The 144,179-nt window shown below is 41.5% G+C and overlaps 11 protein-coding genes across 12 annotated transcripts; 6 read left to right on the top strand and 5 right to left on the bottom strand.

Moving 5' to 3' along the window:
- Positions 1-3,541: 3,541 nt before the first annotated feature.
- LOC134870875 (high choriolytic enzyme 1-like) lies at positions 3,542-4,339 on the top strand. The gene has a single exon (XM_063893372.1). It carries the CDS (start codon positions 3,542-3,544, stop codon positions 4,337-4,339), a length of 798 nt encoding a protein of 265 aa, XP_063749442.1.
- Positions 4,340-12,340: 8,001 nt separating this feature from the next.
- LOC134870882 (high choriolytic enzyme 1-like) lies at positions 12,341-13,138 on the top strand. Its single transcript, XM_063893380.1, has one exon. The coding sequence runs from the start codon at positions 12,341-12,343 to the stop codon at positions 13,136-13,138; it is 798 nt and encodes a 265-aa protein (XP_063749450.1).
- Positions 13,139-21,292: 8,154 nt separating this feature from the next.
- Positions 21,293-22,847, top strand: LOC134870419 (uncharacterized). The gene is made up of 4 exons (XM_063892571.1): positions 21,293-21,752; positions 21,943-22,098; positions 22,323-22,415; positions 22,543-22,847. The coding sequence occupies exons 1-4, from the start codon at positions 21,651-21,653 to the stop codon at positions 22,828-22,830; spliced, it is 639 nt and encodes a 212-aa protein (XP_063748641.1). The 5' UTR covers positions 21,293-21,650; the 3' UTR covers positions 22,831-22,847.
- A 3,736-nt stretch (positions 22,848-26,583) lies between these two features.
- Positions 26,584-27,037, top strand: LOC134871119 (histone H2AX-like). The gene is made up of 2 exons (XM_063893717.1): positions 26,584-26,587; positions 26,700-27,037. Exons 1-2 carry the CDS (start codon positions 26,584-26,586, stop codon positions 27,035-27,037), a joined length of 342 nt encoding a protein of 113 aa, XP_063749787.1.
- Positions 27,038-35,218: 8,181 nt separating this feature from the next.
- Positions 35,219-36,016, bottom strand: LOC134870893 (high choriolytic enzyme 1-like). Its single transcript, XM_063893398.1, has one exon. It carries the CDS (start codon positions 36,014-36,016, stop codon positions 35,219-35,221), a length of 798 nt encoding a protein of 265 aa, XP_063749468.1.
- A 6,144-nt stretch (positions 36,017-42,160) lies between these two features.
- cabcoco1 (ciliary associated calcium binding coiled-coil 1) lies at positions 42,161-45,296 on the bottom strand. Its single transcript, XM_063893475.1, has 6 exons — positions 45,198-45,296; positions 45,036-45,124; positions 43,778-43,947; positions 43,324-43,468; positions 42,679-42,751; positions 42,161-42,508 (listed from the first exon to the last, which is right to left on the bottom strand). The coding sequence occupies exons 1-6, from the start codon at positions 45,261-45,263 to the stop codon at positions 42,428-42,430; spliced, it is 624 nt and encodes a 207-aa protein (XP_063749545.1). The 5' UTR covers positions 45,264-45,296; the 3' UTR covers positions 42,161-42,427.
- Positions 45,297-46,303: 1,007 nt separating this feature from the next.
- On the top strand, positions 46,304-50,565 carry tmem26a (transmembrane protein 26a). The gene is made up of 8 exons (XM_063893716.1): positions 46,304-46,491; positions 46,578-46,674; positions 46,767-46,817; positions 47,589-47,693; positions 48,380-48,570; positions 48,655-48,734; positions 50,146-50,154; positions 50,315-50,565. Exons 1-8 carry the CDS (start codon positions 46,304-46,306, stop codon positions 50,563-50,565), a joined length of 972 nt encoding a protein of 323 aa, XP_063749786.1.
- Positions 50,566-52,824: 2,259 nt separating this feature from the next.
- On the top strand, positions 52,825-68,162 carry adgra1a (adhesion G protein-coupled receptor A1a). The gene is made up of 6 exons (XM_063892690.1): positions 52,825-52,888; positions 59,658-59,785; positions 61,482-61,605; positions 65,046-65,197; positions 65,782-65,877; positions 65,967-68,162. The coding sequence occupies exons 1-6, from the start codon at positions 52,886-52,888 to the stop codon at positions 67,444-67,446; spliced, it is 1,983 nt and encodes a 660-aa protein (XP_063748760.1). The 5' UTR covers positions 52,825-52,885; the 3' UTR covers positions 67,447-68,162.
- Positions 68,163-80,644: 12,482 nt separating this feature from the next.
- Positions 80,645-94,533, bottom strand: si:ch211-214e3.5 (zinc finger protein 518A). The gene is made up of 3 exons (XM_063893254.1): positions 94,192-94,533; positions 90,769-90,836; positions 80,645-87,667 (listed from the first exon to the last, which is right to left on the bottom strand). The coding sequence occupies exon 3, from the start codon at positions 87,645-87,647 to the stop codon at positions 83,580-83,582; it is 4,068 nt and encodes a 1,355-aa protein (XP_063749324.1). The 5' UTR covers positions 87,648-87,667; positions 90,769-90,836; positions 94,192-94,533; the 3' UTR covers positions 80,645-83,579.
- A 15,265-nt stretch (positions 94,534-109,798) lies between these two features.
- On the bottom strand, positions 109,799-132,620 carry fmn2b (formin 2b). The gene is made up of 20 exons (XM_063894005.1): positions 130,824-132,620; positions 128,817-129,058; positions 127,509-127,687; positions 125,479-125,629; positions 124,450-124,461; positions 123,528-123,580; positions 121,553-122,496; positions 119,871-120,015; positions 119,502-119,589; positions 119,091-119,152; positions 118,322-118,413; positions 118,046-118,175; positions 117,011-117,157; positions 115,535-115,594; positions 115,117-115,237; positions 114,879-114,971; positions 114,297-114,348; positions 112,569-112,718; positions 112,348-112,429; positions 109,799-111,453 (listed from the first exon to the last, which is right to left on the bottom strand). Exons 1-20 carry the CDS (start codon positions 132,371-132,373, stop codon positions 111,427-111,429), a joined length of 4,380 nt encoding a protein of 1,459 aa, XP_063750075.1. The 5' UTR covers positions 132,374-132,620; the 3' UTR covers positions 109,799-111,426.
- A 1,360-nt stretch (positions 132,621-133,980) lies between these two features.
- Positions 133,981-143,884, bottom strand: LOC134871290 (muscarinic acetylcholine receptor M3-like). Of its 2 annotated transcripts, none has more exons than XM_063894004.1 (6): positions 143,800-143,884; positions 140,429-140,541; positions 140,040-140,212; positions 138,366-138,661; positions 137,300-138,012; positions 133,981-137,037 (listed from the first exon to the last, which is right to left on the bottom strand). In XM_063894004.1, exons 2-6 carry the CDS (start codon positions 140,523-140,525, stop codon positions 136,526-136,528), a joined length of 1,791 nt encoding a protein of 596 aa, XP_063750074.1. In that variant the 5' UTR covers positions 140,526-140,541; positions 143,800-143,884; the 3' UTR covers positions 133,981-136,525. The 2 variants fall into 2 exon arrangements, with proteins under 2 accessions (XP_063750074.1, XP_063750072.1); XM_063894002.1 differs by lacking the exon at positions 143,800-143,884 and adding an exon at positions 140,639-140,697.
- Positions 143,885-144,179: the final 295 nt, after the last annotated feature.

Here is a 144,179-nt window from a genome sequence, read left to right as displayed (position 1 = left end):
GGCTTGTGAGTATCCCCACACCCGCTCGGCGCCTCACACCTTGGGCAACTCCGGAGAAGAATAGAGTCCAACCCTTATCCAGAAGTAAGGTTCCAGAGCCGACGCTGTGTGTAGAGGTGAGCCCCACCAGATCCAACTGGTAACGCTCCACCTCCCGCACAAGCTCCGGCTCCTTCCGCCCCAGAGAGGTGACATTCCACGTCCCCAAAGCCAGCTTCTGTCGCCTGAGTCTGGTCCGTCGAGACCCTCTGCTTTCACTGCCACCCTTCTGGCAGCGCACCTGACCCCATCGTTGTTTCTCGTAGGTGGTGGGCCTGTGGGACGGAGAAACGGAGGTGTTGCCCACATTGCTTTTTCGGGCTGTGCCCGGCCGGGTATCCTCGCTTTCAAGTTTGTTTGTCAGGAGGTCTTTTGAACCAATCTTAGTCTGGCCCCTTACCTGAGACCTATTTGCCATGGGAGATCCTACCAGGATCACAAGGTTCCAGACAACACAGCCACCAGGTTCATCGGGGCACGCAAACCTCTCCACCACGATAAGGTGCTGGTTCTCGGATATTGTAAAGGATTATTATTATTTTTATTTTTATTTTTCCATTTTGAAAGCATGTTTGAACCCCGCAACATATGTGAAAAGTCACCAAACGCGCGTCAGGACTGGTGAAAATGGACATGTGAAATGTGTTCCAGAACTTTGCGTAAAGAAATGCGCAAGCCACGCACACTTCAGTTTTTAACGTAAACTTCCCCCACTTTAAGGTTCTTGTAAACAAATAAACAGGGTGCGAACTGGAGGGGAGCAGGGGGAGCTATAGCTCCCCTAGTGGTGACATGAGCTCCCCTGGGAACATGGTTTGCGAAATTTTAGGGGAGCTCTCTAAAATATTGATATGATGACCAAATAAATGCCATTTTGGGTAATGTTTTTTTCAAAGGTGTAAAATAAGTGAAATAAAATTCTATTCATAGTTGTCAGGCTGTATGACGTCAAAATGCCCAGTTGGCGGGCAAGAAAGGCATTCGATAGCTCTTCTAGTTCTACCACCGGAATTTACCTAGGATCACCGATTACCTTTCATTCAAAATCAATGAATATCTCTACCTTAATGTGTTCTGACTGAGTAATACAATGCAAGACAGTTGTTGTTCGGTTGGTTGTTCAAATCGGCGAGGAGACAAGCCAGGACTAGGCATATCAGCAGCAGAAAAAAAACCAGGTTGTGGTTACAGTCAATAAGACGTGACCCCTGACTTCGGAGATGCCATCAAAGTTTGGCAGCCCTCAAAGTATACACGTGAATAGTTGAATTTGCAAATAATTATTTTCTTACAAATCAGCCCTCTGTCTCAAAACAAGCTTCAGCAGCTAACTGGTAAAGTGTAGGCTGAACTAGGTTAGCCTACTGTTATCCTGGGAAAGCATAGCATCCTCTGAGCTAGATAACTCTCACCCTCAATTTGCGATATTCAGCCAGTCTATGAAACTACACGATTCATAACACGGTGACGGTGGTTTAAGTATTAAGTTTGCGTAGCCCATACATGCTCGGTAAATCTGTTTCTGTTTCATGTAAATGTAGACCTTTGGCACCCCGTGTGCAACGGATTTTCTATTTAATAGGCCTATGTCACAGATCAGAATCCCCCCCCCCCCCCTCAAAAAAAAAAAAAAAAAAAAATCCGGCTCCCCCGGACACCGTGGTATAGTTCGCACACTGCAAATAAAATTTGGTACATACATCTAGGGTGAGGAGACGAACCAAAAAGCCTCTTGGATGGGTATGAAAAAACTTACAGGAAGTCGGCCACTTTGAATTTGGCGTTTGGAAAAACGCAATTCATCGCGTTTTTCACCCTCCGTACTTTGAGGAACTCCTCCTAGGGCATTTATCCGGTCGACTCCAAACTTGGAAAGTAACGTCTCGAGACCTGGGCGGTAAAACGATATCCAACTGATTTTTTTTTCGCACGTTGTTGTCATAATGTGGGGCCCATTTTCACGTTCGCGCGATGCTAAGTGATCCCTTGCCATGGAAAACGATGATGTCATAGATTTCAGATGGCGGTTAACCCTGCTGCCTTGAACAGCTCTACGTCAAATCGGACATTTAAAAATGTCGCGTTTCCTTGGCATCACCATAAAACACGGTGTCGCAGTAACTCTGTGGAAAATGGTCCGATTGCCACCAAACTTCACGTGTACATAACCGGTCCATGCCTCAACAGCTCTACGTCAAATCTGAGGTTTCAAAATGTGGCGTTTCCATGGCAACATATCCCTCGCCATAAAACATGATGTCGCGGTAACTCTGGGGAAAATGGTCCGATCGCCACCAAGCTTCAAGTGAACGTCGCCGGTCCAAGCCTCAACAGCTCTACGTCAAATTGGATGTTTTTTAAATGTCGCGTTTCCATGGCAACGCATTCCTCGTCATAAAACACGATGTCGCAGAAACTGTGGAAAATGGTCCGCTCTCCACGAAGCTTCACATGTACATCACTGGTCCACGCCTCAACAGCTCTACTTAAAATCAGAGGTGTCATCATCTGCGTTTCCATGGCAACTTTTTGTTGCTAAAACTTTTCACCCAACTAAAGGCACAAATGATGCTCCTGTCATAAGGGTTTATGAGGATGCCTGATATGTCTGGGTCACTAACCATATGGATACCTCCCTAAAACATAAGACAAACTAAATATGAAAACATTACATTTATTTGAAGGATTATGGACTTTATTGAGCTTTGATAAAGACAGGACATTAAAATGGTCACAAAGTGGGCGAGTCTCTGAGCTTTCATGTTTCTTTATTATTGTGTCTCCACTGAAACTGGAGGACAGTGTGGTGGTGTATCAGCAGATCAGGTGAGTGAATCAGATTACTGGATCGATTTGTTTCTGCAGTTATTGTCGTGAAGATGTTCGGGTTCTTATTATAATGTCACAAAATAACAAAATGTATAATAAATACACAGGGAGACATTCCACTCGTCATAGCAAAATAAGCACAGGTGTGATTACTAAATGAAGGAAGACGTTCACACATGTATTTGGCCCGTTATTGCATTAATGTTAAACTGTGCATTTGTCTAAATTGTTTCATGAGAGCAAAAAAATAAAAGAATACAAAAGAGTTGTGTTGTTATGTAAATCTGGAATCACAGTTTACATGCTTTTAATACAGTGCACAGCACTGGTCGCCTCTCTTTGCAAAATAAGAAAACAAAATAAAGGTTGGTATCACAAAAGTCTTTAGGTCTGCAGAGGTCTAGCTAAATATACCCCACCCACTGACCCTTACATGTTGAACTATCTAATAACCAGAGATAACAAACCATGTTGAAACAGCAGGTTGGTTTGGTTAGTTCTCCCTGAACAGCTTTACTTAGGCCTAGCAGTGGAGACAACCCATAATCCTCCAGCAGACACACCTGTAGAGGAGAGTATAAAGAGCCTGGACTGAAGTGAGTCAAACATCAAGCTCCAAGCAGTCTCTCCACAGCAGCTCCACAGCAGCTCCACAGCAGCTCCAGACCCTAAGATGACTCCCTCCGTCGGCCTGCTCCTGCTGCTCCTGCTCGGCCTCTCTCAGGCACATCCTCTCATAGAGGAAGGAAGTGGAGAAGAGGTCCAGGTAGACGAACAAGACGACATCGACATCACTACCAGGATCCTGACCTCCAACAACGCGACCGATGAGATACTGCTGGAAGGAGACCTGCTGGTTCCCAAAACAAGAAACGCCATGACATGCTGGTCCCAGAGCTGCCTGTGGAAGAAAGCCTCCAACGGCCTGGTGATGATCCCCTTCACTGTGAGCCGGGAGTTCTCCAGCTGGGAGAGGCAGAAGATGGACTACGCTATGAACGCCTTCCACAGCAGCACCTGCCTCCGCTTCGTGCCCCGCCAGAACGAGTACGACTACATCAGCATCGAGAACAAAGCCGGGTGTTTCTCCGCTCTGGGGAAAACGGGAGGCCGACAGGTGCTGTCTCTCAACAAGCAGGGCTGCCTCTACCACGGCATCATCCAGCACGAGATCAACCACGCTCTGGGCTTCCAGCACGAGCAGACCAGAAGCGACCGCGACTACTACGTCAGGATCAACTGGGAGAACATCAACCCGCAAATGGCCTACAACTTCTACAAGCAGGCCACCAACAACCTGAACACCCCCTACGACTACTCCTCCATCATGCACTACGGAAAGAGCGCCTTCTCCATCCAGCACGGCAGGGACGCCATCACCCCTATCCCCAACCCCAACGTGCAGATCGGCCAAAGGAGGGGCATGTCCTACTGGGACATCTCCAGGATCAACTTGCTGTACGGCTGCTAAAAACATCATTTTCAAACCTTCTACACCTAAATGTATCATTCACCTTTCAAGTCCTGTGACAACATTATGTCCCTCATGTCCAAAATACTATAATATAATGCAACCTCAATACAAATAAAGTTGATGAGCAGCAATTACTTGTCTCCATTCCCTCATTTGATTCCACCTTTTCATCAATACTTTACATATACTGAGCTTATTTTCTTACAATCTAAATCCTACATTGTATGATCTCTTAATAAAAAGATAACATTAGGCTACCGGGGACCAGGGAACAGCACAGGGACTCAGCACCCCCCAGGCCTCTGTCGCCCAATGGACTAATACCTATATGAGACAGAGGGTAATGAAGTCACTGGATTGAGGGAAGATGAATAGACGTAAAGAATCAAACGCTCAGTTCAGGCCGCCAGAGACGGCAGCTCCTGTTGCCTGTGTGTGTGTGTGTGTGTGTGTGTGTGTGTGTGTGTGTGTGTGTGTGTGTGTGTGTGTGTTTCTACTTGTATCAAGATGACAGTTTTAAACCGGCTCATGCTTCATTGTGTTTGTACTACATGTAGCTAGAGACACAGACCTCTTCTTTAAAATGTAATTCAAAGATAATTTATGTTTTGGTCTTGTAGTTAATATTTCACATCATATGATTGGAATAATATATAAAAACCTTGTATGATTTTGTTGCTAAAACTTTTCACCCAGCTAAAGGCACAAATGATGCTCCTGTCATAAGGGTTTATGAGGATGCCTGATATGTCTGGGTCACTAACCATATGGATACCTCCCTAAAACATAAGACAAACTAAATATGAAAACATTACATTTATTTTAAGGATTATGGACTTTATTGAGCTTTGATAAAGACAGGACATTAAAATGGTCACAAAGTGGGAGGGTCTCTGAGCTTTCATGTTTCTTTATTATTGTGTCTCCACTGAAACTGGAGGACAGTCTGGTGATGTATCAGCAGATCAGGTGAGTGAATCAGTTTACTGGATCGATTTGTTTCTGAAGTTATTGTCGTGAAGATGTTCGGGTTCTTATTATAATGTCACAAAATAACAAAATGTAAAATAAATACACAGGGAGACATTCCACTCGTCATAGCAAAATAAGCACAGGTGTGATTAGGCATGGCAAGTTTGTTTTTATAGCACCTTTCAACACAATTCAAAGTGCTTTACAAAAATGAAGGACATTAAGAACATTTAGAAGTAGTGCAGCATAAACACATCATAGAAAGAAAAAAGGTAATTTAAAAGCAAATACAATAAGATAAACACAGCAGGTATAAAATACATGAATAAAAGTTGTAATGCAGAATCAAAGTTACAGTGCAATGTTTGATAAGAATAGTTCAATTAAAAGCAGAGGCAAACAGAAAGGTTTTCAGCCTGGATTTAAAAGTAGTAAGAGTTGCAGCGGACAAGTTTTTCTAGATCCTGCTGTGACATTAGTCCTTTTTAATTGGACCATAGTCTCCTGGTGAAATGGTAATGTAAATTTGTGTATCATCTGCATAGCTATGGTAACTTGTTTTGGTGCTTTTCATTATCTGAGCCAGTGGTTGTGTACAAAAGCCCATCTGTTTGTTTTCAAATCTGGTCATTCCTTGTATCGTTCAGTGTGATTTGGTCAGGCAGTTAATTGGCCACCTATCTCTTGGCCCTATATAGTTGTAGCTCACCTTGTTGCATGCTAATCGCGATTAGCACGCTTATACTGATGTAGCACAGTTTAGCCTCATCTTGAGCTAGCTAATTCTATTTGTACAATAATGTATGCTGCATGTGTGCGGGCTATGTGTAAGTCTAATGTTTAGCTTCAGTTAAACTACTTCAAGCCACACGTAGCCTTTCTTTTCTGTGTTACAGAATCACACCTTACAGACCTTACACACCTATCTATATCTGTATCAGCAAGTACAATCACTTCAGTACTCTGTATTGTGGGTGTGAAGACTCAATAAATGACGACTCAATAGCATTTCTCTGGATGCCGTTTTCCCCCTTTGTGTTCTGATCGGACATTCTGTAGAGGTTGCCACCGGAAACAAAGTATCAGCATCAGTCCTCCAAACAATTCTTTTCAGGTAGCATGAAGATGTTAAAGAGAAGAGGCCCCAAGATGGAGCCTTGAGGAACCCCACATGTCATATTTGTCAGCCCTGATGTGTAGCTGCCTATAGAAACAAAGTGTTTCTGTCCTTTAAGTAGGATTCAAACCAAATTAGAACTGTTGCCGAAAGTCCCAACCCGTTTTTTAGTCGGTCTAGTAATAGACGGTGTCAAATGCAGTGCTGAGATCTAATAATACTAACACTGAGATTCTGTCTGTGTTTAAGCGGATGTCATTGGTGACCTTAATAAGAGCAGTCTCATTGCTGTGGTGCGGTCCAAAGCCGGACTGGAACACATCAAAACAGTTATTTGCATCCAAGAAATTACTCAGTTGTTTAAAACTTTTTCAATGATTTTACCTAGAAATGGGAGGTTTGATATGGGCCTGTAATTATTCATTACTGAAGCGTCTAGATTATTGTTTTTTAAGAATGGTTTGATTACTGCAGTTTTCAGGGCCTGTGGAAATACCCGAGTGAAGAGACCTGTTTACTATATGAAGTATATCTGAGGACATGCTATGAAAAATATTTTTGAAAAAGCTTGTAGGTATAATATCAAGACAGCAGGAGGAGGACTTCCGATGTTGAATAATGTCCTCTAGGTCTTTATCCTTAATCTGATGGAATTGTTGTCAAGATCCTTGTTTTGTGTTTGTAGTTTCCTGTTTTATTTTTGAAATATTTTCCCTTGGTTGTGTCTGGTGTAGTTTTACTTCCTTTCTTTGGTTTTCCTTGTGTCTGATTGTCTCATTGTTGTCACCTGTTGCCCTGGTGTTTCTGCCTCCCCTCCCCAGCTGGGTCTTGTCTTGTGATTAGTCCGTTTGTATTTAATCGAGCTTTCCAATGTGTTCTTAATCAGTTCGTTGTCGTCCTTCACGTATCAAGTTAAGTGTTGTTCATGTCCTGGATTTCTCTAAACTTTGATTTCTAAACTTCGCTTTTTGTTGAATGTGTATTCCACCTCCTTGTGCTGCACTTGGACCCTGCCTGTTTCGCTCCAGGCATGCTAGCCCTCTGCCCGTTCCCAACATAGCTCCTTTTGTGGACCCCTTTTTGGGATCACGTCTGGCCTTTGGAGGCCCGCGGAGCATTCAACAGGCTCAAAAGAAGCGCAAGGCCAGTCCACCAGCCAGTGCTCCTGCAGCCGAGCCTCCGGCAGCCGAGCCTCCTGCAGCCAAGCCTCCAGCAGCCGAGCCTCCTGCAGCCGAGCCTCATGCAGCCAGTGCTCCTGCAGCCGAGCCTCATGCAGCCGAGCTTCATGCAGCCAAGCCTCCAGCAGCCGAGCCTCCTGTAGCCGAGCCTCATGCAGCCGAGCCTCCTGCAGCCAAGCCTCCTTCAGCCACGCTTACGGCTCAAGTTTTGTCCCTAGAGTTCCGGCCCTAGCCGCCATGTTTCCAGGCCAAGCCCTGACTGCCATGACTCCAAGCCCAGCCCTGGCCACCATGCTTCCAGCTGCGGTCCGGCCCACTCCAGCCACTCCTGTTCTGTTGTCGGCCCGGCTCACTCCATCCCCTCCTGTACTGTCAGCAGCACGGGCCACTCCGTCCCTTCCTGTCCTGTCGGCGGCCCGGCCGACTCCAGTCCCGCTTGGCCGGCCGACTCCAGTCCCAATTTGCCAAGCCGACATCATGTCCTACTCCGTTGGGGGTCCTGCCATCACCTGGTTCGATGGGGGTCCTGCCATCACCTGGTTCGATGGGGGTCCTGCCAACATCTGCTCCTGTTCCATTGGGGGTCTCACCGACATGTACTCTTGTCTCCTCGGTGGCCCTGCCGCCTCCTGCTCCAGGTGCTCCTTAGCTTCCTCCGGAGGGGTCCCGCTGGACCCCCTCAACCCACCCTGCTGAACTTTTGTGACTTTGTTTTGGGATGTCTGGAATCCACCCGTTGAGAGGGGGGTTCTGTCGATTGCGTTGATTTTGGCTCAACACAAGAAAGCAGTCAGCGATGGGACAGTTGTGAAGGAGTGCTTAAATGCGGCTACAGAGACTTTACTTGACCGTAAACAAAACGACGTGAAAAAATTAAGCAAATCCCATTGTCAGCTTTCACAACGACCAGAAAATCTGAACTATTAGCAGAGGATGTACTGGCACAGCTTGATGCAGCTGTTCAGAACGCAGTATGCATATCCTTAGCCATTGATGAGTCCACAGATATCACAGATAATGCCCAGCTTTTGGTGTATGTGAGATTTCTTCACAAAGACAAGAAAGAGATATGTGAGGACCTGTTGGGTTTAATCCCACTTGAGACACACACAAGAGGAGAAGATATATATGAGGGCATAAAGGAGATGCTCACAAAAAGAAAGATAAATCTGAAGCAAGTAGTCTCAGTCACCACAGATTGTGCACCTGCCATGTTTGGGAGAGAGAAGGGGGCTGTGGCACAGATGAAACAAGACAACCCTGATCTCATAGCCTACCACTGTATCATCCACCAGACTGTTCTCTGTGCCATTCTTTCTGAAGGGTTTGCTGAAGTAATGAATACCATGATGAAACTCATCAACTTCCTCAGGGTATCCTCATCCCATCAGCATCGAGTGCTGAGAGAATTTATGAAAGAAATGGAAGCAGATGCAAATGACCTACTACTCCACAACAACGTGTGATGGCTGAGCAAAGGGAATGCACTGGGACACTTCTGGTCCATCCGAAAGGAAATAGCTGCTTTCTTACAGCAGCTCAAGAGTCAAAAAGCAACACCGTTTACAAACTTTTTGCAAGATAAGCACAAGATGGATGTAGTGGCTTTTTTGGTGGACATCACAGGACACCTTAATGAGCTCAGTTTAAAGCTGCAGGGTCAGAAAAATTCTGTGTGCGACTTGATGAAAACTGTCCACTCCTTCCAGATGAAGCTGGACATGTTCAAACAAGATATCCATGGAGAGTGTGAGCACTTCAAACAAATGCGGGAACAAAGTCAGGGTGAGAGAAACATTTCCCCTTATGTCGGCTTCATAGACAAGCTGATTGGAAAATTCTATCAACGATTTGACAGCTTCAACCTTGGACACCAGCTCCTCCTGCTAATCGAGAATCCATTCCTTATCAGAGAAATCAGAGAATTTTCAAAGGAGGTGACACAGACCTTCAAGTGGGCACATCCTGGATCTTTACATTTAGAGCTCACTGATCTGCAAACAGATTTTGCTCTGAGAGAGCATTTTGTAACAACTGACTGCTATTTTCTGGTTAGAGATTGTGCCCGAAACTATGTTCCCTAGTCTAACCAAAGTAGCACTACACACTTTAACCATGTTTGGAACAACTTACAGCTGTGAGACAGCTTTCTCTACGATGAACATTATTAAAACAAAGTACCGTTCCAGGCTCACCAATGAGCATGAGAATGCCACTAACCCCATTTAAGCCAAGATTCAAACTGCTGGCAGGATAGTTACATGCCCACTTCTCTCACTAGGAAAGGAAGTTGGAAAGGGAGGAAGGAAAGGAGGAAAGAAGAGAGGAGAAAGGGAGCTGCTCAGAGCTCTGCACTTTTCTTTTATTCAGTAAATTCTGCCCTGTTCTGTTTTACTTTAAATGTAGACATTAGCCTAAGGTTCCTGTGTTATTTTATTTGAAATGTAGTTGATACATGTTTAAAAAAGGGGGTGGGGAGCTTTAAAGGTCTTTTGTTTATTTCTTTTCTTGAAGATGCACTTTTATTTTATTCAGAAGATTCTGAATGATTTTACATTACTTGAAATATAGGCCCTAAGTCCAGGCGGCTCATAGCTGTGTTTGCACTTTTTATTTTTTAATATTTATAGCATTTCAGCTGAAGGGCCACATATTCAAAAGATGGGAAGGTTCCAAAAGATATCTGCTTGCATTGAAGGGAATCATTAAACAGAATAGCAACTCGACCCCCTTTCTTATGCATTCTTGCCTGACGCCTAAAACTAAAGTTGGGAGGGGTTGATTCAATAAGAACTATCCAAGTTTCAGTTAAAAACATAGAATCCAGATAGTGCTTGGTGATAAAATCATTGATTAAAAATGTCTTTCCTGCTAACGACCTGACATTTAATAAAGCTAGTTTAAGCTTGTTGACTACACTATCAGTCTGATTTTGTGTGACAAGCTGTGACTGACGTGGAATCACAGCTAAATTTGATAAATTCACACTAACAGTTGAACACTTTCTGTTTCTAAGCTGATTCACCGTGCGCAATCTATAACCTATCAACACAGATATCGGCAAAGCTATTGGCAGGCAGGGTCCCGGCATGTTCTGGAAAGATTTGAGAGTGCCATACGCCCTTGAGCCTGGACCCAGCACATATCAGTTAGAGATTGTTGCCTTTTTTACACACACATCCTTATCAGGCTCTGGAGACAGCGGATGCGGTCTCGAAGGGGGAGGAGGTGGTGCACGTTTTGGTTTGGATGATTGTGGTAGGCATGGTGATGAATACAGGGGAGCTGGTGCACGTGTCTGCTTCGGTGATTGTAGTAGGCGCCGTTGAGGGACGGGGGTCAGCTTGCGAATTTCCTGAACCTCCTTCAGCCAGGAGAATAGGCGGTCAGGGAACTGCTGGTAGGGGGAGTCTGGGCCCAGAGAGCTGGATGGCGGTTTGGGTGTTGAAGGGAGAGTATCCTCAAAGGTGTTGATAAGGGCGACGGGTGGTAGTGGAGACTCCTCCTTTTGTCTCATAGGTCTCCCATAATCATGACTCTTCTCAGGCAGGTGCAGTGATACGTCTTCAAGGTTTTCTATGCTGTGTCTCCTGTTTTGATTCTTCTTGTTGCTTGTCCTTGGCATAGGGAGCGGATTGATGACGCAGGCAGTTGAATATGTTGGAAATAAATAATTTTACTCCTGACTGGTTCAAAAAAGATGTCTGCACTCCCAGAAAAAGTTAAAATTGTCAATAAAATGGACAAAATGTTCAGTACAGGCAGTTGAGAGCCACGTGTTCAGTGCAAACAATCTGCTGAATCTCTCCACTGCTCTTCTGACTGGTAGTAGAGGGCCACTGATGAATACCTCAGCATTTAGAGAGCTGACCGTTTTCAACAGACAGTTAAAGTCTTCTTTCAGCACTTATGACTGTTGTTTCACGACATCTTTTGTTCCAATGTGCAGTACCACATTTTTCACAGTCGGGTGTTCAGCCCCAATATGCAGGATCTTGTCAGCCAAGTTAGAGACCATATGCTTGGGAAATCAGAGTACTTTGGTGTTGTTTAGACTTTTGAAATGTTTTACAGCAAAGTTTCCCACAATCAGAGTTTCAAGCTTAGTCGTTAGCTTTCCCTGTAGCCTTTTACTTTCCGAATAACTTTTGGTCCTTACCCTGCTGTGTGAAGAGAACATGTTATCCAGTTCATCAGAAAAAGTAACCTCTTTCTACTGATTGAAGGAACAGTTTCACACATGTATTTGGCCAGTTATTGCATTAATGTTAAACTGTGCATTTGTCTAAATTGTTTCATGAGAGCAAAAAAACCAAAATACTACAAAAGAGTTGTGTTGTTATCTAAATCTGAAATCACAGTTTAAGTACATGCTTTTAATACAGTGCACAGCACTGGTCACCTCTCTTTGCAAAATAAGAAAACAAAATAAAGGTTGGTATCACAAAAGTCTTTAGGTCTGCAGAGGTCTAGCTAAACATACCCCACCCACTGACCCTTACATGTTGAACTATCTAATAACCAGAGATAACAAACCATGTTGAAACAGCAGGTTGGTTTGGTTAGTCCTCCCTGAACAGCTTTACTTAGGCCTAGCAGTAGAGACAACCCATAATCCTCCAGCAGACACACCTGTAGAGGAGAGTATAAAGAGCCTGGACTGAAGTGAGTCAAACATCAAGCTCCAAGCAGTCTCTCCACAGCAGCTCCACAGCAGCTCCAGACCTGAAGATGAATCCCTCCGTCGGCCTGCTCCTGCTGCTCCTGCTCGGCCTCTCTCAGGCACATCCTCTCATGGAGGAAGGAAGTGGAGAAGAGGTCCAGGTGGACGAACAAGACGACATCGACATCACTACCAGGATCCTGACCTCCAACAACGCGACCGATGAGATACTGCTGGAAGGAGACCTGCTGGTTCCCAAAACTAGAAACGCCATGACGTGCTGGTCCCAGAGCTGCCTGTGGAAGAAAGCCTCCAACGGCCTGGTGATGATCCCCTTCACTGTGAGCCGGGAGTTCTCCAGCTGGGAGAGGCAGAAGATGGACTACGCTATGAACGCCTTCCACAGCAGCACCTGCCTCCGCTTCGTGCCCCGTCAGAACGAGTACGACTACATCAGCATCGAGAACAAAGCCGGGTGTTTCTCCGCTCTGGGGAAAACGGGGGGCCGACAGGTGCTGTCTCTCAACAAGCAGGGCTGCCTCTACCACGGCATCATCCAGCACGAGATCAACCACGCTCTGGGCTTCCAGCACGAGCAGACCAGAAGCGACCGCGACTATTACGTCAGGATCAACTGGGAGAACATCAACCCGCAAATGGCCTACAACTTCTACAAGCAGGCCACCAACAACCTGAACACCCCCTACGACTACTCCTCCATCATGCACTACGGAAAGAGCGCCTTCTCCATCCAGCACGGCAGGGACGCCATCACCCCTATCCCCAACCCCAACGTGCAGATCGGCCAGAGGAGGGGCATGTCCTATTGGGACATCTCCAGGATCAACTTGCTGTACGGCTGCTAAAAACATCATTTTCAAACCTTCTACACCTAAATGTATCATTCACCTTTCAAGTCCTGTGACATCATTATGTCCCTCATGTCCAAAATACTATAATATAATGCAACCTCAATACAAATAAAGTTGATGAGCAGCAATTACTTGTCTCCATTCCCTCATTTGATTCCGCCTTTGACTCTTCCTTTTCCTCCATATCCTTCATTGACTGAGCTAAATTTCTTCCAATCAAATGCTAAATGTTGTGATTTTTGAAGTGCAAACACAATCAGCCCAGTGAAAAGCTGTTGTTAAGTATTCTTCTTCTTCTCCGCAACCAAAGTGATTCTTTCAAATGTCCCTCCCTTCATAACTGATGAGTTCCTCAGTAGAGAGCTGTCCAGACACGGACACTTGTTTCTCCGGTGAAAAAGATGCTGTCTGGGTGTAAGTCTCAGTTACTGAAGCACGTGGTGTCTCATCAGGTCTATATGATACTGACAATCGGAACGCGGAGCTCAACTTCCGCTTTCACGTTAAAGTAGATGATTATGACTACGGGATTTTTGCAACCTCATCAGTTATGAAATGTTTTGGTTGCGGGGAAGAGGGAAACAACGTGAGTGCCTGTCCGAGGTGCGGGGACTCGAGTCCACCTGGGCCGTCTGCCGCTGTTCTGGTTGTAATGGAGCAGCGGGCGGCTGCTGCTGACGAAGGGGTGTCTCCAGCGGCGGCTGCGACGCCCTGCTGCTGACAGCGACGCTGCTCCTGAGCAGCCGGTCGCTGCTGCGCGCGTCTGTTAGTCATCCCTGGTATCTGAAAGGGGCCTCTCAATCAAATAGCATGGGGTATGATATGTGATATGTCTTAATAGGGCCCCTGAACCACAGGTTAGGTTATTCACCCCTGATATCTGAAATGGGCCTCTCAATCAAATAACGTGGGGTATTAAATGTCACATGTCCCCCTCTATCTGCTTCATTAGTCCGCTGTCCACGGTAGCTGCTGTTGTCCGATGGTGCAGGGCAAGCATACAGGCCAGATGTATGGGCCCCTGATGTAGGGCCCCTCAATCATTTACCTAAGGGTTGTTATTCACCTCAGATATTAGTCAAATAACACTGATCTTACTCTCTTCTTCATATTATTATTATTATTATTACTATGATTATTATATTAACCAAGTGTTGCCTGACAAAAAGCAAATTTAGCTAGTGGTCGGCTGGGAGAACCTGTGAGATTCCTAATTTGACAACCAAAACATTTTATGTTGTAAATATTATATAGAAGCCTAGATATATAATAGATATAATAACAAAATATAAGCCTTGTTGTCTAGGAGACAGCTAGTCTGTTAGCTTACTGAACATAGTTAGTAGGCTATAGCTGGATGTGTCAATAGAGGGCGCTAGTTAGAAAACTTGACAGGCAGGTGAACGGTTACAATACTAACGATTAAGTCAATGCAAGATGGAGCGGCGGGTATTAAGTGGAGCAGCTAAAGGCAAGTTAATAAAACAGAAAGATTTGAGAGAGGCTGAGATTTTAAATCAAGTTCCTAGAATTTTAAAACATTTTAAGAATTCTACAAGGGGGACAACAGCTAGATGTGGTGAAGATGACAGACAGCCGGTTAGCATTAGCAGCAGCAGCAGTGATGTTATGCCAAGATAAGTGAGGGAGGAGGAGGATAATGAGGACAATGGGGAGGATAATGAGCAGACATATGGAGAGACAGCAACAGATGAACATGGTGAGGAGAGACATGGAGTGACAACAGCTAAATGTGATGAAGACGACAGACAGCCAGTGAGCATTAGCAGCAGCAGCAGCGATGTTATGTCAACAAAAGTGGGGGAGGAGGAGGATAATGAGGACACATATGGAAGGATAACAGGAGGACATGGTGAGGAGAGACAGCCAGGTAGCAGCAGTAGCAGCGACAGCAGCAGTGTTATGCCAGCTGAAACAGGGAAGAAGGAGGAGAACATGACAGTAGATTTGGACGGGGACCAAAGGCAGATTGCCTCTACTAGCATTGTAGAGGAGTGCCAGTTACCATCTCTTAACGGGAGAGAGCAGCAAGGGGTGTCATCATGGTTTGAGACTGTTACTGACCCTGATCCAGCTTGCTGGGGGGACACTCAAAGTAAATCAGCTCTCATTGACAGAGGGGTCAAAGTGTTCCAAAACAGGAGTGCAAGTTATCCTGCCTCTGCAAGAGACAGTGGAATAGGTGGCAAGATTTGTGTTCTAACAAACGACCAGCTCAAATGCATGTTGCCAAATGGCCAAGTCGTCGATAGAGAGTGGATCCCATATTCTCGGTCCACAGGAAATATTTACTGTTTTGCATGCAAATTGTTTTCGTCCAAAACACGTTCATTCGTCGCTGGTTATTCCGACTGGAAACATCCAGAGCGGATTGGCGAACATGAGAGAAGTGCGGAACATCTGGCCTGTATGATCGCCCTGCATCGTCGGACAACAGCAGCTACCGTTGACAGCAGACTGATGAAGCAGATAGAGGGGGAGAGGCAGTATTGGAGAGAGGTGCTCAAGGTTTCAAGGTTTTATTGGTCATATGCACAGCATATACCACGTATATGTTGGCAATGAAAATCTTATCTCCCATGCTCCTCCAACAACTCAACATACATGGTGCAAATAAGATAAATAAAATAGTGCAAAAAGAGAGAAAATATTCACAATAACAACAATAAAGATTTAAGGATGTGAAATATATACATATGTGGAATACATTGAAAGTATTTAAACACTTTACACTGTTGAATGAGGAGGTATGTGCAGATGCATATATACGTATAACAGATGTATATGGCAGATATGTATAACATAGATATGTGTATTATAAACAGATATGTATGGCAGATGTGTATAATATATATGTATGTGTGTACTATAAACAGATGTGAGTAGACATTCACACAGCTCAGGAGTTCAGTAGTCTATAGCCTGTGGTATAAAAGGTGGCCTCCTCACTAGGTGCCCGAACCACCTCAACTGGCTCCTTTCAACGCGAAGGAGCAGCGGTTCTACTCCGAGTCCCTCCTGGATGACTGAACTTCTCACCTTATCCCTAAGGGAGATGCCAGCCACCCTGCGGAGAAATCCGATTTTGGCCGCTTGTATCCGCGATCTCGTTCTTTTGGTCATGACCCATCCTTCATGACCATAGGTGAGGGTAGGAACGAAGATGGCCCGGTAGACAGAGAGCTTTGCCTTCTGGCTCTGGCTCTCTTTTCGTCACAACGGTGCGGTAAAGCGACTGCAGTACCGCTCCCGCTGCTCCGATTCTCCGGCCCATCTCATTGTCCCATTGTTCCCTCACTCGAGAACAAGACCCCGAGATACTTGAACTCCTTCACTTGGGGTAAGGCTTCATTCCCTACCTGGAGTGGACAATCCATCGGTTTCCTGCTGAGAACCATGGCCTCAGATTCGGAGGTGCTGATCCTCATCCCAGCCGCTTCACACTCGGCCGTGAACCGATCCAGTGAGTGCTGAAGGTCACAGACCGATGAAGCCATTAGGACCACATCATCTGCAAAAAGCAGTGGTGCAATCCCTAGCCCACCAAACTGCAAACCCCCTCCCCCACGACTACGCCTCGAAATCCTGTCCATGAATATCACAAACAGGATTGGTGACAAAGCGCAGCCCTGGCGGAGGCCCACCCTCACCGGAAATCGGTCCGACGTGCTACCGAGGACCCGGACACAGCTCTTGCTTTGAGAGTACAGAGATTGGATGGCCCTGAGCAGAGACCCCCTCACCCCATACTCCCGCAGCACCTCCCACAGTATCTCCCTGGGAACCCGGTCATACGCCTTCTCCAAATCCACAAACCACATGTAGACCGGATGAGCGTACTCCCAGGCCCCCTCCAGGATTCTTGCGAGAGTGAAAAGCTGGTCCGTCGTTCCACGACCAGGACGAAAACCGCATTGTTCCTCTTCAATCTGAGGTTCGACAATCGTCCGGACCCTCCTTTCCAGCACCTTAGAGTAAACTTTCCCGGGGAGGCTGAGTAATGTGATGCCTCTGTAATTGGCACACACCCTCTGATCCCCCTTTTTAAAGAGAGGAACCACCACCCCAGTCCGCCACTCCTTCGGTACTGTTTCCGACTTCCACGCAATGTTGATGAGACGTGTCAACCATGACAGTCCCTCAACACCCAGAGCCTTCAGCATTTCTGGGCGGATCTCATCCACCCCCGGGGCTTTGCCACTGTGGAGCTGTTTAACTACCTGAGTGACTTCTCCCCGTGAGATTGGAGTTGATCCCCCTTCATACTCCAGCTCCGCCTCTAACATAGAGTGCGGAGTTGTCGGATTCAGGAGTTCCTCAAAGTGTTCCTTCCACCGCCCTAACACACTATCAGTTGAGGTCAACAGCGTCCAATCCTTACTGTACACAGCTTGGATGGTACCCTGCTTTCCCCTCCTGAGGTGTCGGACGGTTTTCCAGAACAACTTTGGTGCCGACCGAAAGTCCTTCTCCATGGCTTCTCCGAACTTCTCCCACACCCACTGCTTTGCCTCGGCCACGGCTGAGGCTGCCGCCCTTCGGGCCTGTCGATACCTTGCAACTGCGTCAGGAGTACCCAGGGATAACATATCCCGGAAGGCCTCCTTCTTCAGTCGGACGGCTTCCCTGACCACCGTTGTCCACCAGGAGGTTCGAGGGTTACCGCCCCTTGAGGCACCTAAGACCTTGAGACCACAGCTCCCTGCCGCAGCTTCGGCAATAGAGGCTTTGAACACCGCCCACTCTGGTTCAATGTCCCCAGCCTCCACAGGGATGCCTGAAAAGCTCCGCCGGAGGTGTGAGTTGAAGGCCTCCTGGACATGGGACTCCTCCAGACGTTCCCAGTTCACCCGCACTACACGTTTGGGCTTACCAGGTCTGTCCAGAGGCTTCCCCTGCCACTCGACCCAACTCACCACCAGATGGTGATCAGTTGACAACTCCGCCCCTCTCTTCACCCGAGTGTCCAAAACATTCGGCATCAGGTCCGATGATACGATAACAAAATCGATCATGGACCTTCTGCTTAGGGTGCTCTGGTACCACGTACACTTATGAGCATCCTTATGTTCAAACATGGTGTTTGTTATTGCCAAGTAGCAAACCACCACTCCGGTTCAGATCATGGGGGCCGTTCCTCCCAATCACGCCCCTCCAAGTGTCTCCATCATTGCCCACGTGTGCCTTGAAGTCTCCCAGCAAGACTAAGGAGTCCCCTTCAGGAGCCCCATACAGGACTTCTTTCAGGGTCTCCAAGAAGGCAGAATACTCTGAACTGCTGTTTGGTGCATAAGCACACACAACAGTCAGAGTTTTCCCCCCCATGACCCGCAGGCGTAGGGAGGCGACCCTCTCGTCCACTGGGGTAAACTCCAACAAAGCGGCACTCAACCGGGGGCTTGTGAGTATCCCCACACCCGCTCGGCGCCTCACACCTTGGGCAACTCCGGAGAAGAATAGAGTCCAACCCTTATCAAGAAGTAAGGTTCCAGAGCCGACGCTGTGCGTAGAGGTGAGCCCCATCAGATCCAACTGGTAATGCTCCACCTCCCGCACAAGCTCCGGCTCCTTCCCCCCCAGAGAGGTGACATTCCACGTCCCCAAAGCCAACTTCTGTCGCCTGAGTCTGGTCCGTCGAGACCCTCTGCTTTCACTGCCACCCTTCTGGCAGCGCACCCGACCCCATCGTTGTTTCCTGTAGGTGGTGGGCCCGCGGGACGGAGAAGCGGAGGTGTTGCCCACGTTGCTTTTTCGGGCTGTGCCCGGCCGGGCTCCGTGGCAAGCCCGGCCACCAGACGCTCGCTGACGAGTCCTCCTTCTGGGCCTGGCTCCAGAAGGGGACCCCGGGCTTCCTCCGGGCCGGGTATCCTTGCTTCCAATTGTGTTATTCATGGAGTCTTTTTGAACCAATCTTAGTCTGGCCCCTTACCTGAGACCAATTTGCCATGGGAGACCCTACCAGGAACACAAGGTTCCAGACAACACAGCCCCCAGGTTCATCGGGGCACACAAACCTCTCCACCACGATAAGGTGCTGGTTCTCGGAAAGGTATATATATATATACTAGATATATATATATATATGTATGTGTGTACTATAAACAGATATGAGTAGACATTCACAGAGCTCAGGAGTTCAGCGGTCTTATAGCCTGTGGTATAAAACTGTCTCTGAGTCTGGTGGTCTTGGTCCGGATGCTGCGGTACCGTCTGCCAGACGGCAGCAGACAGAACAGATTGTTGATGGGGTGATTGGGGTCCTTTAATATCCTACCGGCCTTCTTCCTACACCGCTGGGTGCACTCAAAAAAATGATTTTTGGGTGTAGTAATATATATTAATTCAAAAGTAGTAATTTTTACATTGAAATATCAAGTTTCAGCTAGAACTAGTTAAAAACAGAAGTATATACCCAGTATATTCAGGTAATTCATTAATTGAGTGGGAAGAGTACATATTATTAGAGATTTGCTCATACCATTTACATGCTTTATTGTCATAGCACCAACACCTGAAAATATCAAGTAACTTTTATTCTGAAAAGTTCCATTTGAAATTGCGCGTGCGTCGTTTGACCGCCAAAATCACAGAAGTCAGAACTTCAGACGGTTGGGCTGAAGACGGTTGTGATGAGACACTGGAGTCGCCGTTTTCTTTTTATTGAGAGTAAAGCTGTAAGTATTGCCTTCTGTTTTAGATTTGTGATAATATATGGAATTCTATGCATTTTTATAGTTTGAGTCTTGCTGCTAAACGCAATAATACGTGTTGTCACTGTAACGTTCATATTAGCATATTAGCTAGTTGTGATGCCATAACGTTAGCTAGCCCTTTTGGTCTGGACAAGACTATGACAATGTATTAGGTCTGTAAAGAGGTGAGCTGCCATTTATTTGGATAAAAAGTACAATAAAGTTTACCACGCGTACCTTAACATTCCTCAACTCAAAACGACGAGTTGTTTTTATATATATTTAGGGGTTTAAGGTCTAGATACATCTAGTAGAAAAAAAAATACCTCTAAAACTTTTGGCGGCAATGTTAGCCATGCCTAACTTTGATAAGTTAGCACTAACTTAGGCTGAAGTAAGCCCACATTTTCCTACTAAAATGCTTAGACTTAAACTGGCTTCTAATGTTGCATTACCTATGTGAAATTTATTTTACTCGACCTACACCTAAAAACTCAATTTTATAAGGGAGTTCTGCATGAGTGTTGCAGAGTTAGATCAGAGATTCACCGAGTTTCTAGCATTCCAGAACAGAGAATACATTACTCGTTTTAAATAGGCTCTTTACATAGACCTATTTAATGTATTTAAACAAAAATAAATATATGTATGTTTATGCTGTGAAAAAACTCAGAACGCATCATTGCTTTAGTTTAGACTTAAAACATTGTATTTATGAAGTTAATCTGTATTTTGTGCTATTAATATATTTCTCTCAACAGAAAGAAGTGAGTTGAGGTGTCACTTGTTGGAGGATTTTTGCAAGAGTGGAGTGGAGTGTGAGTTCAGGGAGTGTGAGTCTCATTCAGGCAAGTACAAATCTATGCATGATATAATATTGCTGCGGTTAGTATTAGCCATTATTCACTCTTAATATTTTAAATTGTGATTTACAGGGTGACCTTGCAGGTAGGATGAGGGCAGTGGACAGATTGAGGACAGATTAAAGGGTTTCCATGCTGGCATCATCAGGGAGAAACAGTAGGAATGTTATGCTATGAGATGGTCATGCAAAAAATGTGATTTCAGTGCCTCAAAACGTTTAGATCTCATAAAGCACTATAGATTAAAACATTGCCACACTGGTCAAGGTCGGACAATACCCTGCTTGTTCTCAGATTGTCCTTGTTCATTTAAAAGTTGGGGGGCCCTTCATACCCATTTGTCTAGAGATCATAGGAAAGCAGAACAGTTAGGGCAAATTAATTCATTTTCATGTCTTGTATGCAATTCATATAGTGTTCACACCGAGAGGCAATATTTTGAACACATTGCAGTTCATCTAAAAAAGCACGAAACTGTTCATTGTGTTTTTAAGGATTGTGATTACACTACTAATATTTATTCTACTTTTGCCTCACACAAAAGTAGGAAGCACAATCCTCACAGCCTTGACGATTTTAAACATGCTATATTTCAGACATACTCAAGTCAGGGAACAGAGGATGGTAGTTGGCTGGTAGATGAAAGTGAAGTTACTTCTGATGAAACACTTGTCAGTGAGGGTGAAGATTTTGTTCAAGTCATTGTTGATGAGCTTGGGTCCCTATTACTTAAATTAGACTGCATCTTCAACGTCTCTATTAGGTGTATAGATGAGATTGTAGACGAGCTTCGGTTCATAACCAGAAGCAGAGGTGAACTACCTTCCTCCACATCCAAGTGGAGAAACAAGCAACAGTCTGGAGATTGAAAGACAGGAACTTCTTAATGAGGTAAAGAAGAGTAACAACAACAAGGTGATTCAAGAGAAAATGGCCAAAACATTCTCGATTCGAAGGCTTGAGATTGTGAGTGAAAGTCCAACTGCTGAGATCTTCAGAGAGAGATGGCCTGCATTGTTTTGTGAAGATGGGGTAGGTGAATCTATACTCTTACAAGTATGAACTGTAACTAACAATGTTTGGGCACTAACAATGTTTCTATAATAAATATCACCATGAATATCTGGAAGGTTTAAATTCTCTCATAATTTGAACTTTCATTTAGCACCAGATTATTGATCTCCTTTCCTGATTATTGTATTTGTCATTTATGTCATTGCAGATCAAGGAAGAATTCAGGAGGATATCTACAATGTCCCTGGAGCAGAGCTTCATGTACAAACTTGACAACTACACACCGAAACTTATTACCCTGATGAAGGCAAAGGGAGGTGTTTTGGGGACCACGCTGAGACCGTTTTTGTACAGACTAAGTCAGGTGTGCTTGCTCACTTTTTTGTAGGAAGATGGACCTTCAGTTTTCTGACTCTCTTCTCACACACACATTCGTAAGCATATACAGCACAAATTCTCACACTCAGTAGCTTCAACACTGGCTCACATGACTCCTCCGCATGTACAGTATGCTCTTGTGTTTTCCTGAGACAGTTCATTGTTTATGAATAAGGCTTCAATATTGACACTATATTAAACTGTTAACAGAACCAAAGCATTGAGGAGAAACGTGACACTGTTATCCGCAGCCTCATTGTGTACCTGGGTGAGAAAGGGGAGGACCTTTTTGAAGATTGCCAGGTAAAGTATGATTACAGCTCAGAATCAGCTTAATGATTTACTTTCTGGAAATGACGTCATTATGAATGAAGAAATTCTGATTTGTCGCTCAATAGAACTGTCTTTTTTTCTTGTAAATTGTATGCAGGAGGACTGCCGCAGTGATGCCATGCAACATGTCCTCAAAATCCTGGTGGTTCATGGTGCAGAGGATCCAGCTGTGTCCATCATTGTTGAAGGAAAGGAGATGATCGAAGGATGTGGATGCACCGCTAAAGCATGCGCATTGCTTATGGGACTCATTTATGCCCTCAACCTTGCATATCCACCAGCTCTTCGATACACTTTTGAAGTTTTCCAAAAACTTTTCTTGGATTTGGATGGCATTAAGCTGTCCCCAAAAATACAAGCTTTAAAGTCCAAATTGCTGGCTTAAATGCTTCCACCTGATCACCATCCCAACCAGTTGTTGGAAGTTGTCAAATGCTTTTGGCTTCCCGTTAATTTGTGTTATGTGTTGTGTTGTATGTGTGTTTGTCTTTGAGAGCAAGATAATATTGACACAACCACATCTTTGTAATATTTGCCGACAAATGGAGTGTTTTATCTTTGATATATTGTAATACTTGGAGACAAAAACATTGGGTTGGAGTGGCATTGATTGTTAATTTTACTAATGGTAAAACATATTTTCCTTTTAGAATTTTGGTGGTGTTAGCTCTGTCGCTGTAAAACTTCACCTCCTGTTGTGTTTTTTTTCTTCCTTGTGATATTCTCATTTCTATTTGATGCCCTTAAAACATGGGTTAAACATTTTGACAGGCAGTATGTATGGTCACCACCAGTGATATTTTAGTTATTTTAAAAAAAAATTGGTGAAGAAAAGCAGTCATGTGAATGAGCATTCAACGGACCTCCGACATTTTTTGTTGCCCCCCGCCCCAACGTTAAGATAATATAATGTGTGAATGATGGAGTATCTCCATCAGTGAGCATGGCTGTTCTGACTAAATAAACAGTTAATTGCATTACATTTTAATTGTGTGGTATGTGGTAGAAGTATATTAACTGCATAAGGTTAAGATTTATCAAAAGAAAATAAGTAACATTGCATAAGTAGAGTGAGTAAAACAACTTAATACAACTACGTAATTATCAAACAGAAAAAATTAGTAAAATCTACTTATTCACTTCATAACAGTAAATATTACAGACATGTAAGATTTACTTAATATTTTGATAACTGATGGTCCTTGTATGAAAATAATTAAATAACATTTACTTAATATCTTCACAAATGTTAAGGTTAGTAGTAAGTACATTGTACTTGATACTGGTAAGTAAGTTATCGTCGCTGTCCGATGAAACTCACGTACATCCAAAACGGTTACTTTTCAGGAAATGAAAAAAACACCCTAATTTCAAAGCAGTTAAACGTAGCATTGTCATACTTGGTACGTCATCTTTAATTATAATCGTAATATTGCCAGTGTGAAGGTATAGTTCACATTTTACCAAAATCTAGTTTAAATGGATATACGTGCATATTTTACAGTAACGGTGGTCGATACGCGTTCTTCCGATCATGAATGGGCAAGTCGCGTTTCATACTGACAGATGAATAGGCTACGCTAAGTTTATTAAATAGCCTAAGTCCAACCTAAGGCTATTTAATAAACTGAGCATAGCCTATTTATCTTGTCAGTATGAAAATCAGTGAACTGATTCATTGTCCCTTCATAATTATGTCTCCTGCTAACTATGGGATAATGAATCAGTACGCTAACAAGCTAGACAGAGGTTGTAACGAGACCTACCGTGCCAAAAAAAACGAATTACGGTAGGTCTAACGTCACTCCTCCACTCCTAGACCTACGTCTCAGGCGACAAGGGGAAAACTTTTTCTAGCGATAAAGTTAGGCCCACTGTAAAGGAAAGCTATTGTCTCACCAGGCTATCATCAAAATGATATTTATTTGGCACTGTATTGCAGAAAAGAAAATGAAAAATGAAGCTGCCATTTCACTAAACTCCAGTTAGCCCGTTCCTGTTTATTCCCTTTTCTTCTTCAGGTGATTCAAGCACGACTAATTAGGCTCACTACTGCTACTACAGGTGGAATTATAAAATAGCAACTGTGGAGAGCTTAGTTATTATCTTACGTTCGTCAGCCAGGTTCACAATAAAAATATTAGATGACAATTACTTAATTAGATGACAATTACTTAATCTAGATAATTTAGGCCTACCGGTAAATAACAGTTGTGAATATATTGCAACTAGATTAAACTTGAGTACAGTTGACAAAAAAACGAAATACCTTACATTCAAAGTGTTATTCAGCTACCCGATGATGCGCTTCCAGAGACGCTAATGAGATGACACAAGACAGCTGAGATGGCTCCACAGAGCGGGAGATACGCGGCGTGATTGACAGCTTTGACACCAAATGGATATACTTGAAAATCAGATGACATGATTTCACAACTTTTCATTGGTCACTTAGGTACGCGACGCATACTGTATACGGAAATGAACCTGGACATTGTATCCATCGTAAAATCTCAAAATCGGCAAAAATGGACATACGAGGTTTTCATCGGACAGCGACGTTATACTTGATATAACAGGATTAAAATTTACTTAGAAAGTTTGAGTGCAAATACTTACAAGGATTTTATTAAGTAAATTCTACAAGTTATTTCTTTGAGTGTGTAGAGGTCCTCCATGGATGGCAGCTCCGTCCTGGTGATGTGCTGAGCAGTTTTCACCACCCTCTGTAGAGTCTTACGTTTGAGGGCGGTGCAACTGCCAGACCAGGCGGTGATGCAGCCAGTCAGGATACTCTCGATGGTGCACCTATAGAAGTTGCAGAGTATCCTGGAGTCCATGTTGAACTTCCGCAGCCTGCGGAGGAAGAAGAGCCGCTGTCGAGCCGTCTTGGATATGACCCTGGTGTGATGTGTCCATGTCAGGTCCTCACTGATGTTTACCCCGAGGAACCTGAAGCTGCTGACTCTCTCCACAGGAGTCCCGTCGATGGTGATGGGTATGTGTGCCTCTCTCTGCCTCTTCCTGTAGTCTACAATCAGCTCCTTTGTTTTGCTGGCGTTGAGATGGAGGTTGTTGTCCTGGCACCAAGATGTCAGGGCTCTGACCTCCTCTCTGTACGCCATCTCGTCACCGTCTGTGATCAGGCCGATGACAGTCGTGTCGTCAGCAAACTGGATGATGGTGTTGGAGCTGTGTGTGGCCACGAAGTCGTGCGTGAACAGGGAGTAGAGGAGAGGGCTGAGCACACAACCCTGACGGGCTCCGGTGTTGAGGGTCAAGGTGGAGGATATGATGTTCCCCATCCGCACTGCCTGGGATCTGCCCATCAGGAAGCTCATGATCCAGTCACAGAGGGCGCTGTTGAGCCCAAGGTCCCTGAGCTTAATGATGAGCTTGGAGGGCACAATGGTGTTGAATGCTGAACTGTAGTCAATGAACAGCATTCTCACATAAGTGTTCCTCCAGTCCAGGTGGGAGAGGGCAGTGTGGAGGGTGAGGGAGATGGCATCATCCGTGGACCTGTTTGCTCTGTAGGCAAACTGCAGGGGGTCCAGTGAGTCAGGGAGGGAGGAGGTGATAAAAGGTTTGACTAACCGCTCAAAGCACTTCATGATGATGGAGGTGAGTGCAACTGGGCGGTAGTCATTGAGGCAGATGGGTTTTGTCTTTTTGGGGACAGGGACAATGATGGACTCTTTAAAGCATGTGGGGACTACAGACTGGAGCAGTGACCTATTGAAAATTACTGTGAACACATCTGCCAGCTGAACTGCACACACCTTGAGAGCACGGCCAGGGATGCCATCAGGTCCAGGAGCCCTGTGTGCGTTGATCCTTTTCAGAGATCTACACACATCTGCACTGGTTAAAACCAGTGAGCAGGGATCCTGGGCCTTCTGTGCCTCCACACCCCGGGGCCTCTCAAAGCGTGCATAAAATGTGTCCAGTTCATCTGGGAGAGATGCAGACACTTCCTCAGCACCACTCGTTGTCCTTTTGTAGTCTGTTATTGTTTTTAGTCCAGACCACATATTTCTGGCGTTGGAGCCCTTGTAGTTCGACTCCACCTTGACCCTGTTTTGTCTTTTTGCACTGCTAATAGCTCTCCGGAGTGCATACCTGGATTTCCTGTGGAATGTGTAAGATGTTGAGTTGGTGAGTAGCATGAGACACGGCAGCCATCCTCGGCGCAATCTTGCTCTGTTCTCTTTCTTCTTCGTCTCGAAGAGTACCGTGATTGAAAATGTGCAGCAGAGACCAGGGCGAAAGCAAAGACTCGCTCCTCCCGTGCCGGGCTCCAGTTCCCCGTCAGCCGTGTGCACAGGCATCTGAGGAAGGGTAACTACGCCCAGGGTGTTGGTGCCGGAGCCCCGGTGTACCTGGCCGCTGTGCTGGAGTACTTGACTGCTGAGATCCTGGAGCTGGCTGGATACGCCGCCAGGTACAACAAGAAGACCAGGATCATACCCCGCCACCTGCAGCTCGCCGTCTGCCACGACGAGGAGCTCACCAAGCTGCTGGGAGAAGTGACCATCGCTCAGGGAGGCGTGCTGCCCAACATCCAGGCTGTGCTGCTGCCCAAGAAGTGAACAACCGGAACCCGCTTCAACAAACACCCATCCGATCATGATGTGCTCTAGGCTGGGAGAACAGTCCGAAGAAATTATTTCCACATCTGAGCACCACTTGTTGTTAATCATGAAGCACACACCTCCTCCCTTGCTCTTCCCTGAGTTTATTGTCCGGTCCTGGCGATGAATGGAGAATCCGTGTGGAGCAATGGCGGCGTCCGGTATCGTGGAGTCGAGCCAAGTCTCCATGAAAACCAAAACATTACAGGTCTTAATGTCCCGTTGAAATGCCACCCTGCTACGGAGTTCGTCCAGCTTATTATCCAGGGATTGGACATTTGCCAGAAGTAAACTCGGTAGAGGAGGCCTGTTTTCACGTTTCCTCAGCCTGACCAGGACCCCGGCCCGGGAACCTCGTGGTCTCTTCCTCCTGCGCTCCACAAGTAGAGCTCCAGCAGGTAAACACAGAGACTCTCCATTGTTTGCAGGTCGTCGTGGATTATTGCTGTCCAACAGCTGATGTGTAAAAGTTGTTCTCTATCATATTGGATGATTGCATGTTGCAAAAAAAAGTTTAAAACAACCAACAAAGTAAAACAATAAAAACACTAAGATGTGGAGTTGGTGAGGAGCTTGAGACACGGCAGCCATCCTCGGCGCCATCTTTCTCTATTCTCTTTCTTCTTCGTCTCGAAGAGTACCGTGATTGAAAATGTCTGGCTGCGGAAAAGGTGCAGCAAAGACCAGGGCGAAAGCAAAGACTCGCTCCTCCCATGCCGGGCTCCAGTTCCCTGTCAGCCGTGTGCACAGGCATCTGAGGAAGTGTAACTACGCCCAGCGTGTTGGTGCCGGAGCCCAGGTGTACCTGGCCGCTGTGCTGGAGTACTTGACTGCTGAGATCCTGGAGCTGGCTGGATACGCCGCCCGGTACAACAAGAAGACCAGGATCATACCTCAGGAGAGTTGTCTCCGTTATCAAGTTCTTGGGACGCTTTGTTGGATTTGAGCCCATCAATAGTCACAGAGGAGGAAGCTTAGCTGATTGTGTTATTTTAATGGTGCATCAACGTGGTCTAGATCTTGCAAACTGTCGTGGACAGTCGTATGATAATGCGAGCAATATGAGTGGAAAATATAGTGGATTGCAAGCCTACCTAAAAAAGAATCCAATGATTCACTATGTCCCATGTGCAGCCCATTCTTTAAACGTGGTCGGAGTGAACAGTATTGAGGGCTGTAGCGATGCGGTTGGCAATTATTTTGATTTTTTGCAGTCTCTGTACAAATTCGCCGCTGCCTCTACGCATCGCTGGGGCAAAGTATTTGGAGATTCTAACGCTCAAATAGAGCTTACTTTGAAATCCCTCTCTAGCACACGCTGGAGCTACCGAGCGGAGTCAACATAGGCATTGTGGCAAAATTACCAGCAGTTGCACGAAAGGGTAAAGCTTTTTTCCACAGATATGGATGAAAAAAGGGAGACACGTTCAAAAGCATGTTCACTCTGTAAGCAGTTTGAGACATTGGAGATTGCGTTCATGGCCACGTTTTGGGATACAATATTGTCACGATTCCATGCAACTAGCGCTATTTTGCAGCGCAGCGATGTCTCACTTGAGTGCGCTGGACTCACTACGTGATTTCGTTGCTGCACAGAGGGATCTTTTTAACAAATTTGAGAGGGCTGCCTTGAGTGTGACTGGTGTCAGCCAGGTGTACAAGATTGACCTTTGTCGTCGAAAGAGACGCAAGGCCTTTGCTGATGAAACAGCAGAAGAGGGTTTTGAGCTCGGGGGAAAACGCACATTTCAAATAGAGACTTTCAATGTTGCCATCGACACACTCACACAGAGCCTCAGACACCGTCTGGAGGCATACAGGGACTGGTATGACTTGTTAAGTGCGCTTTTCTTCGAAAAGACTGAATCGGATGCCTCTGTGACGCAGAAGGCCAGTGTTCTGGCATCTGCCTACCCATCTGATATGGATGAATGTTTAGGCGAACTAATCCAACTGAGGTCATTCATCAAGGCTGGGGATGATACAAGCCCAAAAGGACTGCTCAGACTAATTTTGGATTATGCCCTTGAGTCTATGTTTCCGAACGTGTATGTTGCGCTTCGGTTATTCCTCAACTGCAAAGGTGAGCGATCATTCTCTCTCCTGGGTCGGATAAAAAATTAATTAAGATGGCTATCGAGAGTGAGCTGACCAAGTCATTGGACTTTAATGCCATTGTCAATGAATCGTCGAAAGTCCGGAAGAGATGCGTTTAATGATAGCCTATTTAATACTTTTTAGCCTGCTTCACACAAACACACAAAGGTTTCAGATCATAACTTCTGTGTGAGTGAATTGTTCAAAAGTGATGTTTCATAAATTAAAATGTATTTTTAGCGCAACCTTTGTACCGCTGCTGATTTGTGCGTGAGTGCGGAGTTGGGTTGTGTGCAGATGCGGCGTGTGTGTTTGGGGGGGGGGGGGGAGGGCCTGGTCTCGTCGTCTGGGCCCAGGAGCCCACGGACTCATAATCTGTCCCTGGTGATGGTAAAGATGTTCACGAAAGGGAGGAGGTGGTTTTGGGAAGAGGTGAAGAAAATCAGGTTGGAGGAGAAAAATAAAAAATAAAATGGTGAACAAAGCACAGAAAAAAAAATCGAAAAAATTGTAGAGACAGGTGAAGTCAGTAAAACACAGGAAGAACATATGGAAAATGCATATGGTGAAAACAGGAGAGAAGAAAACATCGGGTGAGCAGGTGGAGGTTGCTGAGATGGAGGATGAAGAGGCGGCAACAGCGATAGCAAAAGAAAAGATTGCAACTAAACCCAGAATAAAAAGAAAACATGTATCAACTGTTGCAAAAAGCAGCAAAGTGGTGAGTGAGAGCAAGAAAGGAAGAGAGCAAGGGCAAAGGGATGAGAGTGGGGAATGTGTGTCGGACGGCAGTGACGTGATAGGTTTCAGTGACAGTCAAAAGGAAAAGATCTACAAAGATGAAATGATTAAAAACTATCTACTCCAGACAAAGAACCAGCATGGGGTAGTTGTAGAAGAGTATTTCCCTGATTTGGCCGTTTTTTGTTGCTCTGCCAAACTCCATCCAATCCAAAAAGAGGAGACTGGCTTCATTGAACAAGAAGTTTCGGAGATTAAAAAAAACTTGTGTATAAAGTAAGGAAACAAATAAGCAGCAATGAAGTTAAAATCCCATATGTGTGTTTTAATTAACTTATTTGTTTTTAGTATTGTATGCACATCACTCACAATGGACACTTTTAGAGTGGGAAGCTTAAATGTCAATGGAGCCAGAGAGCTAAGAAAGAGGGCTTTAATTTATCAAACAGCAAGTATAAAACATGTCGAGGTGCTTTTTTTACAGGAGATTTTTAATGAGAATGACTGAAAGAAAGAGTGGGAGGGGAAGTCATTTTAAGCCACAGCACCTCTCTCAGTGTAGGGGTGGGCTTCCTTCTCTCTCAAGTCTTTTAATCCTGTCTCACCGGAGGTCGAGCAGTTTATCAAGGGGAGGTTGCTTTTAATAAAAGCAAGGTTTGACCTTTTTACGGCTGTTTTTATGAATGTGTATGCTCCAACAAACGGTGCAGAGAGGAAGCTGTTTTTACAAAAAGTGAATGAGGTTTTAAACGGCTGTGCCACGGAGGATTTTTAATTCTTGGGTGGGGATTTTAATTGTACGGAAAATGTATCTTTAGATCGCAACCATGCAGAGCCACATCCAGCATCCCAGCATGCTCTGAGGCAGCTGGTCAACTCCCACGGCCTGGTGGATGTATGGAGAAGGATGCACACAGACAACAGGCAGTACACCTGGTCCCACATCCGAGAGAATAGGATTTCATCAGCCAGACTAGATCGCATTTATTGCTTTAAGCATCATTTTAATACTTTTAAAATGTGCAGTATACTCCCTGCTGGTTTTACAGATCACCCTTTGCTTTTATGTAATGTTTTTATTAGAAATGTTTTACAGAGAAGTGCTTATTGGCATTTTAATTCGGTTTTAACATTTGATAAACATTTTAAAGAGGCCCTTACTTATTTCTGGAGTGTTTTTAGACAGAGGAAAGGAGAGTTTAGCAGTCATAGGCAGTGGTGGGACCATGGTAAGACTGAGATGAGAATGCTTGCCCAACAGCACACCCTCAATGTCACACAGTATCATCAGATCTATGAAAGACCTGGAGAGTGATACAGTGGAACTAGAAACAATAAGCGAGTCCACAGGAGATCGAGGATATATTGAAATCCTCAAAGAGAAAAAGATGTCTCTAGCCAGCCTGCTTAAAGTTCAGGGTGCACTGGTCAGGTCCCGATTTTTAAGCATAAATGAGATGGATGCTCCCACTAGCTTCTTCTTCGGCATGGAGAAAAAAGAATGGACAGAAGGGGGTAATCCACTCACTGCTGTCAGACACAGGGCAGGAATTAACAGAGCCAAGCCAGATCAGGAGGCGAGCTGTGAGTTTTTATTCCACCCTCTACACAAGTGAGTATAATGAGGACGAAACGCTCTCAGAGGAGTTTTGTGCGGAACTACCTCAGGTCTCTGAGAAGGCCAACTCACAGCTCACAGCGCCGTTAACGGTGCAGGAGTTGCAGGCCGCACTGCAAGGCATGCAGGGACGGCGAGCTCCTGGTATCGACGGCCTCTCGGTAGAGTTTTTTAAAGCGTATTGGGACGTCTTGTCACATGATCTTTTAGACTTTTTTAATGAGTCTGGCCTCTGGCTCTATGCCAATGTCCTGCAGCAGAGCGGTGATCACGCTGCTGCCAAAAAAAGGGAACTTGCAGGACATCAAAAACTGGCGCCCTGTGTCTTTGCTGTGTGTGGATGACAAGCTTCTGTCCAAGGCTTTGGCCACCAGGCTATGGAGGGCTATTGAGCAGGTCATCCATCGGGACCAGACCTATTGTGTGCCCGGCAGGTCCATGGTGGACAATGTTCACCTAATTCGAGATGTTTTGGAGGTCTCCAGCTCATTGGGCGTTAATACTGGTCTGATTTCTCTAGATCAGGAAAAGGCCTTTGACCGCGTTGAGCACAGCTTCCTCTGGAAAGTAATGGAGAAATTTGGGTTCAGCGCTGGTTTCAAAGCTAAGATCAAGGTGTTGTACAATAAGATTGAGAGTGTGCTGAAGTTCAAGGTGGGCTGTGTGCTCCTTTTAGAGTGTGCGGAGGGGTCCGGTCGGGCTGTGCTCTGTCTGGGATGCTCTATGCACTCTCCCTAGAACCCCTCCTTTGCAAAATACGCTCCAAATTGCAATGGCTGTTTTTACCTGGTTTTAATGGAAACACGGTTTTATCTGCGTATGCGGACAACATCATTGTTTTTATAAGTGACCAGAAGAATGCAGACATTTTAATCAATACTGTGACAGATTTTAGTTCAGCATCGGCAGCGAGGGTCAATTGGAAGAAGAGTGAGGCCCTCACTGTCAGTGAGTAGCGTGGCGGTCTCCCAGTTCTTCCCCAGAGCATGACATGGGAAAGAGATGGCATAAAGTACCTGGGGGTGTTTGTAGGGAACACAAATATAGTCAGAAGAACTGGGAGAACGTCACAGAGAAGATTGAGGAAAAACTGTCCAAATGGAAGTGGCTGCTCCCGCAGATGTCTTTTAAAGGTAGAGTGTTGGTTTTAAACAACCTTGTGGCATCCCAACTGTGGCACCGCCTTACCTGTGTAGACCCTCCCTCAGGCCTACTGGCCCAAATACAAAAGAGATTGGTAGATTTCTTTTGGGATGGGCTACACTGGGTGCCACAGGGGGTGCTGTTTTTAGCTAGAGAGGAGGTGGGACAGGGCCTTGTCCACCTTGCCAGCGGAACAGCCACTTTTAGAATGCAGTTTCTGCAAAGGTATCTTACCGGCCCGGCTGATTTGGTGTGGAGAGATGTGAGCAGCTGCATTCTAAGACGCGTGAGCAACCTGGGGCTGGATGCTCTCTGTTTTTGACTGATTTAACCATTTTAAAGTTTATTTAATGCTTCAGACTATTTCCTGAAACACACAGTTTGATTGTTCCCTGTTTTATCGATATTAAGTCACAATAATTGTAACAAAAACATGCTATTTGAATGTACCAGTACAGTATGATAAATGTTCAAGGGAACAACATGTAAAGTGAGGGAACAAGAGAGAACTTAAACTAAAGGAAAACTGTGAGTATGTTTACCAGTATGATCATTACTGAGCAACAAGTCTGTTTGTTGATCGGGTTTGAGCTTAATATAAGATTGAAACAAATGTCAGTTAAATAATTCATCATCCCAGTACGGTAAGTCTCTACGCAAAACATTATAGCTAGCAAATAGAATGATATACTTCAAAGAATGGGTTGAACATAAAGTATGGAATGGCCAATTAACAAAAAATGTCATGAATTTGAAATGTTATTTCATTAATGATGAATTTGTTTACTATTGTTAAGACAGTTTCTTTGTACTTTATACACTTCATCAAACATGGACACAGAAACCCTCCAGCCACAAAGACAAAAGTCGTCCTCAGTCTTCTGCTGTTTGTTGCTCACAGAAATTCTGAAACTAGTTGAATTGTTAATGGAGCACTCTGATATGGAGAGTCCATGTTATATTATGTATCTGCAGTCTGGATGCCTGGCTATCATACTGGGCCTCCATCTCTGAGCGCCTGGACAGCTTTGCCAGATAAATACATGATGAGGCAATGATGTGAGGTCAGTGTGTGCTCATACAGAAAACATTACACGGTTAGAAGCGTTATATTTAGGGTTTCTGTTTTCTCTGGTGTTAATGCTTTTTGATGTCAGACTTCTCTTGACAGACATTTCTTCTTACATTTAACAGCTTTAATAAAGAATAATATATTCCAATTTGTATCTTCTCTAAAAACCGGCAGAAGCCACATGACCTGGAAGCTAAGGGAAGGAACTCATGATGTCCCATTCAGTCTCCAAAAGACAAGTTAGAGTTTATAAGTGAGTCTAGTTCTAAGACCAATTACAGTAGTCTACAAGGCGAATTCCAGCTCTGATTTGCGTTTCAAAGTACAAAAACGATGAAGCATGAGCCGGTTTTAAACTGTCATCTTGATACGAATAGAAACACACATTTCTCAGAAAATACATTATTAAAAAACACATCCAAGACGATTGTATAACATTGTAAAAAATACAAACCTGTGAATGCATTATAGTTTACTATGACTCTAAGACAGGGCTGTCCAAACTTTTTTCACTGGGGGCCACATAGACAAAGATATACTAAAGGGTGGTGCCCCTCACTCGAGGTGAGGTACAGTATATTATTAGGTCAATTATGCTTCAAACTTCAATATGCTTTAAGGAAAAAAAACAGCCTACAGCAAAGCTTTCCATAGGGTTTTATTTGTGTTGTGACAAAAAGCATTGCAGCTCATTCCTTAAAACAGAAGCCTCAGATTGCTGATAGTAAGTGGAAACAGGAAGGGTATATTCCAAGCTTGTTATGCTAAAAGTTTTCTGGGAGTTTGTTCCAGATATTTGGAGCCTAATAACTGAACGCTGCTTCTCCATGTTTAGTTCTGACTCTGGGGACAGAAAGCAGACCCGTCCCAGAAGACCTGAGAGTTCTGGATGGTTCATAATGCAGCAGGAGATTGGAAATGTATTTTGGGCCTAAACCATTCAGTGCTTTATAAACCAGTAGGAGAACTTTGAAATCAATTCTCTGACAAACAGGAAGCCGGTGTAAAGACCTCAGAACTGGACTGATGTGATCCACTCTGTCAGTGTTAGTGAGGACTCGAGCATCATCTATTCGTATTCATATTTGTACAAACTGTAAAGTCCACTGAGACAAATGTAACATTTGTGATATCGATTTAGGTATTTGTCCATTGGGCGGCAGAGGCCTGGGGGGTGCTGGGTCCCTGTGCTGTTCCCTGGTCCCCGGTAGCCTAATGTTATCTTTTTATTAAGAGATCATACAATGTAGGATTTAGATTGGAAGAGATTAAGCTCAGTATATCTAAGGTATTGATGAAAAGGTGGAATCAAATGAGGGAATGGAGACAAGTAATTGCTGCTCATCAACTTTATTTTTATTGAGGTTGCATTATATTATAGTATTTTGGACATGAGGGACATAATGATGTCACAGGACTTGAAAGGTGAATGATACATTTAGGTGTAGAAGGTTTGAAAATGAGGTTTTTAGCAGCCGTACAGCAAGTTGATCCTGGAGATGTCCCAATAGGACATGCCCCTCCTCTGGCCGATCTGCACGTTGGGGTTGGGGATAGGGGTGATGGCGTCCCTGCCGTGCTGGATGGAGAAGGCGCTCTTTCCGTAGTGCATAATGGAGGAGTAGTCGTAGGGGGTGTTAAGGTTGTTGGTGGCCTGCTTGTAGAAGTTGTAGGCCATTTGCGGGTTGATGTTCTCCCAGTTGATCCTGACGTAATAGTCGCGGTCGCTTCTGGTCTGCTCGTGCTGGAAGCCCAGAGCGTGGTTGATCTCGTGCTGGATGATGCCGTGGTAGAGGCAGCCCTGCTTGTTGAGAGACAGCACCTGTCGGCCCCCCGTTTTCCCCAGAGCGGAGAAACACCCGGCTTTGTTCTCGATGCTGATGTAGTCGTACTCGTTCTGACGGGGCACGAAGCGGAGGCAGGTGCTGCTGTGGAAGGCGTTCATAGCGTAGTCCATCTTCTGCCTCTCCCAGCTGGAGAACTCCCGGCTCACAGTGAAGGGGATCATCACCAGGCCGTTGGAGGCTTTCTTCCACAGGCAGCTCTGGGACCAGCACGTCATGGCGTTTCTAGTTTTGGGAACCAGCAGGTCTCCTTCCAGCAGTATCTCATCGGTCGCGTTGTTGGAGGTCAGGATCCTGGTAGTGATGTCGATGTCGTCTTGTTCGTCCACCTGGACCTCTTCTCCACTTCCTTCCTCCATGAGAGGATGTGCCTGAGAGAGGCCGAGCAGGAGCAGCAGGAGCAGGCCGACGGAGGGATTCATCTTTAGGTCTGGAGCTGCTGTGGAGCTGCTGTGGAGAGACTGCTTGGAGCTTGATGTTTGACTCACTTCAGTCCAGGCTCTTTATACTCTCCTCTACAGGTGTGTCTGCTGGAGGATTATGGGTTGTCTCTACTGCTAGGCCTAAGTAAAGCTGTTCAGGGAGGACTAACCAAACCAACCTGCTGTTTCAACACGGTTTGTTATCTCTGGTTATTAGATAGTTCAACATGTAAGGGTCAGTGGGTGGGGTATGTTAAGCTAGACCTCTGCAGACCTAAAGACCTTTGTGATACCAACCTTTATTTTGTTTTCTTATTTTGCAAGAAAGGTGACCAGTGCTGCACCTTGTATCTAAAGACATGTACTTAAACTGTGATTGCAGATTTAGATAACAACACAACTCTTTTTTTTTTTGCTTTCATGAAACAATTTAGACAAATGCACAGTTTAACATTAATGCAATAACTGGCCAAATACATGTGTGATCCTCTTCCTCCGAGTCGAATGTCCCTGTGTATTTATTATAGATTGTGTTATTTTGTGACATTACAATAAGTACCCGAGCATCTTCAGGACAATACAGCAGAAACAAATTGATCCAGTAAACTGACTCACACTCACCTGATCTGCTGATACATCATGTTTATCAAAAATATGTGACTCTATTCCCCCCATATCTGACACAATGACACTTTTATCAATTTTGAACGCTTATCTATTTTCTCCTACCCCCACACATATCATTACAACATCACACTCAAGTCAGTCAGAGGTACAGTAATGTATTTATGTAGTGCTGTTATTGAGGGATGAATTATTATAGAGAGCCATCTCTCAGTCGTATAAACAACATTCATAATGCCTGAGAGGATAAGGAATACATTTACATTGAGACAGAGGGTAATGGAGTCACTGGATGGATCGGTCTAATGAATAGTTAATACAAAGTACAAATGAATAGTTGAAATGGAGCGTGTGACTCATTGATAACTGGACCCAATGACCATTTTTAAACAGATGAAAGCACATATTTTTAGAAGCAGCTCTTTAGTAGTGACCCAAATTCAAATGGTCTTTAAATCCTTATTATGTATTTATTTTGATATTGTTTTATTTATTCTATAGAGTTTTATTCATAACATTTATTTTATGATTTATTAGGGACATTCCCTTTAAGTTGGTCTTTTAATCTTGATCGTCATTTATTTATTATTATTTTAATTTTTTTTATTGTTGTATTTATTGTATGTAATTTATGCTGTTATATTTGTTTGTATTTATTCATTTCGTCCTTTATTTTACCAAGAGGGATCATTATTTCTGTGAATGCACACTAGTAGTATTGCAATGTATTTCCATTAAGAGTACGGGTTTGTGCGTTTTAAATTTAACGTGCAAAAAAATGTTTTAAATAATTGTAGAAGGAATTATTTCATGTTAAGGAAATACTACATTTTCTGATTATTTGAATATTTGCTTTTAATGTTAGGGATATTCATTTAGCCTATGTTTCACCAACATTACTTTTAAATGTTAATTTTAGCATTTTTATATATTGGAGGCTGGTTAAAGTCCCACTGTAGTCAGCATGTGGTTGTGACCCTGGGCAAGACACCTCACCCCAAAATTGCTCCTGTGGGGAATGTCCACAGTACAGAATGTAAGTCGCTTTGGATAAAAGTTTCTCACAAGTGACATGTAATGTAATGTGTTACGCCCCACCCTAAAGGTGACCCTATGGGGCTAACACAATTCCACCACTGACCCAAAATACAACATCATAACACAGCTTAAAATCATCAAATCCTTAAGAATTATTACAATCAACATGAACGTGAAATGTTCAAAGATGCATCTTAGGAGGAGAGACCGAGCAACAGCAGTCCCCACGCACAGAGGCCTCTCCCTTATATGAACTGGAGCTTTTGACCTCGTCTGAACTTCGTTGCAGCAACGCAGCACACCTGGGCAGAGAAACTGGAGAGAAAAGTAACAGTGAATACACACAGCCGTAACCAGCATGAATATTTTGTTTAAACTACATGTTATGGTGTTCTGTGTTTTACAAGAACATTTGGTCAGTTTTCAGTACTTTGAAGCTTGTCTGATCTGCTCGTGTCTGACCCGATAATGTTTTTTTCGAGTTACATTAAAAGCCCTCTAGCTTCTCAGTGTGGTCAAGCTATTAAACAAAAAACAGGGCTGTTCACATCCTTTTTTATTATATACCATCTGGTGTTTCAATAATAGCCCAATGTTTACCTTGTAGAGAACTCCTGAGAACAGTACCAGCTTACTCCTTTGTTTACAACAAAAAGCTTTAACATAATTGCCATAGAAAACAATAACATAACAATGGAGTGAACAATTCATCCCTGAACAGACTTGAAAACATATGGAAAGTGGACTGCTACTTGGAGAGGTCCCAGTTCAACTCCTAGGCCCTGCTGTGGTGCCCTTGAGCAAGGCACCGGACATCCCCATTGCTCCCCGGGCGCTCCACAATAGCTGCCCACTGCTCCTAGTACTAGGATGGGTTAAATGCAGAGGACACATTTCACTGTGTGTGCTCTGCTGTGTGCATGTATGTGCATCCTTCTATTCTATTGAACAACCCCACGTTCCCCTTTTTTTCAGTGCAAGGGCGTCGTAGTGGGTGGGACTGACTACCCAGGGCCCAGATGGGGGGAGAGCCCTTGAATGGCATGGAGTTAATGTTTGTTTGCACATTTTATTTTGTAGATAGTGTCATAACTCAAATTAAACTAGCTCAATAAAATCAGTTGAGTGATTGAATTTTGTATGCAAAACCAAATGGTGAAGGCTGTCTGGGGCCCCTCTCACCCCTAACAAAAGGAGGAAAATGGTTTACTAGTCCTCCCCTGCACTAGGATTTGTTTCGTTATGCTTAAGCCCCGCCTGCCAGCCGCTGGTCTCAGCTCCGTCACATGAATGCAGGAGGGGAAATCACTCTCTGGTTTCAGCTTTTAGAGCATCTGACATCTTTTATGATTTAATGATATAAATAAGGGCTATTCAAGTGTTCGTTCTGGAAAGTTGATTTACCTCAAAAAACTCATGTTCATCACTTTCTCTATGTAGTGATTGGAACCCTTTTTTTTCCTTTTTAGCTTTTTCTTATACCATGGGAAAGATAAATATTTAAACAAACATCAAGAATGTTCTCTTAAGCATGATACTCCAAGCAAACCTCATTCAACCAGAGTAAAGTAATTGTACGCTAGGTTTGAAGAGGGTTGAAATGTGTATTATTACTACTAACTATACCCTAATAACCACTACAGATTCACGTGTACAGTTGTTGGCTTAATCATTTGTAAATACATTTCAAACGATTCATGAGAGACATGGATCGAAGAGATGAAGGGGGCCCACAAAGACAGCTTATGGGGCCCGGAGTTTTGTGCTATGCCCCTGACTGGACCTTTCATTATGCTGACTATTTATTTATTTCCCATTTCTTAACTCATTTTCAATCCACTGATTTATTCAGGCATATATCGCTGTTAGGATTCCTCACATGACAGGAGCACCTGTAATGATCTGTAAAACCTGTAATGAAAATCTGTGTTTCTGAAATGTGTGATATTGCCACAAGAGGGCAGAACACATTTCACAATTATTCATACACACTCAAACATCAGACACAGATCATGGGATGGGAGAGGATAAAGTGGGGTTAAAGTCTTATTTTAAAACCACCAAAAGACTGCTGAGCCCTTAAAAGAAAAAAAAACAACCTTTGATCTGGGATCCTCTTTCAGATCATGGGTTTAGTTTGACAGCTGCACAGTAATGTTGGGTTCACTCAGCACTGCACAGGTACTGTTAAGAGACTAGTTGCTGATAGCACAGCTTAAGGTATACCGTCTGTCTCTAAGAAGTTGATGGAACCCAAACTGAGCTAAAGCCAGTTCTGAGATTATATTCAGCTGGTGGACACACACACAACTACTGATGGAGAAAGTGGCTTTGTGTCTGCTACACATCCTTGCTTACCCATTCACAATGTCCGCTTTCTAAAATATGTAAATCTGGACAGCTTGTTTTGCAAAGCTGGCCTAAAAAATGTAAAATAAATAACTTTTAGTATACTAATGTAAGCTTGTTGGAAAGTATTCAGAGTCTGTTTGAAATGGGGTTTGTTATTTTCATAGGTTTTATTGACAATGTGTACAAATATATAGAATATGCAAACTCATCTTCTACATTCAAAACCATTGACCATGACATTGCATAGACTGGAACATTCAATTAGCATTAAAGGAACCACGCTAAACTGCTTTAAGTCCTATTTATCAGAGCAAGTATGTACATTTTAACAATGAAGTCTCCAAACTAATTCATGCAGTTCCACAACATTCTGAACTTCCCAATTTCCATTATGGATTAACATACTGATTATTTTAAATGATATAACAAATACTTGTCTGTTTTTAGCCAGGCTACTGTCTAACTACAGAATCTCAACAACTATTGGATTGAATAGAAGTTACATTTGAAAAGACATTCATGATCCACAGAGGATGACTCCTGCTGGTGTTTCTCTCTAGCTCCACATTGGGATTAGCGTTGGTGGTTTTGAGCGAGAAATCTCCTCAAATAACAGATAGATTCTTATTAAGAGTGAATCAGACAAGCATGTTTTGCTTACTTACACATAAATATAACATTTTTCATTGACACACTTTGTGTGCATGCTGTATGATACCAAATGATTTTAAGATGAAACCAGTGAGTGTACTAAACTTTGATCAATTATATTTCAATATACCATTGAAGTATCCCCTGTCCTCACTTCACTCAGTTTATTATCAACATAATGTAGTTGCAATACTAACGGCCCTACAGCAGAGTTTAATTTATTATGCCACTGTATATTTCAAAATAAAGCTGTTCCAACCCACTGATGGGGCCAGTCCTCTCTCCAATGATAGATAGAATCGGAGGATGAAACCCTCTTTATTGTCACATACATGCACACAGCAGAGCACACACAGTGAAATTGGTCCTCTGCATTTGGGAGCCACATGTAAACTCAGATGTCTTCCCCCCTCTCACACAGAAAGCTTTTCATATCTGAGCCATCCTATCACCGCAGTTGGAGATTTTGCCTTGATAAAAGCTTCCTAAATAAAACATGTAGGGATTATTATTACACTAAAGGAGAGTAGTAAGGGAAGCAAACAGGAACAGCACAAGCAATCTGTGACTGGCTAAAAACAGATGTCCCCCTCAAACTTTCATGCTTGATGGAAGGCTGAAAGCACTTTTATTTATAATCTAGAATTCCGCAGATACACTCGGGACAAACAGGAGTGTACTGCTCACCCATCGGAGTTCAACTTTAGAGATGATATCAGACATATATTTTTTGTGAATTTAACATCTACCCTGCAGGCTGACATACTGACACATTACATTTCTGAAATGGCTGTATAGTTTATAGAATACAATCATTTCATCTTCAGATATAAGCCTTTGCATTATTCATAGATGCTAAATCCCATCTGAAATTCATGCATTCTTGTCTGCATTATTAATACGCACTGCATCTGTGGTATGTCTGTACAGTTTTCTAAGATAACATCCAACGTCTTTACCATATCTATATTCAACATTTAAATGAGATCTTTTTCTGAATTTGAAAGAATTAGAATTTTTCTGCAACAGTCGCAAGGTCTACTTTACATTTCAGTTTGGGCAGCTTTAGAGGTGTTGTTGTATTTTATTTAACTGACGGAGCCAGGCTAGCTCTTCCTACTTCTTCCAGTCTTTATGCTTAGCTACGCAAACCATGTCCTGACTTCAGTTTTGTATGTAACACACATATTGTTTTGAGGTCATTTTAAAGGCATATCTGCGGGACCACCCTTTTCTCATTTACTAAACCCTTTCCACTGAGGTGGTTCGAGGGCCAGTATGGAGCCGAAACACATTTTCTGCTCCTTCATTTCTTTGGCTTTTTACACGTATGAAAGGCTGTATAATAAAAAAAAGTGTTATCTTTAAGCTTTTCTTTTGTTGTACAGGAAAATAATGTTTGATGTTTTTACTACAGACACAAAGGAAAGCAGAAGCCAATATGCAATGCCTGTCATGACAAACAACATATGAAGCAACTTCTTTTAATTGTTTTAATGTTGTGTGAACAGGTAACCATCAGTTGTGAAGCATGTAAAAATGAAAGGCAGACCTTAAAATGTAAAACCTTCTGTGTCGTTGTTGAATACAACTGGGCCTACTTCATAACACATATATAGTAATTATTATATGTGAGACGATGTGGATTATGTAAAATATATTAAAACTGAGGACAAAAAGTGGGTATGATTAGGATTGCTCATGCCATCTCTCCATCCTTATATACAGATAATGCCACAGAGCCATTTATTGGGAGAGGAGGTGAGAGGGGATGCCTTCCTCCATCGGGGTGAAACCATCCTGACAGCTGAACACCTCAACGTTCCTCTGGAAAACAGCATCAAATATTATTAAAATGCACACACACACACACACACACACACACACACACACACACACACACACACACACACACACACACACACACACACACACACACACACACACACACACACACACACACACACACACACACACACACACACACAATGCCTCACCTCCACGCCTGTGAGCAGCTCCTCTCTGGATGAGGAGAAGAGAAGCTGGTAGAGTGTGTATTTCTGAAACAAACTGCAGCAAACAGAATACACAGGGTCAGGTGTGTCACTTTGAATTATTAAACACTTCAGTCAAAGGGAACGCAGAGCTATTCCACAAACATCATACAGTATATCTGGAAGCATACAATAAAACCACAGGACACCTGCTATAATTATTTCAAGTGTTTATAAAAGAACCATAAAAACATCATAAACTTAGAAATATATTCCTGATATTATGATCAGATTCTAGGGTTCAACTGCCTAATCCTGCCTAGTGTATGTCACCTGTGTGTTCAAAGTAATATGACCACAGTATGGGGCTAATGATTGGGCCATTAACAGGGAAAATGGGGTCCCTGTGTCCAAAATGGGACTTAAGTTTGTTGGTTAATGTAGTGTAACCTACCCTAACCTACATGGGACCTGGATGGTTCAAATGAAAGGAGACGTTTTATGTGATCACAGAAAACCCATGCTGGATAGGATTTAGATTTGTTTTGCATTTGTATCCTTTCCGGTGATTCTGAATGATTTAAACTCAAAGCTTAAAAATCTAGATTTAATCTGTGAATGCTAGAGCGGTATAAAGATTCCACTGGCCTGTTTCTAATGTAATTTATGAGTGCGGTCGCTTCTTCTCTGGTCAGAAGTGGTACGGTGTCTTCCTCTGAAGTTGAGCATTGGTTGGCAGCACCTAAGGCCTTAGCTAACTCCAGCATGTTCTCCACCAAAGACATCTGCTTCTCTGCAATATGACAATAAAGCACAGATTAATGCTGCAGTTCTGATGTATTTGATAAGATAAGTGGTTGTATAATGCACTTACATAACTTCCTTTTCTGCATTAATGCCACATAAAGTAAATTAAAATATAAGAATACAAATTAAATCTCTGAAAGGTGAGGAAGAATTGTATAAAATCATGAACACATAGTAATAGTGCAGCAGACTTTGAACTAACCATGATGTGGCTGTAGATTATTTTTCCTAAACTAGAATGTGGTGCTTGACAAGTATTGTTTGCCTGTTATCTCTTTGTCTGTGTCCTCCTCACCTCTGATGTTTTCCAGCAGCATGTAAAGCACAGCCATGGTGAAGGAAGTCTGAGGAGGGTCGAAGTTAGCCTCCCTGGCCCACCAGAAGCCACACACATAGTAATCCAGCAGGGCAGCTTCCTTCATACACACCTGATGATTCCTGAAGCCCAGAATCTCCTTCAGCTCACTACAGACAACACGGAGCAGACACAGATCAACACTATTACACTGCACAGTAATTATGCCAAGAAAGTTAACAAAGTGTTAATAAATCATCAGGGTCATAGAGAGGTACTGAGGTCATCTCAGTGTGTTTAACTTTCTTTGGTGAATTTCTCAGTTTTAGAAATCAAAGAAGAGTTTGCATTCTACAATAAAATCGTACACATAAATGAAATGATGCACGCATTCTAATGAAAGAGATTTACAATTAATATTAGATTACTTAACCACATGTTAGCCTTCAGGACTGCAACTGTTTATCACAAACACTATAACCACAACCCTTGACCACCATTATACTCACGTACAGTTGTGGAAAGTAGCTAAGTACATTTACTCACGTATATTAATCTACACAGTATTTCCCATTTTTATATTTAGCAAACATTGAAAAACCATTACACTAAAATGCTCTTACTTGTATAAAAATAGGATTATAACCATTATCATAAAATACTGTGAAAGATCCTTTCTGTGTGACAAGTACTTCTATTTGGATATTTAAAGTACATTTAGCTTATAATACTTTTTGTACTTATTCTGAACTGGGCCATTTTCCAGAATGAGTACATTTTGTTGTTTAAGTATATTTGATTACTGATACTTTTGTTCTTCTACTAAACTACACAATTTAAATCAGGTCTTAAACTTGCAATGACGTATTCTTAGACCACAGTATTTGTACTTTTGCTTAAGTAATGGAGTACTTCTTCCAACACTGCTCAGTTAGACGTTGAACCATGGACTTTAGTGTAGCGATCATGCGCAGTGTGCGGAAGTTCTAGCTGCCTGTCCTAAACACTCCAAAAGTAGTTCAGTTCCTGAGCTTTTGTAAACACCAGGGTGTCTTAGAAGTCATAACACCTCGGGCATTACAGTCATATCATTTTGATATAATGAAAGTAATTCCTCTAAATGTTCTGTCCCATTAGCGACGACACAGACAGTGGCAGCAGTTGTATGTGCTAAATAGCCCACACTTAGCTCAGTGTTAACCCGATATGTTTACCATGTTGCTAAGCTAGCGTTAGCTCGGTTTCTGACGATACTTACAGCTGAAGTTCTTCCGGAGTTTTCTTCAGCAGCTCGTGGACCTGCTGCTGTGTCTGCGCGTGCCACTTCAGGAACACTGGCTCCTCTTTCTGAGGAGAATGAGAAAACATGCGTTAGTTATGTCGAATAATTAAACACCTAACATACATGTTCATTTATTACCTGTAGCGTTTCATCCTTTACTTTAGCTAGCTCTTTCTTCTCACGACGTGTCGACCCCGAGGACATGTTGACGCTCTGGTCGTTGCCATGGCAGCAGCCCATCGACTCAGCTGTTGTTTGTCCACGACGATGATCACACACCTTTATAGAGTCTGTTATGGATCAGAGTTACATTGGCCATGAGTGTCCGGTTCTGCTTTATAACTTTTATAATGTTTTAGTTTTTTCAGGCCTACAATTAAACCACATTTGGTTTACAAAAGTGTTTTAATAACTGACATATTCTATGCTTTTATTTTGACGGTATGCCACTTCTTGATCTGGTCTTCTACTTGATAAAAAAATATCCCAATACAATAAGGCTTATGTAGTGGGGAAGGTTAACTATTTTAACACTATAGCATCATCACTGAAGTAATATAGTTCAACTTAAGTAAAATATTTTGATCATAGTTTATTTCTCTTTCTGATCAATGTTTTGCAAGCCCTCAATTACAGTCACGTAATAAAAAAAAACAACCTGCTGCCTAATATTCTGCACAACATAGCAGAGAAATGTCATATTTAAAACAAATGGCTAGTTTTACCATAGTTTTCCTACGCACAAGAAATTACAAATATTGTTAAAGCCTGAAAAATCAATTACTGTAACCAACTACTATAATTTTGCTGCATATAAATGTTTGGTTCAATTTTTTAAAGGCTCATTCAATTCTTAGGTGGTCATAGTTATTTTGAACAAAGATTAGTCAAAACAGGTGCATTTGTTGGGTACTATTTTTAATCCACATTCTGTTTGGTAGTGAGTGGCAGCAGTGTATGTGTGATAGTCAAAAAGTGTAGTCAAAATGCAAGTGCTAGTGTGGTTCAATTTTGTTTTGAGGAGTGTAGCTCTATGGTACAAAAAAAGTATGTGCTAGTGGTTCTGCAGGGTTAGTGTTGCCAAATTGGCTGAACAGAGCAGGTATTAGAGACCAACTTCAAGTCTGCTCTCTGGAGGCGGGCCCCAACTCCTTCAGACCTCTCACATATAAGCGCTCCGTCCCCACAGCAGGCAGACTGCCACAGCTCCAGCAGTCTGCTTCACAAACTCAGAGACCTGAGTCATGTTCTTCAAGTTCATCTGTGCTGTGGTGACCAGGTCTCTGTTTCTGCTGCTCTCACTCATGGGAGTGTGGAGGGTGGTGTGGGTGAAGGATGATGGACTCTACTGGCTCCTCACCGGCCTCTGGCTGCCTCTGGTGGTGGAGATGATCTTGACTCTGAAGAGGAGACGGGGAAAAGATTACAAATGGTATTCAGTTTATTAAAAGTTGCTTGTTGTAATGAGAATAAGTTAAGATTATACCCATCTTTGTGTAATTGTGTCTTTCTCTGCAGGTTTTCTCCTGCTATCTTACTCCTCCTCGTCAGTATCATCCCATCTTTATGGATTTTAGAGCTCCACCACCAAGAGAACAAGTCCACCGACTCGAGGGTATAATCCATCTTCTATCATATTCTCTTCCATCCTAAGAGTTTAATGACATGTGCTTCTTAAAGATGTTCATTCAGTTTTTCTCATTCTAGTGTGAAAGACTTGACTCTACCGAAAATATCAAGAGTATTTTTAAACTTCAGGTAGGTGTCAAAGCTTTATCAACATTTTAAGGTTAAATTAATTTCAAATAAAGCAGAGAACAGGACAATTTGTAACCATGTTGTATGTTAAACTGTATAAGTTATACATGTTTCGCAACAGTAGCCTGTTGTTTGGCAGTGGAGGGTAGCGGCCCCCGGAGATAAGTAAAGTTCAACATGGCAGTTTCAATGTATACTAACAGTTTTCAGTCAAGCTAGGATAACACTACCTTACAGTATTTCTGCACTTTTGCCGTTGCTTTCCATTTCGTCACACATTGGTCTAGACAGTGGTGCTCTTTCCCTGCGCAGTGTTTGGTAATGCTGATTCATCTCAAAGAGGCTGTTGTGAGGCTGCGGGTATTTTTTCCTCTTTTAACACCAGCACATTCATAGAAGTGGTGACCGCTTTAAAGACCCGGCACACCCTCAATTAAAACAATAACATGAAAAGTCTGGTAAAGTAATCTTTGTGTTCACCATGTTTTATTCCCCTATTTTCACTTAAACCCACAGTACTTCTCCTTTAACCTTTTCACAAGTATAAAAGTTTAAAGGAACATGACAGCATGTGTCAGTGAATATGCCTCTGTAAAAGAGCGAAAACTTCCCAAAAATGTGGCATATATTTATTAAAGAGTAGTAAATAATAAAACATTTCCCAGTTTGGGAAACAGGGGGACATGCAACACTACAGTAAGTAGGCTGATCCCGTGGGTTTTAAGGTGGGACTTGAAAGTTGTGATTGTGTCAGACTGGGATGTGTTCCAGAGTCTGGGAGCAGTGCAGCTAAAAGCCAGAGCACCCATGGTGACGAGGCGTGGGGCGGGGACAGATAGTAGACAAGCAGAAGATGAGCAGAGGGAGCGAGAGGGGGTATCTTGGGGCCAGATAGGTGGGGTCCAGGTTGTGGAGAGTTTTGTATGGGAGCAGGAGGTTTTTGTAATCAATCCGGTGTTGTATAGGGAGCCACTGCAATTGGATGAGGATGGGGGTTATGTGGCCAGAAGACTTGATGCGGGTGATGATCCGGGCAGCAGAGTTCTGAATGTTTTGGAGTTTATTGAGGAGTTTGATGGGGAGGCCTGAGAGGATGTTATTACAGTTGTCAAACCAGGACTTCAGTGCTGGATTGAAACAGGGATGGGCAGAGTCTGGAGATATTTTGTATATGAAAGAAAGCAGTTCGAGTGATGTTTTTTTATGTGGGGCGCAAATGAGAGCTGATGTGATGAGGAGCTGTCCAGGATGATGCTAAGGCTCTTGACTTGGGTGGATTGGGAACAGGGAATCCATCGATGATTAGGAAATTCCTGCTCATCCAGCTCCTGATATATGGAGGCAAGTGGTGAGAGAGGTGGGTGGCGGGGCATTGTTGAGTTTGGGTGATATGTAGACCTGTGTGTCATCAGCATAACAGTGAAATTGGACATCGGGGTGTTGGAGGATAGTACAAAGGGGAAGGAGGTAAATGATGAAGATGTCTGCTTTTATCTTTGTTCCCAGCTCTCATGGTCACCTCGTGTTTCTCTGCATAATTTATTTCTCTGTCTGCAACACAGTCCTCAGTGTGTGCCAACGACTGGATCCTTGCTCTGCATCAAATCCTGCTCATCCTACTGATCATAGGGAAGTGGCTGCTGCCGGCTGCCGGAGAACTGACCAGAGACCAGCTCTCCCAGTTACTGCTCATCTTCGTGGGCACAGCCGCCGATATACTGGAATTCACCTCGGAAACACTGACTGACATCAAGTGGGTAACAAGACGGGGGAGGGCAGGAGGGAAGGTGTTGACTTAACATTGAGGTGAAATCAAACCTGTGTGTGTGTGTCAAAGGGACTCCAGTCCAGCCATGGTGTACATTATTCTGGGTGTGTGGACGTGGAGCATGCTGCAGTTTCCGCTCCATCTCTCAGGTACAGTAATTGCACAAACATGGCTTAAAATAGTATTTTGTTTCTGGATTAAAAACTGAGAAATCTTCCTCCAAATTGAGGACTAGAGTCTGAGAACCACTGCTCTGCACAAATACATCTCCACACATGTACTCCACACTGACAAATGCACTGGTTATAGATGACAATAACATACATTTTAAAGGACAGCTCTCCCTAGAAGCTATTAACCTAGAAACAGATTCCCCATGGCTCTACAGAACAGACGTATTGTTTTGTTTCCAGCTCATAAACTTCCACCCCCCCAGCCTCATTTCCTTCAGCAACAAAGTTCAAATAAAACCACTGTACACTATCTGACCTACATCAAGCCTACAGACACAGTTAGAGAGTAGCTGGTGGACGCACAGTATTAACCATGAGTTGGTGGAGACAACCCAGAGGTAAAAGAAGAGAGAAGATTGGATGTGTTTTATCAGAAAAACAAATAAGAATATTGAACAGCAATGCCTCAGAAGTGCAGAGGGAGGAAAAATACAAACATCATTCGCTCAAGAAGTACAGATACTCTTGTTTAAACATACTCTGGTAAAAGTTGAAGTACTGACTAAAGTAAAAAGTAAAATAAGTATGTACAGTAAAGAACAATGGGCTTTGAAATATACTTGGGTAAAAAGGAACCATACTATAACTAACAGTTGTTTTATAGAACCTCTCCCTCAGGTAGGACATGGGTGATTAAGCATGTCTCTGTTCTCAGTCGTTTGGGAATCTTCACCTGTCTCTGTCTCTTCCTCTTCCCTAACGTTAGACGTTTTTCTTGTTGCTTTCTGCCTCGCTTCGTTGAATTAGCTTCGTAGGCTACTGCCGTGGTTTTATATAAGGCAGCGCAGTTGCTTCCTGCCGACTGCCGCCATTATCACAGCTCATAGGAGGATGGGAAACGCCTCAAGCTGAGTTCTCATTGGTTCCTCTTCTTTAGAGAAGACCACCAAATGATGGATATCATACACAGATAGAGTTTTCTGTATGACATTAGGTTGATGTAAGAAGAAAAAGCAAAGAGTTGTTCGAAAAATACTTTTTGGAGAAAGATAAGATAAAATGGACCTTTCTTTATCCCCGTAGGGAAATTCAGGCATCCTGGCAGCAATAGAATAAGAAGAAACACAGATATGACACATGGAATGTGCAAGGGAATAAAAATAATACAATTACATTTACACACAATGAAATAAGAATAAGCATGTATTAACAGTGTCACTAGAAATAACAGGAGTTTAGCAATGATCCGGTGAAGTAAAGTACTGATACCAGAAGAATCTACTTAAGTAACAAAGTATTTGTACTTCACTATTTCCTATCTCTGCATAAGTGTGAATCTAGTTTTGAATGATGCTGATCTCGACTAAAGCCCTGCTTGTGGCTCCAGGAAACACCGGTAAGATTAACCTCACAGCAGTTGTTAAGAAGAGCAAATGCTCCAAAAATGGCGTAGCACTAGGTTGTATAAAAAGTAAGATGACACACATCTTTTCTATGGCATATTACAACCGAGCTAACAGAGTTGAATTGAAATGATTTCCTCCTTGGTGTCACAGTAATGGCTGCGTCCTCTGATCACTCCTCGGAGCCCGCCCCCTCCCTGCTCTCTCACATCAGGACTGATATCTGGAGCACTGTGGAGGCTCTGCTGATCCAGGACGGGCCGTTCTTGGTGGTCCGCCTTCTCGTTATGATCTACTTCAATGTGGTTCACCAGATGCTGATCTTTTTCGCCATTAAAAACCTCCTGGTGGTCATGCTCAACATCTACCGGTTGGCCGTCCTAATCTGTGACAGGAGCTCCTGAGTATAATCATAGGAAAGCAGGCTACCGTAATGACTTTACTATACACACTGCTGTCCCGCTGTAGTGTGTCTGCACTTTTTTTAACTTCAAACCGCATGTATTCAGTATGTACATTTCTTTTAAATAAAATATGCTGCAATTTTCTTAAAAAAGCCTTCCATATTGTTCTCAATTCGGATTATGCATACACATATGAAGTTTGTGCATATCAACCTCTCTCTCTCACACACACACACACACACACACACACACACACACACACACACACACACACACACACACACACACACACACACACAGTAGACAACATTGCACCAAGAAAACAGTTGGCAAAAGGTGTTGGAGACCAGACAAATGCCTAAAGTTATTTTTTAGGCAAGGGGCATGAAATTAGAGATGTAGATGGAGGGGAAATAAGTGGCACACAATACATGTCCGGTAAGAATGTGTTTCTATCAGAGAAAGCTAAAAAAAAAATGTCAACCTTACCAAAATGCTCCCACAGAGAAGAGGTCAAAGGAGGTCAAAGGACATCAAGAAGTTGCCATTTGATTATTACAACATACTAAGCAACATATTATCTGAAAAATACTGTATACCAGGGATCCTTAGGTTCCCTAGCTTTCATGCGGCCCTTATAAGATAAGATTTATCTTTATTAATCCCTGTGGGGAAATTCAGGAGTTTAAGTAGCAACAGAGTGAGAATGAAAAACAGGACAGTACGGTTTCTCACAGGATAATAAAATAAAATAAAATCAAAATTAAATCAATTTATCAAAGAGGCCTGGGTCAATGGGGCCCTTTGCTGCAAAGAAATCCCAACTCTATTATCTTTATTATCTCCATAATAAAGCCAAATATAATTTTGATAAAGAAATAAAGCAGATAAGGTGGTTTGAGATTTTTTACGTGGCTTTCTTGGTTATCTACACTCAAAGTGTCCTAAAATAACCGACTGGAGCAGCCTTAGTGAAACATACAGTAGGATTACTGTGAACTTCCCACTGTTTCCCCTGATGTTGGATTCATCCCAGTGGTGGAAACAGTACTCACATATTATACCTAAGTAAAAGTAGAACTACTACAGTGTTAAAATACTCAGTTACAAGTCAGTTACACTCAGACAAGTTCACTTAAGTAAAAGTATAAAAAGTATCGGCATCAAAGTATACTTGATGTACCAAAGGTAAGGGATCTAATTTTGTGTTGTAGCTCAATTCAGAAACATATATCAAAAATACTGATGATTATTGATACCCTAATGTGTTCATCACAGCTGGTAAAGGTGGATCTAATTTGACTTAATTTACTTTATATGTATTTGATTAGCGAATAATTAGAATCTGCAAAGTAATGAGTAACTATATTTTGTCAGATATATGCATAGAATAAAAAATGTAAGTAAAGTACCCCCAAATCATTCTTATGTTCAATACTTAAGTAAATGTACTTCAATACATCACACCACTGCCTCACCCTACATCTATAACGGTGACTGGTTGCCATAGCTGCTGCCACAACCTGCAGCTGTTTGACAGTCGACGTCACCCATCCCCCGCCTCACGTGCCGCTTGCACTTTATTTAACCGGGTCTCCCCGCCCACGCTTACTACGTAACATGCGGCACATCGTTACAGGCGAACCGAGCGCACCGTCTCAGCTGCCGGACTGAGGAGGCTGAGATTCCGCTGAGAGGAGCACCAGCCCCGCAGGTGAGTCTGAACATAACCTTGATGTATTCTCATCTTATTTTCTCTAAAGGTAAATAACGAGATAAAATAATGGGGAAGTAATTATATTGTTGTCAATTTTCTTGACAAGATTATAGCGTAAGATGCACAGTAGGCTACAAACTGAAGATAAGCGTTAGGCATATCGGATGAACCGTGACCATGACACTGTCATCTCCCGCATGTCGTCACCTTAAAATAACATCATCATTTTAGAGTAGTCTCGATGTAACCTGACCATGATCTGTCTCCTCCCCCCGCCCATACCGCCTCTCAGATGGGAGTGTAGCTCATAAAGAGGCGCAGTGGCAGATGATTCTCCCTGATCAGATGGAGCCGGGACCGGGAGGCCGAGGCTGCTCCCCCGCGCTTCTGCCAGAGCCGCCGAGCTGGAGGCAGTGCACCGGCCTGTAATCCCACCATCCTCCGCCTGCTGCACCGGGACTGCATCCTCTGCTGCACCGGGAGTGTTGGAGCAAAAACACCAACTTTATAAAAGATTCCTCAGCCTCCATATGGAGGGTAGGGGGGCAGCAGGGACCTCCAGAAGGACCAGAGCTTCACATCAAGTGTAACTCCACTAAAGTCATGGTAAGATGCTTTTACCAGATATGTGGTATGCAGGGGTGGAAAAAGTACTCGGATATTTTTCTTACAGTAACAATACTGCAGTGTAAAATATTCTGAGTAAAAGTCTTGCATTCAAAATTGTATTTAAGTTCAATTAAAAACGTATTAGCACCACAATGTAGGCTACTTTAAGTATCAACATTGAAAGTACTGTTATGCAGAATGGCACATTCAAGCGACATATATTTTAAATGTCATGTTACAATTATTGATGCATTAATGTATTCATTACTTCAATGTTGCTCTTCGAGAAGGTGGGGTATATTGGAATGACTTACAAACTACTGGGTAGCTTAACCTATAATAATACATGATAATATTTTATTTAGATTTGTATTAATAATCTAAGTCTGCAAACTAACTAAATCTGTAAACGTAGTGTTTTAAATAATATCATAACGTGAAAATACTCAACTAAGGTACAAGTAACACATTTATTTTTACTTAGTACAGTACAGAACTTGAACCTCTTTCATGGCCGCCTGTCAGTGAGTGCATCAGGGGACAAATACTGCTGGTTATTAGGGTCACAAGCTATGGGGACACTTGAATCTCAAACTGGTGCTGGATCTGTTGAAAACTATAAAGACTGGTTCAGATCCAGAGATATATTTTTTAAGTTAAATAAGATTAGAAAAAAATAAAATGGTAACTACTCTTCATTATCAGCAACACTGGAGTTGAAATGAGGTTTCTAACCAGCTGCATGTCCTGCTATAGAGGCTAAATCACGGCTCAGCTCACTAACACTTTGTCACTGATGATATTATTTAAAAACTGTTGCGTGCTGATTGCTCAGTGGCAAAGTGTTTGCAAAGCTTTATTTTAGAAGTCTTTAAGGATGACTAGATTAACCCAGAAGTGGGCCCTGAGGCAGAAATTAGCTAAGGGCCCACACTGACGCCCCTGTCTTTGCAGTTTAGTAAAGTAACTATCAGTTTACATGTTATAATAAAATGCAGGATCCACACACAAAACACAACCTTAAGATAAAGTGTTCACCAATCAAAACACCCAGCATGCCGAGCAGTACTCTGCCTGTGAAAACAGTTCTGTCTCCTGTGGACATTTTTTTATTCCAGTTAGTCAAATGGAGTGAAGTTATGTATGCTAGGACTTGGAATATACATCTTAACAGAAATCATGCTTTACCAACTGGATATGTGTCATTTAAAAGTATCAACAATTAGCAGGAAGGGAGGGTCCATTGAAAGATGTTATGCATCATGTTCCATCATGGGAAGTTTAAAATGTAATGTTTTGGTGCTAATAGGATATTTCAGTACTACTTTCAGTCAACTTTGTTTAACCATTCTTGGGTATGGTTCAATGGGATGACAATTTTTTTCATTTTTAAGTGACTTGATAATCACTGTATGGATTTTCACAAAATTAGATTCAGACCTTCATGTTCCTCTCATGATTATTATAACTTAAGTAATCCTCTGAATTTTCCACTAGTGCCATCACAAATCCAATTATTTCAGTGCTGTGGACCAAACACATCCAAAACTTATATTGACATTTCTGTCAGCCTCTGCTGTAGCAATGTTAGTATGCTAACATGCTGAACGTAGATGGTCCATTAGGTAAACATTGTACCTACTGTTCACATTGTCACTATGACAATGTTAGGAGGACAGGGGCAGAACAAAAGAAGCCTAATTACAACATCTTAGCTCGTGACACAGATCGCGGTCGGTCATCTGAAGTAAGTGGAGCGTAGTGTGCACAGATCTCTGCTGCTGCATGTGCATGCCTGTATTTTTTCATTTTATGGGATCTGCAAAGGATTTAATCAGTCATGCTCTGTCTAATAGATGGGTTATTCAGTGGAGCGTGATGAGAGAGCATGCTGTCCCGGAGAGAGAGAGATGAGAGGGGGAAGACATGACAGTGTCTCTAAAATACAAGGCTTCGGAACACAAAGGAAAAGCGAGTTGACGCTGTCTTAAAGATGGAGCCAAGTTAGCTCTTGATTCCTGCCTCCACAGCAATGTTCAGCTTGAATTATGCACATGCAGGGCTGTGCTCCAGTGGGAGAGGAAGAAGGCCTAACTGTTGTTTGTAGGCACGTTTTGCCTTTTAACACAGAGGGAAAGCTAGACCTGTCCAGGAGAAGCACATCATTACTGTACATGAGTCACTTTCCTTAACCCTCCCACACACTGCTGCCTCCACAGACAAGCCATCGGATAAATGGTAGAAAAGCAAGTGCACTGATTAACGTTTCATCTGACGTGTTTGCTGAGACGCTCATGGAATCGTTTATTGACTTAGTGTTTTCTTTAAGTCAATAAACGAATCATGTTATGTCCTCCGAATATAAATTGACAACCAAAAATGTCACCACATTTGTAGGACAGTTGACAACTTCCGCTTGGGACGGCGACTTTGTGTTCTTGTCACTATGTCACTGAATAGAAAACCAAGCACATATATTAAAAGTTTTCATTTGAAAAGATTGTGAAAATTTGGTTTTAGATAGACAGACAGACAGACAGATAGATAGATACTTTATTTACTTAAATTGGGAAACTATTTTGTCAGTATTTAGCAGTGTTATCAATCATTACAGGAATTAAAAATATTCAGAAGATACAAATATAATAAATACAAAAATGTAGCGGCAGCAAGTATATACAATAGACATATAACACTAGAGCAACAAAATAATAAACAATATAACAGAAATATTGAATAAATAGAATACTCTACAATATTCAATCTCACTTAGCTACAGGAATATATAGAAATATCCTACAGACACATATTGGCATTGGATTATATATGGCATTCAAATTGTGCAAAGTAGCTTTTTTGCAATTGGTTGTTGTGGGTGAACCAGGAACTTTATTTTTTGGTACACATACAAACTGGTGATGGCAGAAGTTGTTTTTTTTTATTTTTGTCACTCATTGGTGACCGTGCATTAATATGCAATGGTGACGTAATATGAAAACACTGTAGAGCAAATAAACAGTCTGATGATTTTCATCGGTGGATGTGAAGGTCACGGACATATGACCAATACAGAGTCTCCATCATAAACTGTTTGTAAGCTACACTCGCCGGGATTAGAGACATGTTTCACCATATATAGGTTTGTAGTAGTTATTGGATGAAAGTGGAGTTCTTTAAACAGGTCAGAATGAGTTACTGTACATCAGCATGCCTGCTTGGTATTTGTGGAAGCCCATTTTCAGTTGTTGGTGCTTCAGGGCCTTTGTTCACCACTCACAGTAAGGGTGTGGACATTGTTTCAGTAACCCTGAAGAAGATATTACTGCTTGCTAGTGAAGCTAGGGTAGAGTGGTAAACGCTGACCTATATGCAACTTTCAAGAGGCCATATTCTGCTTTTTGGGGTTTTCTCTTTCCTGTAGTGTGTTCCATAGGTTTGTGTGCATGTAAATGGTCTGCAAAGGCTAAAATCCCTGTGTTCCCTCCAGAAGCAGTCTCCATTGTTTAATTCCGCAACATAGCGACATCACTAGGTAACACACGCGCTTCTATTCACTAGATTCTATTGATTCGATTTATTGTACGTGATAGGTGAAAGGGAAGGACATCTCTAAGAGGTCACAACAGAGCTAAAAAAAAACCATTTTGAGTTAAATTAGGCCTTGTAACAGATTTACCAGCACTTACTATGGTACAGTATTATCATTTTTAATGTATCTGCACTTTCCTTGTTGTTCGGAGTTTGAATCTTTATGTTTTTTGCACTTATTGTAAAATGTAGCTTTGGATAAAAGCGTCAGCTAAATGACATGTAATGTAATGTAAACAATCAGAGCAGACTGGGCTCTGGTTTCAGACAAAGGGTGAAAAGAGGTGCTGCAGCACAGCCAGTATAAAAGAAATAAAGAGCTTTTTGAACATTAAAGCATGGAGACATGTCCCATTAGAGACACTACATACTGATATGGACCTTAAATAAGCAACATATGTCCTCTTTTTAGTTTGGTCACAAAAATATAGCATTGTTATTTTTAGCGTGGTAGGTTGAATACACCTTCTGACAGCAGCTTAACATACAGCAGCTGAAAAAATTAAGAGACCACTTTCTCTTGCTTTTTATTTATAGGTATGTGAATGAGTTAAAACTTTTTTATTTTTTATTGTATTCTATAAACTACTGACAACATTTCTCTGTGTTCAACAGACACTGGAATGGCTAAATGTAGAGAGAAAGATTTAAGAAAAATGTGGAAGGGTCTCTTAATTTTTTTTTGAGCTTTATATCCAGTGGTGGAAGAGGTATTATAGTAAATCCTTTCGATCCATGTTAAAGTTAAAAAGTCAATCATTCACCAGTTTGAACCTTTCAAGAGTCAATGTCTGTTTTCTTAGTTTTCTAGTCAACATATCTTTGGATTTAAAACAAACACTGAAGAAGTAACAGAGTCTAGGGATTGGTAGTCCAACAATAAGTAATGAAAATAGTCCTTTGTTGCAGCACTATATACTATGAGAGGACTGGAGCAGGCTTTATAGTCTGAAATGAATTCATTATGTGGTTTGGTTTTCATATAACTTCTGTTCCAATAGAAACAAATACAGCTTCCCAATCAATGTCTGATAACTTGCCTTTTGGTAATTGAATATTATATATTTCAGGAGACACAATAATCCCTCTCACCATGGTTTACATGTTTAATGATGTGCACCAAGTTATTTTAAGACGGTGATGTCAGTGCAGTTAGGCAACACTACTGATACATTAAGCAGGAGTAAAATGACTTCCCACCTAAATCTGGCAAGCTGAGAGACTTTGCTTTAATAATGAAATCAATATAAATATCTAAAGTTTTATATTCACACTACACTGCAATGCAGCAGGGTTTTACAGTCACATTCGCTCAGTGTATGTGGCTAGATCCTGGTACGTCAGGAGACTTTATTATTGCACTGAACGAGCGTGAGTAATTGTTCAGAGCTTTGGAAACATGCAGCTCAGCCCGACCTCCAGAAGCAAGTCTGCAGGCTCCATGGAGTCATTCTGAGGAGCATCACTGAGCTGGCCGTTAGCAGGGATGTTAGCATTTGCATAAAGGAATCATGATTATTTTACAAGCATTCTTTGCTTCACTTTGCATATAACTGCATGTTGGCATCATTGTCATCAGATACTGGCATTTCTTTAGGCGCATTGCTTACTTGTTAAGATTAGGAACATGACTATCAAATTCATGTGTGCTTGCTAAACTGTAGCTATAATCAGGACCATGTAAGCCTAGCTTAGCACAAAGACCGGAAAGGGGGGAAGCAGTCTAATAAAATTACACCTAACACTTCTGAAGCTGACTGATGAACACATGGCTTCATGTAAACAGTTAAGTGCTCTAACACTCTAAACAAGTAACCACATGTGTCTTCTTGTGCTGTGTTCATATCATATGGATGGTAAAGATAAAAAGATTCATGTTTGGAACTGGTTTATATATTTGCAGAGTTGCTGGCACAGTGTTTTATCAAACATCTTTAGTGTTCATTAGTTTGAGAGACGGATCTGATGTGAGATGTTCATGCTTGTTTGAGTTCAGGCCTTTAGGAGCTGTCATGACTTAGATGTTGACCGAAATGGATTTTGCAATACCATTGGTACAGTGATGGACACACACACACACATTTTGTTTTGACCTCACAAACAAGGGTGACGCACTTGTTATTTACACCTAGTGGAAAATGTTGCACCTACAAAGGTTAAAACTGTCCACCTAAGTGCACTCAACTGTCCACCTTTATCTGGGTGATGAACTTCTAAATAATTAAACAGTGGAAATGGGAAAAAGCATTTTTGATCAGCAATACATTCACTCACAACTCAAAACAACACCATGGCTGTTAACTGTAGTCGAATCACATGACATTTACTAAATAACCCACATTATAGGAAGACTATTTCTCTAATAACACATGCAGGCCTTTACCATTTCGTCCATTTCATTTAACTTGTTTTCCCTTTCCTGATATATGCTCCCTTTCACTGCCAATAGAGTGATAAGAGGTAGACTCGTGTTTTAAGCGGTGTACCCCTTTGGATTGAATAATAATGGAATAATATAGCAAAATGACAAATAAAATACTAAATAAAACATTCATTTGAAATTAACACGTAGTGCTTAAACGTACAACATCCAGTGCTCACCAGACACATCTGCCAACCTGAGCTATAGCCAGACACCACAAACCAAATGGTTTGAAAAACAATAGTTCCAACGTACATCTTCCATTAACCCCTTTACAAATGGGAAGAGAATAACCAGACCAAGCATGTTAACAGTGAGCTTCAGAGAAGTTTGAAGGTGTAGTTATTTTTGACTTAACACAGAACAGTGCTCGCTCCTTACCTTTGCCTAGTCTTCAGGTTAAGCTAGCTAATTAATTAGGATATTAGTTCTGCTTTAACACACAGAAAATATGAGCTTGAAATCAAGCTGTAATTTTATTGTTTGGAAAGTGTAGAATATAGTTGCCCAAAATGTTAAGCTATTTCCTTACACCGAATTACGTAGGCAGACAAATGCACGATCGTTCTCCTGACCGAGTCGTGCCTGGCTTCGATCAACACCATCTGGGCTGTTCGGTTATAACTTTTGGCAACACTAAAGCCGTCATTGTTGTTTTCTCATTAAGCGAGGGTGTGTATCTCTCCTTGTGTTCTCTTAATTTTTCAAATAGATCTTATAATTCTGTTCTGTTTGTTAACCTGTGTCACGCTGCAGGATTTGAAGAGGGTGCTGTCTTTCCCTCCGTACCCCGGGGACTACCTGCACCCGGTGGTGTATGCCTGCACTGCAGTCATGCTGCTCTGCCTGCTGGTCTCCATCATGACCTATATCGTCCACCACAGGTGAGAAGACATTTATTGAAAACTCTGTTTTTTCAACCTTCACACAACTTGCAAACAACCAAGCCCAATACCATGAATGCATTTAGGGAGAGAGATTGTCTGTGGTGCAATGAGACCTCCATTTGTATGATAGAGCAGGCAGTGTGGTCACTCTGAACACTGTACCTTAAGACATGCTCTGTCACTTAGTTTAAGCCTACTGAGGTCTCATCCAGTTCATACTGACCCTGCAGTGATCCCCTCCTATCATGACTTCAATGTAAGAAATAGGGGACCAAAGTAATTCTTTTTAAAAATAAAAATCCATCAACACAATGAGACCATCCTGAAACAGACTGTCTGCCGATGCAATACTGTATGTTCAAGAGCATATTTTGTGATACTGTATATTTATTTTCAGACGATTTTCAAATGTTTAAAATAATGTCTTATAGCTTTGTAAACACAAACCAAATGTTTATGCCGTTTAAAAAGCCTTAACACACATGGTTCTAATACTCAAAAGTGCATTTCTTTATATAGCTACCTAAGTTGTGAAAAATGCTGTGTAAAGAATAGACCAACATAAATGAATAATATGTATATATATAATAGGGGTATATTGAGCAGTTCAAGTGACTCCAAACTGATGTGAGTCATATGACCTCCTCTCCATCACCTGGAAGAGGACAAACTGCAAAAACACAGGCTGACTCATCATTCACACTGAGAGGAGAAAACAAAGAAAAAGGTCCAAGATGTTCAGCACAAGGAATCCTGAGTAAAAACACAGGACCCTGAGAAGAAGGAGATGTAGCAGGAGATCAGACATGAAGCATGGCGGGGCGTGTCTGGATTATATTTCATAATCAGAAAGCAAAAATCCTATTGCATAGTTTGACGCAGTGTTGAACGATCTTGGTCTACTCAAATGTCATATTAGTTCCAGCTGAACTGTGCATGTGAAGCACTGAAGCATGGAACCAGGACAGTGGATGGTGATCTCCATCTCCTACAGTGAAGTCAAATAAGGGAGGGTCTCCTCAGGGTCTGGACAGAAAGAACAATTACAGCAAGTCATTAATCTGAAGTACATAGGGCATTTAGGCGATGAATTTGGGTTGATTTGAGAAGAGCATATCCTTCCTATTTAGGTTAAAGTTGATAATAAACAGATGAACTTAAAATGTTCTTAGTGTAAACATCTTCCTAGAATTTTATTTTTTGTATTTTTATATGTTGTTTCATAAATAAGTATTATTTAAATGACAGTTTCAATTAAAATGTCTGACATTAGCCCTTCATATAACTCCAACCCCATCCGTACATTCAGATTTGTTTTTGTGATTCAGAATACTAGCAATAAAGTTTGCATTTTTTCAGATTTATTTTATTGGTTCTATTTTAAACACAGCTAAATTATCTTTCTTGTTCACAGCTTTGCTGCTTTGATTTCTGCTTCCCATGCAGTGCATCCAGTGTTCGAACTATGCCGAGATTTTCGGGGGGTCCCATTTTTCTCTCGGGGGGGGCGCTTGCTCTTGCGCTTGACTCAGAGCGCGGATCTCGAAAACACTATTTTAGAGACCCCCCAACATTTCCCAAATCATGTTTTCGGGGGATCTCGTGTCAGTTTCAGGGGGTCTCGGATCCCCCGAGTCCCCCCGTAGTTCGGACACTGAGTGCATCCTTTTACCTGTGAGCTCCTTGTTTGCAGGGTGATCCGCATCAGCAGGAACGGCTGGCACACACTCCTCAACTTCCTCTTTCACACAGGGCTGACATTTGGAGTTTTTGCCGGGGGCATCAATCAGATCAACTTACCTTTTGTGTGTCAAATCGTAAGTTGTTGTTTTTCCACTTTTTCAGCATTGTGTTATCTCCCAGCACAGAGAACTGAGAGCTCCTTCAGTGGGTGCAGTTTGAGCTCTCTGTGGGGGCTATAGGCGTCACTGAGGGAGGCTTCAGTGTCCATGGGAGTGTGAAGATAAATCACCGCCATGAGCAAGAGTTGTTGAGGCTTGCTTCATAATATTTTCTGGGTTCCTTTCAGATTGCTCTTGTCTAAAATGTGTTCTGGCTGAAATATACAGAAAACTGCTTATAAAAGATGTTAGCCCACATCTGACTTTTTATGTCATTTACCACTAAGGGGTGCAAATTCACACAGAATGGAGTGCATCCATTGATATTTCCATGAATTGCCCATCACTTGCAACACCTATTTGCCATCTACACTGCAATATGACCATAAAGACTGCAATTCCTTTTTCTTTTTTTTTTACATTTGATTGCAATTATCCATATAGCAAAGCATAAACACGCTTGAGGCCGATGAGTCGTTGTTAGGGGGGGGGAGTCAGCCAGGGTCTTGTCAGGAGGAGGTTGCCAAAGTGTCCCTTCCATCCAAACATCCCGGAGGCAATTCAGAGAGAGAAGTAAAAATGAAAACCCAGGACTGAGAAAGAGCAGGGAGAAGGAGGAAATCCCTAGTTCCTCTATACAATACAATGTAAGGTATTTCCATTTATTTTTCATGACAGTTTCATAAACAGATTGTCACTGTTTTGCACAATAAATGAGTTTAAGCCTCTTATGGCGCTTCAGTTCCCACCAACTCTCTGGAGCCGTTAATATTCTCACTGTGACTGTGGGTGGCTATCAACGCTGATCTTTGGTAACTAGATTTTTGTGACTATGCTCATTTGCAGAGAAAGGGGACAATTAAGTTCCTTCATTTATATATGTGCAAATAGCACAGGGGCACTGAAATGCAATTTAAGGTGCATTTCAGCCTTTAATTAATGTATTCCACAGGCAGCACAATGCTTTCATCAGTTCTACCCATACAGTCTCTGATTCTATCATGAGAATGAGAGGATAATATGATGACGTTGTTTTTTTATATACAGTGGTATGCAAAAGTTTGGGCACCCCTTAGGAAAACCACTGCATCAGTTTGTCACTTGCTGAGCTTTTGAAGCAGCAACTTCATTTTAACATATGTTATACCTTATGGTAACAGAAACATCTCAGTAGTGAAATAACTTTTATTGGTCAAACAGAAACATGTTTATGTGCATTCAAACAAAAATAGGCATGTGCATAAATTTGGGCACCCCTAAGAAATAATTCCATTAATATTTAGTATTGCCTCCTTTTGCTGCAATAACGGCCTGTAGACGCCTCCTGTAGCCACAGACAAGTCCCTTAAGCCTGGCAGGTGGTATTTTGGCCCATTCTTCCACACAAAACGTCTCCAGTTCAGTCAGGTTTCTTGGCCTCCGTGCATGGACAGCCTTCTTCAAATAAATCCATACATTTTCAATGATGTTAAGGTCTGGGGACTGGGATGGCCATTCCAGAACATTGTACCTGTGCTTCTGCATGAATTCCTTGGTGGATTTTGATCGGTGCTTAGGATCATTGTCCTGCTGAAAAATCCAACCCCGGCGTAGCTTCAACTTTGTGACTGACTCTAGAACATTCTTGTCAAGAATCTCCTGGTACTGTAAGGAATTCATGTGGCCCTCAACTTTAACAAGTTTTCCAGTACCTGTGCTAGCCACACAGCCCCATAACATGATAGATCCTCCACCAAATTTTACAGTGGGCAACAAGTTCTTTTCATTGAATGCAGTGTGTTTTTTTCGCCATGCATACCTGTTCATGTTATGACCAAATAACTCAATCTTGGTCTCATCTGACCACAGTATTTTGTTCCAAAATGCTTCTGGCTTGTCCAGATGTGCTTTTGCATACCTCATGCGACTCTTCTTGTGATTAACACTCAGGAAAGGCTTTTTGCACATCACCCTTCCAATGAGCTCTTCCTGGTGCAAAGTACGCTGGATTGTGGAACGGTGAACAACTACACCATCAGCAGCCAGATGTTGTTGTAGTTCTCTGGAGGTGGTCTGTGGCTTCTCTGTGACCATTTTCACCATCCTTCGCCTGTGCCTTTCCCCTATTTTTGTCGGCCTACCACATCTTTCCTTCACACGGACTGTTCCTGTGGCCTTCCATTTCACAACTACGTTTCTGACTGTGGAGACAGACAGTTTAAACCTGTCAGATAATTTTTTGTACCCTTCTCCTAATTTATAATGTTGGATTATCTTAGCTTTCAGGTCAGTGGAGAGTTGTTTTGAGGTCCCCATCTTGCCACTCCCTAAGAAAGAACCTAGGCCAGGCACAGCCAGCTATTACCTATGTTAAATAGCCTTTTTCATGATTGGTTCCACCTGTCTTTGTAATTGAAGGTCTAATGAGCTAATCAAAGCAATTTTGTGCAGCAACCTGTCAGCTATAAATCCGTACAGGTGTTGAAATGAATGCTATTTATAAGGGTGCCCAAACTTTTGCACATCCCATTTTTTGCATTTTATTTTATTATAATAAAACTATGTAATGCTACCCTAAGAATTTTGGTCTGGAAAACACTAAAACGTCTACATCTTTGTAGGAAAACAAATGTTGTTGCTGTGATCTTCTATTATAAAGGAAAAGCAAATTGTCATGAAATCTCAGAGGGGTGCCCAAACTTTTGCATACCACTGTATCACTTTCAAACATACTACAGCCATGCTTAGCTCTGTGGGGTTGCACTGAGGCACACTGGTGCTTTATTAACATGCTAATGCTATGCTAACTATAATGTAATTGAGTGAATTAGCTCAGTTATTGGATGACAGCAGCTACAATACGTCCAGTCAGAGCACAGAGGCTATGTTTACTCTTCATTCCCAATGTCATCAGAGATGTAAAGCTTGGTTTAGCATAAAGACTTTAGCAGAGGGAGACAGTGACAGCCACTTACATGAACAAGGTTGCCAATTCATGTAATATTATCAGTAACATATTTCCTTCTTTGACAATTCTAAATGCTTGCTGTGAAAAAAGCCTGTTGTTGGCTTTTCTGAACAATAATGTTAGCTGAACAGGGTAAACAAAACAGCTCGTTAGCAAGCTAACTGTTAAACAGCTAATCAGAACCCAGAGTCTTGCTGGGATGGTAGGAAGATGCCTAGAGACGTGGGCGGTAACATTTCAATGTCCGCTGTACGTAATCTAATCACAGCCCTTCCTTCTTGAATGTTGATTACTGTTTATCATCTGCCCTACTTGCTCCAGTAACAAAGGTAAAAGGACCACACATTAAAACACAAACAGAATGAAGTTCACCGGCTGCTTCATCTGTATGCGCACTCATTATGGCTGTTCTGTTGGACAATGATCTCATATTGCTTTTTATAATCTCTTTCAACCTGATCTGTCATAGGTTGGCATTGTACTCCACTATGCTTCTTTGTCCACCATGCTGTGGCTGACATTTACTGCTAGGAACATTTGTAAAGATGTGTCCAAAGACCCACTCCGGGCCCACAACAGGACTGGGTCGGCCCAGACTCGAAACAAACCAACTATCCTACGGTAAGCTTTAAACAATCTGCCTTTCCAACCTTTATAATAGCGTGATGTGAGGCAGCTTTAAGATGTTAAACTGTATTGCCAGGATTATAGCAGTGATGCACATGTCCTCGGATCCAAGATTTCGTGCAGATTTTTAGAAAGCAAATTTGGTATGTTATATAAGCCAACCGGTCCTCATGCAGTTCATTCTTGAGTGTCCTTGCAGACGTGCAGAAGTTAACATTAATACTTGGTTAATTGGTGCTGTCAATAGAAATACAAATAAATAAGTCTGGGCTTGTCTGCACCTTTAAGTTTATTTATTTATTTGTGATCTTGTACTTTAAAAAAATATATTATTGTTTGTGTTCTCTCCCATTATGTCATTAAGTATGGTATTCCTGTCATGCTATGTTTTTTCTTTATTATTTCTTGTTGGATGTTCTGTTTGTCTTCTATGTTGAAAAACAGAAGCATGATTCCACCCCAAAGAACTTTGTACTACTACTTACACTTGTAGGCTTCTTCTCAATAAAAAATATTTGAAACAGAAATACAAATAAATATGGGTTGGATTAAATGTATAATTTAAAACCTTTTTGCAGGTTTTATCTCGTAAGTGATGGAATTCCTCTCATAATTGTTGGAGTTACCGCAGCATTTGGTATGGACAACTATGGCAGCAGGGATGACGCTTTGTAGTAAGTACTCTGTTCAGCATTTCTGAACAATCATGTTTTCATTCAGTCTTTAGTGAATAATAAATGTTTATGTCTCTGTGTCTTTTCAGTTGCTGGATGGCATGGGAACCAAGCTTGGGAGGTTTCTATGCCCCTGTGGGTTTTCTGGTCTTAGTGGTCTGTGTGTATTTACTGTGCACATACATCCAGCTCAAACGGCACCCTGAGAAGAAGTACGAGCTGCGCCTTCTGAGTGAGGAGCAGCAGCAGCTATCATCCAGCGACTCTAACCATCACTGCCACACCGACACTGGGGGGGTCTCTGGGCCTGCGGGGGATTGTCCACCATTTGCAACAGGCGTGACGGTTCTGGCCAATGAGCATTCATTTAAATCTCAGCTGCGGGCAACAGCCTTCACCCTCTTCCTGTTCCTGTCCACCTGGGCTTTAGGAGCATTAGCAGTATCACTTGGACATTTTCTGGATATGATATTCAGCTGCCTGTATGGGGCTTTTTGTGTCACTCTGGGACTCTTCCTTCTAATTCAGCACTGTGCTAAACGTGATGATGTGTGGCACCGCTGGTGGGCCTGTTGCCCGTCTAAGTCCAAGTCTGAGGACAGGAATGGGGACAGACAGAGCCAGAGGCAGGAGCTTCATCAGCCACAGTGCCACCTGAGCTCCCCATGCTCCGGCAAGCAGCCTCTACTCTCTCCTTACATTGTGCCCAGTTCCTACATCACACCACCTTCACAGAGTCCCCCAACCAATCACACAGGTCCATGCTGTGTGGCTGTCATGAGTCCTGTTACTGCCCCCCTCTCACCTCTCCCTGAGCAACTGCCCTCCCCTCGTCCACAGACGCTCTCTGACGAGCTCCCCCGTCCCGCCCTGCCTCTACAGAGCTGCCTTAACGACAGGACAAAGTCCCGCTCCTTCAACCGTCCACGTCCATGCCTTCAGGACTATCGCTCCCATCTGACTTCCACCAGCATGGATGGGAGTGTGCACAGTTCCCACCTAGACAGCCCTCACGCACCACACCACCTTGCTGGCTCGCCATTGGTTTGCCACAGCCCTCACCCAGACCTGCAGCTCCCCTGCCCCAGCCCTCTCTTGGATAAGCAGCTGGCTTCCTGCCAAAGCTTGTTACGCCAGAACTCCTGCCACAGCGTACAAGACTCAATAGCTTCCTGTCACAGCCATGCACACAACATGCATGACAGCATTACTTCCTGTCACAGTCTCCTCATGCCTTCTCACGGGGTGCACTCCTGCCAGTGGCACATGTACAGCTCAGCAGATCACTCCTCTACTACAAGCTGCTGTGAGAAGCCTGAGCCCTTCACCTTGCAATATCAGCAAGACCCCGACACGTACAGCAGCGTGTCAAACACAAGAGATAAAGAAAAGGATAAACTCTGCGTAGAGGAACAGGGTTTCCCAAGAAACACTCTGCCTCGGCAAGGCACTATGGGCCGGCGAGGAACCATCGGCAGGAACAGGAGCCTGCAGGAAGAAGGCCTGTTTGGGTCGGATGGAGCAGGAACCATACGGACTGGCCCTTGGAAAAATGAAACCACTGTATAGTTTTCTTATACTTGTACCAGTACGTATGGCCAGACCTTCTTCCAGCTGCCCTGTAATCAAGTTACTCCTTAAGTGTTTGGTTCTCAATGCCTTCAGCTGTCCCCTTTCTCAGTGAGGCTTCGTATCCTGATATTTCACCACCCTTTATGACACTTTTTTTTTTTAATCTTACAAGGGATTTTCCAACACAAGAAAGGTTTGAATAATTATGAATTATTATTCTGCTACATTTAAAGTTGCAATCAGTACTGTAGCTTTTGGGTCCCAGTGGATCTGTAGTAGGCAAATTCACAGCAACAAGGCCCTGAATTTAAACCCTGCACACCTTTGGTTGGCGTTATAAATGTTTAATGTTTGTGTGAGTTGATCCACATTCCACCTACATCCACAAATGCAAATTGTACAGCATAAATGAATCGTCCAAAATAATATACTTGATCCTGAACCAACTCGAGGACAGTCAGAGTAGACCCAAATGTTGCTCTTAAACCTAACAAATATGAAAGATGATCTTGCTCATAAATACTATGTTGACCAGCAGTCATTACTGAACAAGTGTTGTTTGTTCAACTATATTGAGATTTAAAATAAGTGACAACTACAAAAGGTTGTTATATCCAATACGGTCACAATGCAGCTCCTATCTAAATGAGCTGCAAATGTGTATTTATGCAGAGGAAACAAGCAAAAGGTTGGCTAAACTGTAAAAAATACAAGTTAAGCAGGGCTTGAGCTAAAATAAATCATAGCTGGATGTAAACTTTCAGCTTTTGGCAGGGACAAATTCACCTGGTATGGATTGAGCCTGCTGATAGTATCATAAATTGCAAATCATTTTCAACTGCTGTCTTCAGTTCAGATTCACAAAAAAAACACCCATAACGTTTTGCAGCTATGTGCAATTTGCTTACTTTTTTGCGTCTGTCAAAGTATAAATATTGCCTTTGCGCCTCACAAGCGGTAGGCAGAACATTGACAGAAAAAAAAGAAAATGTATTCTCCGACTTCTAGCATTGGTCCTGACTGATCAGGAGAGGCCTTAAAGTAAGGAATTTAAACGTGACAGAGATAAATGATATTTTGCATATCTTTTGCATGGTTTGGGTCCCATTTTAGTGAAAACAGTAAAGTCGCACTGATAATCTATGGTATTGATGCCAGCAGTGACGTGCGGTGAAGTTCATGGCTGGTGAGGCACTGACGTCATCACAATCAGATTTGAACTGGACTCACTAGCACCCCCTGCCATGAGGCAGGAGAACTGCGTGCCTCACCTAGTCTCTCTTCGCAGCGGTTTTGCTCAGCACAAGAGACACGTTACAGACATACAGTTGACAAAAAACACTGTATATTATATACACCAGCTAAAGTATGGAAATGAGTTAATATAGCCAGAGTGTTTGAACATTTTAATAGCGACATACAGACAGACAGCAGTTACAGTCTCCCTGTATAGCATGTCAGCAGGTTGGTGCCTCACAGAGCAGCCGTTCTCAGTGTTTGAACGTGAATATGAAAATTCAGCGATTTTGGATCAAAATAATGTAAAACTGGTGAAATTAAAAGGAAAATAATTTTATAATACAAACAACTGGATAAATATGATCATTACATTTATTTCTTCATTTTACTTTTCATGATGAGGGGAGGCAGGTGAGGCACGGCCTCACCGCACGTCACTGGATGCCGGCTTCAAAAGACTTGTAACCTTTTGTGAATTTGCCCCTCAGTGTCTTCCAGTCATAGGTATTACTTTAACATTTTATTTGTATTTTTCTATTTTTAATTATAAAACCCCCACTAATATTCATTTGACATCTTTAACACTCAAAACCTCATCGACCAGAACGGAAAGCTGCTGTGTTCACTGCAGTTTTGGAAAACCTAGCCTACTATGCCGAGTGCATTGGAATAGTTTCATCAGCCATTGAGGAGGTTTAACTATAATGAAAACAAACATCTGCTAACCCCCTGCTAATATACAGTGTTATGCAAACATTCAGTCAAATGTCACTGATTGCACCTTTAAATACTTGGATTGATCGTTTTGAAGATATTTGAAATGTGAGTGGTTACACATGTGAAAACACTTTTGAGTCAGTGTGAGCATGTGTTTGTTTTTTATGTGTGCAACAGTGCATGAACAGATACAACCGTGGTGTGTTTTTGTGATATATGTATTTATAATTATGGAATCACCCTTGAACAATTTTAAATTAATCAATATTGATAAAGATATATGAAGCCTATGAAGATTTTCTATGGAGACACTTTACGTATGCTGCCAAACAGAGTCAAATAGACTCTTATCTGACAAATGTTGCACTAGTATGTACAATAGTAACTCACCTGGTGAGGTAATAATTCCAAAAATACTGCTATGTGCTACAAAGCACAAACTTTTTTATAGTGCCATAAGGATGTGCCAGCTTTCACTGTGATGAGACACTACACACTACTCATTCTCAATGAGTGTTGAGAGGTCATACAGTTTGTAGCATCATACAAACTTGAACTCAGGTTTTAGAAGTTCATCAGCAGCCATGTCAAGTTGTTCCAGAAACTTCCATGCTTTCTCTAGAGAGGTGTTAGCGCTTAACCCGTCATTAACAGCGTAGCTAGGCTCACTTTCTGTTCTCACAGGAATGAATAAGGTTGACTTTGGAAATCTAGCTCTCCAGACTAGCCTAGTTCAGGTAAGGCTAGTTTTCAGGCCCCTCTTAGCCTGAAAAATCTGTTGGATGATGGCTGTGTGTGGAGCTCTATGGAGCTAAGTAGCATTAGCTTAGCCTAGCATAAAGTTCTAGCATGTGACTTAAAATACATACAAATTAAATAAACCAGATAAAAGGTGTTGAGCCTCATAGGTGCTGGGAAGTGTGTTTTTGGACTTTGGACAGAACAAGGCTAACTGTTAGCCCCTACTCTCTTGCTTTTTGCTAAGCTAAGCTAATCACACACCAGCTTTAGCTCCATACTAAAAGGCACGGACATGAGAATTACGATAATCTTCTTATTTTTTTCTCAGAAATAAAGTTATGTTCATACAAAAAAAAGAGACTAAGTCCTGACCCTGTATTTGTGAGGTCATTACTGATAGTGACAATATAATCTTAAGTATTAAGTTTTTCTGTAGTTTTTAACACTATTTTATGACCTTCACTAACAAATGCACTAACAAAAAACTGAGCTCATTAATTTATTTTGTAGAGAAAATATTATCACAGACACATCTTTTGAGCACATTTAACTTTGTATGCTCAGTGGAATTAATATCTCTGTGTCTTCAAATATAATTGATCTTTTAAAGATGTTTTCCTGTGCTCAAAATGTCATGTCATGCCTTCAGAAACGAGACACACGTAACACCACAGTCAGAGGGAGTTCCACATAGAGCCGGAGAGAGTTGAGTTTATTATTTGTCAATCTTAATCCTGGTTCAGTGAGCTAGGATCACTGAAACCAGGCTCTTTACAGAAAGCCATGCTTTTCTGAGCCTTCATGAAACACCTCTCTGGTTTGTGGTATTAAGCGGCACATTTGGAGTGGAAGTTCAGGCTGTAAAATTTCACTCATCCATGTATTTTACTTTACTTTAAGGCCATACTCAGGCCTTCATCCTTGTGTTGATTTAGAGAGATGAGTAATTCAACTCTGTTGTAGGTTAAACACAGAGGTTCACTAATGTGTCAGCATATCCCAGTTTGATGTAGGCTTAGCTGTGATCATCGAACGACACTAACCCTCCGCCTGACATTGATGAGTGTGTACATGTGACGTGCCGTTGTGTCCCAGTGTTGCGACAGCTTTAGCATCTTCCAGGCCCCAGGCAGGAGCACCTGACACTGAAGGATGCTGTTCAGTCAGAGAATCTTAATGTGCCATTTTATATTCCTCACTTTTATTGTGGATTTTTCTCAACAGTGTAAAGGAACAACGTGACACCTTGTAAGACAAAGGGAGTAACAATATGAGCACTGTGTGTTGTCTGCACTAGAAATAAAGATTTACTGTGCTACACAGCGTGAGTTATTGTTCTCTTTCTGTACGAGCTACCAGCAGCTTTAATAACTTTGAAAACTTCTTGTATAATTCAACAGTTAACAGTATAATTAAAATAATAAAATACAGAAAAGCTGCTACCAGAATGTTACATTTCATAAGATAAAAAGTAAATAAAATCATAAAATTCCATTATTATTCAAATATTAATGTATTTGTCTGAGTTCTATTGATATTCTACAACAGCAGTTATTTTGGGAGGAATGTTATACCACCTTAATTATGTTTTTTTCCTTTTTTTAACAAACTTGTCGGCATAATGTTAACTGACAACATTTTTCATTAGCTCTCCTACAATATTCTAATAAAAACTAGAAACTCAAGTATGATTCAGGTTTTTATGGTTTTATGGCACAACACAAGAGTGGTATATTAACATAATGTGGCAGATGGGCAGATGAGGAAGTTGAGTCATACAGGCCATCAGCACCAACCATGCATGTCTCAAACAGCACACACACACGAAGCATCAGCTTAATGCAAATTGTCACCGTCACACAGTTGTCACGGTCCTATGGATTTGTTGCCCAGTGTCTTATTAAATGAGTCTGTCAAAAGGCTTATGATTATGTTCCTGATTAGACTAGATTGAATTGTGTTGGGAAGGCTTTGTTTGAGGCTTTTTCCTTCACTGCATATCCAGTGGGACTCTATCAATGTATGTTTTCTATCATGAGTTTTAGATCTGTGTGAACAATTTGAAACTGAAGCCTAAAGGCAGACAACAAAGGATGAGGAGGAAAGAAACAAAGATGTTTGCTGTGTTGCTGATCTCTTGATGAAAAATGAATGACAACCTTTATCCCAAACATTTCTGAGTATGTTAGTGTCCTGAAATGAAACCAATGTTGAGTTGAGGGCATCAATCATCCCCTGCTGCGACCACCACCACCAAGTGACATGACGCTGTGAAAAACAAGTCAGACTGCCCTAGGTTCAACATAAGGCGTGCACTCCTCTAATGACACACAGTTTATGTTTCTGCATCATATTCTCATTCACCATTTTGTACAATATTCTTTTTGTGGATTCTCCTCCAGCAACACAAGTACTCAGTGCGCCTGCTCAAACCCCTGAACTGTTCAGGTATCAATTAGGTTAATGTAAAGTAGGTACATTTGAAGTTTTAACTACCTTGTTAGGTTTAGGAAACTATTGTGAGTTCAAGTAATTACGGATCTAAAGTAACTTACATATGTGGCGTTAGTTAAGAAAGTTAGTCATGTAACAAAAGTATGCTAAAACAAGGGAACATCGACATTTAAAACGTCAAATGACTTCCTGATCTGATACGATAAGATACACTTTCATCAATAAATGCAATATATACTGTAGATATATGAATAAAATATGAACATGATAATATATATATATAACTACAGTAGAGTGGGGTGCTGATGAAAGATGTTTTTAGTCTGACCCGAAAGTTGGCATTGCAAGTGCTGCAGGCACAAAAAACATTGGGATTTTTTCCATTGGATTTTCAAAGTATTGCAGAGAATAAGATTTGTGACCAAGTCACGTTTTATGATGCTTACAGGTTTTGTTCAGTAGGATAATCTCCACATATTAACCCCACTTTTATACATATCGAAGTGCAAATGTAGTCCCCTGAAGCAAAAGCATTATAAATACGGCTATAAATAGTCTACATGACGGTTTCATGGCTGTGCATCATCACCGCTAAGCTAAAGGCGGCTAATGTTCGACTTTTAGTCACTTGTCATTTTTCCTCGACACATACAGTAGAAGTTTCAGACATTTACAAGTGCGGTGTACTGATGTGTTTTATGTGGTAGAATTAAACTCATACTCATTCCTGCACCACTCTGTGTGCAAGTGTTCCAGTGAGAGTGCAGAATCAGAACCAGAATCAAGTTTATTGCCATCTACGTAACACATTCAAGGAATTTTATTTGATATCTGGTGGTGCGAACATAAACAATCTAAGAAAATAAGTTGTAAAAGTAGGACAAACATATAAAGGTAATAAAAATAAGTATTACGGTGGTACTTACAGTGCAAGTTTGTACGTGTGGGTCAAGCCTTGGTTGTGCAGGAGGGGCCAAGGTGCGTTGTGGTGCCGAGTAGGGATGAGTCTGTCTGATCCTCTGCATGGAAGGTGGAGAGGGGTTCTCTAGGAGAGTCGAGCTTTCTCCTCGTCCTCTGTTCTGCCACCTCCTCCAGGTTATCCAGATTAACTCCAACTACAGCGCTAGCCTTCCTCACTAGTTTGTGTTGATGCAATCCCCCCCAACACACCACCGGCTACTACAGACTGGTAGAACATCTGCAATAGCCTTGCACACCTGTTGAAGGACCTGAGCCTCCTCAGGAAGAACAGCTGGCTCTGTCTCTTCCTGTAGAGGCATCATCATTCTTCTGTGCTTCCAAGAACTCTTCCTCCCCCCTTGAAAGGTCATGGGATGAAGGGGCCTCTTCCTGCTCTGCCTGTATTCCACCACTAGCTCGTTGTTCTTGCAGATGTTGCTCTGTACTCCTTCTAGTTGTTGATGCAGATGAAGATGGAGGAGTCATCAGAGAACTTCTGTAGAGGGCACGAGCTGGAGTTGAAGCCGGAGGGGTGGATGGTGATGGTGTTTACATTTCCCCCCCCAACAAAAACAAACAAAACCTGAAACCAACATAAACGTGCATTGGCCACAGATCTTATTCTCTGCAATACTTTGAAAAATCAATGATAAAATCCCATTGGTTTTTGTGGCTGCAGCCCTTGCAATGCAAACTTTTGGGTCAGACTACAAATTTCTTTCAACAGCAAACCACGTGATTGTAGTTGTATATATGTATCATATTCACAGAGTTGTGAGAGAACACGGGAGAACTTGGATTGATGTCAGACACTGAAGTTTAAAGGAAGTTACGGCCAGAAAATTGACAAAGACATTTGCTGCAGCTGCAAGGTGACACAGCTCCTGCCCAACCAATTCTGAAGCTCTCTTTTCGTCACAACGGTGCGTTAAAGCGACTGCAGTACCGCTCCCGCTGCTCCGATTCTCCGGCCCATCTCACGCTCCATTGTTCCCTCACTCGAGAACAAGACCCCGAGATACTTGAACTCCTTCACTTGGGGTAAGGCTTCATTCCCTACCTGGAGTGGACAGTCCATCGGTTTCCTGCTGAGAACCATGGCCTCAGATTTGGAGGTGCTGATCCTCATCCCAGCCGCTTCACACTCGGCTGCGAACCGATCCAGTGAGTGCCTCCCCCACGACTACGCCTCGAAATCCTGTCCATGAATATCACAAACAGGATTGGTGACAAAGCGCAGCCCTGGCGGAGGCCAACCCTCACCGGAAATCGGTCCGACGTGCTGCCGAGGACCCGGACACAGCTCTCGCTTTGAGAGTACAGAGATTGGATGGCCCTGAGCAGAGACCCCCTCACCCCATACTCCCGCAGCACCTCCCACAGTATCTCCCTGGAAACCTGGTCATACGCCTTCTCCAAATCCACAAAGCACATGTAGACCGGATGAGCGTACTCCCAGGCCCCCTCCAGGATCCTTGCGAGAAGGAAAAGCTGGTCCGTCGTTCCACGACCAGGACGAAAACCGCATTGTTCCTTTTCAATCTAAGGTTCGACAATCGGCCGGATCCTCCTTTCCAGCACCTTAGAGTAAACTTTCCCGGGGAGGCTGAGTAATGTGATGTTCCTCTGTAATTGGCACACAGCCTCTGATCCCCCTTTTTAAAGAGAGGAACCACCACCCCGGTCTGCCACTCCTTCGGTACTGTTTCCGACTTCCACGCAATGTTGATGAGACGTGTCAACCATGACAGTCCCTCAACACCCAGAGCCTTCAGCATTTCTGGGCGGATCTCATCCAGCCACTGTGGAGCTGTTTAACTACCTCAGTGACTTCCCCCCGTGAGATTGGAATTGATCCCCTTCATACTCCAGCTCCGCCTCTAACATAGAATGCGGAGTTGTCGGATTCAGGAGTTCCTCAAAGTGTTCCTTCCACCGCCCTAACACACTATCAGTTGAGGTCAACAGCGCCCCATCCTTACTGTACACAGCTTGGATGGTACCCTGCTTCCCCCTCCTGAGGTGTCGGACGGTTTTCCAGAACAACTTTGGTGCCGACCGAAAGTCCTTCTCCATGGCTTCTCCGAAAATCTCCCACACCCGCTGCTTTGCCTCGGCCACGGCTGAGGCTGCTGCCCTTCGGGCCTGTCGATACCTTGCAACTGCGTCAGGAGTACCCAGGGATAACATATCCCGGAAGGCATCCTTCTTCAGTCGGACGGCTTCCCTGACCACCGGTGTCCACCACGAGGTTTGAGGGTTACCACCCCTTGAGGCACCTAAGACCTTGACACCACAGCTCCCTGCCGCAGCTTCGGCAATAGAGGCTTTGAACACCGCCCACTCTGGTTCAATGTCCCCAGCCTCCACAGGGATGCCTGAAAAGCTCCGCCAGAGGTGTGAGTTGAAGGCCTCCTGGACATGGGACTCCTCCAGACGTTCCCAGTTCACCCGCACTACACATTTGGGCTTACCAGGTCTGTCCAGAGGCTTCCCCCGCCACTCGACCCAACTCACCACCAGATGGTGATCAGTTGACAACTCCGCCCCTCTCTTCACCCGAGTGTCCAAAACATGCGGCCTCAGGTCTGATGATACGATAACAAAATTGATCATGGACCTTCTGCCTAGGGTGCTCTGGTACCATGTACACTTATGAGCATCCTTATGTCGAACATGGTGTTTGTTATGGCCAATCCATGACTAGCACAGAAGTCCAGTAGCAAACCACCACTCCGGTTCAGATCAGGGGGGCGTTCTTCCCAATCACGCCCCTCCAAGTGTCTCCATCATTGCCCACGTGTGCGTTGAAGTCTCCCAGCAAGACTAAGGAGTCCCCTTGAGGAGCCCCATAGAGGACTTCTTTCAGGGTCTCCAAGAAGGCAGAATACTCTGAACTGCTGTTTGGTGCATAAGCACACACAACAGTCAGAGTTTTACCCCCCATAACCCGCAGGTGTAGGGAGGCGACCCTCTCGTCCACTGGGGTAAACTCCAACAAAGTGGCACTCAACCGGGGGCTTGTGAGTATCCCCACACCCGCTCGGCGCCTCACACCTTGGGCAACTCCGGAGAAGAATAGAGTCCAACCCATATCCAGAAGTAAGGTTCCAGAGCCGACGCTGTGCGTAGAGGTTAGCCCCACCAGATCCAACTGGTAACGCTCCACCTCCCGCACAAGCTCCGGCTCCTTCCCCCACAGAGAGGTGACATTCCACGTCCCCAAAGCCAGCTTCTGTCGCCTGAGTCTGGTCCGTCGAGACCCTCTGCTTTCACTGCCACCCTTCTGGCAGTGCACCTGACCCCATCGTTGTTTCCCGTAGGTAGTGGGCCCGCGGGACGGAGAAGTGGAGGTGTTGCCCACGTTGCTTTTTCGGGCTGTGCCCGGCCGGGCTCCGTGGCAAGCCCGGCCACCAGACGCTCGCTGACGAGTCCTCCTTCTGGGCCTGGCTCCAGAAGGGGACCCCGGGCTTCCTCCAGCACCTTAAGCCACGATAATGACCTCAATATTTTAATTGTAAATGGATAACATGTATGACAAGTGTAAAGCCTTCAAAGTTGTGAATCCATGGGTTCTCATATTGACCCACTCACAATCACTCAATGACATTATGTGACAAGAAATTTGAAATTATTCAAAGTTTTCATATTCACAACAGACTGTTGTGGGAGACGCCGCAGAGAGACAGTATTCAACCATTAAATTATATTACGTGCAACAAAAGAGAAAGAAAAATAATCTTTTGTTGACTGTTTTGTTTGAGATTTGACTATTTGTATTTATTTGTCTGACTATTGTAAAGCCCTGTTTTCGGTGTTAATTGTGTGTGAAAATTATTTCATTTTATTTTGATTGACCACGTGTCACCTCAATCAAGCTACAGTATCACCAGAAGCCAGGCAAGTCATCTAATACATTGAAAGATAACGCCATAGAGTTGTGTTTGAGGCATTTCAGTGGCAAACAAAGGAAAAGGCAACTTTATTTCCAACAATGTGACTGAGTGTCTCAGCCTCTCTGACGATGATAATGCTTCCAGTGGAGGTCTTCTCTCCATCCATCCATCCCCTCCCCCACTCTCTGCTCTCCCCCACAGCCACGGGCCACTGGCCTGAACCACTCCAGCAGCAGAGGAGTCAGAAAAATGATGCAGACGTCCCTGATGTGAACATGACCTATTTTGAAGCCGTACAGAAGCCTGCAGACCTGGCTGCCTCCCTGCTGCGCTGGACTACCGCCTGCACCTGCCGACATGACATGCTATGTACAACACACACAGATAAACAATCTGCATCTCGCTTTACATACCATGACTCACAACTAGTTATTGCTAATGTACTGCCCCCCCCCCACACCTTCTGGGCACATTTCTGCAGATTCTCTGTCTTTATGCACAATGTATTTATTTCATTAGATATTTATAACACAAAATATTTCTAATTTAAGTGGGTATACAGGAATGGCATGTTTGACTCTATTATCTCATTTTATATACATTCATATTATATATTTATATCCACTTGACTTGTCTGTCACCAGCAATTTATTTTTTACTTTTAAAGACACATATGTATTATAAATATATAAAATCATATATAGGGTTAAATAATGACAAATATATACAGTATGTACACATATATAATGCATGATAACTTGAGAGTGAGTATTTATAGGTTATTCAATCATTACATCACAACAGTGAGTATTCTGGGAATTTCTTTATGCATTAGTGTCATGAAATATAGATTTCACATTCAATTTAACACTGAAATATTTAGTCAATGACAAACCTTTGTAATTTATTTATTGACACGTGAACTCACACCAAATTTGTTATTTGTTTGCCTTATTAGACAAATAGTTTCTATTCATATATGAAGTATACACCGATCAGCCATATCATTATGACCGCTAACAGGTGAAGTGAAGAACAGTGATTATCTTGTTAGAATGGGACCTGTCAGTGGGGGGGTATGTTAGGCAGCAAGTGAACACTTTCTCCTCCAAGTGGATGTGTCTGAAGCAGGAAAAATGGGCAGGCGTAAGGATGTGAGCGACTTCCAAATTGTGATGGCTAAACGACTGGGTCAGAGCATCTCCAAAAGGAAGGAAAAACTGGGGAACTAGCGACAGGGTCATAGGCAGCCAAGGCTCATTGATGCACGTAGGGAGCGAAGGCTGGCCCGTTTGGTCCGATCCAACAGAAAAAGCTCCTGTAGCTCATATTGCTGTAACAGTTAATGCTGGTTCTGTTGCTGGAAAGGTTTCAGAACACACAGGGCATCACAGTGTATCGGGGTGTGTAGCCGCATGCTAACCCCTGTCCACCTCCAAAAGCGCCTAAAATGGGTATGTGAGCATCAGACCTGGTCCAAGGAGCAATGGAAAAAGGTGACCTGGTCTGATGGATCACGTTTTCTTTTAGATCATGTGGATGGCTGGGTGCGTGTGCGTTGCTTACCTGGGAAAAAGGCAAGCTGGCAAAGGCAGTCTGATGCTCTGGGCAATATTCTGCTGGGAAACCTTGGGTCCTGCCATTCATGTGGATGTTACTTTGACCAAACCACCACCTACCTAAACTTGTTGCAGGCCAGTTAGAACCCTTCATGGACCCCTTCCCTCCTAATGGCAGTGGCCTCTTTCAGCAAGATAATGCTGCCACACTGCAGAAGTGCTTCAGGAATGGTTCAAGGGAACACGACAATGAGTTCAAGGTGTTGACTTTGCCTCCAAATTCCCCAGATCTCAATCCATCGAGCATCTGTGGGATGTGCTGGATAAACAATTCCGATTCATGGGGGCCCCCGCCTCGCCACTTACAGGACTTAAAGGACCTGGAGCCAGACACCACAGCACACCTTCAGAGGTTTAGTGGAGTCCATGCCTAGACGGGTGGGGGCGGTTTAGGCAGCAAAAGGGGGACCTACACAATGTAAAGCAGGTGGTCCTAATGTTATGGCAGATCAGTGCATACGGTATCGTGTTAAATTTACTTAATTAATAAAATGCAACTGTTGTATTTGTTTTATTTTGCTGAAGTACATGTGTAGGACCAATAAAGATATCTTAAACAACATCTTCAGTAAACAAGTCGACATCAGAGTTAATCCAATTTGTATAAAATAATTCATCTTTATAACCAAAAATATAACTAACAGATCAAACAAAATCAAAGTATAACGCAATGTCAGGCCAATGTTTATATATTCTCACTCTAACATTAAAAAATACCGCTCGTTTTAGCCTTTTAGTTTAGTGTTTCTTTGTGTTTGATATTATTCTATTCACACTTTCTATTTGTCCTCATTCAGAAGGAGTGAGCAGGAGTTTCAGCGAGTCATTTTATCGGTTATGAAGCCTTTAGTTAGAGATCATTGTATCTTTGTATAAGTTACCTGATGCTCTGTTTGCATGTTCACAAACTCAACAAGTAACAAAAGAAATATACTATATAGAACAATGCAATGATGATTGAATCTCAGGGGAATCTCAGGGTGCAGTTTGATTAAACGTTGCTTTCCAAAGGCACAGTTTGAAAGACCTCCAAGGTCAAACATATTTTTTTATTTCCCTAAGGATAAAAGTTTTTATATACAGTACCCACAGCTCAATCCGTATACTATGACTAGACCTAGACTGGTCAATGAGTTTACATATTAAAAGCTTTTTTGAGGAGTTTACATCAAATGTCTGACCTTGGTCAGAAATGATAAATCCACGCTAATGTTTCTGTGGAGGGAATTCGTAACATCAGAGGACTTTTGTTTTTAATTGTTATGAGATATTAAGTTATGTGTGCTGTTATAAATGGTTTGCGTATAAACCAAATGTACAGCATCTGTGCGCTCCATGGACAGTTCTTTCAAGTATTCTACTTATACGAATGTCTCACTACAAATGTAGTTTAAATAAAGGCTTCATGTGTTCTGCTTCTGTTGGGATGTAGGCCCACATGAGATTATTCAGCTGAGTCAGATGGGACATCCTGCTACGTTTTGCCTGGTGCTGCCCTCATGTGGACCTTCTCAGCGGGACAGGCTACTTCATTATTCCTGATGACAATAAACAGCCCACCACAATAGATCCATAAGGTATGTACATTTATTAAAAGGAGAGTGAACCACTAAGTTGAACAAAAGAATACAGTACACATTGTCAACCTGCTAAAGGACATTCGAGGCACTTTGCATGAGGAAAGACTGGGGACAGATGTGGACATAAGCAGTGTACTGTTCATGATGAAGTTGTGTTTATGTACAAACTCGAGACAAATTTCAAATATCAATTCAATGTAGGCTCATACAACGGACAAAACAAGCTGATGTAGTAGTGTATCCCATATAATGAGTGGTTTGTAGTTGTCACAGATCAGAATCATGTTAGAAATCCTGTCGAAACACATTTTATAAATGTTAAGATACCACCAAACTGTTCTTTGGCCTGAGAGCGGTGAAGCAGAAGCAGATAAGACTGTGAGCACTTCCATCAGAAACATGAAACTCTGAAACAAACTGAAATAAAAGCCAGTGTTATTTGGTGTTAGCATCCATTTGGCTGTGATCATCTCAAACTGTATTGGGTGTAAATTACAAAATAAAAAAGTAAATACGTTATTGTTTGAATTTGGAATTAACGTACATTTATGCATTGACTTAATGTATTAATATTTGGATCTGTTAGCAATACTTTAAAATCCTAACCAGTTTGAAGAAAGAAATATCAGCCAAATGAATATGTAGGGATACGGGACAACTTGAAAAACAATGTTGAATGATGCTAGTGTCTTTAGAAAATGAACAGATGGAACTTCAATCACTGTGTTCAAGTGTCTGTACTTAGCATATCTAAAAACACACGCTGCAGCCAGGGACACTTCACAGAAGTATTGGGTGGAGGGATACACTGGTGTTCGATAAGAAATAGTCCCAACTCCCCGTAAAACAGACTTAATGAACAGCATCTAAAAGGGTTGTTGGTAGGAGTATTTCAGACTTTGGACAGGGCTATGCTATACCCCTTCTTCTCGTCGTTATTCTAAGCTAGGCTAACTAAGCTAACTCCAGCTCGCACAGACATGTCAATCTTTTCATCTCACTAAGTAAACATATTTTCCAGAATGTTTAACTTACAAAGGAGAACTCCCCATCTATGCTTGTTTGGTTCCATTAGTCAGTCACAAATATGAGTGGAATGTAGATACTAACCATGTTACATGTGTAAGAGTGTTCAGGAAATGATTTCAGGGATTGGACCTAATGGGGAATAAATGTGTGTTGATTGAAGCGAGGTTAAAGAGGAACATTTAGTAAATGCTGGTCAAATGCAGGGCCTGCTGAGGTCAGAGCTTCAGTGATTTAGACGTCTCCTGACAAGCATTGTGAACGTATCAAAACATCAGTATGGCTTACATTGTTCAATCACTTGCATATTAAATGGAATACAACATGAATTCCACAGATATTGGCCTTGATGATGCTAGTAAACAGTATTAATGCAAGAACAGCTGAGTCAATGCAGAGTCCAGGGCTCCTACTGAAGCAGAACTTATTACAGTTTTAAAACAAATGTGACAGTAACTTTGAATTCAGTTCTAACTAAAGAGGGGTAGTAGTGCATGTTTTCCAACAGAATGCAAAAACCAGGAAATGTGAAAAATGTTTGAAATGTCTGTTGAATCGGCACTCTTTATCAAAGAAATAAATTCAATTGAAAAAATCTGTTCTCAAAGTATTTGATACAAACAAGAAATGTGTTTCACTGAACCAAATGGAGTTTTCAAAACATGTATGAAAAGTCATTTTTTTGTGTCTTTATTTTGAGGTTTCTGGGGGCTCAATAGCGTGCAAGCCATTTCACATTTTGTACACACCCTAATCTTTTCCGGTAAAGTAAAAACTGTTGTGATTTCTGGGGAAATCCAGCAATCCCATCACACCTTAATACCACCATCTGATCTGATCCTCAGAAACCTGTTTGACTTTATTGAGGCCTATACAGGTGTGGTAACAGACTTCCATGAAGTGTTGTGGTTGATTAACCGTATTTTAAACAAAATAAATAATGCAACAAAAAGCATTGGAGATTTGTTATATCATTATTACTAAGCCATTGTTTTAACACCGGCTTTAAATTAAGAATTCAAACGTAATATGTTTGACCAACAGGTGAAGCAATTAGTCAAACAACAGAAAAATGTTCGTTAACGTTCAGTCAGTCAGCTTTCCAAACAAAGATGCTATAAATTGCATGAATCTGGCTTTTCAACTAAAATGATTTGCTCCTTTAACTCGTTTGATGTGATAATAAACTTAGTATCTGTGGGTTTTGGACTGAAAATAGTTTAACTATGGCTCTGCAAAGGTATTTTATTAAACCAACCCTGACGGCAGACTTAAAAGATTACTCAGGAAAATCTCTGCTCTAGTTATGACAAGCATTTGCTACAGGTTGACACAAGGAAACAGTAAACTACCCCTGACGACAGAATAGAGTAAAAATGAAATCCTTTTGAATAAAACATCATACAAAATGTAATAAATTGGACCAGAACATTCTTCCATGACAAGCATTTAACAAAGGTGTTTTTCTACAAGCTTTAAAGTTAAGCAAAGAAGATACTACAGTCCCTTAAACTAGGCATCAGCTTACTTAAATGTATGAGCATAAAAAACAAAACAGATTAATATGAAATCACCTGAGCAATTCAATCCAGCTGTGAATACTCCTGTCCCCTTTCATCGAACCAGTGATCTTACCACAACTCCCAATTACAGTGTACCATTTTCACAGTTCAATGTGACCTGTGCATGCATGATATAAATCGTGCTTACAGTACATCATTTACTAGAAAATGCACCTATTAAAAGATAAACTATGATTTACTTCAGAGTATGTATTTACAGAAACAAAAAAATTCAACAAAAATAGTGTGGAAGGTCATTAAAAATATACAACTTGAACCATTTGTTTCACCTCAGAAAAAGAGAACATAATTCCACTCAGGGGTGATTGGACATTTTCAGAACAGTTTATTCCAGTCTCTAGTTGCCTCCATGAGGTGTCGCTGGCCGTGGCCAATCCAATCTTCTTGTCTGTTAAAGAGCCGACCACAAAACCAGCAGTCAAACACAACAGACTCTTGTCTACAACATGGTCGAGGGTCAACTACCTCATACTTCTTTTTGCTCTTTTTCCTCAACTTCATTTTCAGGAGGAACCGCTCTCTGACAGAACTCAGAACTGGCCGGGGTCTTGTATCGTCGCTATGAGACGATGCACCTTTGGTCGAGGAACTCTTCCTTAGAGTTCCTTGCTCAGATATCGCTTGGATTGTCTTCTGAGACAGAGAGACCTTAGTGACAGCACCTTTGTTCCTGTTAACCACCTTCATAATATTGGCCACCTCAGGAATGTCAGCATCTGGATGATTGAGCACCACAACAGGTTGGAATCTACGAGGGCATTTGATCTGCTGGAGAGAACTGAAAGGGGCAAGCCTCAGTGTCCTTTCTACGTCTTTGGCTATAGGCTTCCATAACACAGTAGTCTCTTTCTCAGGCAGTCCTTTATTCGAGAGTCTTCTAGCTTTATGAACTGTAGCTGGTAGCTCGTCGAACAATGTTTTCCTGCGCCTTTTCCTTTGGCTTGGGGGCCGAATTGGCCTTGGGGCTAGGACAGGTTTCTCCGCGTCACACAGTTGAAGCTTTACATTCATCCGAGAGGGGGAGACACATGATTCATTGACATCTATCTGTGCTGTATTGTGTACTGGGATTAATTTTTTTACTCCATTGGAGGAATTTGCATTTGTTTTGTTTGAGGACACCAGAAAACACTGGGTCTGGGGTCTGGTGGCCAAAAACAAAGGTTGATTGCTTGAGGTGGGAGCACCACTTGTGAGAAGGCTTCCTGTAGGACTGACAATTTTATATATGACTTTGTTTCCAGCACTTTCACTGGTTTGGCTGCACTGTGTCCCGGTCTTTGTCTCTTGGTTATTCAACCGTAAGCCTGATTTGGGTGGAGAAATGTAGCGGAGCAAGAATGCCTGGCGCCCCATTTGCAAAGTGCTGGCTTTATCTTTAGCGCTCACAGGCATGGCCAGAACGGGCCTTGAGTTCAGTGGGAGTTGTGTACTGGACAGTTTGAGGCCAGACGCACTGGGGGTCTGACCAAATGGAACAGACCTCTGTACCAGGTAGCAAGTTGGCTGTGTCTTTGCTGTTTTGTCTGTAGGTGAAGTATGTGGTGTGCTTGAAAAGAGTACAGGGCCCTTTACCCCTTGGCTGTTGATAAGGTAGTGATTTGAGGTGGTGCCAACACCTGGTTGAACAGCAGAGAGAAGTGCTGTCCCTTTTTCAGAAGCTCCTGCCTTTGGTGCTGATGCACCTACCCTCCTGCCGTTTTCAAACCCTGGCTTCATATAAGATACGTTGATCTGAGGGCTTGCAGAATTTGTTATCAGTTTGAAACCTGGAGTTGCCTTGACTTGGACGGGCATGGCAAATTGATTCTCAGTAGTTCTCAGGAGCACTGACTGCTTACCCTCTGGCACCTGAAGAATTCGAAGAGCTGTTTTTGTTTGTTTTAGAGAATCATTACAAGAGGATCCAACTCTTTCCTTATTTAGTTGTTGAGAAATTATTGCATCTGAATGTTCCTCCACAAAGTTGCCCATGCCAGTTGAACTACTCTTTGTTTCTGACTGATTGTCAGATATAGGAATGCTCTCCTCCTCTATTTTGATAATATTAAAGTCCTGGAACACTGAATCAGGATTTTCTCCCTCAGTGGACGGATCCTCAACACTACCTGTGCCCTCATCACTGTCACAATCTCGCACCTCTAAGTCCTCCTCTGGTTCTGGAGACTCGGCCAATGTCAATCTAAACTGTGATGTTTCACACATATTTTCTTTGTCTGCTGAATGTTCCGAAATATCCTCAAAGTTTCGGGTAGATTTTGGTGGAGTGCCAAATGTTTCCTTGGAATAATTGTGAAATGTAAATACTTCTTGGTTTGGGGAGTGTTGAGTGTTTGAATTTTCTGAACCTATGGCACTTTCTTTGCAGCTTCCTGAACTGGGTTGGGCTGACTCTGATTGACTTGCTGGATCAGTCCAATTATTCATAACATTTTGCTTGCTGTTGTTATGTTTAATCTGAGTTTTAACTCTATCAGTTTTCTCTGGAGTACAATATTGCTCATTATTTTCTACCACGTTAAAGGAAGAGTTTTTCTCTTGGTCGTCATTGAGTTTATCTGCTTCTGAATCAGTCATTAATAACTCATCTGCAGCCCCACAATTCTCAATAGTTTCTTTGGAAACTTGTTTTAAAGAAGATATTTCCTGAGCAACTTTTAAAGGTGAAGATAAAGTAGTGATCTTCCTAGCGCATATTGGTGATGTATTACTGATTTGAGGACTACTATGGTAGGTTGCATCAGGTTTCAATGTTGTAGAGACTGAATTATTATCAAACTTGCTTCTCTCTGAGCAGGTTATCTGACTTACGTGATTCTGTTTGCCTGCATGATCGAACTCATCTGTCATTGGGTATAACGTATCTGCACAAGTCGAAGAACAACTAGTTAAAGGGTTAGTTTGCTCCTCTCCGTCGGCTCTAGGGGGTGTGGAATCAATGTTGCAAACAGAGGTTTCTTCCTCCTCAATCTTTACTTTAACTGCCATAATGTCGTCCTGATCCATCTGTTCAGAAGACCCACTTCTTGGTGAAAGAGCTAAACAATGTGATGTTAAGTTCTTGCTATTAGAGCATTCTCCATTCTCATTAGAGACTCTACTTTTGTCCGACTCAGGATTTGGTGCTGAGCCAACATCTTCAACCAGAGAGTGGTTCTGGATGGACAAATCTTGCTTTGCTGTTGGTATTACTTTGAGAACTAAATGCTTTTTGCCATCAACCATCTTGAATCCCATCACTTTGGTAGTACAGTTGGGGGGAAGAGAGATTTTATTCTTAACCATCAGAACAGTCAGTCCATTGGAATTGGCGAGATTTGCAGCCTCAGAGCTTGGAGAGTTGTCACATTCCTGTAACATCTCGGACATCGACTGCTCTTTATTATGAATCACATTTTTTTCCTTTTTTGCATCCACAAAGTGGTTGGTCTCCTCAAAAGATATCTCCGGTTTGATTAGCCTGCCGTTTTGGTTTTGTAGACTTCCAAAAAGACAGTTTAGTTTTGATATTCTCTGAGACTCTTGTGATTCACCACTCTTTCTTAACAAATGTTTCAAGCTCGCAGATGAATTTGCTGAAGTGCCGCTGTCTTCCAAAGCTGTCCATACATTCCGTCTCTCAGCATGGTCTTTGTGAACAGCTGCTGTGTGATGTTTAAGATGCTCGCTTCTTGATGCACCATATCCACAGATCTGACAAGTGAAGGGGAATGTAGACGAGTGAGCTTTATTATGCTTCTGGTGAGCCTCTTCGTTCAGGCTGATATGTCTGCATTTTGAACACTTCCAAGGACTCTCATTATGATGGTGGATGTGCTGGACGAATGTACCTGCATCCACAGTTGTAAACTCACACCAGTCGCAGTTAAACTGTCCGTTTAGACTGTGGCACATGATGTAGTGTCTGGTAAGCAAAAGCAAAGAGTACTGAACATCGTTGTTGCAGAGTTCACATGTAACCAGAGTATTCCTGTGCTCAATCCGATGGCGTTGAAGAGCAGGGAACTCGTGTGTGGAAAAAGCACACAGGTCACAAGGGTACGTAGGAAGGGTTCCTTTATGGGCCGCTCGGAAATGTTTAAGGAGATCATTGGGGCTATATGTGGAATCATCTTTACACACAGAGCATCCGAAGCTCAGAATCTTTCCAGAGAAGACCGCACCTTGCTGAGTTTTACAATGGGCCTTTTTGAGACTTTGTTTCTCTTTCTTAGTAGAACTTCCATGTTCCTTAACGGAAGAATCCTCTGCATTATTGAAGAGTGACCCATCTGCCACTTCTCTGAAATGCTTGAACACAAAGTCCTTCACCTTTTCTTTTTCATCTCCTGTTGTGTTGCAGTTTTTCACAGAATCAGTCAGTATTGTGAGGTCTTCTTCCATAGTTGTAAATCTACAGATATCTGGAAAAGAAGCACACAAATGTATTTTCATTAGCACAGTTAGATATCCTACAGTGCACACATTTACAGTCAACAATTACCAACTAAATAGCATTTCACTTTCAGCAGGTGTTGAAAAATAAACTGTGAATAACTTACAAATGATTAAAAGGGCCCAAGACATGTTTAAATCAGTAGGCCTCGGTTTGTTTTTTTTACTTTAACATTACTGCTTACCATTAACATTCACATGTCATAACTTTGTTAGTTAAAACCCTTACTGGCCAACCCTCAAAACCTCAGAATCAAACATTTTTGAAAGATTTGTACAGCTGTTAATGAAGTAGGTTCTAAAAGTACAAGTACTAAACTGTAAAAATACTGAACTATGGAACAATCAATCAATTTAGCTATTGCCAATAATAATATGTCTTTTGTTATAACATTGCATATTGACACACTGCCCCCATGAATGACCCTCAGAATGATTATCTTCAGCTCACAGAAAAAGCAAAGATATAGATATTGAAAGACATGTAGTCAAAACAGAATCTCTAGTGCGCATACCAGCGTTGTCAGTGTAGGCGGAAGTGACACACGCTGCTTGGCTCAGACTGCCTGTTCACTGAAAGCTCCGAGAAACAAATGCCGCCAACCTGAAGACTAAGTCTCTCCTGCCTGCTTGCATGCAAATTATTTTTTCACAGACCTGTTCTTTGCTCCCATGCTAAGCTCTCCATTACAGTGCACAAATCTCAATGAGAAAGGCAACATTTTGAGGCCACATGTGCATTTGTAAAGTCTCAAGCTTCTCATGATATTACATTTGACAGCTTATTGGCCTTCACATACCTCATAGCTATTATTGCCTTTAGCTGTAGCTGTTTCTGCTGAAAGTGACACATTATAAGGAAACTGAAAATGTACTACAAGGCCCAGCATGCCGTTCGTTCAGTTCATGACCCGACAACTGTTACAGGTTTTTGTTGCACTGTAAAATACAATGGCATCATGCAGCTAAAGATAAACTGCAAAGAGTGAAACAATGAGCTGGAATAATGTCTAAATGTATCAGGGAGGCTCCACACAGTATCCTTCTGCTGTAGGGAAACATTGCTTTGGCCTGTTTGTAGTTCTTTAAACCAATAATGCAGATAGCGTTAGGGGGCTAGATCGCTGCGTGCAGAGCTTTTAAAAAGAACATTGCACTGAGGGTACGTCATGTTTTCCAGAGGAATATTTGACATGTTCCTCAACCTTTCCCACAAAAGGCAACACATGACACAGCAGGAAGAGATGCTCCGACAAAGGCCATTATGGCACATGATGCTAAACTGCAGCTCCAGTAAATCATTACTGTTACAGTGAAGTGCACGGACGATGAGTAGATGCAATCCCATTGGGGTCTATGTGGACAGCGTCACAGCCTCAGCTGTTGGAGCGTTTTATGTGAAAGGAAATTCAGTGAGGTGAGCGCCTCTCTGTCCTGCTGTATTGTGATGAGTGTCCCTCCATTACTATTGAACATAACGTACCATTCAACACAGTGGATCTTTGTGAGTGGCTTCTCAGGACTGGTCCAGAGTAATGTGCATTAACGCTTTATTTTCTATCGTCCCTGCCACAATTGGACACCATTAGTATCTGGCCTCAATGACACGTGAGAATTTACGCTACCTAGAAAAATGAGTAACACGTTTTCTGCATTTTTCCTTCAACTTGGTACTCATCGGATCTCCTGGTATCCCTCATATAGACAAAGAGACCAACTTTTTTTTTGCTACCTTCCTCCTGCAGCACAGCAACTATTCTATTGCCATGTTCTTGGCTTTATTTGGCCTATTAACATGATGTGCCTTTGCAGAATTTTCAGGTGCATGTTATACACCTTTTGGTCAGCAGTGCTATTTATTTACTGTGTTTTAATTAATTGCATTTCCTTCTAGCAAAAAAATGTCTTTCATTATGTTTTAGGACCACATGTCTTTCAAAATGTCATGAAATTAAATAGAATGTGTGGTTATTTATCTGTGGACGTTCAAGAAATGACTAGAAGAAATCTGGATACTGAGGATGGACTACTTTTTCTATAACTGTAAAGCAACCAGCTTTCAACGACTTTTTCAATCTGTTATTACTTAATTTATAGCAACCTTTTTTAATATATATAATTTAATACTCTTGTGAATTTCAGTATCAATTGTTGTGAGAAAAATGTGTTTGTATCTTGAAACAAGTACATGCATGGACGAGCCAATGAAAAGTGAATAAAATGGAAAATAGATGATCATTTTGGAGGATATATTTTACGTTTGTGGTGAGCAGTAGTGCATTAGAGGTGTTTCTGCCATTTAGCTTCCCCTACACTTCCTTTTGTGTGCTGTTTCACTATGTAGACAACATAGACATCATGCGGAGACTAACATTTGAGTTCATCTAAACCTGCCAAACCCTATCCTAGAACCACAATATCCATTGTTGTTATTATTATTATTATTATTATTATTATTATTATTATTATTATTATTATTATTATTATAATATGGCCACGTTTCCAAAAATGTTTTTTTTTAAAGTGTTACATCTAGTGTTATTTAGCCAGACAGCCTTTTGGATATTCATTCCTTAAGATTTCCATCCCAATAAGACGAAGGAGGCTTCTGGCTAATCACAGAATTAAGGACATTTACTAGAAACATCCCCTTTCAGAGAAACTGCCTTTCTTTTTTGGAAACTCAATGAACACATTGTGAACAGCTTTGCACAGGGATTATATTTCATGTTTGTATTTAAGAAATCCTCAAATGTTTCAATGCTCTGAGCAGCAGAAACATCATTACATACACTTCCATTGTAATCAACATGTGGACAGAACTTTATGACGTACAGTATATTTAAAAACACTAATATTATATACATGGCAAGATATCACCACTATTATAAAGTCATGACATTTAGAGGGGTAGTAAATCTCAATGATGTCTAAACAAGTGCCAAAACATCAGGTCACTCAACTTATTAAACACATGCATTACATATTCTTAGACCCACACTGAAGATGTAGCTGCATTTACTGAGGTAATAATGTGGTTACAATTAATTGAATAAGCAGTTATTATTACCTGTACTCCTTTAGGACAAACTCACACATGAGTGTCTGAGGAAGAGCAGTCTGCAGGGTGGTCAGTGCCTGGAAGACAGAAGCATAAATTACAAGCTTACTTAACATTCTCAAACTCCACATTTTAAATGGCTGTTAAAACACAATAAACAGTGTGTGCTATTCAAATAAACATATATTTGTGGAACAAATGTATGAAAATAAAATGTTTCGATGTTTAGGAAAGCTTCTTTGGTGATTTAGCAACACATTATCAATATATTGTCAATTTATTCTTATTATTATTATTATTACAGGTTATTTTATTTTAAAAGTTTAATGTTCCTGTCCTGGTGCACGGTTAAAAATTTAAATACTATATTAGCATTATAACATTTGTAGAATAAGATTCCAGTGCTGGCAGCAAAGACTATTTAAAGTCGCACTCACACCTAATGTTCAACAACTGGTCAGACATAAAGGGGTTAAACGCTCCAGGGTTCGATTCAACCTTACTAATGAAAGCTGGTGTAAATGCGACCTAAAACTTGTGTTACTCAAACATTTCTTATAACTCCAGAGCATTGTTCAGTCCAAAAGACAACATTTATAAAAAAAAAAAAAGAGGCTATCTTTTCAAAAATGTTTCTATCCAACCAAATATTCTGCTTCTAACCAAACACGTTTCCAAAATCTATTTTGCTGAAAAACAATCTTTTCACTGTGCTTTTTGTCTGGCTTTCTGCACACAAAGCGTGAAAAGCACATTAAAATGCCAGTCTAGCAGCAATCTTAGAGCACACAACTTTTTTTTCTCTTTTTAGGTTAATAACATCATAAAATAAGATAACAGACATTCAAAGCTTCATTTGATAACATTGAAGCTTTGAATGTAAAACAAGACATTCTACATAGCTCACGGGGAATTGAACAACCTTTATCCAATGCCTTCCAATAAGTTTTTCACATTTATCTGAAGATGGCATGTCCATACAACATTTCCCTTAATCTTAACGTTACTAAAAAGGAAAAGGGCAGTCAGGACTCAAAGGTAGCTGTTGAGTTTCTGACCCCTGGATTTATAGAGCAGTCTTTAATGAGAGGGACAGGGATTTAAAAAAAAAATTTGAGCAGACACACGTGCATGTTGGTGAGGTTATACACATTCTTGCATTAGTATAGCATTATTCCACTGATCTCAAAGTGGCAGTAAAAAGACAAGAAACGAAGAAATGTGACTGAAGAATACAAACTAGTGAACATGGATGTATACTATGAAACATGTAATTAATTTTATTCAAATTTTAAATTCGCTTTGCAAATGTTTCATGAGGGAGGAAATGCATGCAACACTTTTGGGGATCAAAGATAACCACAATGCATGGTGGTGTCAAAACAATTTCGGTCTGTTCACAAGAAAGCACCCCAGGCCTCTTTACATTTGACGGAAGAATCTGAGCACAAACAGGAAGACAAGTCATAGAAACTGCCAATAATAGTTTACAAGTAATCATCTTCAAAACATTACCTGCAATTATGTAAATAATCAGGTTTTGTTTTTGTTTTACTTTTGAAAAGACATGAACTGCTGAATGATGTACAATGTGAGGAATAACTGCCTCTTTGTTTTGTGATTAGGTTTTGCCTATTTTGCACCTATAATATTTATAACCACAGAAGTTTTAAATTATGAAAAAGAAAACCCCTGTACAAGATCACCCTTTCAAGTGAGATTGATGTGCATTCAAGGCTATACACCTTAAACAATCGATCACAATCAGTGTTACATGTGGAGCTGACATGACAAATTGATGTAGTAATAGATTACTCAATTAAATATTTTTTTTCTACGAAACATTCCACAGCTGAGGCTTCTCAGTTGTTAGGTTTAGCTGCTTTTTAAAATCTTATGGAGGTACAAGTACAATGTATACACTGTCTTACACACACTTCGGCGCAGAAACAGAGGCAATGATTATTATTTTTTTACAGCAAACATTATATTAGTTTACCCACAATGCAACAGACAACCTACAGTTAGGTCAAAGATCGGCCATGTAATGAAGGTAGCAGGTGACATAGCATGGAGCCTGTGGCCTCCAGCAAAGGTGAGGAGCAACAACAGTTCAGTACGCTCAGATCTCCCTACCTGCAGAGTGCCCTTTACTTTCAAACTTGTAGTTAATTCCACCTGTCTAAATTTAAGTCACATCATGTGGACATCTCATACGACTTCTCACTGCTCCCTACAGTTATTGCTTTAAAATGACCTGAATCATATAAAACTACCCCAGAAATTGGAAAAGGCATAACAACAAAACATTATATTGACTGAGTCATTCATAAAATGATCAACAGAGAAATATAATGAAAATTATTTAAAAACAAACAATTTGTGGATCAATTAAGTGTACAATGTTGTTTTTATGTTTTACAACCCAGCACAGTAACTTTTACACATTCCATATCTAGCAAACATTAATTCCAGATCATGACACACACAATGTTTTAGCAGGCATGGTTTATCCTATAACATATCAGCTAAACAACATGTAATAGGACTTGCTTTAAACATAGTGTAGATTACCAGGTCATGTCAACAGTACACTTATAAAGTATTAATGTTGGTCAGCAGGGGCTCTGCAATAGCCTAGACTCCATATGTATCAGTCAGCTGTCAACACTGGATCAACGGAAGCCATGTTGGAGGAAAAAATGGCTGCCATGATTTAATGACTTATCAGCCACAGCTCATTCAGCATAAGAACATACTTTCTGCTAACAACGTCTTCACAAACACTTTGGATAATTTAAACAATTATTATTAATGTAGCCTACTTGAAAATACTATAAACAGCTTACAAATAAAACTCAACTATTATTCTCTGTAATAAACTGGGTATATGAAATGATGTGTGTAATGAAAGTGAGCAGGACTGTATGGAACACCTGGAGTGCAGACAGGTATGCTACACCATCTGCATGCCTTAGATAGAAATGAAGCTTGGAGATGAAAAGTTGCTTCGTCTCATAACTGTAATCCCACTCAGCCTCAGGAACATCACACAGGGACAACTATAACATGTTACAAACACGTGAATCTCAGCCTCCACCTCAAAATTTGACATCTTGCTTCTAAATTAATGTGTGTTCACTTCTTCGAGTGACTTGCTCCATAGTCGCTTAAGTTTAGGAAACGCGAGGGAAACGCTGCATCAGTGGGAGAATGGAAGGCTGTAGCAGACAGCAACAAAGGACTGTACAATGTACGCTGCCCTATTTTATTTCACTGTGGCATTTCGTATCTCGATGCGTGGGAAACATGTGAGACACTTTGCGAAAATGTTCGAGTCTGTTGAGTTTAATAAGCAGTTATTTTACACCAAAATAAAGCCCCCACCCACGCGAGGACATTTAAAGTTACAGAAAAGGTGTTGTTTCTTACTAGGAACTCGATGGAAGTTCAGGCGGCGTCCCGTCAACGTCCGACATTATGAAAAGGAGGTTAATGTGTAAAAAACACACAGGAAAAACATTTGCCTTCCTTCTCTCCTCTCTATGGATCCACAGCGACGGCGGCCATGACAGTCCATCCGGGTACTGATGTGCTCTTGACACTCATGAAGAAGCGGATGAATATGCATTGCTTGACACATACCAAACTAGTGCGGTGAAAGACATTTTGTCGGAGAAAACACAGTTAAAACAACTTTTACTGAAGTGGAAATATATCTTGTTTAACGCCCATAACAATCTGACGGTGTTTTGCAGCCTGAGCCTACGTCATTCTGTGCCTGTGTGTGTGTGTGTGTGTGTGTGTGTGTGTGTGTGTGTGTGTGTGTGTGTGTGTGTGTGTGTGTGTGTGTGTCCTAGGTGGAAGAAGAAGCAATGAGCAGCAATGGCGGATATACGCCATTTCCTTTTGAATGCGTTTGGCTACATGTAGGCTGATACGGTTTTGTTGATCCCTGATAAGGAATTATTCCTATTTCAGCTCACATACTCTCAGCTCACAGCCTTTTTATATTATATCTCTCCCCTGTCTCTTACAGACACAGACACACAGACACAGACACATACACACACACACACACACACACACACACACACACACACACACACACACACACACACACACACACACACACACACACACACACACACACACACAAACATGGCGGATGGGAAGCTCGCTCTTCTTACATCACACTACATTGTCTCATTGTAGCAGTGGGTAATTCGGTTCAAATATGTCCGTTAACTCTTTGTCTCTCTGCTTACCATCTTTCTTACTGCCATCTCTTTCCTGACAATTACACTGATTATAAGCCTTTATAATCATATGCATATCTTGTTAGAAATAAGATAGCTATTTGCCCAGTATAAGCTATGAATTTGCAACATTCATTAATTAGATTATAAGTGTCATGTACCTTGTTCTAACAACACCAATAACCTCTAATAATTTTAGAGCACCTGCGAAAGGTATACTGTACTTATGGAAAGCATAGTCTCTCAGCCTGTTTTTCAACCATAAATATTTGAGGAGTTCCTATTTGTTTGTACTGTATGAAAATATTTTTTAAATTATTACAAAAAGGGGGGGGCCAGCCTTACCCTTGGAAACTAAATCGGATATTAAATTATTTTAAACTCTGTTCTACTGGTTTGGGGACATGGATGTATCCAGAAACTATAATCTTTATAAAGAGTTGAAATAGTCAGCCTTGAGGCAGGTTGGTAGAATCAATTTGTGCTTCATGTTTTTTATGGTCTAAAATGTGCGGACTGGACTTGCTTCCATTTACCGTTACATTAACCCTAAACCTGGCAAATATGCTGTAATAATGTAGCGCTTCAACAGACAAAAGTTAGACTGTTATACCAATATATGTGATTCAGAATCAGAAACAGCTTTATTGCCAAGTACGTTAACACATGCGAAGAAATTGTCTTGGAGTACATGGTGCATACTTAAACACTGTCAAAGAAGATACAAATTAAGAAAAAACAACCCAAAAGATTGAGAAAACAGTTAAGATAAAGAAAATTATTCATATGAAATCTTGATACACCAAAAAATGACATGCAGTATACTGTTGCAAATTACTTGAAATAATAAAATAAAATATTTGCAGTATTGTTATAGAAATGGATGAGAGGTAGCTTGTGTACAAATGTGCAAAATATTTCGAGGGTTGTGCAGAACACGCAACACTTAATGTAAAAGAAATAAATGTTTATAAAGTAAATCAATATGATTTAAAACCTAAAATATGCACATGTTACATTAGGTAAAAGGAATAAGTGGAATACTCCACTGCAAGTCCAGCAAAGGGGACGACTAAACATTCACATTTATTTAATAAGTCCTTATTAAGATAAGAGCTACTTTCATTTGTGCTCTAGACATTGGCCATTGGTTGCAGCTTTACAACTGAGCGTGGGTTTGGAAACAATAACCAGATTCTCAGGTTACTAAAATCTTACCAATTAGCTTAGAGCAGGGGTGTCCAAACTATGGCCCGGGGGCCAAATGCGGCCCTCAGGCCATTTTGAATCGGCCCTCTGCCAATTCTAAAAGTATCATGGAATATGGCCCACAAATTAAACTTTTGCTTGTCTTATATTGTACTTCTCAAATATATACGTTCAAATATATTAATGAGCCTAAAGACAGACAGGATGTAGGCTGTTTTTTTTTTAAAGCTTTTTCAAGTATCACGCATTATTCACCTACATTTGATTTGTTTTGCTCACTTATAACTTAACTTTTGAGACAATATTCACCTCTATAAGTGACCCAGCTCTCCGTATATTTTTCTGTATGTGGCCCTCGGTGAAAAAAGTTTGGACACCCCTGGCTTAGAGAGTCCGAAGCTTTGCTTTATCTGAATATTTGAGTAAATCAGCAAAGACACTGGATAAGGACTGCAAACTGAGAATGCTGATGGCATAAGATGCCGCTCAGAGAAAGTTGTGTTGGTGGTAAAAACTAAATTATGCAGCAATGTGCTAGCAAAGGAAGGCAATAACACTGTTAGCTAGTTTACATGAATGCGAGCAATGTTGGATTTAAAATACTGTTTTGTTAGGAAGGAAATTCAATTGACATGAGACACAGGGTGTGTGTGTGTGTGTGTGTGTGTGTGTGTGTGTGTGTGTGTGTGTGTGTGTGTGTGTGTGTGTGTGTGTGTGTGTGTGTGTGTGTGTGTGTGTGTGTGTGTGTGTGTTTTCATATTGATGGCAGTACACATGTAGACTGTAACCTTTATGTGCCTTGATTAACATGATAACAGCTTGTTGACATATTACTGTATGGATTCGTCTACCCCTCAGTCTTCGATAACATCCACAGCATGACCACCTTATGTCCAGTAAAACATGTCCAGCACAGTTTATATTGATCACATGAAGGAGCAGCTCCACCTTGTCGCAGCACTTTCCTCATAGCAGAATCAATTCTACCATCATGAAATCTCCCCACTTTCAAGCAGACCTAAATAAAAACATCTATCCTTATATTGAAGGGGCAGTTAACTCCAGACACATCCACATGAATAGTGGTAGTTTTAGTTTGATTTGCTTATATTTGGAGCTTTGAAACATCTCCCAGCAATACATTGAGTGGTAGTGTGTTCATAGAAGTCAACCACAGAACAATAACAGAAAACATCCTGGATTTCATCAGCTCCCACTGTAAAAATGTAGAAGCTCAGCAAGCAAACAAAAAAAACAGCAACCCTGTGACAACTTTTTGATTTATGGTTCAAATATAGGTTTGTGTAATGGAGAAGAGTGTCGGGAGTTACAGTGGCTTGCAAAAGTATTCACCCCCCTTGGCATTTTTCATGTTTTGTTGCCTCACAACCTGGAAGTAAAATGGATTGCTTGAGGGTTTGCATCATTTCCTTTACAGAACATGCCTACAACTTTGAAGATGTGTTTTTTTTTTTATTGTGAAGCAAACAACAAAAAGCACAAAATAACAGAAAACTTCAGCGTGCAGAACTATTCACCCCCTTAATGTCAGTACTTTGTAGAGCCACCTTTTGCGGCAATTACAGCTGCAAGTCGTTTTTGATAAGTCTTTATGAGCTTGCCACATCTTGCCACTGGGATTTTTGCCCATTCCACATGGCAAAACTTCTCCAGCTCCTTGATGCTGGATGGTTTCCGCTTGTGAACAGCAGTCTTCAAGTCAAACCAGAGATTCTCAATTAGATTGAGGTCTGGGCTTTGACTAGGCCATTCCAACACATTTAAATTCTTCCAGTTAAACCATTCGAGTGTTGCTTTAGCAGTATGCTTCGGGTCATTGTCCTGCTGGAAAGTGAACTTCGGTCCCAGTCTCAAATCACAGGCAGACTGAAACAGGTTTTGCTCTAGAATATCCCTGTATTCAGCAACATCCATCTTTCCCTCGACTCGGACCAGTTTCCCGGTCCCTGCTGCTGAAAAACATCCCCACAGCATGATGCTGCCACCACCATGTTTCATTGGGATGGTGTTCTTGGGGTGATTGGATGTGTTGGGTTTCCGCCAGAAGTAGCATTTCCCTTGGTGGCCGAAAAGTTCAATTTTAGTCTCATCTGACCAGAGCACCTTCCGCCATACATTTAGGGAGTCGGCCACATGCCTTTTGGCAAACTCAAGGTTTCAAGGTTTCAAGGTTTCAAGGTTAAAGGTTACCTTGAAACCTTGAAACCTTGAAACCTTGAGGTTGAAAACGTGCTTTCTTATTTTTAACACTAAGTAATGTATTTTTCTGGCCACTCTTCCATAAAGCCCAGCTCTATGGTGTGTATGGCTTATTGTGGTCCTATGCACAGACACTCCAGTCTCTGCAGTGGAACTCTGCTGCTCCTTCAGGGTTACCTTTGGTCTCTCTGTTGCCTCTCTGATTAATGCCCTCCTTGCCCAATCTGTGAGTTTTGGTGGGCGGCCCTGTCTTGGCAGGTTTGTTGTGGTCCCATGTTCTTTCCAGTTGAAGATTATGGATTTGATGGTGATCCGGGGATCATCAAAGATGTGGATATTTCTTTATAACCAAACCCTGACTTGTATTCCTCAATAACTTTGTCCCTGACTTGTTTGGAGAGCTCCTTGGTCTTCATGGTGTGATGCCTCTTGCTTAGTGGTGTTGCAGCCTATGGGGCCTTTCAGAAAAGGTATGTTTATACTGACAGATCATGTGACACTTAGATTGCACAGTGGCCTTCATTTCACTAATTATGTGGCTTCTGAAGGTAATTGGTTGCACCAGAACTTTTTAGGGGCTTCATAGCAAAGGGGGTGAATACCTATGCACATTTTTTTTTTTTTTAATCTTTTTTCATATATATTTTTCTCATTTCACTTCAACAACTTAGACTTTTTTGTGCAGATCCATCACATACAATTCAGATTAAAAAACATTTAAATTAAAGGTTGTAATGTAACAAAATAGATAAAAAGTCAAGGGGGGTGAACACTTTTGCAAGGCACTATATGTGAGCCATGTGAGACATACAGATAAGTAACCTCCTTTATAATATATTTCCTCAAAGGAGGCAAGAGACTGCTTTGTTGCCATGGTGAGTTCAGTGCTGATTGGTGCAGAAAAACACAAATGTTATCCACTTATGCAAACCTTATATTTTAAATATTATCAAAACAAGTCTCTACAAGGGAAGTCCAACTGAAAAGGAAAGTGATGTTCCTCCAACTTTAATTTACTGTTTATGTGGTAACTGATTGAAGAAAATGCATGATGACGGCTTCACTGATATCCTGACAAATGTAGACAGATAGTGAGAGTGTTTTTTGTGTGGCAGGAAAGAAGTCTTTTCCACATGTAAATATGTATATTTTTAAAACCTCTTTTATATTGTCTTTGTGTTTTCCCTGCAAGTTTTGTGTAACAGTTGCTTCTAGATCCCTTGTCTTGTGAGTCATTGTGACAGTCACACCCTCCCCTTTTGATCTTTTGGAGTTTCAACGGCCACTCAAATAGCACAAGTAGCCACTGAGGTGTCAATTAATTAATCTGTTCTCAATTCACAACTGGATCTTTGAATCTTCCTAACGCCAGAGGCCACATGTTTAAATCCACCTCCAGAAAAATCTACTCTTAATGCCGTATTGTTTTTTAATCCTGAGCCTAAGTAAAGACTTCTTCCATAATGTCATGATCTCAAGTGTACCTTGGTGCTATACTGAAGGCCTCTACATTTGGGACTCTTTCACAGTCATCTGAAGTCAAAAGGTATCTGTTCCATCTGTAACTGAGTGATGTTGCAAACAGCCTACTGCTGGTTACATTTCGTACAGTCAGACAAGATTAAAGGGGGTTAAAGTAATGGATGTGATAAGCCACGATGTTAAAGCCTTTAATCCACCACATATAATTACGTATTTTTATCACCACATGCCCCGATACGCCACGTGAGCCTTGCCATAGAGTTACCAGAAGTGTGTTTGGCACACTCCCGACTCCCTGCCGATTAGTTCATGAGTTCTTCAGTTTCCTCTTTTAATTTTACTTAACTTTACTAAGACAAATAAACAAGTGCAACACGCCTTGTGTATAACTTCTGTCTAGTGAAAAATAGCCAGGGGGAGTAACAGAAAAACAGTTTTTAAAAGGATAGAAAGTTACATAAAGCTAATGTAATGGCCTACTAAGGCCTATTAACATCAAATTTATATTAAAAGATTCGGATTCCTGGCCACACCAACACAGTGAGAAGGACACCAATATGTGTATAAAATGATTTATTTATAATTCAAAGTTACTTTAAAACCTTCCATGTATAGATATTTAAATAACATATGGTTAGAATGATGTTCAATTTATCTAAACTACTCAAATACAACATGCAGTTCAGACAAGGGGTTCAACCATACTAAAAAGTCCAATCCGGTTAATACCGAACTCCACTCTGGTTCCCTTTTTGCCGGAAGAAAGTGTCATTCACTGTTCAAATCTGGTTAATCCAGTGCCAGAGTTTGCACTTTGCCGGCCTGCCACACCGTCCGTCAGCTTCTGGTCGCAGAGCCCTCGATATACAAATAAGAGGGAGACTCAGGGTACACCAATATAACTTTGATTACTTAAAACCAACAGCCGAGAGCAGGAGAAATAGCTACTTCCCTTAATCTGGAGTCTGCAAGCGTTGGATCGAAAGGGTCGAACCAGACGCGCAGCTTGTGAACAGGCGAGGCAGGCAACTGCTTGGGGCCCCGAGCCGCTAGGGGGCCCCCAAGAGCTGGCATGTTAAGCCAACTACTAGTTACGCACACCAACCGGCACATACGCATTTAACACTGATGTTACAGGCGCTTAACTTGTATAGTAACAAACTACGTGAATTACTATTTGGCTGCGAACTTAAACGTGCTACTCTCCAACTGCACATGCGCAGCGTTGCTAGGCAACGTCACGTAAATAAAGGGAGTCTTTTCGTACACATATTCCGATTGGATGGAATGTTGATTGACATTGGCTTTGTGACGTCTCTAGGTCAGTTATCCCACTTCACGTTAACCCGTGTGATGCCATCGTTCATTAAATTGGAAACTAAGCTGGAGGAAAATGAAGAGGAGCTATCCATCTGGTTGTGAGAAGAAGGAAAAAAAAGATGATGAAGAAAAAAGAAAGACAGTGGTAAGTGGAGCAGATAATGATCTAAGCAGAACATCAACAGTAAATGACTACTGTTACTGAACTACTGACTAGTGTTATTTATTGTTGAACTAACAGGGAGACAGACTAGCAGCTAGTGTTAAGCTAGCTACTATGAATGCTATGATAGCAATGAATAATGAAAGCTATGCCCAAGGAGAACAATTACAAATCTCTTTCATATCTCTCCTCAGGATCTTTACCTAAATTTATGACCACAAAAAAAACAGATAAAGTGCCCCTACCAAATGCTGACGATGAAAACCGTAAGTCCAGTGTTCCACTTTAATTGTTAACTGTTGACTGTAACTGTTTAATTGTTAATTGTAAAGATTATTTATGACAATATAGAACTACACAATTTAGTTTTTTGTCACATCAGTTCCAGCAACATCTACCTCCAGTGGGATAGTGGACACTCCGCCTGGTGGTTGTCATGAGCAGGAAGAGACACCAGAGGCACATCGAGCGCCCATCCCAAGATATGATGCTGATGACTGTGAGTTCAATACATTTTACTTCAATTGATAACATGTGACATGCTCTGAAAAGATTCTTTAAGATAATATATACCCTGTTGTTTTTTGTCATATCAGTTCCAGCAACATCTACCTCCAGTGGGATAGTGGACACTCCGCCTGGTGGTTGTCATGAGCAGGAAGAGACACCAGAGGCACATCGAGTGCCCATCCCAGGTTATGATACAGATGACTGTGAGTTTAATAAATCAATACATTTTACTTTAGTTGATAACATATACCATGCCATGTAAAGATTCTTTATGACAATGTATACCTTGTTTTTTTTGTCATTCAGTTCCGGCAACGTCCACCTCCAGCAGGACTGCAACTCCTACCCCTCATCATGACACGTCACCTGCTTCTACAACAGCTTTGACCACATCAGAAGACCCCGCAGAATGGTCAAGTGTTCTAAGCCATACTGAAGTGTGTGCATTAGTCACAAATAGGCCTAAGCAGATCAAAGATGTGGTTTTCCCACAGAATTCTGAGAAAAATCCACGTAGATTCACAAAGGAAAACTACGAAATGGTAATGAGAAATGGGGAAAAGATACAGCTAACATGGCTTCTTTATTCAGTTAGCACAGACTCTGTCTTCTGTTTTGCGTGCAAAGTTTTTGGTAAACAGGACAATGCACTTACAAAAGGAGGTTTCAGAAATTGGAGGAATCTGGCTGGACATCTAAAGGAACATGAATATTCCAAAACACACATTACCTGTATGACAACTTGGCATGAACTCCAGATGAGGCTCAAAACTAAAACAGCCATTGATCAGATCAACAAGGATTTGATGCATCTTGAGATGCAGCACTGGAGAGGTGTCATACGCAGAGTGATTGCCATAATATGCCACCTAGCTGAAAGGAACCTCGCTTTGAGAGGGCATACAAATGTGCTATATTACCCACATAATGGTCATTTCTTGTCACAGGTGGAATTAATGGCACAATTTGATCCAATCATGAATGAACATTTGAGGAGGATCCAAAACAAGGAAACAAAGGTGCACTACCTCAGCAGTCAAATCCAAAATGAAATCATAGCACTAATTGGAGACAAAGTAATTCATGAGATAGTCAAAAAGGTGAAAAAAGCAAAGTACTTTTCTGTCATAATGGACTGTACTCCTGACATTAGCCACACCGAGCAGCTTTCTGTTGCCTTCAGAGTGGTGAACTGCGAGCCATCAGTTGGCGCATCTATCTCTGAACATTTCGTAGGATTTGTTGATGTTCAAGACACCCCTGGCAAAGGTCTGTGTGACACATTCCTGGAGAAGCTGGACCAGTTCAGCTTGAGCATTGCAGATTGCCGTGGACAATCCTACGATAATGGGAGCAACATGATGGGACGTAAACAAGGGGTTCAAGCAAGAATATTGCAAATGAATGAGAAGGCACTGTGTGTCCCATGCAGTAGTCACACTCTTAATCTGGTTGTAGCAGATGCTGCAAAACTCTTCAGTAGTCTCCATCTCCTTTTTTGGTGTTCTCCAGAGACTGTATAATCTTTTTAGCTCCTCTGTGCAACGCTGGGCAGTTTTACAGGAACATGTCAAACAGTTAACAGTAAAATCTTTGTCAGTGACCAGATGAGAGGCCAGGATTGACAGTGTGAAAGTGGTGCGTTACCACCTGTCGGAGATCATACAAGCTTTGTCTGCTCTCCAAAAACTTTCAGTGCAGAAGAAGGACTCAGAGACATTGTCCACAGCAACCAGCATTAAGGATGAACTCCTGACATGGAGTTTTGTAATGTGCACTGTAATCTGGTACAACATATTGTATCAGATCAACCACGTCAGCAAGATTCTCCAGAGTCCCACTGTTTCTCTTGAAACACTTAAAAGAGAAACAAGCACAGTGAGAGTGTATCTGGAGAATTTCAGGGGAAATGGACTTGCTGCCTCTCAGACTGATGCTAGAGAGATAGCAGAAAACCTAGAGATTGATATGAAGTTTTCTGAAAAGAGAAAGCGGAAAACAACCAGGCAGTTCCTGTATGAGTGCAGAGAAGAAACGCAGTCCACTCCAGATGAGCACTTTAACAGAGAGTTTTTTCTGCCCCTAGTGGACACAGCCCTCACTCGTTTGGATGAAAGATTTTCAAAAATGGAGGATGTTGATGCCCTTTATGGTTTTATCTTCTACAAAGAAAATAGGAGAAAATAAAACGCCCCGTCTAACAGGTAATCGGCGTATTTATGGGGGAGTGGATTTGTGGCGAATGGGATCGCTGATTTTCACTGGTTTCTGGTGTGTCAATTTGCAGTGTCTGTGTCTTTGTTGTGACAGTTCGTTAGGGAGGTTAAACAAAGCATGCATATGTTTATAAATAAAAAAAGTTCATAGCTAAATAGCGCACAACAACCATCAAACATCACAACATATAAAAAGGTTTAACCATCCATCCCACTGTCTAACATGTTGACTTCATTCCATGACACTAACAGTGGTTATTTGTTTTCACAGGTTTGTTTGTACATTCAAATATTGAGGAAACTGTTTGTTTAATATGGACATTCAGCTCTAAAAGGTTTGGCTTTTTACTTGAGAATTTAAGAACATATAATGTTTAAAGATGAACCCAATAGATCTGTGAACAGAGATGGCTGTAACATTCAATAAACCACACAAATCATCAAGTGAGGGGAGATATTGTGATGCAGCACCAATTCTTTCATTAACTTTTGGATAAAAACCTTTTGTAAAGAAAGGTCAACATTTTCTGACACAGAAAATGCAAAAGGCTAAGAAACATAGTTAGTATTACAATTAAGTATATTGTTTAAAAATACATTAAACAGCCATCCTGTGCTGGTTCTTTGAGGATGGATTTCTTCGTCTTGCCCTCTTACGTTACTGTTAAAGGCTTTTTCTAACAGTTATTTATATTTTTTATGCAGTCCAATCATGTGAAGATGTTCCATCAGTTTCTCCTTTATAGGCTAATTATCGAGTTAAAGTAATTTGGACTGAACAAAAGCAGTTGCTCCCATGTCTTTAAACATCTTATATGTTAAATAGAGTAATTCCTGCTCTGTGTGAAATAACAGGGTCACTGATCTTCACACTACGCATGTGATAAAGTAACACAATAAAATACTCACATGCGGACTGTGGACAGTGTGCACACACCACTATAATGTTTAATTCACACACTTAATCCACATCAGTAATAAGAATGTTGGAAAATGATCACACAAGATTGACTGTCTACTTTAATTAATGAGTTCCTTCATAATAATCTCCCTGAAAGTGTTCTTTCTAAAGTGTGAATGACCTCCCCTCCACAACCCCTGGCTCGAAAAACAGCTTCTTCTTCTTTGGTGGTTAACGGCACCTGTCATTCGTTATTTTCCATTACTGCCATCTCCTGGAAGTTTTCTATTACTGTGTCATCTAAATCTTTTTTTCTGAATCAGTTTCTCTCAAGAAGTCAAACAACATTTTATTTTCCTTTCCTTTTCCCTCCATGCTCAAGAATACTGAATTAACTGATGTATCTGTTACACTAATTTTCCAAAATTACCATCCCTTTTTTCTGCCCAATCCATACTTCACAACAAGACATGCTTGACTGTCTCTGCAGGTAAGTCTCACATAAGCATGTCGGGTACTTCCGATAGACTTTATATTTGAAGTGTTTTTCCCAAGCCTTACACTGAGCCAACCATACTCCCCCACCCTGTGAAGTAAGGTTATGGGAGTAAGAGTTCCAAATTCAAAGTTAAATGTTTTTAATTCCAAGTTGAATATTTGGTTTTTTTGGTTGAACGTGTGCAACTGGGTCATATTCTGGTTAGACTCACCCTTAAACACTGGTCAAAGATGATCAAATAGCTTTGTAAATGTAAATATAACAAGTAAATGAACGAGTAACGAGGTGAACTTCCACTTTCTTTCGCTTGTTGTCTGTTTTTCACAGGAGCATGCAGTGGTTTTCCTCGTGACGTACACCTAGTTCCCAACTTGTTACAGTTTGCAAATGGTGAAGTGATGTGACCGTCATGGGTGTTTTTTTTTATAAGGTTAGAGATTTACTTCTGGAGACTGCGTTTATGCTTCAACTATTATAAAAGGGCTTTCCATTTCAATGGAACATACAGCATATCAGTTATAAAATAAAAGTGTTTTGTAAATTATTTGCTATTGTTTGTATTTTAGTTTGCCAGGTTTATTGTATTATACGTTTTGGAAAAAGGTTCTGGTTTGAAAGGATACCAGACTTAGTTACGAATGCAACAACAGACAACAACCACACTGAATGGAAATGTTCACTCAATGACTCACATATATTAATGAAACTTTAAATTGTAACTATATTTTCTTAAATAAATTTGATGTGTTTAAGAGCAAGACCAAGGGGAAACATGTCAAGTGTCTTAAATTGCATTCACGTTTCCCTCATGTCTTTTCCATGCATCTTAGTCATGTTAGTCCCAGGGATACAGTGAGTGATGCAAGGAAAACATTCGAAAAGAGAAGAAACGGGAATTGTAACAGCCATATACTTTTCTCTGGAACGTCATCTGTTTCAGATGATGGCAGCACAGCTTTAACTTCTTACAGCGGCCATTGTCTGTCATTACTGTAACCATATAACAAACCATATTCACACACAAGAACACAAACAGCCCCCACTACCCCTGCCTTTACAGAGGCGCGGATTAATTGAATGCAGAGCAAAATACATTTAATACATTTACAGTTAATTTGCACAAAATACAAATGCAACAACCAGCCTGGAACAAGCCAACAACAGTTTGATTCATATTTATTTGTACTGCATATTAAAACAATATGACTTATGAAAGAAAAGAAAAAAGAGAGATCTCAGATGTTAGGCTAGTCAGGTGTGTTGACACAATACCAGATGAAACTCATTAAGGTCATAAAAAAACTTGGCATTTGGGTGTAATGTGTAGGTGTCCCAACCCTTTTGTCTGTATAGTGTACGTTTCAGATAGAGAAAGGATTCAACCTTTACAAAGATAAGCTTTCTGTTTTTGGAGAAGATTGTGCAAGGGCCATATTTGACATGCACTCAGGACCCAGGGCCTCCTCTTCAAACCCTTTGTTGGGTATCCTGGCTCAGTCCATGACACCACAGTCCTGGAGAACAGCAGTATCTGCAAAGAGGCTCTGTATCCTCCCTAAGGTGAGGATAAAGCAAAGTGTTAATACAGTAATTACTTTAATTATATTATTTATTTGTTTCGCCCTCTCTGTAGGATTCCTTATTTTGTGTGATCGTGGCTACCCCACTCATCATCGCCTGTGCAGTGCTCCATATCATCTGCCTCACAGCGGGGGACATCCTGGAGCCTGAAGAGCATGTCGGGAACATTGGTTCCACCACATCCAGTGAAAGGGGGGGGGGGGCAAGGCAGTCAAGTCCAGTGAGACGGACTGCCAGGGCTGCTCTCTGCTCCCCGTTGGCCCCCCTTGGAGTTGAGAGAACACGACTACTTGTAGACCTTTGGGACATGAACGCCTGGGACACTGTGAGGCAGGCCATGTGCCTTTGAGACTCTTTTATTTTTGTTCTACATCTGCCTAAGGACTGATTTTTGCCACAGTCTGATCCTTGGTACGTTTGAAAAGGAATTTTTTGGGTGGTTATGCAAATACAATTAATTACACCCAGGTTTGATTCAAGACAGATTTCCACAAAATGTTTTATTAGTTTTAACAATCATAAATTACTGTACATTGATACTCAAAAGATTTCAGATGTATTAAAGTAAATCAAAATCAATACTGATCCACAACTTTGTTTCTTTTATAAAATTAAAACTAATAAAGAACTAACGCTTTATATAAATACATCTGTAGTAATAGGATCAAATCATCAATGAAAAGGCGAACCCAAATTGTAATTCAATGTAAACCATATTCAAATGGAACAGGACAAGGAGACAAAACTGATAGGTTTAACCCTGGATCACAAATAATCTTGGTCCAAACAAATGTATAATGTTGTATGCAAAATGGGAAGGGGTGTGTCACTTGTAAAAAGAATTGTAAAATACAGCTCTGGAAAAAATGAAGAGACCACTCCACATTTTTCTTAAATCTTTATATCTGCATGTATGGCAGCCAGTCCAGTGTTTGTTGAATTCCAACACAGAGAAAACATTTACGTAGTTTATAGAATTACAATAAAACATTTTTTTAAAATCATTTAACTCAAAGACATATCTATAAATATTAAAACAAGAGAAAATGATAATGCTGCAGTGGTCTCTTAATTTTATCCAGGGCTGTATTTGCCACTAGATGTCATCGGACAGGTTCTGGATGCTTTGCTTCTGTCACAGCTTGATTATTGTTTTGTAATTTGGTCTAGTGCTGCAGACAAAGAACTAAATTAATTACAAATAGCACAAAATAAGGCAGCACAATGTGTACTGCAGTGCTCCTACAGAACCAGAGGGACGGAAAAGCTGAGCTGGCTAACTGTCAGACAGTGGTCCACTTATGCTCTGTTCAATTTTGCCAGAAACATTACGGTGACGTACTTACCACATATATTATCAGAAAGGTTCATAGCGCAGTATGCTCGCATAACCATCAAACACGACATGCAATAGAAGGAAGGTTTGTATAACCCAAATCCAAATTAAATATGAAAGAGAAAACAGTCATATACAGAGCCATGGTCAGCTGGAATTCTTTACCAGTCCATATCATTCAGGAAATGATGTACAATTCAAAAGGTTGCTAAAAAATCATCTCAGTATAATAAAGTATAATTGAACTGTGCCTGTGGCTATGTATAATTATGTAAAACTATTTGTAAGAACCCAAGGTGAAACATGTTCAGGAAAGTTCATCATACAGCTTTACCCTTGATTTGAACCGTAGTTTTGTTATTCTTGAATCAACATAATTTACCAGACGGGTTATTTATTGTGTCGTAGAACAAAATGTGAATAACTCTTCACCTTTTTTACCCACAGACCTTATTTGAGGCTTCTAACCCAAAAACACATTCAATAACTCACTGACTTCCAGACGAGGGAACCGGAAGTGTTAAAATGCTGACTCATCTACCCCATTTAGGACTTTCCTATTCAATTCCTGAACCATGTATCAGATTGATATTTAATAAATGTTTTTGAAGTAAATATGCCGGTTTGATTGATATTGTCTAAAAGTGATTACTGCCAACCTTTACTATCTAAGAATACCGATGTCCTTCAACCACTACCTGATATTAATATGGCAATTGTTTCTATTTCATGAGAGTACATTAACTGTAGTGTCCTCCATATTTATAATTCAAATAGTTTTATTGATTTTAAGTAGCACTACTATTTATTAATAACCAGACTTAACTGTTCTCCTCCACCAACCCTGACTTTTGGCAAGTAGGCGTCAAAGATTTCAAGATCACACAATTATGGGAATTATAGGAGTGGGATTTTTATGCAATTTTCTGCTAGTTGTTTTAAAATTCCTTAACCGCCTCAATTAGCTGTGTATTACCACCACTCTTTCACCTTCACTGTGTGGATAAACAATCCAAACTATTTGAACACCCTCAAGTTGTTTTTGGAACAGCATCATGCCCCAGAGGCGCCTCACAGTTAAAAATAGGTCCAGCAGAATCTGTGGAAGAACTGAGGCCTGGAAGTAATGTCCGGACTTGAGCTCCCTGAACTCTGAGAAAAACTTTCATGAGCAATAAAAAAGTCTTTGATGAGGAATAAATATTGCTCATTTCTATAGCAGCAGTGTGACAGCTGTAGACTCAAAGGAGCCTTCTCATCCATCTCCCAGCTGAGTCAGCAACCTTTGAATGAAACCAAGATAATGCAGAATTCATTCTCTTTATTTTACATTAATTACACCACTTCCAAGTTCCATGCATCCTCTTTATATACATGTATAAACATTTATTGCACATGAACAACTGTTCAAACTCCTGTAGAGAGTATCATGCTGGCCAGCAGAAAAAGGTATCATTGAAAGAAACACAAAACGTGTCTCACAATACTTTTTGTTTTTTTCAAAACAATTTATTTCCTTACATTGATAGTCATTAATTTTGCAACAAAATGCAACAGCTGTAATTCAATGCACTGTACATCTCCTCCATCACAATGCTTTTATCCCAGAGAAGTGATCAACCAATAGATGAGGAAATTCACACACACTCACCTGCACGCGCACACTCACACTGTTTTTTACATAGTATATGTGGTTTGACATGGCTTATCATTTAACATACAGTACATTAAAAATTACACATGTAAGTTTACAATGACATTCTGTTCCTGCCCATCAGCGCTGCTGCTCTCATGATGAGTCGCATCTGGAATTTGAGATTTAGAAGGATTTACCCAGACACTGTCCCTTTTAGACCTTCACTGTTTTGATTTTGAAGTTGTCAGTATTATTTGCACAGTATAATCACCTAATACTTAGGGCTTTGGACTAAGATGATTTAACATGGGTCAGACTTAGTCATGGTCATTATAATATATGTAAGCTATTGTAGGCCACCTACATTTGGTTTCAATTGTTTGATGCATTTACAGTAAGTGGGTATGACCAGTTGTAGTGGTTAATCTTTGCCAGTTTCAGAATCGAAGAGTGCTTATATACTGTAAATGGAGATTCAAGGTTGGATGCAAATACAATGAAAGGATGAAAAATCTGGGCAAAGTTGTGGAAGAAAGAGTTGCAATGTTACACAACAAATCAAGAAAAATGATTTTGCTCGCATTCCTCGCTTTGGAGGAGTAATGAGCCAGAACATAAAGTGCTTTATGAATTGCCACACTTTTCCCGTGGGCTGACCCTAAAAATTGAGTGTTTGGTTAACTGCTGTTTCCAAGGTCAACAAGAACCATCGAGTCCAACTGCGTGTTGCATGCTGATGTATATGTACAAAGATGGAGATGTAGAAAGTAAATCCAATGTATGTTGCATTAACTAAACATAAAAGTGGTGAAATTACATCTGAGTGCATATTTGTGCTTGGGTAGATCCATCAGTGTTTCTGCAGAACACTTTCCCTGTAACAGGTTAGATGGATCTGGTGGATCTGAATACTTAGAAGTTTGATGTTAGTATCCTTAATATTTTAAATACATAAGTGCCATGCTGTTGGTGCTATTAATGCCATGGGTTGAGTTGAACTGTGTTTGCCTTTACCATTCTGCCAATGAGACATGTTTATGAATGTAGGCGTATAGGCCTCACAGTTATCTTTGAGATGTCTATTGTTTGTGAGCTGTGGTGATCTCAACAACGCTGGACCTGCAGCAGCATCCTTCCATGATTCAGTTAACAGACAGCCGGACAGGAGAGCAACGTAAGGCATCAAGTTGACAGCACATGAAACAGGTTCAACTGGAAGAAATAAATCAGTAGGCTCAGCTGCATACATCCCTTTGCTGTTTCTCCTCTGTCCTCTTAATACTGTATTGTCTGTGACTCACCACTGGTGCCCAAAGTCAGGAAACAAGCATCCAGTCAGATCTTCATGCCCAGCTTGGCTTTCTGTGGAAAAAGTCATAGGATATTAGAGGTTAAGTACACTACACCTGTCTGTAATCCTAATATAAGCAGAGCAAATCTATGCAAACAAGTAAAGAACTTAAAATGGGATCAGTCTTCGTTTTGAAGTGATAGTGAATAAACATTCAGCTTAACCAGGTTTGCCTGTGTGCTTTGGAGACAGCAGCGATCAGAACTCATTTACATTTTCAAACAATCATAATCAGACAGTACAATTTTACATCCTGACAGATGAAGGTAGTGTTCAAGAGACTCTGCAAATGTTAGCAGACTCAATCATGTGACCTTCATTTGGTTCCTGCAATAGATACATTTGATCAAAATCTGATATATTAAAGTAAATATAAAAGTACATTATGTGGTGAACGCCACAACAGCCTTTCTTCTGCAATTTCAAGTGATATGTGTATGCTTATTTTTCTTTGATTATATGCTAATTTGATTTGAAAAAAACATGCAAATATATTATCTTTTTAAATATGTAATGGGACTCGTTGAAGTACTTGCCATAAAACTTTGTAGAATGATGCCCTGATGTGAATCAGCTATCTTTTCTGCTCCTTATTTTATTTATTTTTAGTTTTAAGTGAAAATGTTCAATAAAAAGACTTGATTTTTTTTTAAGTACATGATGTGGTACTGCTAAACACTTCTACTCTGTATATTTTCACTGTTGTTGAGCCAATACATAAAATAATAAACACTTTGGGAGTGTAAGAAACCACTTATTAATTAAAAGTTAATTCAATGCTGGAGGACTTAATAATAACGTTGTAATGTTGTCTGTTCTCAGTATGTTATGAGGTATTGGAAATATATGTATTTTTTCAAGTCAAACAAAGTTGTCACTTGAAGGAGGGTGAGAGGTGAACTTACGATGCCAGAGGCGTGTTTGGGTTTGACGCTGTAGGAAGCCTTCTCCTTGGCCTGCCTGAAACATTCCTCTGCTGCTTTTAACCTGCAACACACACAATATGGATGCAGTTTATTTCAATACACAACGTTAATATGGATAAGATATGTAAGTTGTATTTTATTTTAGTCTTGAAAGGAAGAACAAAAGAAAAGGGCCGGTTCCCAGGCTCTGTGTGACCGACCTCTCTTTGAGGATGACTTTGTTCTCCTTCTTCCACTGATCCTTGAAGTCCGAGGAGAACTCATGCCAGACGCAGAACAAGGTGTTGGGGGAAACCTCCTTCTCTCCGGATTTGGCCTTCACTGAGAAGAATATGGTGAGCTCCAGGAACCTGCATGACACCATCACACATTTACTTTATAGCGTTTACACTTTTAGATCTAACATTTACATAAAACAAACAGAAACAAGATGTTAGTAGTCAGTAGTTATCTAATCATCACTCAATGTTCTTTGCATATCTGTGGAGTGATGGACCGGATTCTAGACGTCAAACTGATTCTATATACTGCTTATAATAAACAGATCAAGAAACACAGGAGTTGTCTGGCTGAACTTTCTTTCTGAACGTATTAATAATTTTGGACTTAGTCCACTATCCTTACATGCAGGTGAAACTGTTTCCTAGTAACAGCGGTAAAACAAGCCTTGCTGTGCGGCTGGCACTGATAAGAAAGCATCAGAGCCGTGCTGTCAGGCCTGTTTCTAGATTTTTGGGGGTCCTATGCAAGACGCTGTTTCAGGGCCCAATTTTGTCAAAATAAAAAGAGGGGATTCCAAATCCTTTAATTTGATCGGTGGAGATGCATCAATCTGTTACACTTTAATAGGAAAACAGGCTAAATTCACGAAAACCTTTCTCAAATTCAAATTGAACATCTACAGTTGACCAAAGCAATTGAAATTTACAGAAAATTATTTTAAAAAAGGTAAACAATGGCATTAGTGTGATCATAACAGCCAGCTTTAATTATACGTATTGCTCTTTTTGTAATAAGACTATAGAATCTATAGTTATAAAATGAGTGTAAGTCAGAATGTATAGGACAATCTTTTCTTAACAGTGCTCATTCAACATTCACCGTGCTATATGAATAATCCACTACGTTTTATTTATGAAGCATAGGCCTACTTCACATTGTAGCTCGCTCGCTAGGAACCTCCCTTCTCGACACCCAACCAATCAGAAGACACTCTCTCACACACCTCACAGCCACAAGTCACAAGAACTGTCAATCAAAAAAAGTGACACGTTCGCTGACATTCTGTAAAATGTAAACACATTTTGAACAATAAAGCACATGAAAACATCCACATTATAACCAGCCTCGAACAACACAGCCTTGCTCCATGAGCGTGCCGTGTGGCTGTCAGTCATCCCATCATACCTAACGGCAAACGTCACTCAAGTCCGATGATTGGGACTTGTTTACTCCACAAACACAAGATACAGCTTTGCTATCATTGCAGTTTAGTTTTGTTTATATCCTTCATTCAATTTTAAGCATAATGCTTCACTGAACACATGAGGGGGCTTGGCTTTCTACAAATAAAGACGGCTTATTTTAATTCTCCCCAAATATATTGAGGCTGAACATTCAGTTTGGGGACCCCCTAGTGTGTATGTATCCGCATGGTCCGCATATAGGAAGAAACGGCTCTGCGTGCTGTTAACAGGAAATGATGCTCCGCCTTTGGCTAGCGAGATGTGTCTTCTAGGCCTCTTTTTAAAAATGTCTTTTATTCATATATTTCATCTAAAACTCAATTTATAGAAATTTTACTTTAAATGTTTGATATTTGCACCAGATGCCTTGTGCTATTCTTAGAGGTTTTTCTGTAGCAAGGACAAACCATGGCCTTCGCCCAAAATGTAAACTGTAGGTTAGTGTGAAAGGTGTTTCCTTACAGTTTGTGAGTGCTGCTCAGCTGAGCTTCCAGGGTCTCCAGTTCACTCTTAGCTGAGGAAGGAGGGAACACACAGGAGGTCAGTACAATAGCAGTTTTCAATAACCAATGTTTTCTGAAATATTTGTTCACATCATACAAGAACATTGATGCCGAATAAAACCCTGGATTAAGTTCAATGCAAGCCTGGATATTTTCACGGCACGGCTAGCGGAGCAGATAGGACCCAAGTGCAGAATAAGGTACAAGGTACTTGCTTTATTGACTGTTGTCAGGCTAAAGCTAGGCCACAAAAAAACAAACTCTCTCTTTCAACCCAAGCATTCAACATTAAGGATCTGACAACAACTGAAAGACTAATCACAAAGACAAGACGCAGGTGGTAAGGGAGGAAAACACAGGAGCATCAGGTAAACACAGTCAGGTAATCAAGCAGGAGGGAAACACAGAGACAGGAAGTAAAAAACAGACATAACTAGGGGGTGAACACTTCAAAATAAAACAGAAAAACACAGACAGATCGTGACAGATATGTTTTATGTTGGATGCAAATGTCACTGAAATGGAAGGTGTTGTCAGTCACCTTGTGCAAGGAACTCCTCCATCATGTCTTTAAAAGGCTGCAGGTTGTCCTCGTCTGAAACCTTGCACACTTTCTCCACTTCTGATGTGCACGCTGATTAAAAAATGCAGAAAGAAATCACATCATGTCAAGAGCACATTTTGTGTGTGCGTGTGTGGTGTGTGTGTGTGTGTGTGTGTGTGTGTGTGTGTGTGTGTGTGTGTGTGTGTGTGTGTGTGTGTGTGTGTGTGTGTGTTACCTCTCAGGTCCTTCCTGAGTCGAGTCAGGTCTTTCTGAAAATCTTCAAACTTCATCTGTGAAGACTGGAACAGGTCGTGAGGCTCGGGGAGAGGATACACACATGTCTCTCTGCCAGCATCCTGTGAGGGACAGACAGACAGACAGACAGACAGACAGACAGACAGACAGACAGACAGACAGACAGACAGACAGACAGACAGACAGACAGACAGACAGACAGACAGACAGACAGACAGACAGACAGACAGACAGACAGTGTCATTATAGTCTGATATTGTTTGAAGTACATATTTCAAAGAGATGTGGAAATGTAGTTTTTCGCATACAGAATGTCAGAAATATGTGATTCAAAATGAGGGACAAAATAAGCAATGGACAAAGGTGAGGGTCTAAGGAAGGAATCACTTAAAGCTTACCTCATCGAAGTGTCGGAGGTAGTATGCAACAATGTAAGACAGAAGACTTCTCGTGCCGTCCTGCAGAGGAAAGAAAGGAGGTGATCATTAGAGCGGAGACGCCCGCTGTCTCTGTGACTGTAGCACTGCAGGTTAGGGAGCTCAGAGGGTTGGTGGTAACTGAAGCACATTTAGTGGTGTAATGTATTGAAGTACATTTACTCAAGTACCATATTTTAAGTGCTTGTACTTTACTTGAGTATTTCCATTTTGTGCTACTTTATACATCTACTCCACTACATTTTGGAAGCCAATATTGTACCTTTACTCAACTACATTTAGTTAACAAAATGAGTTTCTAGTTACTTTACATATTCACATAATAAGCTAATGCAAAATATATATACACCATGAAACATAATTAGAGGTTAATATATCCAGCAGCAGTCATTATATAACCTCCACCTGCTACCATCACCAGCTGTGATGCACATTAATGCAGCAATAACAAAAATACAGGTATTTGATATATATGATTCTAAAAGGAGACATTACGCACAATAAGTACAATTGTAGTACTTTTTGTAATTACACTTCTGTGCAGAGGTTGGAAGTAACCAAGTACATTTACTCAAGAACGATTTTAGAATACTTGTATGCTACAATGTACTTCTACTCTCCTACAATTCAGAAGTAAATGGTGTACTTTTACTCCACTACATGTATGTAATCCCTTTAGTTACAGATCTGGATTAATGATGGTTAACATAATCAGCCCTTAAATCAGACTGTAGTTCACCTGGAGTAAATCCAGCAGCTACCCTGCAGTATACAAAGCCATTCAAACTAGCTGCAGCTTTACCAGCTCTGAGAACACTTTAATGATCAATCATTATAAAACATATCAGAGGTATTATTCTGAAATGGACCAATCAAACAATGACTACTTTTACTGTCGCTACTTTAAGTACATTTAGATGAGAGTACTTTCTACTTTCACTGGAGGAACATTTTGAATACTTTTACTGTGACAGAGTATTCCTACACTCTGGTACTTCTACTTTACTCAAGTACAAGACCTGAGTACTTCTACTTTTACTCAAGTACAATATCTGAAGTACTTCTACTTTAACTCAAGTACAAGATCTGAGTACTTCTACTTTTACTCAACTACAAGATCTGAGTACTTGTACTTTACTCAAGAACAAGATCTGAGTACTTCTACTTCTACTCAAGTACAAGATCTGAGTACTTTTACTTCTACTCAAGTACAAGATCTGAGTACTTTTACTTCTACTCAAGTACGAAATATGAGTACTTCTCCCATCTCTGCACATTTAAAAAGGGGGGTCACACACAGACTTCTCACTGATCATGGCAGCACTGAATTATATTTTTACTCATGTTCAGAACGATTGTGCAGGGCTGTAGGGTGGATAATCCAGTCAGCAGAGATTTGATCATGTGACAGTGCAGTGTGTCTCCCTCTCTACTCACGCTGCTCTTCACATCTTTGAGTTTGGGCAGGATGTCCAGGGTGAACCCGTCAGCCTGACCTCTGGTTCGATTCCCACCATTCATGAAGTTACCGAAAGCCAGAATCAGACTGAGAACCTTCTTCACCGTCTCACTGTCCTGCAGCGCCTGCACACACACACACACACACACACACACACACACACACACACACACACACACACACACACACACACACACACACACACACACACACACACACACACACACACACACAAATGAAGTAAACATTTTTTTTCATTCTGCACATTTCATTGACGTTTTCAATAATGTCTGCCAAAGTGTCCTAAAATTGTAAACAAAATACAAAGAAATTATTCTTAATTTCAACATGAAAAAGGAAAGATCAGGTACTTCGAAAATCACATGAGAATATGTAGTTTAAGTTCAGTATAGACTTAAAATACCTAGCATGGCTATGTCGAAAGTCAGAAAACCATGACTAACACATCTCAAACTCACTTATTACCCTGTTGTATTATATGATTCATATTTTCAAAAGTACAAATCTTATAAAATAAAAGTTTGACGTCTTATGGGTAGTTTTTCGCTGGAAATATGACTTGGCTCAGTGATGGTGTGCAGGTTCCCAGAGTTTCTATGACTACATTTGTTGTAACGGGGCTAATGGATACATTTTGTGTTTGTAAAGAAAAAGTTACGTCCTGACAATTTTACTTAAACCAAATTTCCTTATCTGAAATCTGAATACAATAATAAATAAAAACATGTTAACTTCAGACAGATCCAGGCTACGTTCAGGAAAATAAAATCACAGTTAAAATAAGTCTGCTTCTTACACAAACTCGGTCACATATGATAATGAGCTACCAAACTAATTAGGAGTAAGCATTAACCCATATGTCCCAATGACAGCTGATGATGGCCATTTATCGTCTGAAAACATTGTAAGTGTGTAGTTCCCCCTGCCTCCAGGCTTTATGAGGACATTGAGATGTGAAGACCTATATTTCATCTTTGGAGAGGTTGACTCACCTTGCATACTTTCTGCAGTGTGTCCAGTTTCCTGGTTATGGATGACATGCACTCATGGAAGCTGGACTGGAAGATGATGCAGAAGACTCTGGAGGAGAAGTTTGGGATCAGAGAGAGCTGGTGGAGAAACCTGCAACACATGAGGAAACACCGATCACACTCAAGTATTCATCCTGTCTCTACTCACTCTTTAATCGCTCCTGCTTGACACCAGAATGATACACAGCATCTAGCACTATGTCCGATCATCGTGTAGAAGTAGAAATGAAAACTCACTGCTCAGGTTTGTCCAGAGGTTTGGCATTCTCCTTGTCTTTTGAAGCCTTGATGTGCTTTTCTATCTTGTCCAGCTCATCCTGTTGGGCCCTCTGAAGGGGGAAACACAAGAGATCATACCACTCAACATAACAGAGGAAAGAACAGTGAGCCTCAAAGTCTGACTGTGGAATCCCCCCTCCCATTAACCCTCCTGCTGTGTTTGTCATGATATCCTCCACAGTAGGCACCACAACATATACATACTGATCACAACTTTCATTGATTGTTGAGAGGCTTAGTCAAATTAAACATTGAAACTGGAAGCCTAAAGGGAAAATTTGTAGAATTAAATAATACAAAAAACGTTGTAACACCTATGATGTTCCTGGTGAAAATGACCACAATAGGAAATGAATGGGTCACCCTATATCATGTTCATTTATCAGATCAGTCACAACCATAAATTGACATTTTTTTTATTTTGGAAAACATTTTCATTGTCGATTCTTTGTATATTCAGTGCATTCATTTAAACCAGCAGTCTGAGTTATTGTTTACAGATTATTTGGCAGTTAAAACAGACCAGTCAAAGTAGACTGATTTATGCCCTAGAGATGTTTAATTGAAGAAGTGCTAAATAAATCTAAAGGACTGTATTAGTACAAACAACCTCTGGAAAATGTAAAAACCAGAACCCAAATACTTAGATTTCCAATCGCAGGCCAGGAGTCAGTGCTGGACCCCGGAGTGATTCACGTTCTATTACGACATAAAGTGTGTGACTCACATTTTCATACAGGGCCTGCAGGGTTTCCAGGTCAACTACTGTGTTGTCCAAGTTCAGGATGGCTTTAAGACAGAAAGAAGGACACACAAAAAGAATATAACATATTAAACTTAATATCAGCAAAGGCTCAAAATTATAAACTGGCTCCAAGCACAGAGCAACACAAATAAACATGTGTTCTGGAGGATTCCTACTGCCTATCCAAAACTAAATTCATATTTAACCACAAAATATTTATACAGTGGTATGGTAGGAATATTTTAGAGAACATAATTCTCTACATTAGGTAAATAAATGACTAGGCGTTTTTTTCCCTCAGTGTACATTGTGGGGCAAACACCTGTCTGGGTTGATATTTCATGTGGAATAATAATTATTGATATCCAGCTATTTCAAGTGTCCTGAACTCACCATGCTGGATGTCTTTCATATCCAGATGCAGGGAGGACATGAGGATCCCTACTGCCTGAGAACGCTTATTGCTCAGGAGCTTCATAACCTGAACAAATATTAATAATATACACAATTAATGACAAAAAAAGACAGAAAGGTTGGCTTAATAAGCACACTCGTTATATATTAACCTCTAGGGTCCATAAATATGCACTACAAAGTATGTATGTATACATCTTTCTTTTATCATCACACTTTTGTTTACATACTAAAATTAAGAAAGACTCGATGTAACATTAATAAAAATGATAATAACAATTTATAGTTTTAAGAAATACAATACAACTCTGTATCATGTCCCGTGTGTGAACCAGGTAACACACAAACCTGTTTGGCCTTGGACTTGGTGATGGTGTCAGAGAGCGGCTGCTTCTTCACCTTCACGGCTGTTTTGGAGAACAGATCTACAAACTCTTCAAAGTCCATGTCAGGCTCATCGATTGTGTCCCACACCAATGAAGAAGAAACCTCCCTGAGAAACACAGAAGAGCGCTTTCATAAGGTCATTATTTTAACAGTCAAGTATAGCACCTGATTTTACTGTAAATATGATCGTTTGACACTGCGGAAAATCTGATAACAACTGAGGTTTACTGAGATATTCAGAATCATGTGTTCGAGCCCATGTTGAATAATATATGAAACAGCCTAGTATGCTTTAGAAACATTTTAAATTAGCTTTCTATTACAACTCTAAGTTTAAGTGGCTGAAGACTGTACTACACTCCAATTACTATTTTCACTTCAAAGATGTGTTATTTTGGAATTTGTTCTCTATTGCTAGTGTTTGACCCTACGAAAATCACAGTCCACTATGGACACACACTTTTTATTCCCTCACTTCACATCATGTACGCACGGGCCCAGGATGCCACCCTGCTCTGCATCATAGGATTTATTTGTTCCATGCAGCCAGTGTTGTCAAATGAATCTATTACATTATGGATATTAACTCATTTAATGTTTATCCTTATATGTTATTGCAGTTGAGACTTTTTTTAAAAGTCTACAGCTGTACACGTCATCAGGAGGGTGATGGGTGATGCAGCCATGAGGTTCCGAAGTGTAAGATATAAGAGATGAGGCTGCTGAACAGCTGGAGTAAAAAAAAGGCAAATCATTATCATTCTATATAAGATAATATAATAATACAATTGAGAATAGTGATGTCTGTAAACACAACCGTTGTGGATTCACTTGTCATTTATGTGTGAACAATAAATTAAGCTTCTAACAATAATTTCAGAGCATGACAAAGTGTTATCCCTCCTTATCTCACCAGGAAACACTATTTTCTCCGGGAACGGTTGTAATAAACTGTTCATCTGTTATAATAACCTACTGAGTTTTTTTTAACAAGCACAAATTTGCAATAGCTGTGTTGACCGAAGGCATGCATTACTCGAGGAAAGACGTTGGTAATAAAGCGGTAGAGCTGTTTTGCAGATAAAAGCAAACAATATAAACCTTATCCTGTATTTGTGAGGTGTTTGTTTAAGATTAATTCAGAAGGAAACAGTCAGAGATGAGAGTTACAGACAGGGGAGGGAGTACAGAAAGTCCGAGAGACAGCCTACAACATGTTGCCTTGATTAGGATGAAACTGTATAAGTGAGGTTATTATGTCCACGGGTGTCTTCAGTGAGAATACAACAAAGGTTTTGACACCAAACCAAAATTATATCAGATCCTGTTTTGAACTTTGATTTCTTTCTGTATACATTTTTACAATTATTAACCGTTAATTGGCCATTCACTTGTTTTTGTAGTTTGGAAAATTAGCTGATTAGCTATTTTCTAATACACACACATTACACATTATTACACCCCTATTATACCCTTACTATACCCATGATACTAGAATTTCACCTACATTACACTTTCATTACTTCCATTTCACATCTGACTGTCTCCCCCAGGATAAAGACACCATGGGTTAAACAGATTTGGGATCAAATTAAAGTTGATCTAAACAATCTGCAGCATCATCTCTCCTACACCACCCTTACTTTTTGGTGTCGAGCTGGATCCTGGTCCAGTAAAGGGGCTTCATGGGTCTGGGGGGCTCCACCAGAGCCTTCCTGGGGGGCTTCTCCTGCGTCAGACCCAGAGCGTAGAGCCCCATGGGCAGAGGAGGAGGCAGCGAACCAAAAGCCCCGGGAGGAGGGGGGGGAGCACACATGCCTCCCGGTGGAGGAGGGGGTGGAGGAGGCCCGCACCCTGGAGGCGGGGGTGGAGGAGGTGGGGCTCCCATTCCTGGTAATGGAGGAGGAGGTGGAGCCATGCCACCAGGGAGAGGAGGAGGAGGAGGAGGAGGAGGAGGAGGAGGAGGAGGAGGAGGAGGAGGAGGAGGGGGTGGAGCTATACCACCAGGGAGAGGAGGAGGAGGAGGAGGAGGGGGCGGGGGAGGACATGCTGAACCAAACGGTAATGGAGGTGGAGGTGGAGGAGGCGGCATTAAGCCTCCTGGTAATGGTGGAGGGGGAGGTGGTGGAGGAGGAGGTGCCATAATCTGTCCTGGTAAAGCTGGAGGTGATGCTCCTCCTGGAAAAGGAGGCGGGGGAGGAGGTTGCAGCTGACAGGAACACTGCAAGCCTTCCTGCCTGGGTGGAGGCTGCAGGGGAGGGTCCGCTCCACCCGGCTCACTGCAAGGCACTTTGAACTTAAAGCTGTCCTCCATGGGGGAGGTCTGCACCGACTTGGCCTCCAGCCCCCCCGGAGCCAGAGCGACTTCAGTCTGCAGGTGAGCGTCACACACCACCCTCAGCAGGCCCTCTTCTCCTCCAACCTCCCGGTCCGTGGTGTAGGTGGGGGGCTTCACAGTGTCCAGCAGAGGGGGCTGCCGCTCCAGTTCAGCAATCTTGGTCCTGAGGTCCTCGATTGTCTGCTCCAGCTGCTGGATCACGTTCACGTGTTTGGCTTTCAGTTTCACAGAGGGAAAGACACACTCCTCCTGCTGATGGAAGAGAACCAAAACACAAATCAGAGATGTTTGTGAGGGTGAGATCTGTCAATTGGCAAATGTAGAAAAAATGAACATTGCCCCCTTTATTTATCCCAAATTGGGAAATGTTTTGGGATAAATAAAGTAATTCTGATTCTGACATTAGGTCCACCGTAGAAAAACAGATGAATGCTGGCAAATATAGCTGCCAGTAATTACTGTAAAAAATATTACAGTACCGTGCTGTATTGAATATAAGCTTTACAGTATAATGTCATGGAAACTTCTGCAGCAATGGAGACGAAACTCAGAGAGACACAAGAGAGCTGGAACTTTGATGGCAAACACTGAAGGTTTATTCTGAAGTTAACGACCGGAGAAAGCTGACAGAGCCGTTGCCCAACCAATTCTGAAGATCTCTACTGCAATACAAGTTTTTTACTAGTTCAGAGTGTATGATCAACATTCCTCATCAGCGAGACTAAACAAATATGGATACTGAATCCAGATAAGAAGGGCTTCTAGACATCCCTGATCTCAGGTCAGCTTGTTCTCGGTCAGAAACTGGCATCAACAAAGCGCCCAAGCTGCCCCTCCTTAAGGGAGAGAAAGAACTATGTCATGGGAACTGAGACAGAGGAAGGAGAAAATGATGAACTAGGTCAAAGGTTAAATACCTAAGCAAAATATTCCCCAACATACAATACTGTCAGCTGTTGGTTATCGTTATTTTAGTTTTCCTACCGTAATCTCTAAAAACATTATACTAGGGCTCCTCCTATTGGAATATCTAGAGAATAAACTCATATTATTTCAGAAAAAAGTGTTGAACATAAAAATAAAATGCAAAGTTACTGCCTTGCACTCCCTACAGGCTATTGAGTCGTTTCCAACTTCAGAGAGAAACATTATTTTTCTACGATCCTGTTGGAAAATATGAAGCGTTGTCCCAGCGTTTGCACACATCATGTGCCCTGAAAACATGTTGCTGGAAATAATCTCAGCCTCAGTTTCATGTGAAGACAAAGAAAGAGACTGACCTCATGGCTCTCCTTCTCTTGTTGCGTCGAACCCGCGATGACTGCTTGGTGTTCTGAACAGACAAACACATCGGCAGGTCAGCAAAATACAGAACCGCAGAACCTTCAGAAGGCTCACAGGTCTTCTGCAGGCCACTGTGACTGTATCAAAGTGACATATTACACAGGTTTCTTATAGATAGAGTTTTTCTAGAAACTTTTGTGCGTGACTTATGTCAACATGTTCTAACACATTCAAGTTCAAAATATATATTTAGTTATTTGCATCTGTTTTCTATACTTGCGTGAATGCACTGAAACCGTTGTTGTAACATGACATGTAGGCAGACAAATGCTATAAAAGATGTTTAACTAATTCATTTGTGTTGTATACGGACAAATGTAGACTTCAGATAAGACGAAACAAAACCTAAATAAAGAAATTGAGCTCTATCGTAGCGATGCTGTTTGCAAGTACAAACACAAAGTTCTCATTTAAATGGTAAAGGGACTTGCATCTAATTTTCTAATATTATAAACACACAAAGCACTCTTGCATACCTGCCAACCTTTCTCCATTCATACACACACACTGATGGAAGGGCTGCTGTACAAGGTGTTGTTTATCATCTAATTCATGCACACTCAGACACCATGGCTTACATTAGGTATCCAGTCCAGGACTCTTTGCCATGCCAACAGTGATAGGTGAGCATTAGAGTGTAATCTAAGTGATGCATTTGGCGCACAAACTACCTGTCATCATGGTGTCACTGCGCTATCACACACTTATATTTTAGAGAACAGCCATTGCAGCAAATTGTGTACTACAAAATGTGTGGCAAGTAAAAGACTTTAACTTAGCATACCTGGGACCTGAAAACAATCTCATTCTGCTAGCATTTGCAAATCTGGCTTTGCAGTCACATGAATAACTACTCACCCTGATTGTCTTCTAAAATGCCAAAGCAGGAAAATCCCATTGAGATGAGGATAGGGAAATGAAAAAGGGAAGAAAGACAAATAGAAAGAGTTCAGAATCCTTGCCAAAAACTGGACGGACATCAGATCATCAATGAGTATTTAACAATGCTCCCCTCTTCCTGCATTTCAACATTCTGCCCTTTTCCTCTCCTTATATTCCTTTAGTTACAATGTCAGAAAAATGATCTTGTAAATCCCAGACCCACAGAGTAAAAGTAAATTTACATGTGATTAAATGTCAGTTTTATACTATTAGTTTGAAAAGAGTACATTTAACACATTGTGGTATTGTATACTTAATTCTATTTACATCTTGGTCACTTTCAAAATTCTCTGCATAATTGAGCTTATTATGTTTTCTGACATGTACTTCATCAGCACTACTTTTAGACTGGTCTAACAAAATACCTGCACTATTTTACACTAATCTTAAACTACTCTGTTTCATTTTGTAACATGTTTTTATTTGTATTTTATTTCTTTGTATTCTTTCCTTTTATAATATGTTGCATTGTTGGAGGACCTAATATTGTCATTGCCATAACTACACTGTAGCTAATGAATACAATAAAAAACCCTTGAACCTTGAGGACAAAGGATTTGTTTAGAAGTTTTCAATTAGTTATTTAAGAACGTCAGCATGTATATTCAAGACACAGGTATTCAGAATATTGGCCACATCTATGAATGACTTATTTTGAGTATGGTTAACTCGTGTTAATCCTGGGAAACCTCCTGTAACTTCCTGTCAATGGAACTGTAAACACGCTCACTTAGGCCCACCCACTGTCAAAGAGTGAGATATTATGATCCATACAAACCTCACATTTTAATCTAGCTCTAGAGACTGATCAAATTGGGGGTGGTTGGGTGGATGGATACATCATAGATTGTTACTTATGAGGACTCACATAAATCTCAGCCTCTCTCAGAGAAACACTTGTTTTCATATCAGCCCTGTGAAGTAGCCAGCTTGAGTTGATCTTACCTGCCTCTGCGGCTTTGAGCCCAGTCCTGGTGTCCCCTCCTGGTTTAACAGGAGCCCAGGGGCCCTTCAGCTGCCCCGGTAGTTTCCCTTCCAGAGAATCCAGGGACTGAGAGGGCTGGTTAACTGCTGCCCAGGTGTACAGCTGGTCATGCTGCGGGGAGAGGGGGTAAGGTAGATTTAGTCTTGGGTACTTTTGATTTTCACTCTACAGATATCAAAATGTACAGCAAAAAGTTGTACTGATCACTCCACCATTTTACAGTATGTTGCTGTAAGTTCAGGTCACATTGCTGAGAAATAAAATTCAGCTGCAGTAAACTAATTCTGATTCAATGAATCGTAAGTCTGAATTGGGAATATGTTACAGTGTTAACAAAATAAGAAAAAAAAAAAAATCTTCAAATATTTCTCTACTACAAAATATGCACGTGACAGGTTCATTTCAAATGACCACTTACTTTGCTTAATGAGGTGCTTTACGTTCTAAAAGAGCACTTTTTTGTGTGCTCGACTAACGTGTTTGGTGAGACACTATTTATGAAAAAAATAATTTCAGCAAGAGATGTATATGTGTTGGATAGAATTAGAAGGTTAAAAATGTACTGAAAATTGCAAAATAAAAATGTGAACTGAGATACGATAATGTGTAATGAGTTTTGCACACACATCCTCCCGGACTCAGTTGCCATTGTGCAATCATGGCTCTTTGCTAATGCATATATTGGTGAGGAAATCAATATACAGGACATACAGTATGAGGCTGTGGTCCCACAATGCCAAAACCACCTCTCCCCAAGACCAAGACCGATGACTATGTGGGCTCTGCTACACCACACTGCAAATCAAAGTGAATGTGCAGAACCTTCACAACAAACATGATGCTGATGATGATGATGATGATGATGATGATGATGATGATGATGATGACGATGATCCTATGTTTAAAGGTTGTATGGTGAATGTAATAGCAAACATATATTTGCTATGTAAAGATATAACAACAATCACAATTTGAGCTTCTCTGTGCTTTGTTTTGATAGTCCCCCGCCGTGCATGCAGGTTAGTGAAGGTGAATCCCACCCTGACTCTCTAATCACAGTTTCCCATACATCTGTTGCTCTCCCTTCTGGGTTGGACACTGTATGCTCTGTCTGTTTGCACTGTTAGCACCATTAGCACTGGTAAGACTGCTAGCTCCCAGTTTTGGCACCTCCATTTTACTTGGAAAAGGGCTGTGTTAAAGTATTAACACTTGCATTTCAGGAAACCTCAAAGCTTTTTTAATGTCTGTGATTACACGGCAGAGGAACTGATGACTGAAGACATATCCCCCAGAGTGTTGAACGCTTAACTAGTCAAGATGGCAATTTCACTCATGTGCCTTCGATGTAGTAAAGACGTAAAAAATACATCTTGTCAAACATGCGCCAGTTTCTTGGTGTGAGATAGCGGACAAGATCACAACTGTGGGAACAGATAGTGCTCGCAGTATGATAGCAGCAGCCTGTGTAGACAAGCTTGTCTGCCTGTGCAACAGGTCTAGTTGACTAGAGTAATGACAAAAAAGTTCACACTCTTTCAAGTAATCTTATTCAACTCAGTGTGAAAAGGGACTATTCACTTTGTCTCTTAAAACACATGGCATTCAGTTTGTTAGATATGCCTTCTCACTGTAGAAATAATTTATGAGATGTCACTGTACAGGCAAGTTGACTCACGTATTGGTTTTATTTCCACCTTGAATACAATTAAATAATAGTATTTAATAGTGTATTTTATCATGATATATAAAACTGTTGTGATTGACATGCTTACTTATTTTTCAAACCATTAACTTCACTGCTTTTGACACATGAAGAAATATCCCTACTCAGACAATCCCAGCCTACACTTTGCATGTTGTATGAAATGCTTATAAAGTTTAAACAAAAATCCCCAATAATTGTGAAAAGGGGGGTGTATTAAGAACACAGCAGCAAACATAGCCGAACCACAGCTTTGAAAAATGTTTATGAAGTGTGATTACATACATCAAATTTGGCTGATGCTGTAGAGGGGATGTGGCCGGTGCTGCCCTCCAGCTGCTCTCTGAAGCAGTCAGCGAACGGCAGCAGGAGCCCCAGGGCCAGGATCCTGGAGCAGAGCCTCTCCGCCTCCTCCGGCTCCTCCTTCTGCTGCTGCAGGAACAGCTTTTCCAGAAGAGTTCGCCCTGGACAGACCATGATGAAACAAACGCTGTGACTAACTGGGAAACACTTACATTTTAAAAAGCTAAAAATCCCAGATGAAACACAACAAGTTAGACAGAAAGTTCACATGCACTGTAATATGTTTTTACTGACAGCACAGTAAGAAACCTTAACTTTATTGAGACTGTATTTACAAATATTCAACTTTACACCGGAGGTTGCTTTTAATTTTAGCTGGACCTTTGATGGAGTTACTCTAAAAACACGGATGTATCATACATGTAACAAGCATTTCCTCTTGCCCTGTCTTTGTTCTGCACATGCTTACTTGTACAGAAACTTAGGTATGACATCGACATGGCCAAGAACCCCTCTATCTCCAGCAGAAATCTACAGGGGCAAATCACCTTTCTTTAATCATCTTTTCAAATGATGGAACCTCATGAGCTTCAACTTCATACTGCAGTGACCAGAAGTGTAATTTTCTTTATACTGACTTTAAGCTGAATAAACCTGACATCCACTAAAACAGGGGTGTCCAAACAAAAGAGCCACATGAAGAAAAACATACGAAGGGCCGGGCCCCTCACTAGAGGTGAGATATTTTGCCTCATAAGTTAACTTATAAGTTAACTTATAAGTTAACTTATAAGTTAACTTATAAGTTAGCAAAATCAATAAAATGTTGGGAAATTATTCTTGATACTTGAATATGCTTTAAGAAACATTTCAGCTCTCCACAGGGGTTCATTTATTTAGTTGGCAGCTCATTCCTTTAAACAGAAGCTGCAGCTTATAATAAGAGGGAATATGAAGGGTATATTTCAAGCTTGTTATGTTAAAAAGTTATTGGGCTTTTTTTCATCAACTATGATTTGTTTGAAACATTTTTCAACTTTATCTGGTCAACACATGAATACTACTGTGAAACATGTTATTTTTACATATTTAAGTAATACAATATAAGAAAAGCACAAGTTTCAGGGGTTGGCCATATTCCAATTATACTTTTAGTATTTGCTGAGGGCCAATTAAAAGTTGGCTGGGGGTCGCATTTGGCCCCTGGGCCGTAGTTTGGACACCCCTGCACTAAAAGCCCCCCCCCCCGATAAACAATAACTGCTGTAACTTCGAGTGCTCCATGCTCACCTGTGAAGATGTCCTGGAAGCTGCAGGTAGAAACCTGTCCACAGGAGGACCTTCTGGTAGCACAGAGGGGCTGGCTGCCTCCTCCTCTGTAGCTCACCAGGTATTCCCCTGAACCTCCTCCCTCCTCCTCTCTGCTCCTCAGCCTCCTCTCCAGCTCGTCCGTCCAGTCAGCAGAGCGACTCAGAGAGCCAGCAAGACTTCGAGAGCGCTGCCGCCGAACCTGATGACCCTCAGCCATCGTCCTGTCAACAAACACACCTCAGTTAAGCTTTGCTTTGTAACAGATCACTCATATATCTTAATTACAATGGGCACACTACAATGATACAATACATAGATAAGTTACCAGTGATCCTCAAGTTTGGCCGTGTATTAGTATAGTAGTGGAGTCAAAGGACGTAAATCACCCTTGTCTCTGGTTAAACTCTAGCACTCAACTAATGACCCTTTACTGTGATGTTTTACCTTTAAATCCAACAGTAACACTTGGACAGTCAGTGTGTTACTATGGTAACGTGGAATGTTGAAAGTAGCAACACGTTTCTTGATGAATGTTAGGCTGGAAAATAAACAGCACACCTTGTGTATTAAAAGACAGCAGTCACAACTTTTATAGTTTTCAGATTTTTTGTTGTTGTAACTCTCCGAAGCCAATGGTTTGAATTAATACAAACAATTATAGAAATATTCTTTTAGATAGATAGATACTTTATTGCTCCCAAGTTGGGAAATTGCTCAATTTGTTTTAATTTAATATAAAACCTGATGTAAAATAAATGTAAACTTTCTGTGTAAGGGTAACTGATCTCTAACACACTTTAACTCAGTAGTGTTACTTCAAAATCAATAGCATGCATCATTGTGATTTAAAGGAATGCACATCACAAGGATGCAAGTGGAGATTAATAGAACCACATAAAGCCCTTTCAGAAATTAGATATGATACATTGCAGGGTACATCTATTACGTAAGTGTTGACTTTTTGTTATTCAGACATAGGTGACTTTTTTGCCAATGTTCCTAACAAATCAGACATGACAGGATATTAATAGAAAGTGCTGATGTGTTATTTGGCGCCTGCTGTGGGAGAATAATGTAAAGGTCCTGTACCCACAAACGTGTGTACAGGACCTTTAGATTTACAAGCCAAGTGCATCATCTGTACAAAGATAAAGTAGCTAATTGTTTGCTAACGGCATGCTAACAAAACATAGGCCTGTAACGCATAATTAAACTATTTATTGCACAATTAAACCCATAGCACTAACCTTACTTCATGTGTGATCTTGTACTACATTTTATGTTTGATAATTGTATTCACTTTATTATTTGGTGTTAGTTTAGCATTTTTGTACACTTCCAACAAACAGCTAGCAGGTAGCATTCTAACCCGAGCCCATACTCTAACAATATAGCTGACTTGCTGTTGATAACATCACACTACAATTCCCTTTGGCTTATGAAGATGTACTAGCGCTACATGTGCTGCTGCTGTGATTGATGCAGATGCTTAGTGTGTGGTGTCTGAGTGCCCTTTTAGTTAGATTTAGGTTTTGTATATCTTTGAGCATTATTTGAATCCCTATACTCTCTTAGGTTAGGAGATCTGGGAACTTGGAGACATTATTACACAAGTAGTACAGCAATATTATTTAAACCAACACCACACCTAATTGTTGCTTTATTCCTTTTCTGTGCAGAAGTCTGTCCACTCTGATGGAAGTTGGGGTTTTAACTTTATCATTTTACAATTTTGTTTTTCAAGTTTGACCAACCTGGAGGTTTGTTTATGAGTTGTCTGTAATACAATAACCTTAGTAATCATTGGTATGATTCCCACACTAAAATAACACCAACTCGTGATAAACTGTAATTCTCCTCTTTATCTCACAAATGCAACTTTACCTGTGAACCTGAGCAGCATCACTGACTGTTAAACAGCATACTGTATCATCAAATCAGAGAATATAACAGTATCATTATTATAATTGACTCTACCCCAGGTACCTGTGGAGGTGGTGGTGGGCTCTGCGCGGGGACAGGGGGCTGTGGGAGGGGGACAGGGCGGGGGAGTGTCCGGGGGAGCTGAGCTGCCTGGTGGTGGTCTTGATGTAGGAGGGGAAGATGGGAGGGTAGGGTTTCACCACAGGGGAAGAGGAGGTGGAGGAGTGAGTGGACCTGAGGAGATGTCTGGCTAATGTGGGGCTCTCCTGGGGGGGCAGCGGGGTGAAGCACACGCTGCTCTTCCTGCAATGCTGGTTGGAGGGGGGTGCAGCCGATCCGGCACTCAGGCAGTCCTCGAGGGACTCTGCACTGGTACCTGAGTCCAACAGACCCTCACCTTCTTCAAAAACGACCCCTGAGCTCAGCACGTTGTGGGGGGGCTCTGCTGGTGGAGGGCTGAGATCCACCTCCACCCCCGGATCCATCTCCTCCTCTCCTTCACCTCCTGCTCTCTCCCCCGGGGTCTCAGCACTGTCAAATGTGAGGTCAGGGAAGCTGTTAACACTGGTTGTCATGGTGACCGTGCTGACTGTTGGCCCCCCTGTTGTAGCCATGGTAATGGCAGTGTGAGGGGGCTCCTGCACCCAATCATGCTGCTCCTTTGTGCCTGTGGCAACACAAAGAAGGGCTTCTCTTTCCCTCTGCCCCTTCTCATTTAGCTCTGGATGCTCCACCCCCCCTTCCTCCTCCCTCCTCTCGTTTACCTCAGTGGGTGAGGGGGGGTTTGGTGTCTGCTCCATGAGCTTGGACAGAGTTCCCGTCTCCAGGAAGGACAGGGCATCGGACCCCAGCTCTAATTCTTGGGTAAGGTCAAGCACCTCTGGAGGAGTTAATTTAACTCCCCCATTACTCCTCCTCCTGCCCTCTCCTTCCCTCAGGCTCAGATCCCTTTCTCCCGGTCCCTGTGCATCCAAAGTAGGATAACCCCCACCATGCTGCTGTTGGTGCTGGAGCCTGATAGCCAGCTGGATGTCTGCTAGCAGATCCTCGTGGTCGGCTGCTGAATGGAAGCTGTAGATGTCAGTGTCCGACCCCGAGCTGCCTCCCTTCGGCCCCCCATCCTCTGCGGGTGAGGTTGCTGCTGTCGAGGCTTTCCTCTGCACCTCCTGCTTCTGCTCTTCTTTCTGTTTCGCTGGTTCTGGTTTCTTTTTCTTTTCAACCTCAGTGTCCGACTGCCCCAGCTCATCTGCAGACAGGTCGGGTGTTTTGGTGTCCAGCTCCTCATGTTGGGAGAGTAACACGTCCTCCTTCGAGCCTGTCACCGATGAACACACGTCTCCTCTCCCTTTCAGGTTGCCCTTTCTCTTCCGGATAGAGAAAACAGAGGACTTGGACTCGGATTTGTTTTTCTTCTTCCCTGGTCCTGTGCCATGCATCCCCCCTCCTCCTCCACCGCTGCCTGCTCCTTTACCTCCATGCTTACTGTGTGGTTTCTTTCCTCCCTTTTTGGTGGTGTCCCCTCCTCCCTCTCTCCATCCTTCATCCAGGGAAGGGTAGCTCCCGTTACCCGATGCTGCTGCAGCTTTCTTCTGCTTCGCCTCCTGGTTGCCCATGTTGATAGCAATATCTGATGACTTCCTGCCTCTCCTCTCAGGTCATGTCAGCGAGAGCTCCTACTGCCTGGGGGAGCCTTTAGATGCTCTGAAAACCGTAGAGGCCTAATCTGTGGAAGCACGTCTGGTAGAGGAGGAGGAGCTGCTGGTGCTGATGGTGTTAAAGCTCCGTTGTGCACCTATCTTCCTCCTTGTTTTCCGGTGACGGAGGCTGGCGTGGCAGTGATGTTGACGCTGATGCAGGAGAGACATACAGCTCCCTCTTCCTCCTCCCCCTTTCTCTCTCTGTCTTACCCTCCCCCTCCTCCTCCTCCTCTCCATCTGCTGAAAGGAGTGACGTAGGCAATGCATGCTCAGTGAGGCTCTGACAGGGAGGCAGGCTGGGAGAGATGCTGTGGGACTGGGATGGAGACACAAAGCTATGCCTGCAGGGGGAAAAAAAGGCATGAGAGGAATAAAGATGCTGCTGGCGACTGTGACTGTGCTGTTGGGGGAGAAAACACCCGCCTCTTGGCTGGGTTATCTCATCTGTCACTGCAGCTAAACACATACTAGCTTACTACAGCTCCCATGATTCCCTCACTCCGTACTACAACACCCATAGTGCTATGTGTGGGCAAGACTCCGGTAAAGGACCTCTTGTGCAGCACTCTGTTATTGCAGGATGCTGGCTCTTCTGTCATTTTATTTTAAACAGGAATCACAGAAATAATAATGCTTATTCATAGTTTTAAAAATTAACCTTAGCAATTTTTCTAAAGGTCTGTGCCACAAAGAGTCTTTCTATTAAGGGTTTGAGTTCTTTTTTTAATTGAAAAACACTGTACATTTGTCTTTAAGATTGCGTTACATTGCCGTCACATCACCTTATCTTCCTCAGTACAGAGTCTTAACAGAAATTGGGGTGTTTAAATTTCCCCCCACCATGGGATACATTCCGTTTCTCAGTTTGAATACTTGTGAGCAGTTGCCACCTAAAAGGACTTTTTTTTTGTCATTGCAAATTCACTCTGGGTCACAACAAAGAACATCTTGACATTTATACTGTACCAATACGTTTGCTCCTTATTGTTGGTGAAATACAAGGCGAGAGAGGCAACCTGTAGTTTGTCTGGACACGGTGTGAATGTTTTTGGCATGACAGATGACGATGGAGAGGAGAGAGGAGGGGATGGAAACAACCTATTCAGATCACAACAGATCACTCCTACAATATAACTACTTTACTCCCTTTAAGGATATTTTAATTTAACTACCCCATCACCTCAGCAATTTATTAATTGTCATGGACTAAGTGCATGTTACTGAGTCCATGATCCAAAGAAATACATTAGGCAGAGATTGCTCCACATAATTGTACGGCAATATGGAGCATTAAACGCTATACCATCACGGGGCAACTGCAGCTTAATCCTTGAGAAAGCAATGTAAAAGATCCACCAAAAAGGTATCAACTCATCATTTATGTTGTTATATCATTAGATCAATATCTTAAAATTAGTTTTGTACATTACTATGTTGTATTTGCGGCTCTTGTCTCAAACTCTTAAGAAAAGATCTGGTTTCGGAATGTAAACAGTAAAATGTTCAGCAATTATAAGACAGAGTTAATAAGACAGAGTTTACTCATTATATTTTATTGTTCTTTAACTCATATATTACATGAACATCATTGCAAATGCATATTCTGTACAGAGTTGAGGTGCACATTAATAAAAGAGGCCCTGTGGGCAGTTCTTGTAAAGCACAGTTAGGTTTACATTCGGTGTTACTCAGAAAAAGACATTATAGGTATATTTGAGCTCTTACACATGTGCCCAGTGTGTTTCCCTTTTCAGTAAAAATTTGTAAAGCTTATTTAAATCCATGTTCACTAGCTTGCAGTCTTCTTTCTCCCTGAATTTGTTGGCACATTGCAGCATGTCTTGGCATCTTGATCAGTCAATACTAAGACACCATGAGTTACTGTGTGAACAAAACAGGGACACTCACACAGCTCTGTGGCACTGAGTCCCACCTAAAACACAAGTGCAAAGTATTTAACCTTTGTTTTTAAATTGGCTTTTGTGGTGGAAACCTCTGAAGCAATGGAGACGAACCTCAGAGAGACACTGGAGAGCAGGAACTTGATGGCAAAACACTGTTGGGTTTATTCTGAGTTACGGCTGGAGAATTGACAAGACATTTACTGCAGACACGAGTTGCCACAGCGGTTGCCAAACCAATTCTGAAGATCTCGACAATAGGAAGAGGTTTTAACTAGTTCCAAATGGGTAATCAACATTCTTCAAACACCAGACTAAACAAGCTCAGACAATATGTTTGACTTAAACTGTCCTCTAGGTCACAAATAACGTGTTCACCGGAGCAGCTGTGGCCAGATAAACTGGAGCCAGCTGTCCCTAAACAATAAAGCCAATCTTAGGTCAGCTTGAGCACGTACCCACTGTGGGAACAACAAGGCTTCGGAAGCCCAGGCTGCTCCTCCTTAATGAAGATAACAGCACCTGCAAGGCCGTAGAGCCAGGCCAGAGGAGGACAGAGAGAAGAGATGCAAATGAGCTAAAGATTTACAAGCTTACACAAAATATTCCCTAACAGCTTTCTTTATTCAAACATGTGTTTAACCACCCGAGAAGGAAACCTTTACAGAGCAGCTTCCAATAACTCTAGTGTGTTACTGCTTCGTTAATGTGTGACCTTGTTAGTTTAAAAATAACCATCATGACGTGCAATCATGTCCCTTTTGTACATAATTATTGGTATTCTTTGAAGGTCCATACACTGAAAGAACTGACACGTTGACTTTAATTAAATGTATTATGTCAACAGATTTCAGGTTATTAGGTTAGTTGATTGAAGCAATAATATTAAGTTGATCCTAATCGTTTTTATTTAAACATTTAATTAAAGTCAATGTCAGCGTCAGTTTTTTCAGTTTGTAAGCCCCTTAAGGTGTAATATATTAGATGTTGTACACGTACTGTACCGTATGTCTAAAATAATACACATGTTGTGTTTGATTTGCATACAATCATTTGAGATAATTGTCAGTGTCACACAGTGTTATCATTTTCAGTTGACAATGCATGCTGTGAGCAACTCAAACACTACAAACTGAATAATAATCCCTTAAAATTGAGTTCCTTAAACAATATAACAACAGTAATCTGTTTTGTCTTCATTGGTGGTTTCAGAACTTGAACGACTACAGGACCTGAATGCAAGGCATATTTCAATTATTTGAAAGCATAATTATAGCAACAATAATGAACAAGTGTATATTAAGAGTATTTTTGCGAGTTTATTTGGCAGACTATAGCTTAAACTTATGAAGTCTGACACCAAACTGATGTGCCCTATTTATACTGGTAAAGGTTAGGTGAATAAAAGAAACACATTCAACAACTGGGTTGTATACCAAATATTTTAGTAACAGATTACTTTGAAGCTAACATCCAGGTTTAAAAATTAAAACCACAACTAAATGCAACCTGGCAGTCTTCTGTTCCGTTGTCCTGGTCATATTAGTGTTAACAAGAACATGTGTTGGAAGAAAACTATTTCAAAGCTCTTACATCCTTCAAGAAGTTCACTATACTACATTATGTAAATATTTAATTCCTAGGGCAATGTAATTTATTACATCTCTGTTCAGATGTGTTTGTCTAAAGCCCTACCAGTTGCTCCACAAGGCTGCTTTTATTGATTATACCTCTCACTACCATTTTTCTGAATGAAAAACACAAATTGGAAATGTTGCTGTTGGAGCATCATTAATATTTGGTTTATGGTCTGGGAGCAGGAATTATCTTGGTCAATTCTATGTAATTTTTGTATTTTTAAACAACTGAGCTTCATGTGTCCACGGAAAACACTCAAATTCATCCTCTGGGGACCATGTATATTCGTAGCAAACATTATGAAAATCCAAGGTGTCACCAAGCGTTTAGGTACCATAAATGGTTGTTCCATATGAGACCAACAGGCAAGCCTTTGGTTTCACTGCTAGCTCAGTGAGTCTTCCTGTGGCGTTACTTTCCTAGGCACAATTTCCTTCAGCATCTTTTGAAATAGAAGACTTGTATGTTGGTTCCCAAATCTGAATCAAGATCAGGAAAATCATCTTTAAACACAAATCTCTCAATTATTTTACATCGGGTCTTTCTTCTTGAAAGCCACAGCTTTTCTCTGCTGAAAGCTAGGCTGATTATTCCTCTGATTCCACTGGCACATCAAAATATCCCTGAAAGTGTTCCTGAAGGTCTTGTTACACAGGGCGTAGCAGATGGGATTGATTGTGCTGTTAACGTAACACAACCAGTAGCCCAGTGACCAAAGGGTTTCTGGAATACAGTTGGTACAGAAAGTGCTGACCAGCACCATGATGTTGTACGGTAACCACGTGGTGATGAAGACCAAGAGGATGGCACTGAGTGTCCGAGCCGCTTTCTTCTCATTCGCCTTTTTTTCATTCTTGCGCTTGCTGATCTCTGTCTTGGCCTTGGAGGCGAAACGTTTGGCCATCGCTGCGTCTTTCATGGTGATGGCTGCAGGGGATTTGTCAGCAGGTGATGAAGGGTTTGATTGTGACTCTTTTCGACCTTTGTTGGACGAGGAGTGTTTGTCCTTGTTGTTCTTCCCCTTTCTAGATTTATTTCCACCTAGAGGGATAGACATATAGATAAGACATTCTGTATAACAATGTTATTTAAATTAAGGTGAATACTCATTCTGATCACGATTCCAGTGCAGACCATCACTAAGGAGGATCATGGACAGAGACTATGTTTCATATCCCAAGGGAACCTGGTATGGGCTCTGGCTGTGTTTAAAGACTGGCTAATGGAATGAAATGTGAACAGTATTGAACAGTTACAAATAAACCTCGATCAGTTTATATATAGTATTTGTTTATATCCACACCTTCAGCTTCGTCCTCTGAACCTGACTGGTCCCCAGAGCCGCCGGCTTCAATGTTGTTGAGGCTTTCACTGCTGCTCTGCTCTGCTTCACCCACCGTAGTTGTCGTGGTGTTGACGGACCTTTTGGATGCATTACGACCTGGCAGAAGAGATGAAAACTGGAGGCAGCAGGATGTGCCACACCTCCCTCTGCTTCCTGTTCCTCCTGCTATGCTGGAGTTGTCCTTGTTGTTCTTCTCAGAAGCCAGCTGATTATGTTCATCGCTGCTGCAGCTCTGAGAGCTCATCTGGCGTTGCATGGCTGATGAATCCTTCTGGCTATTAGTCGCACCGTCTCCACCAACCTTCCCACTGCCAACTCCTTGATTCTGAGCCTGGCTGGTGCTTTTTCCAGCTCCAGATCCCCTAAGACTTTGCATATCTTTATGACGCTTTTCTGTCTCCTGATATATTTTCCAAAACAGGAATGTCATAATACTTACTGGCAAGTAGAACGCAGCAATAGCAGTGCAGAATGTGATAATTGGCTCAGACAGGAACTGGATGTAGCAATGATTGGGCGGAACAGTTCTCTCACCCACGATGTACTGCCAGAACAGGATGGCTGGGGCCCAGAGAATGAAAGAGATGGACCAAGCTAATCCAATCATGGTCATGGCTCGCTTGGTTGTGCGTTTGGCCCGGTATGTCAGAGGTCTGGTAACAGAGAAATATCTAAAAGGCAGAAAGAAGAACTGTACACATACACAGTAACTGCACCGTGCTTCACTGTCTACCAACATATCTCTGCTGAGAGTACCATCAAGAGTCACCAGAGTCAGAAATGAAAACAAATTCTAAGCAAATGTAAAAGCTAATTGAAACGGTTGGATACACATTCATCACAAAATAGAATGCTACTGATCAATCCTAATCCTTCTTACAACTGACCCTCTATCAGATTTAGCATCCACAGGTGAGAATTTATATTTTAAAATCAACATATATCTCTATCTGTAGTATTACCAACAGGATATGATCGGGTATCCGTTACAGTTTATCAAGAAAAATAAAACAAGTTATTTTACCTGTCAAAGCTGATAACAAGCAGGTTCATGACTGAGGCGTTACTTGCCACATAGTCTATTGCAAGCCACAAGTCACAGACCACGGGCCCCAGGGCCCACTGGTTCATGATGATGTAGGTGGTGTACAGGTTCATTGACAGCGTGCCAATAGTCAGGTCAGCAAATGCCAGGCTAAGCAGGTAGTAGTTGTTTACTGTCTTCAGCGCCTTATTGATCTTGAATGACACCAGCACTAGAATGTTGCCAACAACAGTGACGACAGAAAGTGATCCAGTGAGGAAGACGATTACGAGGACCTGAAGAGGAAGAGATACAAAGAGTAGACAACCAAAGAGGGTGGTTCAGTGCATTACAAAGTGTAAGGTATTTACTTGTTAGTTACTCAAGTGACTCTAAATCCCAACAAATAATCCTCATTTAGAGTTTTCTAAAACTGTAAGTAACATCAGTGTTATCTTTCACAAAATCAAACTTAATAATAATATTGCCCATGCACTGGACAATTACACTGCCCAGCCAAAAAAAGGTCACACACTCTAACATTCATTGGCATGCATTCTCTGTGGCATCGTTTCCACAAGCTTCCGCAATGTCACAACATTTATTTCTGTCTTCCATTAATTTTTCCCAAGATCTTGTGTTGATGACGGGAGATTTGGACCACTGCGCAAAGTCTTCTCCAGCACATCCCAAAGATTCTCAATCAGGTTCAGGTCTGGACTCTGTGGTGGCCAATCCATGTGTGAAAATGATGTCTCATGCTCCCTGAACCACTCTTTCACAATTTGAGCCAGATGGATCCTGGCATTGCTATCTTGGAACATGCCCGTGCCATCAGGGAATAAAAATCCATTGATGGAATAACCTGGTCCTTCAGTATATTCAGGTAGTCAGCTGACCTCATTCTTTTGGCCCATAACGTTGCTGAACCTAGACCAGACCGACTGCAGCAACCCCAGATCATAGCACTGCCCCCACAGGCTTGTGACCTTTATTTTGGCCGGCAGTGTATTATCATTCTGCTGCTTTACTGTTATTTTCAGAGCTATCCTTTTGAGGTTTAGATTAACAGCTCACCTAATGATTTGATGAATACCTGTCTGGAAGAACTGGCCAATGATGTAACCATAGGTGCACCACAAGGTTCTACTCTGGGTCATCTGACATTCACCATGTATAAAAATAAAATAAAGTAATGAATGCCATTTGTCTGTAGATGATAATGTTCTATCAGTAATGGTTTTCATCTTTCTATTATTAGAGAATAAGCTTGTTTTAATGAAAATGAATGAATAGGGGACAGAACTGTAACACATTAATGGAATTACTTAGATAATTGAAAATATTCAGGTCAATAACAGTCTCATAGCTTTCCACAGATGCAAAGTTCATCTTGGAACCCCCAACTAAATACCCAGCGAGCGGTTTAAATGAGCCATACACTCCCTGGAGGTTTGGAGCATCCATGTGAAGAGCATTGCTGAATGTTTCTCTGGTCTATTAGAATGGACTGCTACTAAAGCCATGGAATTTAACCAATGACATCACCAAACGTCCATGCATTAAGGTAAAAAACTATGGTAAGCAATACAAGATGTATAGTGTCTCTCCGCCTGCAATGACAAAACCAGTTATATCTGTTTGGGTTTTATTAAAATCACAGTTGATTGTTACCTGCAAGACAGTATGTCCTCCTAACGGGTCAAACTCCTCTGCTGGCAGCATTAATGTTGGGTTCCCTGGTGAACCAGTGTAGTTTCCTTCTGGTCCTGACAGATGACTGACATTATGCTGCTTCCAACCACTGACACTGTCCGACAGTATGCCCAAACCCTGATAAGAACCACCTGGAGATGTGGAGAGACATGTTTTCATCAAGCACAGCAGCACATCAAAGAGGATTTCCCTTTAATACAAACATTATTAAGGCTTCCTATACATTTGAGCTGAGTTTTGGAGTCTTTCTATGTCCATTTTAATTCTATTTTATCAAAAAAGATTGTATTATTAATTATTTGATATGTATGCTGTTAAAAGGTAAGTGCTGTAGTTTTGTGTAATACCCAAAATGGCAGGCTCATTCATGATGGTGGTATCAGGATGTTCTCTCATATTGATGGTGAGGAAGTGGAGCGAGTCAGAGCTGGAGGTCAGGTTCATGATGACGGACGGACATCTTTGAGAAAAGAAAAGAAATAGAACCATGAAGAGGAAATAAAAAACAAATTAAAATGGATTAATTGCGTTCATTTATTTCCTTTCATGTCACTAACAGAACGAGGAAAATGATCCAAGCACGTTTATCTTGTTCCAGTTCTATCATCTGCTTCCAGTGCATTGCTGGTTCTGGCATAGATTAGCATAGCCTGTAAAGAATAGATGACATCACTAATACAGGCTGTACTAATTAAAGCCAGAACCATCACATCTCCTCAGGAGGGTCTCCAGCTCTGAGGTGGGATCCTGGAGGGTTTGCTGAACTGCATTCCTACACAAACCAATGTAAACTGTAGGAGCCATGATAAAGTGATACATTTGGTTTTATTACGAATTAGGTTTGTATCATGGTTTATATGAATGGTTTTTATTATAATATATTATTGTGGGATCGCAATGGGTTGGTGCGCTGATCACTTAAGTCACATATTCTGTTTCCCATGCCAATTCTTTGTCTGCAGTGTCAGGGACCCAGCATTCATTCCTAATGTTGTTTGTGAGATACATACAAAGAAGAAAAAAGTATATCAAATGAACACAAAAACTGGTATAGTGCTAGCTCTGAGACAGATCAGCTCTGTCCCCACTCAGATGAGCGCACATAGAAAAAGAAAATATGCCAGGTCCACCTCGATTTCAGAAAAGTAAACCTGATTGAAAACTCAAGCTACTTTTTGGAACTGTGAACCTTCTCTGCAAATGCAGAAGCAAATTTACAATGCAACAGGAATCATGTTCTGTCACGAGCCATGACATCTCAAATGAGTTATACAAAACTTTTTTTTTCTAATTCTAAGCTCAGTCATTTTCCTTCATCCTCTGGTGAGTTTGGATCTGACCTTTTGACCATGATGATGCTGTTATTGCTTCGATTAATCAAGGGCAGTGAAGAAGGACTGGAGAGAGGAGAAAATGTGGTTCAGAAGCCAGCCAGGTTCACTTCTGAACCTTCTTCTATCCAGTAATGACCCTACCCCTGCCATAGGAAGCAATGCATATTACAAAGAGTGTAGCTTCAGGACAGTTTAGGATGTGTTCTTAAAATCGCTCCGTCAATTTTGACCTTGCCAACCAAAGTGGTTATTTTGATAACAAATGAATATGATATTTCATTTTACCCTAACTTCTCTTAGTGCTCATATACCTCTGACTTATTGAGAGCGACATGGGAAAGATCCATCCAGTTATGTGGACAGACCGCTCTCTTTTTACATATATAACACATGACAACATTACTAAGAGATCTGAACTGGAGCAGGTTGTTGTTTTTGATAGCCTATAAGGGAAAGAAGCATTGACATATGTACTGACAGGGACCATTCTTAATGACTCATTAAATACAGCGGGATGCTGTATCGTTTTTTGTGCCCTAAATGAATGACTAAACACACGGTGTAAAGGCTTCCTTAAAGGGATAATGCACAATCTTCAAAATGTATAAACCTAAACTGGTCTTTATACTTGATTAAATCACAAGTCCCATACTTTCTGGGGAAGAACACATGTCGGTTTTAGTGTGCAGTATAATTGTGTTTATTTGTACTATTCTTAAAATGCTGGTTTGAATATGGAGTCCATAAATAGTCTTGGAATTACATGAATTGGGTGTCACTTCTCTGGTTTCTGGCTTTGAGAGAAAGTAGCACATATTCACGAAGAATGATGGATATTTCTCAGGCCCTATAATAAGGGAATTCTTAATTAAGGTGGTGATGGTACTGGACTTTGAACGTTGGTGGTGGTTTTGATACAAAGTATTGATGTCACATTCGTACCTTTTGCCAAACCAACACGTTTTGCACTTTTAAGGGTTTTAACTTGTTTTTTGTCCATAAAAGTCTGATCATTCTGGTCATAGATCACAGAACAGTTTAACTGCACTGTCTAGCTAATTTAGACTGTGCAACTAAAAGAAGCGATGGAATGCTCTGTTGTTACTCATATGCAACATATCTCTATCAGACAAATGCAATTTTTTAAAAAGGAAACACTTGGTTTGTTACGGAACTATAGTGTTGAGTAATGGCCTCTGGTGTAATAACTACAGCAGACAGCAGGGAGCGCCACCAGGCTGCTGAATGAGGACATGACTTCATGTCTCAGGGTGCCTAATACCAGGAGATGGTGTTAAGCATCTATACATCAATATATTGAGCAAATCACCATATATATTTTATAATAAGTATTTGTTTGAAATAATCTTCTTAGGCAGAGTTTAGACACAGATTAACCCATCTCATTCATAAAAGATGTATAACTGAAACTCCTGAACAAAAACATGACAAATATCTCTGAGACATAAAGGCACCATGACCTTCGGAGAAATTCATATTAAACTGTGTGACTGGATAAAGTGATTAGAGAAGATTCAATTGCAATTTTAAGTCAAATATTCACAGCTTTTCTTTAATTATTAATTCATTTTAGAGATGAGGACTTCCTAACCGGTACCCATAACTGCCAGAGCTGATGGGTAAAGTCAGGCTGTCAGGACAAGCACATCAGAGTAGAAATGTATGTCTGAATATAAAGAAAGCTGAGGAACCCCGACGCTACTCATCAGATCTGGATAGTTTTATTTTTGGTAGCTTAAATACTGCACAGTACCTTTCTGCAATTGAAAGGCTAAACTGTTAAAGTGATGTATTGTGTCCCATACTTAAAATGGATAAACATTGGGATCTTATTTATCTCTCTCTTTCTCTCACTCTATCTATAAAAGTTAGATACATACATATACAGCTCCGGAAATAATCACCACTCAAAATGTTAAATCTCAATCTCTACATGTATGGCAGCCATTCCAGTGTCTGTTGAATTCCAACACAGAGAAATGTTGTCAGTAGTTTATAGAATACAATAAAAAAAATCCTTTGACTCAAAGACATACCTATACATATTAAAAACCAGAGAAACTGATGATGCGGCAGTGGTCTCTTCATTTTTTCCAGAGCTGTATATGCTGCGATAGATACAGAAGTGAAATATCTGTTGACTTGTTGAACCTCTTCTTAACACTGGGTAAAATGCAAGGGCCCAAACTACTTAGAGCCCTGCTGCACGAAACCTGACAATAAATATTTAATATAAATTGTTTTAAAAGCATTTTAATAAAGAGAACCCTGAATGAATGCAGGAAAAGATGCCCCTGTGGAACTTATTGTATTTCAGATTTCCAGAAAGCCAAATGGTGAGTTGTGAAATGAAAGGCACTCACCAGTCCCCTCTGGTTCCCGGTCTCCAGTGTCCTGCAGGCTCAGCTGTGCTGCAGCATGCTCCTCTCTGCTGGGCTCAGACTGCTCAGATGCGGTTTGACTGGAACCTGCAGCTCCGCCTCACAGCTGCTCTGTGTGCAGCAGAAACTTGGGGGGGGGGGGGGGGGGGCAAGTTTGATGGCAATACAAAAACTGTCATTACCATATTCACCCCTTGACCTCTCTCCTCACGATAGGAACTAGGTTCTACAGATACCCACGGGTCTCCCCTTTACACAAATGCCCACTTTATACAAGTCCCCTACAGTTTGGGGAAAAAACACATGCAGGTTTTAGCATGCAGTATAATTGCATTTTTAGACTATTCTAAAGATGCTGGTTT

This window comes from Eleginops maclovinus, chromosome 10 (genome assembly GCF_036324505.1).
Source record: "Eleginops maclovinus isolate JMC-PN-2008 ecotype Puerto Natales chromosome 10, JC_Emac_rtc_rv5, whole genome shotgun sequence".
In the NCBI taxonomy this organism is placed as follows: Eukaryota; Metazoa; Chordata; class Actinopteri; order Perciformes; family Eleginopidae; genus Eleginops; species Eleginops maclovinus.
Note: the sequence above shows the minus strand (reverse complement) of the source record. Positions and strands in the feature narration are given on the sequence as shown.

Coding starts and splice junctions, on each gene's coding strand:
- LOC134870875 (XM_063893372.1), top strand. CDS start 3,542: ATGACTCCCTCCGTCGGCCTGCTCCTGCTGCTCCTGCTCGGCCTCTCT.
- LOC134870882 (XM_063893380.1), top strand. CDS start 12,341: ATGAATCCCTCCGTCGGCCTGCTCCTGCTGCTCCTGCTCGGCCTCTCT.
- LOC134870419 (XM_063892571.1), top strand. CDS start 21,651: ATGGCCAAAACATTCTCGATTCGAAGGCTTGAGATTGTGAGTGAAAGT. Junction 21,753..21,942: donor CATTGTTTTGTGAAGATGGG/GTAGGTGAATCT, acceptor ATGTCATTGCAG/ATCAAGGAAGAATTCAGGAG. Junction 22,416..22,542: donor ACCTTTTTGAAGATTGCCAG/GTAAAGTATGAT, acceptor AATTGTATGCAG/GAGGACTGCCGCAGTGATGC.
- LOC134870893 (XM_063893398.1), bottom strand. CDS start 36,016: ATGAATCCCTCCGTCGGCCTGCTCCTGCTGCTCCTGCTCGGCCTCTCT.
- cabcoco1 (XM_063893475.1), bottom strand. CDS start 45,263: ATGTCCTCGGGGTCGACACGTCGTGAGAAGAAAGAGCTAGCTAAAGTA. Junction 43,948..45,035: donor ACTCCGGAAGAACTTCAGCT/GTAAGTATCGTC, acceptor TGTTGTCTGTAG/TGAGCTGAAGGAGATTCTGG. Junction 43,469..43,777: donor GCTGCTGGAAAACATCAGAG/GTGAGGAGGACA, acceptor GTCATATTGCAG/AGAAGCAGATGTCTTTGGTG.
- tmem26a (XM_063893716.1), top strand. CDS start 46,304: ATGTTCTTCAAGTTCATCTGTGCTGTGGTGACCAGGTCTCTGTTTCTG. Junction 46,492..46,577: donor CGGGGAAAAGATTACAAATG/GTATTCAGTTTA, acceptor CTTTCTCTGCAG/GTTTTCTCCTGCTATCTTAC. Junction 47,694..48,379: donor AGCAGAGGGAGCGAGAGGGG/GTATCTTGGGGC, acceptor TCTGCAACACAG/TCCTCAGTGTGTGCCAACGA.
- adgra1a (XM_063892690.1), top strand. Junction 59,786..61,481: donor ACCTATATCGTCCACCACAG/GTGAGAAGACAT, acceptor CCTTGTTTGCAG/GGTGATCCGCATCAGCAGGA. Junction 61,606..65,045: donor TACCTTTTGTGTGTCAAATC/GTAAGTTGTTGT, acceptor GATCTGTCATAG/GTTGGCATTGTACTCCACTA.
- si:ch211-214e3.5 (XM_063893254.1), bottom strand. CDS start 87,647: ATGGAAGAAGACCTCACAATACTGACTGATTCTGTGAAAAACTGCAAC.
- fmn2b (XM_063894005.1), bottom strand. CDS start 132,373: ATGGGCAACCAGGAGGCGAAGCAGAAGAAAGCTGCAGCAGCATCGGGT. Junction 122,497..123,527: donor AAGAGAAGGAGAGCCATGAG/GTCAGTCTCTTT, acceptor TTCCATCAGCAG/GAGGAGTGTGTCTTTCCCTC. Junction 112,719..114,296: donor CTGAGCAGCACTCACAAACT/GTAAGGAAACAC, acceptor GGTGTCATGCAG/GTTCCTGGAGCTCACCATAT.
- LOC134871290 (XM_063894002.1), bottom strand. CDS start 140,688: ATGATAGAACTGGAACAAGATAAACGTGCTTGGATCATTTTCCTCGTT. Junction 140,542..140,638: donor TGGATCATTTTCCTCGTTCT/GTTAGTGACATG, acceptor CTTTTCTCAAAG/ATGTCCGTCCGTCATCATGA. Junction 138,013..138,365: donor CTTGTTATCAGCTTTGACAG/GTAAAATAACTT, acceptor TCTGCCTTTTAG/ATATTTCTCTGTTACCAGAC.